We start from the raw sequence: 144,179 nt of genomic DNA on the forward strand, positions 1-144,179 counted from the left end.
ATAAGGTCTTGAGTATAAGGCTGTCATCCATCTGGTGAATGTGGCCAAACCAGCGCAGATGTTGATGTTTAGCAATGAGTGTATGTTGGTGGAATTAGGACACTCCAGGACCTCTGAGTTGGAGACCTTGTCCTGCCAAGAGATACCGAGGATATATCTAAGATAGTAAAGGTGGAAACTGTTCAGCCTTTTCTCCTGACTGGTGCCCAGGTCTCACCACTGTAGAGGAGCTGCTGAGGATGCAGGCACAATAGACTCACAGTTTGGTGGTTTCAGTCAGGTTTCTGTTGTTCCACACTCTCTTACTCAGTTTGGACATAACAACTGCAGCTTTTGCAATGTGTGTATTGATTTCAGCATCAAGTGACAAATTGTGGAGCCGAGATATGTGAAGCTATCAACAACTTCCAGCGCCACATTGTCGATGCTGATAGATGGCGGTATGGCAACATCCCAGACCATGACAATTACCTTCTTGCTGGTGATGGTCAAAACAAACTCTTTACAGACATGAGAGAGTCTCTGCATTTGCTGCTGAAGGTGTTTCTTGGTATGAAATGCTAGCCTGGCATCGCCACTAGCTTTCATGGACACCAGACATCTCAAAGGGCTTTACAGCCAATGAAGTTCTTTTGAAGTATAGAGAGTGTTGCAATGTAGGAAAAGTAGCTGCTAATTTTCACATAGTGAACGCCAATAAAGAGCAATGTGATAATGACCAGATATTCTGTTTGAGAGGTGGTGGTTAAGAGCTAAATTTTGGCCAGGATATTGGGGGAAAATTCTACTGCTCTTCTTCAAACAGTACCATGGGGTCTTTACATTCACCTGAAAAGGAAGGCTAGATCTCATTTTAATGTTTCATCTGAAAGACAGCACCCCCTGCAGTGCAGCATTCCCCCAGTACTGCACTGAGTGTCAGCGGACCCTAATCCTGCTTGAACCCATAACCCTCTGACTTGGAGACAAGAGCCAAGTCTGAGACCAAAAATGACCTTTAACCATATGGGTGACCCATTTTGTTTTATGTTTTATAATCCTTCATCATTGTCTTCTTTACCTCCTTATTCACCCCCTTTTCCCATCCTGTCTTCTCCAGCCCAGCCTCTTTTATTTCTTTGTCCTTAAAGATAAATTCTGGCACATTCTGAACACAAGCTGTTTTAACTGGCTGTGGATCCCTTTTCCCTTATTGGCTTTGCAGGTAACCAAGCAACCTGGCAGATTTGAGCAAGTGTTCCAATGTGACTGATTGAGTGGGAAGCTGGAGCAACGGAGGTGAGAGCAGTTAGAGAGAAAAAGACAACTGAATTAGAGTTGAGGGGCAGGCACATATGGAATGAAACAAACATAAAGACAGTCAGAGAAAGAAAGAGGTCGATATCGTTAGGAGAGTGGAGGTAAAACAACAAGTGACTGGCATTTATATAGCACTTTTAATGAAGTAAATATCCCAAGATGTTTCACAGGAATGTGTTCAAATAGGATTTGACACCAAGCCACATAAGGAGACAGGTTTTACAGACCTGAAGTGTAAACTCTATTTCTCTGTCCTCCAATGCTGCCAGACCTGCTGAGTATTTCCAGCATTTTCTGTTTTTAGTTCAGGCTTTAAGTAGTGTATTAAAGAAAAAAGAGATAGTGCCAGCAGTGGTTCAAGTGGTAGCACTTTGGCCCCCGTTGTTAGTTAAAGTCGCACTCTAGTGACTTGATCACAAAAATCTGCAGTGTGGTACAGAGGGAGGGCTGCTCTTTTAAAGATGTTTTTCAGGTGAGATATTAAAACAAAGTCCTGTCTGCTCTCTGAGGTGAAAAGTACCAGGCAGGTTATCCTCAGTGTATGGGCCAATCTTTATCCTTCAATCAACAGCATGAAAACAGGTTAAAAGCAAAATACTGCCGCTGCCGGAAATCTGAAGCAAAAACAGAAAATGCTGGAAAAACTCAGCAGGTCTGACAGCATCTGTGGAGAGAAACAAAGTTAACGTTTCAAGTCCATATGGCCCTTCTTCAGAGCTGAAGAGAAGTGGAAATGTGATTAAATATATACTGTTTATGGGGGGTGGGACAGGTGGAGCTGGTTAGAAGGCCAGAGATAGGTGGGGACAAAGGAAAGATTGACAAAGATGTCATAAACAAAAGGACAAAGGGAGTGTTAATGGTAGTGGTTAGTGCTAAAAAACGGTGCTGATAGTGGCATAAAGGTAAGAAAGCAGAATGTGATTATGGCAGAACAAGAGTAGCATTGAGTGAAAGAACAACATGGAACAAGTGGCAGATGGCCCTCCGGTCTGTCCACAAGCATGACCCAGACCGGTCACTTGCCATTTCAACACACCACCCTGCTCTCATGCCCACATGTCCGTCCTTGGCCTGCTGCAATGTTCCAGTGAAGCCCAACGCAAACTGGAGAACAGCACCTCATCTTCCGATTCGGTACTTTACAGCCTTCCGGACTTAACATTGAGTTCAACAACTCCAGACCATGAACTCTCTCCTCTATCCTCACCCCCTTTTATAATCCCCTTTCTTCTACATTCATTTTTATTGTTTATCCACTTAATTTAATTTTTATTTTTATTCATTTATCCATGGTTTCATCCCCTTTTTTATCCCATTCTCCATCCTTTTTCCCCACCACCGCCCCTTCCCCCCACCCTATCCCCTACAGGGCCGTCTGTTACTTGTTCCATGCTGTTCTTTCACTCAATGCTTACCCTTGTTCTGCTATAATCACATTCTGCTTTCTTACCTTTATGTCACTATCAGCACCTTTTTAAGCACTAACAACTACCATTAACACCCCCTTTGTCCTTTAGTTCATGACATCTTTGTCAATCCCTCCTTTGCCCCCACCTATCACTGGCCTTCTATCCAGCTTCACCTGCCCCACCCCCCTCTTAAACAGTATAAATTCCATCACATTTCCACTCTTCAGCTCTGAAGAAGGGTCATACGGACTCGAAATGTTAACTTTGTTTCTCTCTCCACAGATGCTGTCAGACCTGCTGAGTTTATCCAGCATTTTCTGTTTTTGAAAACAGGTTATCTGTTTGGTAGCACATTCTGTTTGTTGGAAAGTTTATAAATACAAATTGGCTGTTCTGTTTCCTACGTTACAACAGCAGAAAAGTGAAAGTGCTGCACGGATACTGAATTAGCTGTAAACCACTGTGGGAAGGCCTGAAGTTGTGAAGGGCACTATAGAAATGTAAGTCCTTTCATTCTTTGGAGAGCTTTATGTAGGGAATTCCAGAGCTTTGGGGCCTTGGGAGTGGGAGGCAGAGTCACCAATGGTGGAGCAATGAAAATCGTGGATGAGTAAGAGGCCAGAATTAGAGGAGTACAGGGGTCTCGGGTTTTAGGGTTGGAGAGATCGTAGTACGGGTATTTGCAAATATAATGACTTGGAAGTCAAATCATCTGATTATAAGCCCCATTGTATTAAGGCCCACGGTCTCTTTAGTAAGAACAGAAAGAGATTGGGAATGTTGTTTACACTTGGTTGCTCTGGTTGTCTAAACTAGTTTGGCCTATCACACAGATCCTTTCAAATAGCAGCTTGAGTAAACAGTGCTGGATGTGGACCCTTTTATAAGTACAAATGCCACTAAATGCTGCACCAGTGTAGCTGCTAAAAGAGGAAAAGCTCTCTCTTTTCCTGCCGCTCACCCATTGTCTCCACTGTAAAGCTGATCATTCATCAAGCTTATTGCATTTTTGGCAGAAAGGATTCTGTCGTAGGCTGCAAGACCAAGCTCTGTGGAATTTAGATTATGCTGCGGCAATTTTAAAATTCTCATCCTCATTTTCAAGTCCACTCAAGGCCCCACCCTTCTCTACCTCTGCAATATCCTTCCACCACATAACTCTCTGTGTATCTGTGCTCCTTCGCTTCTGGTCTCCTGAGCATCCCCAATTTTCATTGTTTGATCACTGGTAGCCCTGCCTTCAGCTACCTGGACCCGAATATTGGGACTTAATTCTCACGGCCTCTCTAAAGTAAGATGTTCCATGAAAACTACTGTTTGACCAAACTTTTGGTCATCGATCCAAATAACTCCATAACTTGCTCAGTGTCAAATTTTGTTTGATAATGCTCCTGGGAATTGCTTTGGGATGTTACAGTTGCCTCATGAATGCATGTTTGTTGTTGTTGATTGTATTGCAACCACAGCAATGCACAGGCAAAAAATATTGGGCTATATCTTCCAGTCTCCAGATACTCGGACTCTGAACATTCAACGGAAGATCTGCGTCAGGACCCTGGGGAGGTCCTGGGCCAGCATCTTCCGGCTGGTGAGCGGAGCCGGGACCCGCTTGCCGATGCATAAAATGATTCGGGGTAACATCAGGTGTGTGTCCCGACGTCACCCCGCATCATTTAGATTGTCAGTCCGGCGGGCGCCGACCTGTCAACAGCCTATTAAGGCCATTAAAAAAACCAGTTGAACTCATTAATGGACCTGCCCGTCCAACCTTAAGGCTGGCGGGCAGGCTGGGAGCCCCGGCGGGCTTGTGAAAAAACATGAAACCTCATCCATGGGCGGGATGAGGTTTCATGAGTGATTTAAAAAATGCAGGAAATTTTACAATAAAAGTTATGGACATGTCCCACGTGACAGTGTCCCATGAGGGCACATGGCAGGGAAAGTCTTCTCTAATCTTTATTGAAAGTTCCAAATTGGAGCCGATCTCCCTGAGGCAGCACTTTGCCTTGGGGAGATCTGTGTGCTCTTTCGTGTGCATGCCCCACTCCCAGCTGTGGGAATTCCACCCCCGCCTGCACAGGGAGCGCACAGCGCTTCCTGGCGCATGTCACGCTGGGCGGACCTTAATTGGCCCACCCATGTAAAATGGTGGCGCGCCCCCGATCGGAAGCACGCCCGCTCCTGCACTCTCCCCCCCCCACCACACCCCCCAATGGGGGGAAAATGTTGCCCCTGAAGTGTGAACCTACGTGGGAATTGTTCAGCAGGTTTAAACTTCTGATGGGCAATTTTGCTGCTCCCAGGACCCTCCATGAAAGTCTCTGATTTTTGGATAGCTCCACAGATTTAACAGAGTAGTTAACCTGGAAATGTTGCACAGTTCAATACCTAGTCTGACACCTGAGTAACTACACAACAGATTCCCCAATCACCCCTCCTGACTCCCGCTTACCCTCCTGATCTGACCTAACTACCCCCTCTGACCCACCCTCCTCTGAGTACACACTCAATCCAACTACTCTCCCGACCCCTGGCTACCCGACCCCAACCTGGCTACCCCTTCCCACCACCCAACCACCCTTCCGATCGCCCGATGCCCCTAACCTGACCTGATTGTCCCCTCTGAACCCCTGACTACCTCCCAACCCAACTACCCCCCCGACCTGACCACCACTCCAAACTACCCAATCACCCCCCTGCACCACCCTCCCAACCAGACTACCCTCCCAACCTGACCTGACTACCTGCCCCCAACCTGACCTGACTACTTTCCCAATCTGACTAGCCCCTCCTGACCTGGCCTGACCCGACTACCTACTCACTCACCTACCCACCTATCTACTTACACTCACACAACTAACCCCTACCCACATCACCCACCTACCCACCTCACCCACCTACCTATCTCACCCACCATTCCCTACCTACCTCACCCACCTCGCCCCATCCCACCTACCCACCTCACCCCCTACCCACCACACCCACCTGACCCCCCACCCACCTGATCCACCTACCCCTGAGCCATGCCTGTTTCATCCACCTACCCACTCACCCACTTCACCCACCTACCCATTCACTCATTTACCCACTCACCCATTCACATCCCTTCACCCGTTCACTAATATTCAAACTGGACCTTTAAACTTACCATAGGGCAGCTAGTGCTGTTAAAAAGGGGGCAAGTCCTGGTCTTCCCTGACTACTGCACTCCGATGGAGTTCCCCGAGGGACACTGTTCAAGGGTGACTAGCTCCTGAGGGGGCGGGATGGTGGTGGGGCGCGAGCCTGTCTGACCCAGCAGCCGGGAGCAGTGCCAATGCGCAGATGCATTCTGTGCAGGCACAATGTTTAAATACAGGACAAACAGCATCCCGGCAGTATACAACCCAGGACACGACACAATGGCCTCAGTTGTGGGACAGCCCAGTAAAGTCTAGGATGGATGGTCACCCTGGCTGCACTGTGCATTTCTGTGAAAGCCGGGCTCCATTGACTGAAGAGTATCTGAGCAGGTCTTCAAAAGAACAACACCAGAGGGCCCAATATGGGCTCATCCAGGAGCCAGCTCTGTTTAGGTGTATTCCTAGCAGTTTCATCGCATGACCTCTTTTTAAAATTCAGCCATTGAGGACGGTGTTGCTGGTGAGGCCAATCCCTAATTGCCCTTGAAAAGGTGATAATAAGTCACGTTTCTGACAACTGAATGACTCGATCAGCCATTGCAGAGGGCAGTTAAGAATCAACCACATTGCTGTGATTCTGAAGGCACATTTTAACCTGTTTGGATATAGACACAGGACAATTGTGAATTGGATGGGTTTTTACAGCAATCATGGTCATAGTTACTGTTACTTGCTTTTTATTCCTGGTTTATTTGAATTTAAATTCCCCGCCTGCTGTCATGGTGGGATTTGGAATCACGTCAATGGGTCTTTAGTCCAGATCTCTTGTTTACCCATCCTGTAACAGAACCACTTCTCCCACCAATAGCTTTCACTAGCCTTTCCAGTAAACAGCATTTCCCATCATCTCCAATATTTTTAGAACTAACCAACAAAATTGTTCAAAGAAAATAGGAAAGAAGGAGAATAATGCCTCAGCGATTTTGCTCTTGGGTTTCTCACAGCAGTGAACAGGAGATTGAATTGAATTCTTGGAGGCTCCAGGACAATCCTGGGAAACTCTACTGGTCCAAGCATCCATCCAGGGTGATAAAGGTGGAGCCAATGCTGCAACAGTAACAGAACCTAGGAAATGTAGTCCTTGTTGTGACATCGAGTCAACCGCCAGTTAGCGCTCAGCAAGTTCCCATGTGATAAATGACAAGATCACCTGATTTGTTGGTTGAGGGATAAATATTGGCTTGGATACTGAGGAGAATCCCCCTGTTCTGCTATGAAAAAGCCCTGTTGGATCCATTATGCCCATCTGAAAGAGCTGACGGGGTCCCAGTTCAATGTTCCCAATTGGAAAATTGCACATCCAACAAGGCAGTACAAAAGCATCAGCTTAGGTTCCACATTGCTCGTCTCCGGACTGGGACTTGAACCAACAACCTTCTGACTCAGATCGCTTTACCCCTTTTGCCATGCACTGCCATTGATGCTGTGGCTATTGGGCAGGGAGACAACAGATTAAACAGGGGACCACAGTATCTTGAAGCACTTCAATTACTGGAAGGTGGTCAGACTTTTGTGTCAAAGATTTGAGTACATGGCTAATCAGCAGCAGTTAGAATGATCGACCTGGACACTGGGACACATTGTAACTGGCCATTACAGTTAAGCATCAAAAAGCATCAAATTCCCTGACAATCGTCAGCGTAATGTAATAGGGCTCTTGATAAAATCTGAATAATCCCCACAGGATCCCACCACACAAGCTGGAGAAACAGAAAACCGAACTCCTTCCACATACTGCATTCTTTCATTTTGTTACCAAGGAAACAGCTACTGCAGATAAATGCCATGCCTAGCTGTGCCATTCAGATTCGCTGCCTCAGTCATCTTCTTCATATTATGATAAGCAGACAAACCCAAAAATAACCAATTTATTTGGAGTGATTTGTTTACTTGAAAATTGTTCCGACAGAGAGAGGCCATCCCATAATTTGACAAATAGGGATTTTACTGAAAGGCTTGGAAAGCCAGAGTTAGGGGCTGTGGGTGGGACTGGGATTTTAGCACAAAGACACTACCCCTCCCCCATCCTAATCCTGCCAGTGCAGTTCCAGTTTTCATTTTCTTGCTTTACTGCTGTGTTGTGAGTGATAGAAACGGAATGTATAGAATGTCTATTGGTTTATATCTGATTCTGCAGACATTTTAATGTTCAAAAGAAGTTGCACTTGTATAGCACCTAGAATGTAGCAAAATGCACCTAAAAGACTAGCACCTTTCACAACCTCAAATGTTCCAACGTGCTATAATGTAGACACTGAGTAATGCCACAATAGCCTATTTGCATTAAGCAAATTCCCACAAACAAGATAATCTGTTTTTTTTAGTGATGTTGATTAAGGGATAGACATTTGCCAGGAGACTGGGGTGAACTCTTCTGCTATTCTTTGGATGGTGTCATGTGAGCTGTTATGTCCACCTGAGAAGGCAGACGGAGTCCCTGTTGAATGTCTTATTCGAAAGAGAGCACTTCCTTCAGTGCAACACTCCCTCAGTACTGCACTGGAGTGTCAGCCTGTGCTAATGTTCAAGACTTGAAGCACAACTTTCTGACTTAAAGGGAAAGTGAGCCATTCACAAAATGGGAATAGGGAGATGAACTACAGGAGTTGACTGAAATCATGGTTGAAGGGGCATTTAAAACTGAGAAGAGATGTAGCTAGGCAGAGAGTTTTTGGAAGAGAACCTCATGCTTCTCAGGGACTGAAGACTCTAACCACATGTTAGCTCCCAGTCTGGCAACTCAGTTGTAAAATTCTCAACACAAAAATGGAAACAGAAATACCTGGAAAAACTCAGCAAGTCTGGCAGCATCGGCGGAGTGCACAGTTGACGTTTCGAGTCCTCGAGTCTGCTGCCAGACCTGCTGAGTTTTTCCAGGTATTTCTGTTTCTGTTTTTGTTTTGGATTTCCAGCATCCGCAGTTTTTTGCTTTTATCTCTGTAAAATTCTCACCCTTGTTTTCAAATCTCGCATGACCTCGCCCCCTCCCTATCTCTGTAACCTTCTTCCAGGCTTACAAGTCTTTGAGATGTTTGCATTCTTTCAATTCTGGCCTTCCTGATTTTCTTCCTTTGACAATTGGCAGTCCATGCCTTCGGCTGAAGGTCCTAAGCTCTGGGAATTCTCTCCCTAAACCTCTCCAATGCCTTTAAGTTACCTACCTCATTGACCAAGCTTTTGGTCATCTGCTCTAATATTACCTCATGCAGGATGTCAAATTTTTGCTTGCTAATGCTCCTGTAAAGCACCTTGGGATGTTTTGCTGTATTTAAAACACTATATAAATGCACATTGCTGTTGTTGTTGAGTGGAAGGAGGGTTGAAGAGGCTTTTAAAGCTGGAGGTGTGTCAGGCTGGAGAGTTTTAGGAAGAGAACCCCAGAGGCCTGATGGTTCTGTAACCATTGCTGGAGAGAGGTGGGAGGAGGAAACCTGATTAAATAGAATTGGAAAATAAAAGAATATGAGTAGCACAATGGTGCAAACTTTTGATGAAAATGAAATCTAGTCATCACAGGTGGGAATAGCATAGAGACAACACCATGCAGTAGAATTCCTGTAGGAATTCTCCATATTGTCTTGCAGATGATCCACAGAATGATGGAAGTTTGGGACATCCCCCATGGAAATTAATGTCTTTCGTGTCAAAGTTTAATAGCAAGCTTATTCTTTTTCTCCATAAAAGATGCAGAGTTTGAGCTTCCCTGATGGAATTACCAAGTGTGACTGAACCCTGCAGAGCTAGATGTCTTTACTATCATACTGCCTGGTCTGTGCAAAACAGGTGTCATCACTTCAAGTGTTGAAAAACTACGCTCAATCCCTTTGAGACCCATAAACCACTGCCTATCTCTAACCTGTCCTTCCTCTTCGTTAGTCTTGAACATATTTGGGAGTAATTTTAACTCTCTGCAATAGTGCAAGATGGATGATGCCAGTCGGCTGCCAGGTTTACATCTCTCATGATTTTTATTTTGAGTCTTTCAAGGCTGTTTTCTGCCCCACCTCCACCACAGTAATCCTTATAAATCTGGGTTATGTGTAGTGAAACTTGCTAGATTAGACAGAAAAACAAACATGTCTTCAAACAATTAGTAGATTGACTGTTTAGCATTACTGTGGACACGACTCTGAAACAACACAGGAGAACAAAGGATCTTTCAGGAGCGATAGACAAGACTCCCAGTAATGTAGGTTGGCACTAAGTAAGGAACAGATTTTCAAGTGTAGTTTAATAACTCTCACATTCCTGTCTTTGTGTTGAGAGGATAGATTTACTGTATAAACAAAAAGAGGAAATTAGATGCTTGAAAACCAGTCACAGGTTTTTTTTGTTGTTCCTTTCCACACACTGTGAGCCCTCAATTTGGAAATGTGATAGCATATGGTCTCCCTGCATAGTTTCCAAAGGAGTCTAGACATTAACTGCAAAATGCAAACAGATCATATTTAAAGGCAATGGAATAAGGTTTGTATACGGTAAATGCTACTGAATAAACCACAAGTTAAATCTACTCACTTGAAACTGCCAGGTGTGATAATGCATTATTGGTTTTTATACTTAAAAAAGCTCATCCTTGTTTTCAAATCCCTTTATGTCTCTGTAACCTCCTCCAGTCCTCCAGTTCTCCGAAATCTCTGCACTTCTTCAATTATGGCCTCCTACACAACCTAATTTTCATCGTGCCACCATTAACAGCCATGCCCTCAACTGCCTAGGCCTTAAGCTCTGGAGTTCCTTCTCTATCACTCTCTCCTCTTATAAGATGCTTCTTTAAACCTGCCTGGTGGACCAACCTGTCCTAATATTTCCTTATGTGGCTCAGTATTAAATATTATCAAATGATAATATTCCAGTGAAGTCCCTTGGGTCATTTTCCAACAGATGCCATATAAATGCAAGGTATTGCTATTGTGGGTGTGGCTGGAATGAGTAAGTAACACATCTCAGTGAAGTTAGATATTGCAGTCTACAGTGAGACTTGTTAATTTCTGCTGCCAACATGTTGTGTGGGTCATCAGCTCCAGAACCTCTGCAGAGGTAAAACTAGGGAAATAAATTTACATTTATTGCTTCTGCAGTTTAGATCACAACAGACTGGCATCCATGACCTTTACTTTGCTAAACAAGCTTCTTTTATCTTGACAATGGAATCCAATAGGCTGGTCCTATTCTGCTGCCATAACTTGAACATGTTAACACAGAGGGGAATTCATTGCTGTGAAGTCTCTAACACCCAACAGGAAGTGGCACTTCTTTTGCAAAGCTAGGATCCCAGTCGGACTTCCGATCCAGACCTACCTTTCCAGTATATAGATCTCCAGTGATTTTAATTGACTATCCAAATATCAGGAGATCAAGGTAAGCACAATGCCTTCATATAAGGTATGGAAAATAATTGAAAAATAGAAAAAACATGCAAATTCCTTTTATTGACGATTATCTTATATTTTGACCATAGTTGGTTGTTTTGGGAGGACTATTGAGTCTACACAGTACAATAGTTTTTAACTAGTCTAATTTTAGTGAAGGTTGAACACCAAACTAGATAAAGCTGTTATCAACAGATGGGCATACTGGATCAACAGATTTGAATGAGAGCACGAATTAAACCAGACAATTTTCATAAACTTCCAATATATTCTTAAGATTATTTCATGGATCGTGCAATAGATACTGCCAGTAACATTGGCTAATGTTTATATGCCCAATATTCACCCCCAGGCATTGAATAGTGCAGCACAAGAGGCCATTCTGCCCATTAAGTCTGTGCCAGCTCTTTTAAAGAGCAATCCAGTTAGTCCACTGTAACACACTTTGCATGGATATAAGGAATTTTCTTCCAGTCAAGCATTTATTCAATTCACTTTTGAAGAGTATTATTAAATCTGTATTCACTACCCCCAGCATTCCAAATCCTAACACACGTTGTATAAAAAGTTTTTTTTTTTTGCGTGTCACCTCTGGTTAATTTGTCAATCATTTATATAAGGTGCCTTTGGTCATCAACCCTTCAGCCATTCTCTTTAATTACCCTAAACCCTTCATCATTTAAGCACCTCTGGCAAACATCCTCTTTGCCTTCTCTGCTCTTAGTAGAACAGCCACAGCTTCTCCAGTCCGTAAGGCCTCATCCCTGGAACTGCTCTAACAAATCTCTTCTGTACCCTCTCCAAAGTCTTCACAACCTTCCGAAAGTGTGGTGTCCCAAATTGGGTACAATACTACAGAGATGAGCTAGTCTTCATCATTGCTAGTGTTTAGCTTCTTGGCTTTTGCACTTTATGGCCTAGATTTTCATCACCAAGGCAGGTAGCAGGAGTCAGGAAAACTCCTGGCTCAGGAAGGGGAAGTGCCCGCAAAGGCAGGATCTCGTTGCTAGGGGGCAGGTGTGGGCTGGAGTCGGGCCAGCCAATCCAGGAAAGGGGTTGCAGGCCACCACAGGGGCTGCCTGATGTGGAGGTGGGCTGTTTAGAAGGCCCACCTAGATGGACTTTGTCCCATTTAAAATAAAAACAGAAAGACCCTCCCCAGCCCCCACACCCCACCCTGCCCACGGTCTCCCTCTCTCTCCATAGATGCTGTCAGACCTGCTCAGTTTTTCCATGATTTTAACAAATCCATGCATGTCCAAGTGGCTGCTGAGTTTTTCCAGATTGTTGTTTCTAAAGTTGTCTCATCAGGTGCAAAAGACAAGGCTGAAGCATTTACAACCGTTTACAGAAAAAGGGCTGGACTATGGGCCCTGACAACATTCCAGCAATAGTACCGAAGACTTGTGCTCCAGGACTTGCCGTGCCCTGAGCCAAGCTGTTCCAGTACAGCTACAACGCTGGCATCTACCTGGCAATGTGGAAAGTTGCCCAGGTATGTCCTGTACACAAAAAGCAGGACACATCCAACCTGAATAATTACCACCCCACCAGTCTACTCTCAATCATCAAAGTGAAGGAAGGTGTTGTTGACAGTAATATCAAGCGGCACTTATTCAGCAATAACCTACTCATTGACATTCAGTTTGGGTTCTGCTGGGGCCACTCAGCTCCTGGCCTCATTACAGCCTTGGTGCAAAAATGGACAAGAGCTGAACTCCAGGGGTGAGGTGAGAGTGACTGCGCTTGACATCAAGGCAGCATTTGACCAAGTGCGGCATCAAGGGGCCCTAGCAAAACTGGAGTCAATGGGAATCAGGGGGAAAACTCTTCAATGGGTGGAGCCATGTCTAGCAAGGAGGAAAATGGTTGTGGCTGTTAGAGGTTGTCCCATCTCAGTCATGGGACATTGCTGCATGAGTTCCTCAGGGTGGTGGCCTAGGCATCTTCAGCAACTTCATCAATGGCCCTCCATCATAAGGTCAGAAGTGGGTATGTTTGCTGATGATTGCACAATGTTCAGTATTATTCACGACTCCTCAGATACTGAAGTAGTCCATGTCCCTATGCAGCAAGACCTGAACAACAGTCAGGCTTGGGCTGGTAAGTGGCAAGTAACATTCATGCCACACAAGTACCAGGCAATGACCATCTCCAACAAGAGAAAATTAAACCGTTTCCCCTTGATATGGCATTACCATCGCTGAATTCCCCACTGTCAACATCCTGGGGGTTACCATTGACCAGAAACTGAACTGGACCAGCCAGAAACTGTGGCAACAAGAGGTCAGAGACTGGGAATTCTGCAAAGTGTAACTCACCTCCCGACTCCCCAAAGCCTGTCCATATCTACAAGGCACAAGTCAGGAGTGTGATGGAATACTCCCCACTTGCCTGGATGAGTGCAGCTCCAACAACACTCAAGAAGCTTGACACCATCCAGGACAAAACATCCTGACTTGGAAATATATCACCATTCCTTCACTGTTGCTGGGTCATAATCCTGGAACCCCTTCCTAACAGCACTGTGGGTGTACCTACACTACATGGTCTGCAGTGGTCCAAGCAGCCAGTACACCACCTTCTCAAGGTCAATTAGGGATGGGCAATAAATACTGGCCAGCCAGCAATGCCCACATCCCATGAAAAGAGTAAGTTTCCCACCGCCAATATTAAACTCACTGGCTTATAATTGCCAGGTTTCTCCTTCTCCCCTTTTTTGAACAAGGGTGCAACACTTGCAATCCTCCACTAATCAGGCATCACCCCTGTACCCAAGGAGGACTGGATGTTTTGGACTAGCACCACCACAGTTTATACCCTTACTTCTCTCAGTAACCTAGGATGCATCTCATCAAGACCAAGTGATGGATCCCCTTTTAAAGTACTACCAGCCCTTCTAATGATCATCCAGTATCCTGACAAGCTCCTTGCTTACTGTAGTTTTGGTAAAGCACTCTTCCTCGGTAAACACCAAGCAGGGTATTCATTTGCTACTTCAGTTATGCCTTCTGCCTCCAGTAATTTTGGTCCACTGTTCCTTTAATAACCATTTTAGTGTTAATATTTCTATAGAAGACCTTTAAATTTCCTTTTATGTTAGCTGCCAATCCATTCTTGCATTGCCTCTTATTTCCTTTCTCCCTCTTTTTTCTTTTAAACTCTGTGTGATTCTCCCTTTCGTTATCAAGTTGGCATCTGTTATACACACTTTTACTGCTGTATCCTATTCTCCTGGTGTATGGTTAGCATGGGTATCAGCTGCACTCTACAATACTGACTGAAGTGGAAATTTTTACACACAAGTCTAAAGAATGACTCAGAGATAAAAACAAAAAACTGCGGATGCTGAAAATCCAAAACAAAAACAGAAACAGAGATACCTGGAAAAACTCAGCAGGTCTGGCAGCATCGGCGGAGAAGAGCACAGTTAACGTTTCGAGTCCTCATGACCCTTCAACAGAACTAAGTAAAAATAGGAATAAATAAAAATAAAAACAACCACCACCCCACCCCCCCCCCTTTAAACCAGCTTATATTTCACCCCTCTCCTATTTTTACTTAGTTCTGTTGAAGGGTCATGAGGACTCGAAACGTCAACTGTACTCTTCTCCGCCGATGCTGCCAGACCTGCTGAGTTTTTCCAGGTATTTCTGTTTCTGCTAAAGAATGACTGTCAACAGGCTGTTTGACCATGAGGTGCATTACAGCCAATTCCAATTCTGCCCTCACCCAATATTCAATCTATGGGACTACCCACCAAGATCCCCAATTTTCATCAGTATTGGGGTGATGAACACTATTGGTAAATGTGCGGTATCAGGGGGGAACAAAACAGGATAGTGCTGTGATGCACCCCATGATCAAAAAGGTTACTGGTTTCTGTAATAAAAACAAGTGCTGGGAAAACTCAGTAGGTCTGGCAGCATCTGTGGAGACAGAAACAGAGTTGACTTCGGTTCCAATACAACTCTTCAGAATTTTCTGTTTTTATTTCAGATTTCCAGTATTTTGCTCTTATGCTGATATCTATAGTTTCGGCTCAAATAAGATGAGGCACTGAAGGGCAGCCCTTGGAATAATCAGGTGTCAGCAACATCAGGAAAGAAAAATGGATAAACAAGAGAGCAACAACTTGCATCATCAAAATGAACTACAGTGGCAGGAATTACTCAAAGCTCGTGCCCAATATAGGCAAGGAAAGAAAAGTCAAGTGTATTGGATAAAAGATGCTCAAGACTTTAGTTTCTCTCCCTATCCCCAAAAATAAGTCCTGTGCTCATGTTCAGTATAAACATTGGTATAGACCAATTGGGCCGAATGGCCAGTTTCTGTGTCGTAAATTGGGTCATTCTTTGTCGAAAGGATTCAACTGGCACAATTCAGAAATCACTCACTATTGATGAACACTGCAAGAGTGTGGATTTTTTGGCATATGCATCGTTTGTTTTATTTGACATGACATTCCTCAAGTTACACAAATGACATGTACAAAAAAAAAGAGATCAAGTCCAAAATAAAATGGAATACAGTGTTACTTCTACAAGATACATTTGGGTGGAATCATTCAACATTTGAGGGGTGAAACCTTTAAGCTGGCACCATTTTTAATGTCCTGATAAACGAGGGTTGAGTTTTCCTGACCTTTATAAAAGAACATTCGAAGGTGTCTTGACACAGAAGCAGAATTTTGGATCAAGCAATTACTGAATTTTCTGCACAGTATGGTGTAACCAACACTTAAAAGATAATCTCTTTACTTTGTGGACCATGCTTTTTTAATTTAGTAAACTTTACATAATTATACCATAAACTGGAAGGATATAGCACTTGAGTTAACCTCAGTAGTTTCCTCATCCCAATTGGATCTGCTGCTCCTAGGACAATACTCAAGAGGTTCCACAAGATGTGGGTTTTGGCAATTCTTTCCCTCCACAACAAGTTACAAGACCACATGCATTTTCCATAAAGTACATTGCTCAGTGATTGCAGAACTGCATTAAGAGATCCTACCATGGACCACTAAAAGTAGTAGTTTATGGTCTAAATGCCTGTCCATCTTTCACTCCGAACCAACAAATGTGTGAAACTTTCTTTTTGAAAAAACAAGCTGCCTTAAAAGTTAATTTTTTAAAAAAAAACAAAATATATTCTATCCAGAACCTGATTACTACAATGGATAGTTCAAAATGAAACTTGTCAGGCCTTGGATCCACCTCAAATCAGTTAACCAAGAAAGTAGTTTTGGCCAGGGAAGGGCATTTTGCCAATGACTGAGAGGATCCATTTGATTGCATTGTTAGCAATTCACATTGGGGTATCCAGTTTAGTCTGCTATATTGGCACATTGGAATTTAGGTAGATGAGGCAGGGCTCTTGATTTTCCAGTTCTAGGAGAGTTAAGGCTTTATAATTCCAGAAATAACCCATTGGAAAAAAAATATACTAAATATTCCAGTAGCCATTGGGTCATTGGAGAAGAGCTAATGAGACCGCATCCCATCTCCAGTTCCAGCAATAGGCAAGTTGATGGTGTCCAGTGTTTCAGGATTTTGCCTAATCTGAGCAGTTATGAAACATTGTTTTGTGATTGTGGAGCATTAGCTCTTGAGGAATATATGGGACTTATTTGATGCCATCTCTTCCAACTTGTAATGCACAAATAAAAATCTGACTTATGGCTTGGCATCTCCAGTTAGATAGGAAGTCATGATCACCAACACATGTAATGCTCTTTCCAGAGGACAACTTTGCATAATGAAAGCAACTCACTGAACTACAGAATGGATAAACAATAGAAACGTACACACAAGACCAGCTTATGTCATTCCATATCCATACTACTTTATTTTGGGAGATGACATTGTTAAAACGTTGCCCATTAAGAAGTTCTAATGATACCTAATACCATTCTCTTGTACTAGTTTTGTTCTTTTTAACCAAAGATTCCTAGAACCTGTGGATACAAGTCTGACAGCAACATCTTCATTTACAATGGAAACTAAGGAGTCCTGGTAACTGGCTTAGTTGTTCAGTGTAAGAATGCAGTTAGTTTTAAATGCTACAGGCAGAAAAATTGCTCAATTTATTGAGAGGATGAGCATGCAGTTTGTGGTCAAGTCCACAGAATTAAACTGCCTTCTGCTGAAAAGAACTGGCTTTCACAGTGGCCATTGAGATCCAGTATTGAATCAGCACAAAGAGCTCCCCCTCATCCGTTGCGCCCCCCCTTCCTTAACAAGGGGAGGCAGCAAGTGGTCATCAAACTTGCAGCCTGGCAAGACCAAAGCACTTGCGAACATGGCTAGCAATATCAGAGCAAGGGTTAGTACAGCAGTTGCAATCCACGGCCAGAGGCACATGATGCAAGTCGTAACTATAACTTTGGCAATGCCAAAGTTAAAAATATCCAAGAAAACCCTAACACACAAAAAAGGGAATACTAAAGGGAATGTCATTTTGTAGAACTGAATTATACAGCCTGCATAGACCTAGAGAGATCATCTTCTTCAATAGTAACTGTTGTCAAGATGAGTATAGAAAATCTGCTTAAAAAATTGTTGCGATATGTTGTGAAAGGCAGGCAGGCATTGCAACCCATGGTAGGACTACTGCAAAAAAAAAATGACGCTGGAAAGCCACATTTATATATAAAGTGCATTTAATACTCCCAGAGGGTCGAGGAGTCAATGCTATCAGCAGATGCCTTCAGCACACCTGCATGATCCCCCTTCAAATACTTCCCATCAATTTTAATTGCAACTTTGTTGTAATCACAGAATTCAAACAAGAAATCCACAGGCTGATCACTGCTGCTGGTGACAGAGGAGTCACTTCCAACCATCCAGTACTTCCCAGTAGAATCTGCAAAGGAATACAAAGACATTATGAGAATCTGTCCAGACTCAAAAGCAACATTGTATCAAAGCTAAATTTAATATACTAAACATATATATCATTCAAGTTAGTCTTGGACCGGTATCCATCCCCGGGTGCAAAGATTATGTCAGATTACATCAAATATTTTTTTAAAATTTAAGTAACCCAGGTGAACAGCATGAAGGCAGGTGATTTCCTTTTAGACTCTGGGAATGTCATTGAACTGGCTGAAGTTCAAAGGTGGCTCAGGTGACCGAGCAGTAAACAGGTTCAAATAGGTGCTCTCTCTCACCATCTAAAACACAGCCTGATATAGCACAGGTTTGATCTGCCACCTGTGGTCTCTGTGCTATAGGAACTGGAGTGGTGTGGGATGGGGGTGGAGGGGGTGGTAGGGAATAAAAGCAGTATTGTTACTCTGCTCAGTCACTCCTGTTGTAACTTGCACATGTACGGCTGGCAATGAAAGATAGGAGTGGATTCAACTGTGATGTCCTTCATGGAAAATTAGTCCATCTACATACACGATCCAAACTCAAACGTGAAAAAAAGATCAACAGGATGAGATACCAGCAGTCATGGGACCATATTCTGCAGGAACTAGTGCTTTCCAGGAGAGAAACTTGCAAAGAATGAACACGAGTAGGATCACTTACCTTTGAGTCTGTAAGCACCATCATTAAGCTCTAGCTGGAAGACATCATATGAGGATCTGTTTGAGTCGAGGGTTCCAGTCACTTTCCGGCATCCAATAAAGCCATGCTCTCCACGAAGGGCTATAATGGGCCTGTTGATGAGTTTCATTACAAATTCCTCAGTCTCCGCTTGAAAATGAAAAAGAATAAGTGAATATTTCAGCAATTCAGAAGGGTGGTCAGCTTCTGTAGTACCAGAGGGCACCCACCCTTTGCATTTCCATTCGGGGAAGGAGAGAAAACTGGGAGTAGGAAACGCGGAAGGAAAAATGGTCAGTGATTTTAGTCCCAAAGCAGCTTAGAAATCTAGCTGGACTCAGTTATGCAGAAATATGGAATCACTTCAAATGAACTGGAAGTCTCCATCAGAAAGTGAAGTAAACAAACTTTCAGTTCATCTGCACTGAAGGTATATTAACTAAAGCAAATATTCAGGATAAACACATGGCTCAAAGCGGAAAAACTGTTTAATGCATTAAGTCTGGCAGATGGGAAAACCTGTAGCAGCAATTGTATCATTTTGATTCATTACTCCAAAAGAGAAGTGGCTTATGGCCAACACATGGCCCTGGTACCAGTGCATTGATTATTAGGAACTGCTAGATGAAAAGTATCCAAGGTCCATCTAGTTTGCCTGCCACTATCCTGGTGAAAAATGATAATTAAATGTCTTGATTCATAAAGGGGGTGGAGTGGAGAATAAAGAACAAAATTCCCTGGGGAGTTAGAACACAACCTTTACAGCACTGAAGTGTTGTTAATAACTCTTTGCCAATATTAAACCCAAGAATTCCATAACATTATATACAGTTTCATGATCTGCAAAAGTACTGGAACAAACAGCTTCCTACTTTAGCAACAAATATGATGGAACACCATTTCATGGAAAATTAGAAAGAGATTTCCTAAGTTTGGGTCAAAACACGAAAGGAACATGCTGGTCAAAATCTTCTGGCTAAAGGAAAAGAACACCCAGCTTTTGTCGATTTAGATTTTAAAAAAGAACCAATGAATTTTCAGTTGCATTTCCAATAAATCTGTAGCCAAGTTTATATGCAACTTGATGTAATGCTTCAAGAAAGGGAGGGCAAGCAGCTAAAAGCAAGGGTTTAATATTGGAACCTCCGGCAATAATTGTGCCCAACTCATTTTAATCTCCCTCGGTAGTTTAAAATGAGTTAGGCACAATTGAAAAACAAGATTGTGGTAATCCTGGAAATGCTTCTTATGCTATGCACTAGTCAGGTTAAGGAGAGAAACATTTGGAAAGTCAACATGTAGTGCAGGATGCTGAGCTTTTTACAGCAAACTTGAAGAGGAGGGAATGCTAGATCAAAGAGACAGCATTTACCTGAACCAAAACAATCATATGTCCTTATGATGAAACGACTTGTGGAGCGATAGAAAGGATTCAAACCTACTTGTGGCCCCCAGGGGACAGGTTAGATTTGATATTCAAGAAGAAGGAGGAGAGGCTTAAAGACTTAATAAAAGTTATGAGAATGAAGGGGGAACGAAAAGCCAAGAGGCAACAAGAAGCAAATAAAGTACACTGTTGGAGAGATTCAGAAGCATTAATAACTATGGTTTAGACAAATTTATTACTCTCAGTTATAACATTTTCAGCAGAGATAGGGGAGAGGAAAAAAAGAACGTTGGCAGTGTTAGAAGTATTTTTATCAATACTAGGAAGTGCAAATATACCTTTAATGGTGCATTCAGACAACTATTCATGTTAAAGTTAACAGGAAGCGGTACTATATTTTTGATTTGCATACAGGTCAAACAGTGGGGATCTGTAGGCAGTACAGACAGGTCAATAACATTGGTGATTTTAAGCCATTCCAACATGGACTGGAATAAAGGTTCTATTAATGTGGAAAACTTCAGAAATGAAACCAGGGCTGCCTCCTAGCTCAATATGCCTTAGCAAGCAAAGGTTGTTGGGGGGGTGGGGGGGGAATGGGGAAAAGAAACAAGCATTGCTTGATTTAAATTTGGAAATGAATTGGTGAAAATAACCAAAATGAGTAGGAGAATAAATGCAAGGGTAGAAAAGGAAATTAAGAATCAAAAGATAACATTGCTGGACTGGAGAAGCAAAATTCAATGAAATACAGGGTGTGGCCAAAAGTAAGTGAGCAGAAGTTAGCAAACAGGTCAACAAATCAGCAACAGAAAATCTTCAAAAACACAAGATGTGTAAAGTACAAAGTAAATACATTTTAAAAGGCAAACTTTCCCCCCTTTCTCCTTAACATGCACAATATATGCTGTGGGACAGCAAAGATACCAATAAAGTACTCTCTCTTGAAGAAGGGAAAATAATAAAGCAGGTAACTACAGATGTACACTAATGTCCTCTTTCCCATGGCATCACATACTCCAAACACTGCCTCATTTTGGACAGTTTGCAACAAAATACAACACTGGGTACTGGAAGATGAAGCATAAAGAAGCTAGAAGCAGCAGACATAGTTTGCCTATAGTTTGGAAGCCTGGACTTACCTGGTGTTTCTATGCTAGCACAAAGCTGCCCATTCTTTTTAGCTGCTACATATTTTCCATTGACAGCCTTCAGAACAATCCTCTGCCCACGCCATTCAATTTCAAAGTAGCTGTTGCCATTTCTGTGAAACAAGATGGAAAAAAAATATTCTTGTAGCTTTAAAAAAAAGCCGATTTCATTTCATTTTTGAAGGAGGACTTTTAGGTCTCTGCACAGCATCTGTAACAAATGCTTTAATAATCTAACCCATAACCAGGAAGTGCCTTGCCTCAGTTTATACTTCTACCTGATTCAGCCCATTTTATAAAAAGAGAGAATTGCCACAAACTGCTGGAGACCCGGCCTTTGGAATTTTAATTCTTGCCTAATTTTCAATTGAGTTTAAAGATGTATAGGATTAGTACAATTACACACCAATTTGAAATTTATAATGATCTTTTAGAACAAAAAGGACAACTACAACTGCAATTTTGTATATAACTATACAAAATTGTCATCCAAAAAGGTACTCTCTCACAGTTTTTTTTAAAAAGTAGTAATTTGAATGAGTTCATTTTTTCATCATTTATCCCTTTCCTCGTCTTCCTGCTCAGATACTGCTGCAATGAAGTGAGAAGCTGGACAGTGCTCTGCTTCCAGTCACCATGAATAGCTCGAGTAAAACTCTTTCCCTGCTTTGCAAAAAGTTGCTGCCTCTACTCAACATGGCACAGATTGTTAATGCCGGTCGGTGAAGTCAAAACTAAGGCAGAGCCTTTCCTTACTGAGTTTATTGACTTTGTTCAGTGTCAACAATCCTCACATCCACCCAGTGTCCCAGCTGTCCTCTATTTAGGTGTTAAAATACCCCATCACCCATTTGCCTCAACAATGTAATTGACATTGACACAGATTATACCTCATCTCTATACCATTCCCTGCTCTATGGCACTGAATGCAAGGATCAAATGGACAGCACAACCATTCAACCTTACATCACATCGTCAACTTTGTCTTTGTAGCAAGTGTCCTAACAACATGAAATCCTTTAACTAATCAGCTGTATGCACTGAATAATTTGAAGGTAATTTGCATTAATCCTCAAATCATGCAACAGTCAAACTTAAAATTATTATTTCAGCACAATACATCAATTCTCTTAACATAAGAGAGATGAGGCCAGAAATAATTACCATAGATTACATAAGTCTCCCTCCGAAGCCTCCAAAAATCCTTCCAAAAACCAGGGATGACCTATACACTGAGTATAAAATGTGAACTGGCTGTTTAGTGGTCACCATTTTGAAATGTGAAGGAAATAACACTGGTAATTCAAGTAAAATAATATGGCGTGGTTTATTAAATGATTCATTGTACAAAGATACCTTTAGCCACAATTAAAATGTTTTCAAACTATCAAATGCATTGTCTTTGGCATCCAATGCAAATAATTCATCAAATTCTTTGAATCACTTTGGTGCCATCGCAAGGATTACACTCTGGATCAGATTTGGTGCTTTCACTTTCAAAAATCATCCCTTCACAACAAATCATCATCCTCATCATCCATTGAATTGGATATTCTGTATTTTTGAACAATCTGATGACATGTGGTGCACCAATAGCATCCACAATTTTATAATGAAACCACACAAAACATCAAGTAAGGCAGCATGCATATTTCCACTCGAGGTTTTTTGACTGGCAGTCATCCACCTGTTCCGTTCAGTGCGAACATTATCCTTAAATGGCTTGAAGCACGCGTCCAAAGGCTGAACTATGGACGTGAGACAGCAATGTGGGTGTTTAGCCATGCAGGCTATAACCACTGTGAATCTGGTCTTCTCATGTCCTGTCAGGTTCAGAAACCATTCTAGTGAAACTGACTACTCAGTTTGTCTGCTGGCCATAATTGAAATTCATGGGTGTTTCATCCATGGCACCAAATGTGATTTAATGGGTACATGTGTTTTTGCCACCATCTGATAGAAACTGGTAATTTTGACATCAAAGTCTTTTACTCATCTGAGCAATCTTGGTCTTCTGCTGCAACACTAGATATTTTCATTCTATAAAGCAGCTACACAAACTAACTGTTGCTCTGGCAGGACAGATGATGTGTTGCTGCTGCAGCATGTGGGAGCTGCTGGATACCAAGATGATCCAGAGTAAACACATCTGCAGTAAGTGTTTGCAACCTGAGGAACTGGAGTCCGAGCTGCAGACATTGCACCAAATCAAGGAAAGTTAACTGGACACTTTGCTCCAGGAGGCGGTCACACCCCTCAGATTAGGTCATTCAAATTTGGTTTGTGATCAGGGACAGGAGGGTCTGACTGCAGGTGAAGCAGGTTTGGGGACCCAGGGGTAGTGTTCAAGGAGCCTCAGCCCCGGCAATTGTCCAACAGCTACAAGGTTCGTGCAAGCTGTGTGGACAAAACCAGGGACTGCGGGGAGAATGAGCAAACTGACCATGGCACTGTGGTACAGGGAGCCATTCAAGTTTTGGGAGGAAACAGGAATGTAGTAGCGGTAGGGGAAAGTATAATTAGGAGGATAGATACTGTTCCCTGTAGCCGTGGGCATAAGGCCCGAAGGCTGTGTTGCCCGCCCAGTGCCAGGGTTAAGGACATCTCAGGGCCGGAGATTAACTTGGAGTGGGAGGGGAGGGATCCAGTTGTCATCATCCAAATTGGTACCAATGACATTGATAGGACTAGAAAGGAGGTTCTCCTGAAAGAATCTGAGTTAGGAGCTAAATTTTAAAAATCTCAGGATTATTACCTGAGCCACAGGCAAACTGGCATAGGGCAAATAAAGTCAAGGAGTTAAATGCGTAGCTCAAAGATTGGTGTGGGAGGAATGGGTTTCAGTTCATAGGGCACTGGCACCAATACTGGGGTAGAAGGGAGCTGTTCCAGTGGGGCGGGCTTCACTTGAACCATGCTGGGGCCAGTATCCTGGCAAATCAAATAACTAGGGCTGTAGAAAGGGCGTTAAACTAAATAGATTTTTGGTGGGGGGAAGGAGGAGGAGGAGAAGGAGGAGAAGAGAGAGAGTGAGAGAGAGGGGCTTATGGAGAGGGGATACATAAGCTTACAAAGCAAAAGGATTTGGCAGCATTGCAGGGCAGCTATTTAGGTAATGATCCCAGAGTGTGACAGGAAGGGACAGAGTGTACAAACAAAAAAAAAGCAGCAAATAAGGTCAAAAAATGGTAAAAAGGCAAAATTAATGGCTCTTTACTTAAATGCATGTAGTATTCAGAACAAAGTTAATGAATTACCGGACACGGAGGTAATGGATATGATCTTATAGCCATTACGGAGACGTGGTTACAAGCAGATCAAAGCTGGGAACTAAATTTTCAGGGGCATGTGACTTTTCAAAAGGACAGGCAGGAAGGAAAGAGTGGTGGGGTAGCTTTGTTAGTAAAAAGGTGGAATAAGTATGATAGCAAGAAATGATCTTGGATCGGAAGATGTAGAATCTATATGGGTGGAGGTAAGAAATAACAAGGGGAAGAACACACTGATGAGAGTAGTCTATAGGCCCCCCAACAGTAGCTATACTGTAGGACAGGAAATAAATCAAGAGGTAATGAGGGCATGTTAAAAAGGCAGTACATTAATCATGGGTGACTTTAATCTTCATACAGATTGGGAAAATCAAATTGACAGAGGTAGCCATGAGCAAAAATTCATAGAATGTATTTGGGACAATTTCCTAGAACAAAATGTTGTGGATCCAACCAGAGATTAGGTTATTTTGGACCTGGTAATGGGTAATGAGGCAGGTTTAATAAATGATCTTAGGGTAAAAGATCCCCTAGGAAACAGTGACCATAACATGGTAGAATTTAGCATTCAGTTCGAGTGTGAGGAACTTGGGTCGGAAACAACTGTGTCAAACTTAAAGAAGGGTAATTACAAAGGAATGAGGGCAGAGTTGGCTGGAGTGGACTGGGAAAGGAGCTTAGCAGAAAAGATGGTTGATGAACAATGGCAGACATTTGAGAAAATAGCTCATGACTCACAACAAAGATATATCCCAGTGAGGAAGGATTCTAGGAAGGGGATAAACCAACCATGGTTAACCAAGGAATTTAAGGATAATATCAAATTGAAAGAACAACATACAATGTGGCAAAGATTAGTGGTAAGCCACATGGGCCCTTTAGAGAGAGAATGAGGCTGGGGAAATCATAATGGGGAATCAAGATATGGCAGAGGAGTTGAATAAATACTTTGCATCAGTCTTCGCAGTAGAAGACACTAATAGCATTCCAAAAATATTAAATAATCAAGCGGCAAAAAGGGAGTTGGAGGGGGGGGAGAAATAAATACTATCATGAGAGAAAAAGTACTAGGGAAACTATTGGGGCTAAAGTCTGATAAGTCCCCTGATGGGTTGCATCCTAGAACATCAAAGGAAGCAGCTACAGAGATAGTGGTAATCTTCCAAGAATCCTTAGATTCTGGAAAAGTTCCAGAGGATTGGAAAACTGCCGATGTAACACCCTTATTCAAAAATGGAGACAAAACACAGATAACTATAGGCCAGTTAGCTTAACATCCTAGAATCCTTCCTCACTGGGAAAAATGTTAGAGTCTATTATAAAGGATGTAACAGCAAAGCATTTAGAAATGCATAATACAATTAGGCATAGTCAGCATGGCTTCATGAAGGGAAATCATGCCTGACAAATTTATTAGAATTCTTTGAGGTAAAAAGCAGGATAGATAAAGGGGAACCAGTAGATGTAATATATTTGGATTTCCAAAAGGCATTCAATAAGGCACCGCACACAAGGCTACTTAATAAGATAAGAGCTCATGGTTTTGGGGGTAGTATATTAACATGGATAGAAGATTTGCTAACTAATTAGGAGACAGAGTTGGGATATGGGGGGGGGCATTTTCAGGATGGCAACCTGTAACTAGTGGGAGTGCCACAATGATCAGTGCTGGGGCCACAATTATTTACAATATATATTAATGACTTGGATGAGAGAAGTGAATGTACTATCACCAAGTTTGTAGATGACACAATAGGTGGGAAGGCAAGTGGTGAGGATGACAAAGTCTACAGAGGGATATAGACAGCTTAAGTGAGTGGGCAAAAACTTGGTAGATGGAATATAATGTGGGAAAACGTGAGGTTATGCAATCTGGCAGGAAGAATAGAAGGGCTGGATATTATTTAAGCGGAGAAAGACTGCAGAAGGCTGTAGCACAGATGGATTTGGGGGTCCTTGTGCATGAATCCCAAAAAGCCATCATACAAGTTCGGCAGGTAATAGGGAAGGCAAATGGAATGTTGGCCTTTATTTCAAAGGGAATGGAGTATAAAAATAAGGAAGTCTTGCTAAAACTATACAAGGCACTAGTTAGACCATACCTAGAATACTGTGAACAGATTTGGTTCCCTTATCTAAGGAAAGATATACTGGCATTGGAGGCAGTCCAGAGAAGGTTCACTAGGTTGATCCGGGTATGGAGGGATTTTCTTATGAGGAGAGGTTGAGTAGGTTGGGCCTGTACTCATTGGAGTCAAAAAGAATGAGAGGCGACCTTATTGAAACGTAAGATCCTTAGGGAGCTTGACAAGCTAGGTGCTGAGAGTTTTTTCCCCTTGTGGGAACATCTAGGACCAGATGGCATAATCTCAGAGTAAGGAGTCACCCATTTAAGATATGGAGGAATTTCTTCTGAGGGTAGTGAATCTGCTGAATTCTTTACCATAGAGCGCTATAGAGGCTGGGTCATTCAGTATATTGAAGACTGCGATAGACAGATTTTTAATAAGTGAGGGAATCAAGGGTTATGGGGAAAAGGCAGGAAAGTGGAGTTGAGGATTATCAGGTCAGCCATGATTTCATTGAATGGTGGAGCAGACTGAAATGTGCCGAATGGCCTACTTCTGCTCCTACGTCTTATGGTCGTATGAAATCTTTGCTAGTCTTGGGGTTTGAATTGACCTATTTGAAGGAGAGAGTCTTGGACAGGCAAGGTTTGATCAGGGATAGTCAGCATGGCTTTGTCAGAGGGAGGTCATATCTAACAAATTTGATTGAATTTTTTGAGGAGGTGACCAGATGTGTAGATGAGCGTAGTGCAGTTGATGTAGTTTATATGGATTTCAGCAAAGCCTTTGACAAGGTCCCACATGGGAGACTTATAAAGAAGGCAAATGCACATGGGATACAGGGTAATTTGATAAGGTGGATTCAAAATTAGCTTAGTTGTAGGAGACAGAGGGTGATGACAGAAGGATGCTTTAGTGACTGGAAGCCAGTGTCCAGTGGCATATCACAGGGATCTGTGCTGGGTCCCCTATTATTTGTCATTTATATAAATGACATAGATGACTATGTGGGGGGTAGGATTAGTAAGTTTGTTGATGACACAAAGTTTGGCTGGGTGGTTAAGAGTGAGGTCGAGTGTCTTGGGCTACAGGAAGATATAGACGGGATGGTCAAATGGGCAGATAGAATTTAACCCTGAAGAGTGTGAGGTGATACACTTTGGAAGGAGTAATTTGACAAGGAAGTATTCAATGAACAGCATGACACTAGGAAGTTCTGAGGAACAAAGGAACCTTGGCATGTGTGTCCACAGATCTCTGAAAGCGGAGGGGCATGTTAGTGGGGTGGTGAAAAAGGCATATGGGACACTTGCCTTTATCAATTGAGGCACAGATTACAAAAGTAGGGAGGTCATGTTGGAGTTGTATAGAACCTTGGTGAGGCCACAGCTGGAGTACCGTGTGCTGTTCTGGTCACCACATTATAGGAAGGATGTGATTGCACTGGAGGGGGTGCAGAGGAGATTCACCAGGATGTTGCCTGGGATGAAACATTTAAGTTATGAAGAGAGGTTGAATAGACTTGGGTTGTTTTCGTTGGGAGTAGAGAAGACTAAAGGGCTACCTGATCGATGTGTACAAGATTATGAGGGGCATGGACAGGGTGGATAGGGAGCAGCTGTTCCCCTTAGTTGAAGGGTCAGTCACGAAGGGACACAAGTTCAAGGTGAGGGGCAGGAGGTTTATGGGGGTGGGGGGGGGGCGCGGATGTGAGGAAAAGCTTTTTTACCCAGGAGGGTGGTGACGGTCTGGAATGCACTGCCTGGGAGGGTGGTGGAGGCGGGTTGCCTCACATAATTTAAAAAGTACCTGGATGAGCACTTGGCACGTCATAACATTCAAGGCTATGGGCCAAGTGCTGGTAAATGGGATTAGGTAGGTCAGGTGTTTCTCACGTGTCGGTGCAGACTCGATGGACCAAAGGGCCTCTTCTGCACTGTGAGATTCTGTGATTTGAGCGTGTATGTACACATGACGACATATCCATTCTGAAGATTCAAGGACCCATTCTGATACTTGCTTCTCAAGATCAGGCCAGTGGTTGGTCCCTATTTTCATGATGCATTTGGGCTTGGACAACTTCTTCAGGGTAGACTCATTCTTCTAGTCTCACTAACAATGGATTCCCTCACTGCATTAGTTATTTGACGAGTTAGCAAATGTTACGACTTCCAGCTTGAAAGCAACTTCGTACTTCACCCATTTTTCTGGAAGATCCATTTCTGTTCATCACTCACCATGCCACACGTGCTTTATGTGGATGTGTCTTAAACTCCCGCGCAGCAACTTTGCAACACAGCCTGTATCGCCTGCCTGATCCCATACGCCAACTTAACAGTATAAGCCAAGTAAAACATGCATTTCTGGAGTGAAAAATTGAGGCCACTACTGAGAGTATCGCATTTCTCATAGCTGAAAGGTCGGGGGGGGGGATCAACTTGCATAGGAGGCATGCTTTTTGGCACAGAAAAATAATTGGGGCCACCTTATATGTCTCAATCTACCATACATAATTTACTGCAGATGCCAGCTGCATTAGGGAGGAGTAAAATCCTAACCTCAACTTCAAATCCCATAAATTAAAATCTTGGCAGTTTCAAATATTCCAGTTTAGCTCTGATTTTAAAAAAACCTGGATTAAGATCATCAACAAAATTTTAACAAATTTTATGTTCATCCCTACATTATGGAAGTTCTGAAGTTTTCCCCACCAGGATTTAAAAAAAGGTAGTTATCGAATTCTCAATGGTATCACTGTAATGTCAATTATATTAATTTCCAGATGACACTGGAGCACATCTGTTCATTACACAGTCATTCACAGGAGATTCTAAGCTTCATTTCTTCAATATTACGGAGGCTTAAAGGGAGGAAGTACTTCAGTGAATGTATTTGACTGCAGGTCAGGATATAGAAAGGCCACAGCAAAATCACAATTAACTTGACAAGTCTTATATTATCACATAGAACACAACTTATTTTTACATTTAAAAGTCATTAAAAACATTATTCCATCCAGGTTTGAACATTTAGGAGTCATGATTGTACTAATCTTTGAGCAAAAGAAGTCGTCAAGAGACAGCCTTTTCATGCGAAAGCTGGATGATGTCCATATAAAGAGGCCCAGTTTACTACAATAAATGCTTGTGGTTTTCATAAAATAACCACAATTTCATTAGTGTGAATTAATAATGACAGCTGGTGAATTATAATCTTTGTAGCTCAAGGCTTATTCCTGTATGTAGATTTGTATTCACTTACTTTGTAGAGGCAGTAGATTGTACCCCGCCATTAGCAGTCAGAGTCCAGTATTTGCCAGTGCACGTTCGGAAAGCACACTTTTTGGTTTCTTTGTTGATTTCTAATTGGAAAGTTTCCTGGTCACTTTCTTCATCCTGATTAGCAGACAGGTCCATACCTTTCAGGGAACAAATCATAACATCAGGATTCAAAGCTGGGACAGAACTGAATGGAATTTCTTCTCCACTTCAAGCAGCACAAGAGAGCATCAAATAGACCAAATCAAATCTGTTTTGCTGTAGTCATGCTGAAACCAGATACATAACCACCCCTTAGCATGGTAGAGCAAAACTACTGCTACAGTTGGGGCTGGTTAGCCCAGTTGGCTAGATGGCTAGTGTGTGGTTCAGCATAATGCCAGTGTGGATTTGATTCCTATCCCAGTGGAAGTAGATAGACGTGGGACCCCAAGAATGGAAGGCAATAGCGAACAATCACTGAAAAACTGCACAGATAATGGCTAAGGATGAAGCATCAGCAGATAATGAGCTAAGGACCTGCCTTTGGGCAGAGCACACATCATGTTTGCTAAAGTTTCAGCATGAAAAGCACCAGAGTGTGTCAATTAACCCTGGAAACACAAAAAAGGGGTAGAAATTTGTCTCGGGTTATATCCTAAATAACACAAAGGTGTTATTTAGCACCTTTGAGACAAATATCTATTCCAAAGAATCAGAATCCATTGGGCTTGAGGTCAAGTCAGTTAATTGAACACAGAGGAAATAGTTGACCAGAATATTGATTTTTATCCTCGTGCCTTAGAAAAATTAAAAAAGGGCCAAAGACAGAGAGGGTTAAAAAAAAAAAGGCAATGTAACCACCAAAACAAAATAGTTGTACTAAAATACTTTTAATAAGTTTTGGACATACAAATTAGTACATTTAATTTAAGATAAAGTGCCCCCAAAAGATTTGGACTTTAGAAGACAGAAGATGGAACACGCATGTACACTTTTAAAAACTCAGTATCTTGGGCTATAGTTGGGAAGAGAAAGAATTCATCAGCTCAGCCACAGCACCATGTTAGAAGAGATCTGTGTGGTTACCAAGTGCAAATAGGCCCACTACCCGGAATAGTTCTAACCTAGCTGTGGAAAAGTGTACAAATACAGGTCCACCGAGTTAACTGGAGACGTGGGAGAATCGGCACACAGTAGCTTCTTTTGAACTCTACTGAAGAACATTCCTCCCCAGCCACAAAACCAGATTATAGGCCAGACCAGCGAGTTGGAATCTGCCAATTTAAAATGCTCTTGGAAAAAAAAAGATGGGTGGGGGAATGGCAGAGTATTTAAAGTAGCTTTGAAACAATTAAATTAAAAAGATTACAAAGAAATTTATTAAAACTGAAAGAAGCTATTTCACCATTCTTCTGTCACTTAAAATGAGTTTTAAAGTTATGCATTGGGCAGCTCGCTCTTTAAAATAAAGCACATTTTCAAAAACAAACTGCCACAGAATATTTTTGGCAAAGTCAAGAATTTTGATAGGCCACTTCAAAAGGCCTTTTCTTCTTCCTGTCCCAAGCTCTCAAATTCCAATGAATTTGGAAGGAAATTTTAAAATGGCAACAGTAATTTTGAGGGTTTAAACAAAAACAAAATCAAAAGATTTCTGTCCATCCCATTATAGCTGGAGCACTCTTCAAAGGAAGCAGCTGGACTAGTAGCTTTGGAGTCAAGTACAATTAGAACGGAAAATACAGCATTTAAAAACAGGCAACAACTTATTTTGGACACTATAGCTAAGAAATTATTTATAGTAACACCAACAGTTAAGATTCATTGTGTAGAAATGTAAAGTGGAAGCCATAACTAACCAAACGCTTTTAAATTATTTAACTTCCTTTCCAATTTTCCCCAGTCCCCTCATCTCATTGTCTGAATGTTATAAAAGCATTTTGCTCAAAATGGCCGTTCCTCATGAACTAGATGAGAGCCAGGAGCCACACAAAAACGGAACAGCCTTCACCAACGATCCCACAAAGGCAGCTGCAGAATTGCTACCGTGGCAAGTTTTCCAAGAGCCCAGAGAAGGACTCGCTACTTCACCCCAGCGCTGCTGCTTTGATTTAAGCCAGCTAAACGAGCACAAACCAACATTTGAATACTTAGTCTGTGATTCAGAAGCACACCACCTGGTCTATTTAACCAGTGAATTTTTAAAGCATGCAATTCAACCACTCTTAGGACCAATGCTCCCTCTAAGACGCATGTATACGTGGCCACACAGTAACCCGGAAAGTGCCACTAATCAAAATAAACAGGTCGCTCACAACTTGGTTAGTTCAAATAAATTTTCAGCGTAATGTGAGCCATGACTTAAATGGACAAGCCGTGTTCAGGAGTTTGTAGCCCGGCCAGTACAAAAGAAAATTTAGCGTGATTATTGCTCACAAGGCAGCAGTTACTACCCAACCCATTTAGCTTTGTGTAAAGGATGGGCAAGCTTTTCCTGTGAGGCCAGGAACACTCCAGCTTTACTTGGGTCTACAAAACAAACTTTAAAAAAAAAAAAATTCATTTAAAAACCCGCCCAGAATGGCCTGATAGTGGAGTCCCCACTTCTCCCCCACTCAGGCCTAAGAGTAAAATGGCAGGCTGCTATTTCTCAGTTCAGCTCAGTTTTAATTTTGGGACTGCCTACCCTGAGCTTTGTGGTCAGCATGTTAGTGAAGAGCAGCATTACTAACAAAGGCTCTGCTGGGCTCCATTTATAGCACTGTGGCCCAAAGTTAGAAGGTGGTGAGTGTTAAGAACCACTCGAACTCTGGCATGTAACCTGTCCCAATGTGCTATTGCTGCATCCTTTCGAGGATACATCATCTAACAGTTTAAAAGCAAAATACTCAGAATGCTGGAAATCGGAAATAAAAACAGAAAATGCTGGAAAATCTCAGCAGATCTGGCAGCATCTGTGGAAGAGAGAAACAGAGTTAACATTTTGAGTCCATATGACTCTTCTTCAGAGCTAGAGAAATAGTCCTCCCAAGTACTCTTTAGCACTGAAGAAGTCATACGGACTCGAAACATTAACACTCTCTCCACAGGTGCTGTCAGACCAGCTGAGTTTTTCCACCATTTTGTTTTTATTTCATCTACCAGTTTCACTGGTTTAGGGGGGGGGGGGGGAAGCACTCAAATGCCCAGCATTATTCACGCAATCCTCACCTGAATAACCAATCCTTCATTCTCAAAGTTAATGTGGGATCCTGCTATGCCTGCACATTTCAGCCCTAACTGTGCATCCAGTTCCAAATGTCCCAGTAGTTTAATCCCAGAATTCATGAAATAATGCGATCCAGACATTGGAGGTACAACCATAAAATTCAAATATTTCTTTTAGTGGCTTACTTTGTTCAGCTCAGTACTGCAGTCAAACAGAGTCCGTGCTGAAAAACTTAACTGAAGCTTGGCCTCAAGGTTGGTGAGGCAGCCGAGAGAACGAATCTGCATGTATATATTGTGTCTTTCACATGTTTCCAGGTGCTTTAGAGGTGTACTCTCTTACTCTGGCCAACATGCCTCAAGGTGCAGCAATCTTTAGAGGGAAAAACTTAAGTGCATAGCTGCTCTCTTGCAAGCTTGCTACAGCAAGCACAAACCACTTCAGTCATTATTCAATGCCTAATGATTTGATATACTCGCTCCTCTAGATTTTTTTTTTTGGTGTCGGGTGGGGGCAATTGGACAGAAAAGAAAAACAGGAGTAAGAAAGCAGACCTATACCTACAGGCAGCTAACATTTCTAAAGCCTTTCAAAGCAATAAAGGGCTTACAGGATGAAAGTGATTGAATGAAACCTTAAAAGTAAATTTTAAAACACTTTACAATTAAGTTATTACATTTTTAAAAGATTCCTGCCTATCTTTTGCTCTTCAAATGTGAATCAATCAATACCTCACCCAGGTTACTCACAGCAGCAAAAACACTGAACAAGTTGGGAAAAAATATACACAATTCCAGATGATTACCAATAGAACTCAAAACTTTGAATTTTTACTTGGAGCCGATTTTCAGTGTTCCTTTCAACTGGCACATCATTTTTCTTTTGATACTGCCACGTTACCCAGATTCAGAGCTAACATGGGTAGCTAGCTTACCCCGATTGGCACCAATTTATTACAAACAGATGCTACTGCACAGCACATCACTGACTCAAATGACATATCATAGTTAACTCTTTCACTGAAGCTGGGTTACATTGCACCTACTCTCCCTAAGAAAGAGGGAATTTGTGTGTAAGAGTTAAAAGGATGTGACGTGCAAGAATGTGAGGTTGTCTTGGTTTATACGAGGCCTGCCCCTCTGTCCAAGGCAGGCTTGATACCATGAATTTCCCGATTAGTTATTTGCTCCCATTGAGTCAATTACCCCTCCTTCCCACCCCCCCGCCCCAATAGGCTGTTGTCAGTATGAGACTCAGTTATACTTACTCAGCCCAGTTTCTATGCTAATGCACTTCATGCTAGGGAAATGGACTGCCATGACAACAAAAGATCAAAGGTCAGGTCATGAGACCTGCAACGTACCTCCTGGTTATCACCCACTGGGGTGGGGGCAGGGAGAGTAGAGAGCAAAGTGTCCCAGATGACCTCAGTCAATAAGAAAATCATCCACCAAATGCATCCATTCATGTTGTAACATGAGAAAAATTTACACGAGGCATAAATTCAATACCACACGACTATAGCAGCATAACCAATGTGTTCCTTTCCCGAGTTCACTGGCAGATGATATCCAAAAAGGCTTTGATGTACAAAAAGCCTTCACACCCACGTATGAATAGACCTTCAGTTGGCTAGTGGATTGAATGACAAGAGGAAGTACAATGAAAACAAAGCTTTAAAGGAAAGACATAAAACAAAAATCAAGCAAATAGATTTGCAGGTCAAATGAAAAGAAAAGTACAAACAGGCTTCTGTCTGTACTTTGAATAAAATGGCACACAATCAGTGTATATGTGCAAGTCAGCACCAGAACATTAACAAAAGTAGGAGTTAGCAAGAATTATACTTGCCAGACCAGGTTTCCAGCTAATTAAAAAAAAGTTAATTTACAGCAAGAGGGCATCTCTAACACACAGCAGCCCTCCAACAACTGGCTTCTGGCATCAATTCTTAAATCAGTCTTAGTCCACCTTTGAGTTTGGTTATTAAGATGGTGGTGTCATGTACTGCTTCCTTCAGACTGAAAAGGTTACAGATTTATTCACGATGCACTTGTGTTGGGGCAATCCCATGCATGAATACACCAGCCAGGGAGTGCTTTTTGTCTACAGCTGCTGAGCAGGAGGGCAGCTGGTATGGTTCATAGTGCATCATTCATTGAATGTCAATGAACAGTGCTGCAAGGCTATCAGGAAAGCAAATAGGGGATTAAAATTTCAGGATAATTGAATATAAAAACAAGAAATAATACTTTAATACAAGGCTTGGTGAGGCCACATGTAGAGTACTATGTCCAGTTTTGGTCCCTACATGTGGTCAGGGATTATAGAAGATTAGAAAAAAGGGTTCAGAGCAGGGACATTAGATTGATATCTAGTTTAAAAAGGAGCGTTAGGTCTTTGAAACTGTTCTAGAAACTAAGGTCAAATGTACAGACAATTACAGCTACATTGTTAAGTTGGGCCAAAGCATAGAACGAGTTTTAGATACCAGAAGAAACTGTTAATCAAATAATTAGTGTCTCTGGCATAGGTTACCAACATCTGCAGCATGTGTGGATTCACCAGTTGTTGAAAATGGAGCTGGACGAGTATGTACATGCAATTTTAACTCTGATATCTATAATACATTACAGTACTTACAAACCAATCCATCCCAAAGGTCTGGACAATTGCTTTTACAGATAGACTAAAAGGATTTACTTCATGTTCAAACTCCACACAAGGAAAACAATGCATTAACTTAGATGCTCTTCATTACAAGATCTCAGACACCAAGGAATGGTCAGGCACAAAAATTAAATTTCTCAACTGAAATTAGAATACGTATTTGCAAGCTGAACTGCATCTGTAAAACTTCTAGCTGCAACTGTTTAGCTGCAAAATATAGGTCAAGGATCAGGAAACTGTACAATGCCTTGGTGTAGCACTGCAACAGGTAACAATTTACCAAGAGTGGAAAGTCTGTACCTTTTCTTGAGGAGTTCAAAAAGCAAAAATTGGGGAAGGACTGTTTTAAAAAGAAAATGGAGGCAGCAAAACCAAGAAACAAAAGCTGGATTCCTCCCATTTCAAGCGCTGTTACTGATTGGAAGGTAAAACACCTCTTAATCCAATTTAAGTAGGGTTAACATTAGCAAGTCTCCAACTAGTTTTGGCCAGGGAATTGTGCATTGGGAGGGGAGGGAAAACCTGCAACAGTTAGTGCCATTTTACAACAGCATCAAGTATTACTGCTGGCTGTTTCAGGCTGAAGGCTCAGGCCCCATTTAAGCATATACTCCAAATTAACAGTGCTGAGGAAATTTTGCACTGCAGGAGATACAAATGTTAGGAAGAGATACTAATTGGAACCTGGCTCAGGTGAAAGTTAAAGATCCTGTGATATTATTCAACAAGGACAAATGTTTGGTTTTCTGGACTACATTACATTTTCAATCACTGCCACCAAAAATTAACTGATCAATCATCTAACTGTGGATGCTGATATAGATTAACAGCCATACTACATTCATTGGCACTTCAAGTAATTAAGAGCTCAAGATACAAAGATAAAAACAAAAAGCTAAAAGCTACTGCGGATGCTGGAAATCCAAAACAAAACAAAAACAGAATTACCTGGAAAAACTCAGCAAGTCTGGCAGCATCGGCGGAGAAGAAATCAGTTAACGTTTCGAGCCTCCATGGCCCTTCGGCAGAACTGCCGAAGGGCCATGGAGGCTCGAAACGTTAACTGATTTCTTCTCCGCCGATGCTGCCAGACTTGCTGAGTTTTTCCAGGTAATTCTGTTTTTGTTTTGCTCAAGATACAAATGTAGATACATTTATCTAGCACCTTTAGAGCATATTTGACATATGTGATTCAGCAGGCAAGGTCAACCATTTGCTAAACTTACTTTTAGAACAGTACTATTAAAACCAAAATAAAGCATCTAAACAAATTGATACATAGGCAGTTTTCAGTCTAAATTTGTGCCCCCAAATAAAATGTAGAAGCAAGAAGAATGCAAAATTCTTTCTGCCATGCATTATCCAATTAGGATTACCTGAACATCACTTGGGAAGTCAGGTACAGAGCTCTAAATTAAATGATACAAGTATAAACTTCAAAGTTCCATGGGAACTTAAAAAGGATAAACTAGCATATGAAGTTTAATTTCCTTGATTTAAAGTTCATTGTCATCATTTTCATGGCAATTTATTATATTTTTTTTACATTTGCTCATGGGATGGGAGCATCGCTGGCTGGGCCAGCATTTATTGCCCATCTCTAGTTGCCCTCGAGAAGGTGGTGAGCTGCCTTCATGAACCGCTGCAGTCCATGTGGTGTAGGTACGCCCACAGTGCTTTTAAGGAGGTAGTTCCAGGACTTTGACCCAGTGAGTGAAGGAATGGTGATATACTTCCAAGTCAAGATGGTGAGTGACTTGGAGGGGAAATTCCAGGTGGTGGCATTCCCATTTGTTTGCTGCCCTTGTCCTTCTAGATGGTAGTGGTTGTGGGTTTGGAAGGTGCTGCCGAAGGAGGCTCAGAGAATTCCTGCAGTGCATCTTGTAGTTGGTACACACTGTTGCCACTGTGCATCAGTGGTGGAGGGAGTGAATGAGGTGCCAATCAAGCAGGCTGCTTTGTCCTGGATGGTGTCAAGCTTCTAGAGTGTTGTTGGGGCTGCACTCATCCAGGCAAGTGGGGAGTATTCCATCACACTCCTGACTTGTGCCTTGTCGATGGTGTAAAGGCTCTGGGGAGTCAGGAGGTGAGCTACTCGTCACAGGATTTCTAGCCTCTGACCTGCTCTTGTAGCCACAGTATTTATAGGGCGAGTCCAGTTCAGTTTCTGATCAATGGTAACCCCCAGGATGTTGATAGTAGGGGATTCAGCAATGGAAATACCATTGAATATCAAGGGGCGATGGTTGGATTCTCTCTTGTTGGAGATGGTCATTGCCTGGCACTTATGTGGCGCAAATGTTACTTACCACTTGTCAGCCCAAGCCGGGATATTGTCCTGGTCTTGCTGCATTTGGACATGGACTGCTTCAGTATCTGAGTGGTCACAATGGTGCTGAACATTACTTTTGACCTTATGATGAAAGGAATATCATTGGTGAAGTAGCTGAAGATGGTTGGACCGAGGACACTACCCTGAGGAACTCCTGCAGTGATGCCTTGGAACCGAGATAATTGACCTCTAACAACCACAACCATCTTCCTTTGTGCTAGGTATGACTCCAACCAGAGGAGAGTGTTTTCCCCGATTCCCATTGAGCAGTTTTGCTAGGGTTCCTAGATGCCACACTCAGTCCAATGCTGCCTTGATGTCAAGGGCAGTCACTCTCACCTCAACTCTGGAGTTCAGCTCTTTTGTCCATGTTTGAACCAAGCCTGTAATGAGGTCAGAAGCTGAGTGATTCTATCAGAACCCAAACTGAGCATCAGTGAGCAGGTTATTACTAAGCAAGTGCTGCTTGGTAGCGCTGTTGATAACTCCTTCCATCACTTTACTGGTGATCGACAGTAGATGGATGGGACGAAAATTGTCTGGGTTTGATTTGTCCTGCTTTTGTGTACAGGACATACCTGTACATTGCCAGGTAAATACCAGTACTGGAACAGCTTGGCTAGGGGCACGGCAAATTCTGGAGCACGTCTTCAGTATTATTGCCGGAATATTGTCAGGGCTCATAGTTGTTACAGTATCCAGTGTCTTCAGCTGTTTTTTGATATCACAGAGCAAATTGAATTGGCTGAAGATTGGCATCTGTGATGCTGGGGACTTATGGTTGGAGGTAGAGATTGGGATCATCCACTCTGCACTTCTGGCTGAAGATTGTTGCAAATTCTAACTAGGAGGAGGTGGGGAGGTTGGGGGCGGTAAACAAATGTATATTAAACATTTACACCAGAAGATGAATGAATTACCTTGTGGAAGGTCCAACAAGACAATTAACATTTAAAACTGGGTTCTAACCCCTTGTTACCAAGCTAGGTGCTGAAATATGCACAAGAGAATATATTTACTGAAGACAAGTAACAGAAACAATTGTCAACCTAACTTTTCCATGTCTTAAAGTTCTATCCTTTAGACCAGGTACAGTAGAGGTCAGTTGTGCTGTGAAGTTTCTTTTACTAACCTCCAATTGCTTGGAATAAAAGAATTCCCTACTTACAACTACTTTAGTATTTCTCCTTGCAGGCATGGGAAAAATTGCTTTTGATCCTACAAAGAAAAATCATGAATCAAAAACAAAATTTCCAATGCAAATACAGTACAAGACTGGAGTGACACCATTCCACAGCCACTGACCCCACCCCCCCAACCCCCCCCATTCCCCACCAACAACATTCACTCGACTGATTTACGCTACTTTATGCCATACTACATACAAATTTCTTTGATCATTTGCACTGCTCAAATAGCATCCACTGAAACCTGTACTTGGAGGATAACTTAATTTCCACCCCCAAGGAAAATGTCCAGAGAGTGAGAGTTCCTAGATGTTCACCAGCTCCAAACCATGGCCCCACCACAAATCCGACATGAGCACACATCAGTGGGACAGGGGGTGATTCATTCAACCCCTCAAGCTGGCTCAACCATGACTTAATAAAATGGCAGATCAGTATACCATCTCCATATTCTTCAATACCCACACAAGAAAAATCTATTGCTTCCAGCCTTGAAACCAAACCTTCACTACCCCTTTGCCTGGTAGTAAAATCCAGTTAGAAAAGACTGGCACTACAACCTTACAGAAATAATTATTCGAGGCTCAAACTGAAGTGATCCTTTCCCAGCTGCCACAAAGCATTCTTGATGAGAAGTCTCCCTTACCTAGGCATGATCAGGGAGGTAGAGGGGGGGTTGTTGTTATTATTTCCAGGAGGGAGAAATCCTCACCTGCTGATACAAATATTTTTACCTTTTCTGCCAAGCAGATATTACTTCCTGCCAAAAATAAAATTTATTGTTACTACTGGGCTCAACTAAATCATATCCATTACATTTATGGATCATAGATTAAATTCATTACTATTTACAAGCCTCAATGTGGGGCTATAAATTAGCTGGCAATTCATTCAGTTTGCGGTGCCACCGAGCAAATTACTTTTTATGATCAGGCAATAAAGTTTAGTTTCAGCAGTGGGAGATTATCAGCCTGTAACTCCTTGCAATACACCTGATGGCAGGCAGTAAAGGCAGGAGTGTTTCCTGGTCAGCCATTCTGCAGAAGGCAATGGGAAATCACTGTATTACCTTGTTAAACATAATCGATGGAAGTCCATTGTTGCCAACACCTCTTATGGCATGGTACTTGAAGGAAGGGAACCAACAGTGTTACAATCCCCGACTCTGTATTTATTTCATATTGGCAGAATGTGCAGAGGATCAAGTCAGATGATTTTAAATGAGAACACTGAATTAGCTAAACAAACACAATTGTGCACAAAATCTAGAACTCATTTACCTCTCAAACTTGAGTGGATTTTAGGCTTAGGTAAACTGCTGCCCCGTTAATCTTGACGATTGGCCAACTGTAACTTTCTCACACACCTGACAGAAACAAGCAGTTAGCCCCTTTCCCATGGAAATTGGAGCCTTAATTTTAACATGGTTAGGGTTCTGATTGCAAGTCCACTCATGTGTCCCTCAGATTGCAACACTTTGCCCATGTGTGCTGTCATCCAATCAGGGAGCAGTCTTTTAAAAACACATTAAAAATAGATTTTTTGATGTAACAGGAAGTGTGCTCCTCCAAGTTCCACAAAGCATGCGGCACACCTGGCCTTAGCTGCTGGGAGAAGCAGCAACATGAAGTTATCTGCAGGCTGACATTCCCAAGGGAGAAGACTGCATTGGGATCCATTTGGTATTGAAATTGTGACTGCTAGAACAGACCACCCAAAAGTCTAATAATGCACCGACACTACTTCCAATGTGGGAAACAAATATTTTAATACTTTAATTTTGAAGAAAAAAGTTTCCCCTTCCAAAACCAACTCCTTAGTGGCATACAGTGCCACCATAAGATGAAGGAGCAGAAGCAGGCCATTTGGCCCATCGAATCTGATCCACCATTCAATGAGATCATGGCTGATCTGATAATCCTCAACTCCACTTTCCTGCCTTTTCCCCGTAACCCTTGATTCCCTTACTGATTAAAAATTTGCCTATCTCAGTCTTGAATATACTTAACAACCCAGCCTCTACAGCCCTCTGCAGTAAAGAATTCCACAGATTCATTACCCTCAGAAGAAATTCCTCCTCACCTCTGACTTAAATGGGTGACCCCTTACTCAGATTGTGCCCTCTGGTCCTAGACAGTCCCACAAGGGGAAACAACCTCTCAGCATCTAGCCTGTCAAGCCCCCTAAGAATCTTATATGTTTCAGTAAGGTTGCCTCTCATTCTTCTAAACTCCAATGTGTACAGGCCCAACCTCTCATCGTAAGAAAATCCCTCCGTACCCGGGATCAACTTAGTGAACCTTCTCGGGACTGCCTCCAATACCAGTATGTCTTGGGGGACCAAACTTGTTCACGGTATTCAAGGTGCGGTCTAACGAGTGCCTTGTATAGTTTTAGCAAGACTACCTTATTTTTATACTCCATTCCCTTTGAAATAAAGGCCAACATTCAATTTGCCTTCCCTATTACCTGGTGAACTTGTATGCTAGCTTTCTGTGATTCAGGCACAAGGACTCCCAAATCCCTCTGTGCTGCAGCATTCTGCAGTTTTTTTCTATTTAAATAATATTCAGTTCCTCTATTCTTCCTGCCAAAATGTATAACCTCACATTTTCCCACATTATGGCCAGAATTTTTCCGTTGGCAAGTTGGGGGCGGGGCCCACTCGCCGACACGAAAATGATGTGGGATGATGTTGGGGGGAACCTCGATGTCATCCCGCCCCATTTAAATATTCAGGAAGGCGGGGGCACAGCAAAATCAGTTGTCCGCCCGCCGACCTATCAATGGCCAATTGAAGCCATTGACAGGATAATTAAGACAAGTAAAGGCCCTGCCCGTCCAACCTTAGGGCTGGCGGGCAGGCCAGGAGCCCCAGCGGGCTTCTGAAAAAACATGAAACCTCATCCACTGGCGGGATGAGGTTTCATGTCTGTTTTAAAAAGCTTTAATAAACTTTTAGTCATATTTATTAACATGCCCCATCTCGTGTGACATTGTCACATGAGGGGGACATGTTAATAATTTGTTTATTTTTCTATTTTTAAACTTTGAAGTACTGTCAGTGATCTCCCTGAGACAGCACTTAGTCTCAGGGAGCAGTGCTCTCTTTCACACGCATGTGCGAAAGAGCGCACTTTGACAGTTGGGGAATCCCTCCCCCCACCCCCAACACAGGAAGCGCATAGCGCATCCCTTCGGCCTGCCCACTGGGCGGGCCTTAATTGGCCCACCAACTCAAAATGGCGGCAGGGCCTGTTTCAGCAGCGGCAATCGGCTGCCCGCCCGTCGCCAAGCCGGTGGGGCCCGCCTGCCCATCAAGGGCAAAATTCTGCCCTATATTCCAGCTGCCAAGTTTTTGCCCACTCACTTAACCTATCTATATCCCTCTGTAGGCTTTATGTCTTCCTCACCGCTGGCCTTCCCAACTATTTTTGTGTCATCCGCAAACTTGGCAATAGTACATTCACTTCCTTCATCCAAGTCATTAGCATATATTGTAAATAATTGTGGCCCCAGCACTGATCCGTGTGACTAGTTATAGGTTGCCATCCTGAAAATGCCCCCTTTATCTCAACTCTGTCTTCTATTTGTTAACTGATCCTCCATCCACGCTAATACACTACCCCCAACACCATGAGCTCTTAAGTAGCCTTACGTGTGGTACCTTATTGAATGCCTTTTGGAAATCCAAATATATTACATCTACTGGTTCCCTTTTATCTATCCTGCTTGTTACCTCCTCAAAGAATTTTAATAAATTTGTCAGGCATGATTTCCCCTTCATGAAGCCATGCTGACTCTGCTTGATTATATTATGCATTTCTAAATGCTCTGTTATATCCTTTATAATATACTCTAACGTTTTCCCAATGATGGATGTTAAGCATACTGGCCTATAGTTACCTGTTTTTTTGTCTCCCTTTTTGAATAAGGGTGTTAACATTGGTAGTTTTCCAATCCTCTGGGACTTTTCCAGAATCTAAGGATTCTTGGAAGATTACGGGATTATTGGAAGATTACTATCAGTGCATCCACTATCTCTGTAGTTACTTTCTTTAATATCCTAGGGTGCAACCCTTCAGGTCCAGGGGACTTATCCGCCTTTAACCCCAATAGTTTCCCTAGTACTTTTTCTCTCATGGTAGTTATTGTATTTGTTTCCTCACACTTCTTCCCCGCACCCCCCCCCCCCACCCCCACCCCCGGCCACTTTTGCCCTTGATTATTTAGCATTTCTGGAATGCTATTAGTGTCTTCCACAGTGAAGACTGATGCAAGGTATTTATTCAACTTCGCCACCATTTCCTGGTTCCTTATTATTATTATTGCTGCTTAGCACTAATAATAACTGGTACCAGTGCTTAGCATTTGTCAGCATTTTGACTGGGACATCACTGTTCATGCAAACACCTAGGCAGGTTATTTATCAATGGAAAGTACTGTAGCCACATTTTATCTTGTCCCTCCCAGACATGAACACTTAACACTTCCAGCAGCAGGGATCACTGAATATTGTGTTTCAGAACACAGTCACCAACATTTATCTCCCATTGGTCTTCTAGCAAACCACAGGCATTTTATTTTTAATATTCATATCCCAAGATTGATTTACCAGCAAGACCTGCATTTATTGCCCATCCTTAGTTGCTCTCAACAAGGTGGTGGTAGGATGCCCTCCTGAACTGCAGAAATCTGTAAAGGTCCTCCCATGATGCTCCAGGATTTTGACACAGCAACAATGAATGAAAAGCAATATGCGCTCAAGTCAGCTTCAGGTGTGAATTTCAGAGGCAATAATGTTCCCATGCATGCAGTCCTTATCCTTCCAGCTGGAGGTCATGACTTTAGGAAGTACTGTCAAAGAAGACTTGGTGAGTTGCTGCAGCTTATCCTATAGATAGGACATACTGCAGCCAGTGTGCAGTGGTCAAGTTGCATAATGCAACAGATAATGCAGTGCATCAGTATTTTATACTTATCCCAAATACAGCTTCATGTAACCCAATAGAGTGGAGGATACACCTGAAAGGTTACTCCAAATAGGGCACTCTGGTGTAACTCTTTTGTTATGAAACAATTAAACTAGATTAACTGCAGTCATGCTCATAGGAGGAGCAACAAAGATAACAGGCAGAACATTGAGACACATACACCTGTTGGGCAACATCTACTATGGAAGTGGTGTCCAAATTTATATAGAGACACAAAAAATGCTTTGTAGGCTAAACAATCCAAATTGGCCAGAACCCAATTCCACATGTGCAGTGAATAAGTATTTTGGGCTCCATTCCAGCTAAGTGACTTTTCCTTTACTTTGCTGCTTGAGCACTGATGGGAGGGAGTTTCCTTTAAAAATGCCAACATGTCTGGATTGGGCAGTTCTTTCCCCTCCCCCTTTGTCTAACAAAAGGTTTTGCTAAAGGCAATTAGCAAAACCAAGTGAAGGGAAGGGACAATTACCATGGATGAGTGACAGCTGGGAATAGGAGGGTGAGGAGGATGAGAGCAGCTGTGGGTTTCTTTACTGGTACACAAAACTCATCCCATTTTAGTACAAAACAGTTAAGCAAGGATGAGGAAAATGAAAAATGCACAAATTCAGGCCTATCAGATGCCCACATTCTGCACTAACGTGACAATAGTAATTTATTTTTATAGAACACTTTTTTGCTACTATGAAGCAGCTCCTGAGCACAGTCCAAGCTAGAGGCTATCCTATTGATAGATTGATTGAATCAATCAAGTGACCCAGTGACAATTGGACCTACACTTGGAACAGGTGTAGATTCAGCATCCCTTCTGGGAAGGACTCAGTGCACAAGATGGTATTGTTTTCAAATCCCTCCATAGCCTCACTCATCTCCTATCTCTGACCTCCTCCAGCCCTACAACACACCATCTCAGATCTCCCATTCTGATCTCGTTACATATCCCCTATTTTCATCAGCCCATCATTGGCAGCCAGGTCTTCAGCTACCTGGGCTCAAAACTCTGGAATTGTCTCCTTATACCACATTGCCTCCTTCTCCCTTGGTGATTCTTAAAACTTACCTCTGCCCAAATTTTGTCACTTGTCTCATATCTCTTGTCGTTTGGTGTCAAATTGTTTGATAATGTTCCAGTGAAATACCTTGGAACATTTTACAACATTATAAAGGTGCTATATAAATGCAGGTTATGTAATTTGAACAAGAGCTTGAATGATCACCCTTTTACACTTGTAATCTCAAATCACCAAATATATCTTAAGTTTTCTAGAGCCAAAATGAGAATTTTGCCACCTCTTGTTTTAATTTTTATCTATTGTTTAATCACTACAATACTTGCCACCCACGTGGATTTTTAAAATAAATAAATTGATGCAAAACTATATGAAAATTTTAAAAGTAGCGATCCTCCATGAGATCAGGAGGACATTTAATCTTCAAGTAGTCACACGAATAAAATGAAAACCCATTTTTAAAATACAATCACGGAATTATATAGCTACACAATGCAACGCAGTCTGGACGCAGTAGTGAAAATGTTGCTCACTGCTTTCTGCCTCTGGCAGACGAGGCACCTAAATTATATTTCTGTCGGCAGATCCGAGGCTTGTAGCAAAGTCCTCCCTTTAAGAGCTCAAATAACACACATCTGGTTTTGTTCTCCAGTCACGGGTGAGATCACGTTGAAGCATTTTTGCAAGGCTAAAGGATTTTAAATATCCATATTTCATACCATAACGGAAGCTCGGAAGTCGAGTCCCTGCATTAAATAAACTGCTCCGATTCGCATCCCACTTGAACCCCCATTTTGTTGAACATCTCAAAACGTTCTCAGTGGGATAAAGAACAATTCCTTTGTTGTGTCTGAAGCCAATTTTGTTATTTAACGCCTCCTTAGGAGATAAAGGAAGGGAAATTTCAGCTAAATTTGAAATAAGACGCTAGATGAGATTTCAACTATTCATTTTCTGAACAGTTTAAGAAAAATCACCTAGAAGGCTAGATTTCAATATCAACTTCAGGATTACAGTTGCATGCAGAAGGTGGTTTTATACATTTATTTTGCCGTAGCCTGATCAAGGTTATCAGTGGATACAATCACTATTGCACAAACCAATCCCACCTCAAACCTTCGTGTTGGTTTGGAGAGGGGTGACCAGCTTGGCTGGCAGAGGATTGTAAGGAAAATGTTTGGATTGTTCCCTGCACAATGGAACGATTATAACATTCCTGCAATGAAGGAGCAAAGCAATTGTGAACAGCTGTGAAGAACCGTTATTGCAAACAATGAGGGAGAGCAACAAAAACCCCTTCCTTTCAACATCCTGGGTCGAAAGAAAAATATTTCCCAATTTTCCATAAAGGATAGTCTGACAAGCTGTTGCATTCATGGCTCCTCCATTCCTGCGAGTTATATTGTTGCTCACGTTTAATACAAGATATAATCAAAAAAACATTTGCAAATGGGAGACCACAGAATGGGACTTGGTCAAGCCAGTTAACCTTTGACATACCGTCCAAAGTAATTAAACACCGTTACCAAGAGAGATAGGAAAGGATGGATGGAAATGTGAGGTATTTATCTTGGGTCACGCCTTCCTGAGAAAAAAAAAATTCCAGCAGGAAAACACAATGGATTGGAATGAAAATAGAAGCCATGTTGGAGAAATTCTTCCAAATCTCACAAATAATTCCCGGCCAAATGAATGGGGGTAATGAAGCCAATGGAATTCTTAATCTCAGAATGTCCATTTTTGAAGGAAAGGTAGATGTTTTTCAGCATTGTTCCTTTTTTTTTTGCAGTAGGATGGTTAATTGATATTAGAGCAGATCAAGGGGTGGGGTGGAAAATGTTGCTAACCACAAAAAAAAATGTGCTGACATTAACCCTTACCTTGCCGGATGGAAACATTCCTGCCGTTTGCAGCCTTGAGGACCACCTGTGGGTAGCTTTGCTCCAGGACAAAGAGCTCGTCCTTGCCCACCTTGGTGCTTTTGCCAGCCTTCATGGTGCCAGTGGGGCCGGAGGGTGCCAGGTATTTGCCTTCACAGTCCCTGAAGGCCACCTTGCCCGACCTGAACTCCAGGGTGTAGCCGGTGCCTCTCTCGGGTTTCTCCACCAGCTGCCCATCATTGCGGAGGAAGCGGTTGTCGCTGCTCTGGATGCTGTATTTCTGATCCTGGAAGACCAGGGTAATGAGGGAATCCACTCCCCAGGGAGTGTCCCGGTCAATGGCCAGCTCGTCCTTGGCGCTCAGGTGAGCGTACCGCTTCCTGGTCACACTGAAGATGTTAGCCTGCGGGTGCATGGCGATGTGGACGCTCCACTTCTCGGCCACCGAGATGGTCTGGGCGAAGCAGGTCAGCCGATCCTCGGTGCCGCCGAAGTAGCGCTTGTGAGGCTCGGACTGCAGCGACCAGCGGCCATCGTCGTGGGCAATGATGAGGAACCTGCAGTCTGCGGCCGGCTGCTCACTCTCACACGACACGTTCCCGTCTTTATCGGCGGCCAGGTACCGGCCCAGGTGGCTCTTGAAGAAAACCACATTGGAATCGTCGCCATTCTGCTCCAGGGTCCAAATCTGCTTCTTCTTCATGGAGGTAGCCGAGGCGTTGATCTTGAAGCCAAAGGCTTCGGCCGTCAGGTACTTCTTCCCGCAGTTGATGAGCCCAAACTGGATCTGCAGACTGTTACTGGGGTCGTTGGCTGGCATGACTGCAGGCTTGACTCTCTCGTGCTTTGTTGACCTCCTTGAAACTAAGTTTGATTTGTTTTTTTTTGTTTAATTTATTCTTGTTGCACGGTTTATAATTCAGTCCCTTTGTTTGAATGAAGACCCCAGTATATGTTGGCTTAGCCTCCTCCAGCAAGGCTGAATCTCCAGCCACCGCGGCATCTTTTATACAGTGCCTGACGTCAGGAGGCCAAGTACCGCCTTTCAGCGGTCGGGAGCCGAGGCGAAGCCACGCTGCTTTACACTCACACCACTCACTGATTTCTACTGAGCTGTTTTTTGTTGTCGTTGATGGTTTTATCCAGACTTCAAAAAAAAAATCCCACACAAACTTGACAACTCGTACTGTGTGTGGCCAATTGACAAAGAAAATTAGCTGTATTTTCACAGTTGCTTTTTCTAAATAAACAAATAGGAACACAGGAATGAACATAGGATCATTGAACCAGGACAGTTGGCCATTTAATCCCTTGAGCCTATTCCGCCATTCAATGAGACCATGGCTGATCTGCCACCTAACTCCATAGATCCACCTTTGCCCCATACCCTTTCATACCTTTGGTTAACAAAAATCTATCAATCAGATTTAAAATTTACAATTGATCAATTGTTGTGCGCTGAAGGGAGTTCTGCCACCCTTTGGTGTTTCATAATTTCACACCTGAAAGGACTGCCTTTAATTTTTAGGCCATGGGCAGCATCGTCCCAGATTTGCACTAAGTGCGGTAGTAGGTAGGAAAAAGAACATTTTACCCATTGGCCACAATGGCCGCTTTTCACGCCATATCATCCCAATCCCGCCTCATTAAACATGAATTCCCAGGAAACACACCGGGTCGCTAGGGGGATGGGCTCTCATTCGCTCGCCTCACCGTCGCATCAGGCCTTCAGTAAACCGGGCGCCATATTTAAAGGGCGCCCCTGCACAGAGCTAACACTTTTCAAGGGATCGGAAGCTGCTGTAAAGCCATGGCTGCCAAAGGGAGAAAACATGCTGCCCCCAAATTTACCAACGCCTCCCTCAAGCACCTACTGGACACAGTGGAGGTCCACTGCAAAGTTCTCGACCCCTATTGGGTGAAGGCCAGCAAGGAAGGTCACCAATCCAGCATGGGAGGCGGTGGCAGCGGTGGACAGCGTCAATGCCCTGCAAAAGAGGACAGCCACCCAGTGCTGAAAGAGGATGAATGGTTTCATCTGTTCTGCCAGGGTAAGTCACTCTCATCACTCTCAACTCTCACTCTCACAAACCCATCACACATCCACAGGGATCTCACACCTTAAGGAACAACACCACTAACTCTCACACACACCCTCACATCTCCATCAGGCTCATAACCTCTCAAGCTCGCGTCTTCATCCCATCCATGGCTCCGCTCACCACACAAACATTCCATGCAGTAACATGTGTCCTGCTCATACTCTCTCCATCTGTTCTCATGCAGGAGAAGCTGGCTCACACCAGCAGGGAGAAGTCCCAGACCGGGGTGGAGTGGCCCACATTAGGCCCCTCAATTTGAGGAGCGTGCCATCATGCTGACTGGTGAGGATGTGGACTGTACCTGCGGCAACGGTGAGGTTGACGGTGAACACCCACTTGAGGATCCTGCACCATATCATCCCTCTCTCAACTGTGAGTGCTCTTTCCTGCTTTTGACCGTGCTGACGTGCACTAGTTATCTCTGCTTTGGTTCACAGGGAGCTCTGCCAAGCAACCAACACCCTTAGCCAGCCAGTACCTCAAATTGATCAATGTCCTCACCTCCAGCCAAGAGGACACCTCCTCCTTGAAGAGCTGGAAATAAGCAGCCTTGAAGACCCATCACAGCGCTTACCCACACTCTCTACCAGCTCAGAGATACTCACCTCAGTGGGACCTAGATCTAGAGCAGGCTCGAGTTCACAATCTGGTGGTCACCGCATGGACACATGTCCGCAGCAGGAGTGGGCAGGTTCAGCCAGCCTAGTTCCCGGCACTCGGAGGGCTGCTGGGGAAAAGACATCTGTGAGGTCCGAGTCAGATGACAAGCCTCTGGATTCGGCCTTCCAACTCATCGTTGACAGTTAGCAGAAGGTGGGGGAACATCTTGCAGAGCTGTTGGAAGCCCTCAACAGAGTGGCATGCGTGTCGGAGGAGTGTGTCTGCCTGCTCTCTGATGGAGTGATGTCCACATATGCACGTATAGAGGTCTCCGTGGGAAGGATGGCAGACGCCATGGAGACCCTGGCCCAGCAGAATGCGGAGATGTGCGCAGACCTGCACTCCACTGCGGTAGCCATGTAAGTTCCTGCAGTGGCAACGTGAGAGGGAAATGGGGCACTTCGACGTCCCTCCAGATGCTCCTTCCCCTCAAGGTGTCAGGCCGGGGCCCTCAGGCACCTGAAGGGAGGAGGAACGGCAGCTGGACACCCTGGGTCATCCACTCAGGAATCTCAGAGGCTGTCCTCTCCCTCTGCATCCCCTTTGCCTGTGAGCCCCTCAACCTCATCCTCTGTCACTGCAGAGGGAGCAGCTGGCCCACAGGAGGACAGCCAAAGCAAGCCGGAGCCCTCAAGGCCTTGGCTTTCCAGAGGATGCATGCCGAAGTCATCAGATGCAACAGGGGCAACCATTGCACAGGCTGTCTCCACCCCTGCTGTGGACATTAGGGGAGCACCTAGAAGTGGTAGGCCTAGAAAAGTTAAGAATTTCTGATCACAGTTGGTTGCATGGGTGAAAACATTTTGTCACTTTATAATCTGAAAATATATTCACTTTCACTGAATAATGTGTTTTAGGTCCATTTACAGGCTTTGCATGTCCTCCCACTGCATTCCACTCCCACTAGCAGTTCAGCTGCACGCAGTCAGCCCACGAGTGATTCTGAAGGGAGAGGTGTGTGTGTGGCAGGGCCTTTCAGAGCCTTGTACTAGCACTCTCCCACACACGCAGAGCCTTCCTCCATCACACTCAACTCACTGTCCTGAGCATTTTCAATGCTGCCTGCTGGGGTTCTCTTTCAGTTGTTCATCTGAGCTGACTTGCATCTCCAGCCACCCACTGATCGCACTCCCATGGAGTATCTGTTCCCACCCAACACCAGGCTCCTTTCCCTTTCGATTTTGCAAAATGGTACTGCCCCCCCCCTCCCCACTCCTGTCCTTTCCCCTCCCTCAGTCACCCAAGTCCTTTCCCCATCACTGTCGACTCCCCTGGCATCACCTTCCACCTCTTCACCGTCACCTACCAACCAGGACCCTTTTCTTTCCAGGATTTCCAGGTGAACATGCAGATTCCCTACCTTCCTGAGAATCCCGTCCCCATCCCATTGACCTCCCCGACCTCCTCCTTCCTACCCCCAGGGTCTGCGTCTGCCTCCAAATCCCAACCAACCTCGCTCGCTGTCTCTCCTACCGCTACCTTCACACCCTCACCCTCCTGCCCTACCAGCTCACTCTGCCCTCTCTCATACTGACCATTCTATCCTACCACGCCCTCCCTCATTTCATTCCCCAGTTGGCAGTCATCAACTCCCCAGACCCGTCCCTTACACGTTCACCTGGACATCCACCCCCTTACTCCTTCCTCCACCCTTACTCCTTCCTCCACCCTTACTCCTTCCTCCACCCTTACTCCTTCCTCACCCCAGACTCCGTTCCCTGGCGAACTCCTTCTCCTCCACGAACTTCCTCCTCCCCTCGGACACCTTCCTCCGCCCGGAGTCCTTCTCCCCTCCAATCTCCCTCCCCTTGAAGTCCTACCCACTTTCAATTCAAACTCCTTCCACCCACTGAAGTCCTGCCCCTCTCCAAACTCCATCCTCCACCTGAAATCCTACACCCCTCCGAAATCCTTTCACCGCCCCCCAAACTCCTTCCCTTACACCTTCCTCCACCCTTACACCTACCTCCCCAGTTGCCATATTCTTCCCCGTTACACCCTCCTCCCCCTGTACACCCTCCCCCCAACACCACGTCCCCTGACACCATTGTTTCCCCAACCTCACCCCCCACCCCCGGTACTCCTTCCTCTCTCAGTCAAACCTACACCTTCCTCTCCACCCCCGCGACAATCATCCGTAGCAGAGCATGGCCAAGACAATGATGACCCGAAGCAAACCTTAAACAGTGACCTTTCACCTTCAGTGAGCTGCTTTGCGGCGGAGCCATGTCCATTAGATTCCCCCCAGCATGAGGTGCACATTCCTCCAGATAGCAATTGCTGTTGGGCTCCATCAGCTTCTGCTCCTTGGATGTCCACGATGTGAGCAAGGCCCTGCCGGTAAGTCTCGACTTTACCTGACGCCAACGGGCATGGAAAGTTCCACCCGATACCTCCCAGTCCTAGACTCCCAATATAGAACCAATGAGCCCTATAGTGACAATAGGATGTGTAAAAAAAGCCTTAAAAAAACATTCATTCATTGATAACTTTCCACTTTCTTAAAAAAAACCTTTTTACTGTAGCTCAATCATGGGTCAATCATCCAGATCCTTTAAAGTATTAAAAGCTGAAACTGCAAGAACTTGAAACCTTTTTTATCTTGTGTAAGCAAACATTGTGAAATTCACTGAAGAGATGGAGAGTCAGAGCTGTCAATGAAACAATGGGCGGAATTTTCTGAGGCTGCTGGCGGGGGGAGTGTGATAGGTGGTGTGCGCGGAAAATATGGCGGGACCCACTTCACGACGGCGTGAAGGTAGGTCGTGATCTTCCACTTAGCCCGCCGATGGCGAGCCGCGTTTCCCGACATCGGTCGGCAGGGAGCTAATTGTAATACATTAGCATATAATTAAAAGGCCATCCCACCAGGCTCTTGGAACCCCACGTATCGTCCGTCCACGTCAGCGGGAAAGCACGTTGACGTGTTTCACAACAGCACGCAGGTGATGTGCACTTGGCGGCCTTCACTTTGGGGGAACGGAGGTGAGTGAGCAGCAGCATTCTCCACTGCTCACCCATTGTTTACAGGCCTCAGGGGCACCCGGGGGTCAGGGGAAACTGAAACTGATGCCTGGCCCCACAGGAGACTGCCAAGGGGTGGCAGGTGTCTGGGGGCAAGTGCTGGCCAGCCTTGGGGGTGACTGCTGAGGAGGGGGATGTCTGTGGGCAAGTGCTGGCCAGCCTCGGAGGTGACTGCTGAGGGGTGGGGGGGTGTCTGGGGGCAAGTGCTGGCCAGCCTCGGAAGCGACTGTTGGGGGATGGGGTCAAGTGCTGCCCTGGCGCTGCATTCCGTGCACAAGCAATTGAGGTGGGGGGCAGGGTAAGCGAGGGAAGCGGCCACGCATTAGGGGCACCTGTGTAAACTGACCAGGCCTCTGCAGCTAAGACATCAGGAGCAGCCACAGTGATATGATTGGGGTCAGGCTCCTAGCCTGCCCGACCACGCAAGCATTGTTGAGGAACCAAAGGGCCACCAAGTGCTCTATAAACATCCCCCCCACCCCCCCCACTCCCCGTGCCCCCACCCTGCCGGCACAGACTTCAAGTCCACGACCACTTTATTGGACCATGGAGCAGTTGGACTGCACACATTGTACAATCTCCTGCCAACACTGGCCATGTAGCAGTCGCTGCTGGAGGTGCTCACAGCCCCTTGCAATCTCAGCATCCTGGTTTGGACCGGTGACCCCCATGTAGCAGGTTGACAGGGCAGCCATGCAGCGCACTCATCTCTGGCCATCCGAGGGGTAACCTGGGGTGACCTGCACTCTCCGGGAAGCGTTAAGGGGCGGTCACACAGGGCCAGGAAAGGTGCTGAGTACAGCCATGATAACCACGCCTCTCTCTCTTTCATGCTGCAGGAGGACCACGTCAGGATCATGGAGCCTGGTGACCTAGCTGTAAGCCCGATGGCCTACAGAGAGCGGAGCAGACGGAGGAGAGGGCGACTGAGGCACCTGGATACGCAAAGGCAGGAGCATCAACGTCAGGAAGAAAGGGCAGCAGGGACTGGTTGGCGCCTAGCAACACCCAGGGTTTATAGACACCGCCTGCCATTCCTGCAGATAACTGCGAACCAGTGTCACTGATGACTACACATGTCTAGGGACCTGGTGGCTCACATCTGCCATTTACTGCAGGACTTGCTGCCAAGGGGACATGGAGGGCATCCACTGCCAGTGGCTCTGAAAGTGACCGCAGTGCTCAATTTCTATGCCAGTGGCTTCTTTCAGGGCTCCACAGGTGGTATCTGTGGGACTTCACAATCCACCACCCACAAATGCATCCATGAGGTCACGGATGCCATCCTCTCCATGGCACACAACTTTGTGCATTTTGCCTAGGACCGGGACAGCCAGGATGCAAGGGCCATTGGATTCGCCCTGATCTCAGGATTCCTACAGGAGCAGGGTGCAATTGACTGCACTCATGTGGCACTCCGGTCTCCATTGCTACACTTGGTGGACTTCATCAACAGCAAGGGCTTCCACAGTGAATGTGCAGCTGGTGTGCGACCACCAGAAACCCACCCTGCAGGTGTGCGCATAGTTTCCATAGAGTGTGCATGATGCCTACATCTTGAGTTGCTCGCAGATTCCTGCTGTCTTCCAGGGTCCACAGATGCTACAGGGATGGCTCCTCAGGGACAAGGGTTACCCACAGAGGCCATGGCTGATGACACCCGTGCGGCAGCCTCAGACTGCAGCAGAGCGACAGTATAATGAGACTCATGCTGCAGCTCGCAACTTGGTGGTGCAAACCATCGGGATGTTGAAGATGGTTCTGATGCTTGGGCCAGTCTGGTGGAGCTCTGCAATACAGTCAGCAGAGGGTGTCATGCATCGTTGTCATCTGCTGCGCCCTTTACAAACTGGCGCTGCAATGGGGAGACGAGCTGTCTGAGGAGGAGATGCAGGAGCTGCACGTCTCCTCCGATGAGGAGGACGCCGACAGGGGTGAGGGTGAGGGGATTCTCGGCGGTGATGACGACGGGAATGAAGCTCTCACACTGACTAGACGAGGCAGGCGCACTCAGGAGGCCCTCATAGCTGCCAGATTTGTGGAGGATGATGTCGACATGCAGTGAGGTGTCTCCGTAGATCCTCAAATTGCACTTGTGAATGTTTGACTGTGAGAATGCTCCTGTCATGGGGATGCGGTGGAGGCCCTAATAGTTGCTTGATTGCAGGAGGATGATGACAACATGCAGTGATAGATATAGACCTATAGATCACAGCCTCTGAGAATGTCTGACTCCTGTCTGGCCGAGGGCAGCTCGCTTGTGCTCCGTGATCAGGGTCATCTCAGAGACGCAGCCATGAAACTTTAGATGCAGCTGATGCTGTGTCCGCCTTCAGCATCTCAGCCCTTCAGGAGCTGGTGCACAGCATCACTGGTCACAGATGCTGGTGAGATGGGGGCCAACCCCATCTTAAAGGTGGTGAGAGCACACAGGGTGTATGAGAGAATTCTGTGGCACCTGTCCACTACATTCTGGCAGCAATGACCAGCACTGTCGAGGTGCAGGCATCAGGGAATGTGAGGCTGGACCATCACTGTGGTCTGAAGGCTGCATGGAGAACAGGGAAGAGGCCCTGGACTGAGGCACCTGCCTTTTATCTTGTGCAGAAAGGTTTCACATCTGAGTGACAAGAACACTGCTGATCAGAACAAGGAGCCATAGGCAGGGAGACATTCTTAGGAGTTTATTGACAATAGGGAACCGTGTGTACAAGTGATTAACACCCGTGCCCAGGCTGTGCACCTACTTTTACCCAATTTTCCTAACCCTGCCTCTACGTCTTGGTGCTCCCTGGACATCCACAGTGGAGGTGGTGGCAGCCTGTGATTGTGACACCCTGTCTGTGATACTTTGGCGGGCATCCTCTGGAGGGCTGAGACTTGGAGGGCCCCGGCCTGCTTTTGGGGTCCTGCTGTGTGGCAGTGACACCCTCCTCGGTCTGTGAAGCTCGACCTGCGGAGGTCACAGGAAGAGGGGAGTCAGATGGGCCGGTCAGTCCCAGAGTCACCTGGGTGGATGTCCCCAGAGCGTGCACCTGCTGATCCTCCTCCTTATGGAGGCCCGAGGGCCCCAGGCTGACTCTGTGAGTGGAAAGGGTAACTGGAGTGAGATCGAGCTGCCCAGCACCCCTCTCACGTACACATTGTTGGAGGCCAACTATGGCATTAGTGATGGAGTTAAGCCCAAGCAGCAATGTAGGAGTGACATCCTGGACCAAGGTCTCCATGGCGGCTGCCATCCTGCCAGTGTTGACCTCGGTGCGTTGCAATGCCGACGCTATCACCCCAGCCTGAAGATGGACGGACTCCTCCATCGTGCCTTACAATCTGAAGAGTGCAGCGGACATCCCTTCCTGATGTTCCCGAGCTTGCCTTTGCAGCTCCAGCAACTGTGACATGACCAAGTCCAGAGGTTCATCATCTGACTCGGACTCAGCAAACTTCTGGCCTCCAGCAGTCCTCCGAGTGCCAGGGGCCTGGGAAGTCCCTGCCTCCGCCTGCTGTGGATCAGAAAGTGTGATGTGCTCGCCAGATTGTGATGCTGAGGCTACTCTAAAGCTAGGTCCCACCTCGGTGTGTGTCTCTGCGCTGGTGGAGGGTGTGGGTGAGCACTGTAATGGGACTTCAGGGAGGGTGCCTTCAGATTCCTCATCAGAGGTTTCTTTGGAGCTTGATTGGATGCCCAGGGTCGTGGACTCTGTCGGCTGTTTGGCAGATGTACCTGCAAAAGCAAGGGGAGATAATTAGCGCATGGCAGTGGCCTGTGAAACAGGACATATCACTCATGGCATGGAATGTCTGATGGAAATTGCACTGCTGGATCCTCAATTGGTAGAGCAGCACCAACCTCACCATCAGCACAGGACCAGTCCCGGTCATCGCCAGCCAGCTGGATGGCTCTGTTTTCAAATTCTGTCAGAACTTTGATCTCTGGCATCCCTCTACCTGTCTGTGACCTTTCTCTCCTGTTGTGAGCCAGCCTGTCCTGCATGGATAGAGATGGGGAGAGTGTATCAGGATGCCTGCCGGGCCAGATGATGAGTATGCCTGGCCTGTGTGGGTGGTGAGCGGTCCCATGGATGGGATGAGGACAATGATGGTGTGTGTGAAGGAGTGAATGGTGATGTCCCTTGCACTGGCAGTGAGTGAGGGCCCTGTGGATGTGTGATGGGTTTGTGAGTGTGTGAGTTGGGAGTGATGAAAAGAGTGACTTACCCTGGTGGAACGAAAGGAGATCATTCATCCTTTTGCAGCACTGGGTGGCTGTCCTCCTCTGCAGGGCGTTCATGCTGACCATCACTGCCACCGCCGCCCAAGCCGGGTTGGTGACATTGCCACCCATCCTGTGGCCAGAGCAGGGGTAGAGCACATCCTGATGGGCCTTCACGGCATTCGACAGTCGCTCAAGGGACCCATCATTGAAGCAGGGTCTGCAGTCTTTTTGTCTTTGCTGGCCATGTCTCCCGGGCAGTGGTGGTGAGCTGGTGGTGATGAGCGCTTTGCTGGCAGTTGCCTTTTAAAGATGGCAGCCGGTGTGATGCAACAGTGGGGTGATGGCAAGTGGGCGAATAAGACCCCGCCCGCCATGGAAACGGCATGTTTCCCGGGAGTGAATATATAATGAGCTGGTCTCAGGAAGATATGGCGTGAAAACCCGCCATTTTCATCGGCGGGTAGGACTCCATTTTACCCACCCACTACTGCACCTAGTGCAATTCTGGGAAAATTCCACCCAATGTTTTCTCTGGGACTCAGCTGTTTCAACACCCTGATGGGTTTCTGGGCTCTCAGCCAAGCCTCATTATGTATTCTTGGCTGAGAGCTCAGGCATCCATTAGAGTGCTGAAACACCTGAGCCTTCCTGAAAACATTGCTTGGTTGAAAGCTCTGGCTCTCTTATCTATGCTGTCAATTGCACAATGTTTATTTACACAAGATGAAGAAGTTTCAAGTGCTTGTCATTCTGCTATTGATACTTTGAAGGGACTGGATGTTTGACACTTTTATTGGGCTCTAGAAAAAGAGTTTTTTAAGAAAGTGGAAAGTTATAAATGAATGTTTTTTTTAAAGCTTTTTTACACATACTATTGTCACTTTACTGTTTATTGGTTCTATACAGTATATAGTGGGCAAATGGGCACTTAAGTGCCATAGCTTGGCATGAGTGGCCAGAAAGGTTGGTTTGGGGGCGTACCTAGGCAGGGGGCATGAGGAGCTGTAAGGGGTGGGTGGGGGCACCCTGTGGCATGGGGACATGAGGTACCATAGGGGGTGGATGTGGGTCATCCTTTGGCATGGAGGCATGAAGAGGGCCTTTTCAACTTACCTTTCAAAAGGTACCCTCGTGCAGACTATGTTTCACAACACTTTTGAGGTGCCATGGACCATGACTCCATGAAAATTGCAGAGGACTAGGATATGCCTATCCCCGCAATGGAGCCAGGGTGCAGGCTCCCAGCTCAAACCAGGCTGTACCCTTAAAAGGCATTGTTAAAAATTGGAAACCCTGCGAATGGGGTCAGGAATCCCGGAAGCAGGTCCTGGCCACCATTTTTAAAGGTGTGCAGGGTCTTCTTGACTTTGTGAAAATCCAACCCATTGTGTTCAAATCCCTCCACACTTGTCACCCTTCCATATCTCTGTAACCTCCTTCAACCCTGAAATCCTCTGAGATCACTGCATTGGCTCTTTCAATTCTTGCACAACCCTGATTCATCATTCCACCATTGCTGGCCCTGCCTTCAGCTATGTAGGTGCTAAGCTCTGGAATCCCTCCCTAAACTTCAACACCTCAATCCCCAGGTTGTGCTGAGTTTGATTAGTTTAATCAGGTTACCAATGAGGGCACTACAATTAATGTCAGCATCCCTGATCTATGCTGGTGAAAAATTAGTCAGCATTTCCATTCCTGGTTAGAGGTGTCAGCTGTGGCTCAGTCCATAGCACCCTTGCCTTTGAATCAGAGGGTTGTGGGTTCATGTCCCACTCCTGGAAAACCAAGAACTGTGATTGTACTCGAAAGAAGTTGCAATCTGTGACTGTTGGTAACTCGAAAGAGTTTCCATTCCTGGTTGCTATTCAGTGATCCCTGTTGGAAAAGGGAGAATTGAATTCAATTGTGATTCTCCTAATGATTCAACAGCCTATCAGAAGTCAGTTTCTAAATTCACATATGAGGAACCAACAACATAGCCAACAGACAGTGGAGGACTGTCAGTATCAATAGAATTCTAGCCAGTGTGAGTGAGTAGAGAAAACTAGACAGGGGGGTGTGGGAAAGAGTCCTTAGCTGCTAGTTCCATAGGCTTCTCTAAAAGTGTGTAAGCTGGAAATTATCTCTTATCTTCCATCCCATCAAAAATGGAACACCAGTTGCTTATCTCCAAATATGGGATGGAACCAGTACCCAACTGGCAGCGCACATTAAAAGAGTAATGAGGGTGGTTATGAATTTGATTCATAATGAATCCAGTTAGTTGCTCAATACTGAGGAGATGCTGATCTAGTTTGATACTTGCATTATGACACTTTTTTCTGGAGCAACTGATTAATGGAGGAGGGTTTCAGTGGAGAGATCTTCATCCTTTTCAGTATGTAACATCACTGATTTGGTTTCAATTTATTAATGCCAGCTAGGACCTAACCTTTTGAAAATCCAAGTATATTATAATCACTGATGTATTTTGTCTGCTATTTGTCATAAAATTCCAGCAGATTGATGAGCCAAGACAGAGTGCTTCTAAAACTATGTTGACTGTCCTCCATGGGTTTTGAAAGTGTCTTAATACTATTTTTTGGAAAAATATACTTTATTCATAAAATGTCTGAAAGAACATTGCAAAACATTTCTAAATGGCCGTCACAGAAAGTACAATCACATTCAACTTTTCCACATGGATCACGAGGTGCTTCGATACAATCAATTAATATTACAGTCATTTCAATATGGTCATTACAGACAGTCAGACAGTGCAATGGTATTGGAGTTATCGACATACATCATATTGCGCCCTGAGGTGCTTCAATTCAATTATGATACATTTAGTATTCACTACATACATTCATTGCGAGTCATACAGCCCGAAGGATCTACACAATTCCCAGCCCCTCTGTGCACTATGGCTGAAAGTTCTTAGACAGCGACCTTTCCCCATTGCGCCTTTGCGGCAGCTGCCCCAAGCTTTAGTGTGTCCCTCAGCATGAGGTCCTGGACCTTGGAATATGCCAGTCTGCAACACTCGGTCGGGGACAACTCTTTGCACTGGAAGACCAACAAATTTCAGGCAGACCTAAGAGCATCTTTCACCGAGTTGATGATTCTCCAGCTGCAGTTGATGTTTGTCTCGGTGTGTGTCCCTTGGAACAGCCCGTAGAGCACAGAGCCCCCTGTCACAGCACTGATCGGGATGAACCTCGATAGAAACCACTGCATCTGTCTCCAGACCTTCTTTGCAAAGGCACAATCCACAAGGAGGTGAACAATGGTCTCTTCACCACAGCCACCTCGAGGGCAGCATGTAGGAAGGATCTGATGGGGAGGGCCTTTCTCACCACCAGCCAAGCTACACCTTGGTGCTTGTTGGAAAGTTTGGCGATGAGGCATTCTGCCAAATGACTTTGACAGTCTGCTCGGGGAACCGTCCCACAGGATCCACCATCTCCTTTTCCCGCAGGGCCTCTAGGATGTTACGTGTGACCACTGCCTGATGGACTTGTGGTCAAAGGTGTTTCTCTGTATAAATTTTTCCACAAGGGACAGGTGGTATGGCACAGTCCAACTACTTGGAGCGTTCCGCAGCCGCATGGCCAGACCCATCCTTTGCAACACTGGGGACAGGTAGAACCTCAGCACGTAGTGACACTTGGTGTTTGCGTACCAAGGGAAGTACCTCAGTACTGTCTTATAAAACAATCATGCATTTCCTACCTACTGCTGCTGGTAAAACCGACTAGTCCATGGTTCCCTGACTCTCACCTCACTTCCTTATTAACATTACTTAAACAACGTAACACAATCAGATCTCAATGTAACCAACACAAGAATAATGCAGAAGATTCTTGCAGTTAGCAGCACATGTAAATTTTAATGATTGAGCAATTGCTGTCGTTGATATGCATGACTAGACCTTGCAATTTTACTAATTTGTTTCCTGTTATTTTATTGTCTTTCCAGTGGTTGCATTTCAGATTGAGTGCAAAACTGCTGACATGGAACCGCTAAATTGGAAATGCTCTGGAGACCAAAGCTGGAGTTTGTTGTGCATATATAGGTAACAAGGGATACCTGTGTGGAAAGTTTATAATGTCATAAGCTCTGTTATGGTCGATCTGTACGTGAGCTTAGATCTGAAATGAAGCTGGGCAGATTGACAGTTGGAATCGTAAGCCCATACATCGGTTTGTTCATACATCTCACTAAAATAGATTTTCGGATCGGTAACACCTAATTGACCAATTTAACATCTTTTTCAGTTTTCTGGTCAGGTTTTGGACTGGTGCAAGAAACATACCTCAGTTGGAATTAATTGTATTTGATTAGCCCTTGATCATGCCAGTTAGCCCAATATGCAGTTTTTTTTTTTGGCATTCTCATTGTCTTGGTGTTCCACCCTGTCTGAATAAAATGGCTGGTCAGGGTTGTTGGGTGCTGTGGTTCCGGGTGTGCATTTAATGTAAGATCTGTAGCAACATTTTGAGCTAATTTGTGAACTTTTTTTTCCTCACTTTCACTTTGTTTCCAAGCCCCCTCCCCCCACAGTTTCTACATAGTTGGTATTTTGTTTCAGTATGTCCATGACACTGGGACATCATTTACTTATATTTTTTGGACATGGGAGGAGGTGAAGTATGAGGTGCCACAGGGGAATGATCCTAGACAGGTCAAAGGCAAGCTGTACCCACCTAGCAGTAAGACCCCTATGCACATTTATAGGGAAATGTGCATCTTTGTGATCATGACAATGGTTCAGCACATCAACTAACAACCATAATCCAGGATATAATTGTGCTGTCTGTTGCAAGGCCCCTCAATCTCTAATGTGTATCATTAGACTAGCACTATAAATAGTAGCGACGGCAGCTGTGTCCTCAGGTCCTCTTTCCTTGACCCCATCCAAACATACCGCAATTACAGGGAGTGTCCTGAAGTGCCAGACAGCATCACTATCTTTGCTTCAAACTTATTTTGAACCACCTCCACTTTGAAATCCAGGAATGGAGGTTGGAATGTTACAATGCTCCAAAAATTGGTGACAGACTCAGTTTTTTACTTGCACAATTTTAAGCCAGGTAATTTTACTCCAAGCAACCTTCACATATGCTGAAATATATTTTACAGATAATAGCAGCTTTTGCAGGGGCTGTGAACATTCTTGTTTCAGTAGGCTACCGCTGACCTTGTAGATCTCCCTCTCTTCCGCTTTCTTTAGATCAAATTTGACTCTCTTTATCCACCTAAGTTCCTACTTGCCAGCTTTGTGTCCACATTTGGTGACCATCCTGGATGCATGCTTATAGAGCTCACTGCTTTCCTGCTATTTTCTGGAGTCACATCAATGTTGAAATTAAATATGAGAATTTCCTTTGAGAATATTATGTATTATGAATAGTTTTTTTCTCTCTTTTTGCAGAGAAATCTGTTTTGCTTATGCTGGTGATTTTTCAGCTAGAGTGCACTTCAGTGACCTAAAATTACCTTACAACATTTTGTTCTGTAACTTGCCATTAATCATTCATTAATGACCTATTGTCACATAGTAAAAGCCTCTGAACGTAATACCTTAGTCATAAAATGTGAAAATAAGCATTTGTGTCAACTTACTACAGTTGTATTTATTGTTATGGCTGGGATTTATCTGAATGAGATGTCTGTCTGACTGCCACCAGACCTGCTGAGTTTTTCCAGGTATTTCTGTTTCTGTTTTTGTGCTGAAGTTTGCTTTGGTGTTTAAAATAAAAGTTACAGTGTTAGATGTGTCTCCAGCTCACACATATCAGTGCTCAAGGCTATTGTTTCATGTAGATAAAAGCAAAAAACTGCGGATGCTGGAAATCGAAAACAAAAACAAAGATACCTGGAAAAACTCAGCAGGTCTGGCAGCATCTGTGGAAAGGAGCACAGTTAACGTTTCGAGTCCGCATGACTCTTCAACAGAACTAAGGAAAAATAGAAAAGGGGTGAAATATAAGCTGGTTTGGGGGTGGTGGGGGGTGCGGTTGGGACAAGAAGAGCTGGATAGAGGGCCAGTGATAGGTGGAGATAACCAAAAGATGTCACAGACAAAAGGACAAAGAGGTGTTGAAGGTGGTGATATTATCTAAGGAATGTGCTAATTAAGGGTAGAAAGCAGGACAAGCAAGGTACAGATAGCCCTACTGGGGGTGGGATGGGGTGAAGGAATCGAAAAAGGCTAAAAGGTAGAGATAAAACAATGGATGGAAATACATTTAAAAATAATGGAAATAGGTGGGAAAAGAAAATCCGGCCCCCTCCTACAACTCTTTCTCCGGTACATCGATGATTACTTCGGTGCTGCTTCGTGCTCTCGTCTGGACCTGGAAAATTTTATTAATTTTGCTTCCAATTTCCACCCCTCCATCATTTCCACATGGTTTATCTCTGATACTTCCCTTCCCTTCCTTGACCTCTCTGTCTCAATTTCTGGTGATAGACTGTCCACCAATATCCATTACAAGCCCACCGACTCCCACAGCAACCTTGACTACAGCTCCTCACACCCTGCTTCCTGTAAGGACTCCATCCCATTCTCTCAGTTCCTTCGCCTCTGTCGCATCTGTTCTGATGATGCCACTTTCAAAAACAGTTCCTCTGACATGTCCTTCTTCCTTAACCGAGGTTTTCCACCCACAGTAGTTGACAGGGCCCTCAACCGTGATCGGCCCATCTTCCACGCATCCGCCCTCACACCTTCTTCTCCCTCCTAGAAACATGATAGGGTCCCCCTTGTCCTCACTTATCACCCCACCAGCCTCCGCATTCAAAGGATCATCCTCCGCCATTTCCGCCAACTCCAGCATGATGCCACCACCAAACACATCTTCCCTTCACCCCCCCGGCGGCATTCCGTAGGGATCGTTCCCTCCATGACACCCTGGTCCACTCCTCCATCACCCCCTACACCTCAACTCCCTCCCACGGCACCTTCCCATGCAACCGCAGAAGATGCAACACCTGCCCCTTTACTTCCCCTCTCCTCACCGTCCAAGGGCCCAACCACTCATTTCAAGTGAAGCAGCATTTCACTTGCACTTCCCTCAACTTATTCTACTGCATTCGTTACTCCCAATGCGGTTTCCTCTACATTGGAGAGACCAAACGCAGACTGGGTGACTGCTTTGCAGAACACCTTCGTTCTGTCCGCAGGCATTACCCAGACCTCCCTGTCGCTTGCCATTTCAACACTCCACCCTGCTCTCATGCCCACATGTCCGCTCTTGGCTTGCTGCATTGTTCCAGTGAAGCTCAACGCAAACTGGAGGAACAGCACTTCATCTTTCGACTAGGCACTTTATAGCCTTCCGGACTGAATATTGAGTTCAACAACTTTAGATCATGAACTCTCTCCTCCATCCCCACCCCCTTTCTGATTTTTCCCCCTCCTTTTTGTTTTTTCCAATAATTTATATAGATTTTTCTTTTCCCACCTATTTCCATTATTTTTAAATGTATTTCCATCCATTGTGTTATCTCTACCTTTTAGCCTTTTTCGATTCCTTCACTTCACCCCACCCCATCCCCACTAGGGCTATCTGTACCTTGCTTGTCCTGCTTTCTACCCTTAATTAGCACATTCCTTAGATAATATCACCACCTTCAACACCTCTTTGTCCTTTTGTCTGTGACATCTTTTGGTTATCTCCACCTATCACTGGCCCTCTATCCAGCTCTTCTTGTCCCAACCGCACCCCCCACCACCCCCAAACCAGCTTATATTTCACCCCTTTTCTATTTTTCCTTAGTTCTGTTGAAGAGTCATGCGGACTCGAAACGTTAACTGTGCTCCTCTCCACAGATGCTGCCAGACCTGCTGAGTTTTTCCAGGTATCTTTGTTTTTGTTTTCTATTGTTTCATGTCCTTCTTTGTAGCTCTTCATCCTTGGAGGATGAGAGGGATTGCTCTTAATATATAGGCAGTATACTAAATGGGAGCTAACCTTTCTCCCCCTTCTTTTTCACTTTCTCTGAAACGTTTCCATAAGCTCAAGTATATTGTGGCACCCCAAAAGTGGCCGTTTAAAATTTTCACCCTTGTGTTTGTATTCCTTCATGGCATCACACATATCTTTAACTTCTCTAGCTGTACAACTCTACCAAACTCTCCCCTCCCCTCGGTCCTGCCTCTTGTGCATTTGCACCCCACCCCCATTCCCCCCTCCACTCAATCATCAAGTGCTGTACCATAATTTAAAACAGAAAATGTTGGAAATACTCTGCAGGCCAAGCAGCAACAGTAGGGAGAGAAACAGAATTAACGTTTCGGGCTGATGATCTTTTGTCGCAACTGGAAAAAGTTAGAAATATAACAGGAGGGCTGTGCTGTCATCTAGGACTTCCCTCTCTCAGCTTCTCCACCTCCCTCACTTCTTAGAGCTACCTCTTTGACCACGCTTTTGGTCAACTGTCCTAATAGCTGCTTCTTTGGGTCAGTGTCAATTTTTGGCTGTAAAGAGCCCATCAGTTATGTGTGAATTTCTTTGGAATAAAATATTGTACCTCTGCCCACACTAAACTTTCCAGGATATTCCAGGCTTATCAATAGACAATATTTAAAGGACTGAATTTGAGAAACATTTGTCATGATGGACTCATTAATGTTCTGGTGAAAGTTGATTACTGTATTGCTAATTTAAACTGGCTACAGTTGTATGTGAACATTGCTGTCTTGCTGAAAAAAAGTCAAAACACAGCAATGTTTGTTCAGTCAGCTTGATGCTTTTCCTTTGGAGAAATCTGAAACTGATGGTGGGCACACTGGCTCTGAGATTCTGAAGGAGTTTTCCTAATCTTCCACTTTAACTTCAGTTGGAGACCAACAGATCTCCCCAGGGAATCTGTATGATCAGCCATTTCCCTCGGAATCCCATCTAACTCTTGCCAAAGCTAAGCAGGAGAATGGGAGAGCCCTGCCAGAATTTCAGAGCCTGTAATTAGGATTTAAAAGAGCACATTTAGTTCTGAGGGAGACTACATTCCATTCACCGTTAGTGTCAGGTTCTTTTCTGGCCACAACAAGCATGGATCTGCTAATGGGGCGCAAAATTCAGGAGTGTTGGGAGAAGGCCCAAAAGTGAATAGTTTCCATGCCAACAGCACTACTGGCAAATAGTTTATTATAAGGGAAGAATTATTCAGTCAGAGCCTTGGAAACCCATGTCTCTCCCTGCATTGGTCATTTCACCATTTCTCCTATGCCATGACCATTCGGCTGCTCATCTTCCACAACGACATATGTTCCTGTTTATGCACAACACCATCATTTGCAAAAGTTGCAAAGTATTCCTTTTTTTCCCGAATATAGCAACCATTGGAGGCAATTTTAACCTAACTTGCTGGGGGGAAAGCCCATGAGACCAGATGGAACGCTGATTTTAATGGAGACCGAAGTCAGGTGAGATATAAAGCCACCATTGGATTTGATTTTGTCAGTTTCTCAATAGAAATGTTGAGATCCAGCTGTTTCAATAGCTCAAATTCCAAATTTTCCAAAATTTGGGGTGCAGGTTCCCTTTCACTGGCAGCTCAATTACACTGGCAGGTCAAATGCATTAGCAGCCCATCCCGGTTCTTTCCCTCACACCACCACCCGCCCCGCCCCACCATGTTGCCCTGTCACATGGAAAGTTTCTTCAGACATCTTGGCCTGTAGCACACTTAGTTAGGAGTATAGAGACTGATGGCGCAGCAGTTCTTAAAAGGCTGCTGCTGGCCATGGTTAGGGAAGCTGTGGAAATTCCAGAAGTGCTTCCCGTCAGTCCCACCTCCTCTGAGTGTTTGGAACAGACAGATGTTGAGCCTGCCCCCCGGTCGTTGTCAGAATGCTTTTGGGGATCTGGGAGTTCTGGACCTTGTGTAAATTTCATCAAGTCTCTTATGCCTGGGTTCTGCCACCAACTTATCAACTGGTCTGAGGAGCTTTCGGGAAATGGACGTGTTGGCATGAGTTGGGCATGCATTAAATGTCACTATGTATCCTGGTTCAGGTAAAGATTAATGGTTGGAAAAATAATCACTCTTGTGTTATAACATTTCACTAAGAATTGACTAACATTGAACCTGCTGCGTCCCTAAATTACAACAACAAGTTCATCTAAATTTAAAATCCTATAGGGAGGATTACAGTTAAGCTAAAATTATAACTAATTTAGAAAGACTTTACAACCCAATAATTAACCTTCCAAGGGAGGCTAAGTAGTGGAATATAAATTATGGAGCAAAGAAGGGACACAGAGAAACACTAGAAAGAAAAGCCCTACTGAGAAAATGTAAATAATACAGATTATTACATGGCTAGGCATGGTAGAATTTTTATTCTTACAGCTGCATAAGAAAGGATTGGAAATCAAGAAGTGAAATTCAAATACCTGGAGCAAAGGTCCAGTTTGAGACTGTCTAAGATAAATGGGTTCACAATTATGTTTGTGTGTGTTATATTGTATTGCTGTTAGCATGGCTACATTTTATTGGTCTCACCTCTGAGTCAGAAGGCTGTGGGTTCGAGTCCCACTCCAGATACTTGAACATAAAATCTAGACTGACACTCCCAGTGCAGTGCTAAGAAAGTGCTGCACTCTCTTTGCTAAACCGAGGCCCCATCTGCTCTCTCAGGTGGGGGGGTAAAAGATCTCAAGGCTCTATTGTGAAGATGAGCAGGGGGAGTTCTCCCTGGTGTTCTGGCTAATACTTATCCCTCGACCAACAAGACTAAAACAGATTAACTAGTCATATCACATTTCTGCTTGTGGGACCTTATTGTGTGGTAATTGGCTGTCACATTTCATATTTTACAACAATGACTACATTTCAAAAGTGCTTAATTGGCTATAAAACACTTTGGGACCTCCTGGGGTTGTGAAAGGTGCTATACAAATTCTGATTCTTTCATTCTAGTGTCAACTTAGCTAAACTGGTAGCATACTCGATTCTGGATCAGAAGCTTCCATACTTGAGCACCTCACTAGGGTTTCAGCACATAATATAGTCAGAGATTTCCCTGCAGTACTGAGGGAGGGCTGCATTGTCCAGCTGCTGTCCTTCAGATGAGACAGTTTGGGCCTGATAATTCAGGCGGATGTTAATGGTTCTGCTGCCCTATTCAAAGTAGGGAGTTCTTCCAGTGCCTCAACCATCCCTTCTTCCTGCACCTGAAAACAAATTGATCATTCATTTACTTTAAGCATGAGCAGCAATCCTTTAAAAACTGCCATATTCCCTTTTTTGACTACAGTACATTCCTGATGTGTGGTGTCAATTAGCTGACCTCACTTTATAGCTGTACTATCAGAGGTGCCATCTTTGGATGAGACATTAGACCGAAACCCTGTTTGCCCCCTCAGGTAAAAGATCCGATGGCACTATTTTGAAGCAGAGCAGGGGAGTTATCCCTGGTGTCCTGGCTAGTATTTAACTATCAGTCAACATCAGTAAAACAAAACAGATCATCTGGTCATTACCACACTGTTGTTTGTGGGATCTTGCTGTGCACAAATTAGCTGTCACATGTCCTACATTACAACAATGACTAATTTCTAAAATGTTTGGTTCTAACACACTTTGGGACAACCTGTAGTCATGAAAGGCACTATATAAATGCAAGTTTTTCTTTCTTTCAGGAGATCAGACAGTACCCAATGGCCCAGATTTTCGCCATGACAGAGAGCCTCTCCGTCCTTTTTCAGCAATGCTAAAGAATACTAGTGATATGCTGCCTGCTGCACAACATTGCTTAGTAGAGGGGCCTACAAATTAATGATGATTAGGCCATAAGCAGAGCTCCAACGTCTGAGGAAGGTGAGGAGGAAGAGGAAGAAGAAGCCCCTGTCCAGTCTGAAGATTCTGAAAAGGGTGAGGATGAAGAGGCCACCAATGGCAGAGCAGCTGGGAGGCATTAGCCATGTAACCAGGGCTGACTCTGTGCACGAGGGGATCATTGCCAGATGGGTCCTTGTGCAAAATAGATCCTCATAAGGTCTCTCCCATATCACAATTACCATCAGCCAGTCCCTGGTGACATACTTCCACCTAAAGAACCTTGTACTTTGTACACTGACTCCACAATTACCACAGGGACTGCCCATCCCCTACAAGGGAGAGAATCAACATCAATGAGTTTGACTTGGTCACATTCATATGGCTGAAACCCTCACCATCATAAACCAGGGGCCTCATCACATTACAAATACACATGGCAATAAGACCTTCACAATCTGGCCCCATTACATGAACACCAATGACTGTAAATGAAGGGCCCATATGCTGCCATCTTGTCCATAATCAAACCATGCCCACAATGCTGAGTGTGACACTACATAAAACTTACAATCCTATCGGCATGTGTAGGGTTTTATGTTGTAGGATACATGCAGATAAGGTATCTTGTGCATGATGCACCCATAACTGTGCAACAACAGCTCTTTGGAAGAATTTGTGCACCATCCATTCTGGGCAAAGGCCCATTTGAGAGGTTGATCATCCATTGTGAAGTCCCTTTGCCTCAGAGGAGACGTCATTGATTTGTCAGGTGAGTGTTAAGGCTGTAAATGTTGTCCAATGTTAGTTGACCCAGGAATGGATGGTCCATCATGGGCTTTCCCTTTGGAAGAATTGTCATTGTTGTTACCTAATCAAAGTGTACTCTACTGAACCACTGAAAGCAATGGACAATGGGTATCATGTGCAACATTTCCAGCTCCATATACCTCTGCTTATATACCTCCATACACAAAGCACATCCTGTGACACCTGGAATGCAAATATAGCCAAAGTAGTGGGCACAGCAGACGACCAATATTACCTACACAAATATATGGCCTCTCGAATTGCGATGCCTACATCTAGGCCAATATGTAACATTGCCATGCAGGTGAAGGCCTTGCGCCCAGCACTTATCCTTGAGATGTACCTGCTTTCCAGCATCTCCTCGTGGAGCCTGATCATTGAGCCTCCCTTAAAGTCAAACTTAGATGTACAATGTGAGATACAAAAGAGTATCTCAGTGTTTGAGCCTTTGAACACTGGAATCTTATGTGGTATAGCAGAGAAGGAAGAAACCCTCCAAAGCATCACAAATCAGGCAAAAAACTTAATCCTATTGAGATGGAACTCAGCATGCCGCCCTCATTATTACTAGTAAGAACTGCCTTCATAATTTTATTTGAGCTCTCTAGTGTAGAAACCTACACCGAGTCATGTACAAGTGTGAATAAATATATTCAAGAAGTGCTGAACTGTGCTTTATACAATGTGAAAAGTGTAATCAGTGAACCCAGTGTTGCCCTAGGTGAGATGGCACCCTGTGCTCATGCACACTCCAAGGATGAGCTTTGTAGGAGCCGGGGGCAGGCTGCTCATTTCTCGGTCTATATGGCAATGGGGAGTGTTGTGTTCTGCCTCGTCATGCAGGCACTCACTGGGGACCTCATTCAGACTGCGGCCTTTCCATCTCTGCATGGGCAGCTGTCATCACTGGCACATGTACATCAGATGAGGGCTCTGGCAGAGTGGCTGATGAGGTGGAGGAAGATGAGCATGCTGAAGAGCTCTCGGTACCTTCACCCTCAGTAACCCGCACAACCCCAGGTTGACCTTCAGGTGGGATTGATGGTGCTGGCTGCTGGTGCGCAGCAGTCATCAATTCCAACAACTGCAGTGCCAACAGTGTGAGCATGGCATTGTTCATGATTCATCCACCCACTGGGTCTTGACAGTTAACTACCTGACTGCATAATATCTGTACCAGGTAGTGGTGGCAAGACGATGCCATCTCCATGGCTGTATCTTGAGAATCCATTCCATGCTTTCAGTGGTTCAGTAGAGTACGCTTTGATTAGGTAACAACAATGACAATTCTCCCACAGGGAAAGCCCATGATGGACCATCCATTCCTGGGTCAGCTAACATTGGACAACATTTACAGCCTTGACACTCACCTGACAAATCAATGACATCTCCTCTGAGGCAAAGGGACTTCACAATGGATGATCAACCTTTCAAATGGGCCTTTCAGAAGGCCTGCTTTTTATCTGTGTCTGGGTCGCCCAACCTTGGGGCCTTCACTACTGCTGTTCCATGTTCCAGTTCAATGGAAATCATGCCCATCCCTCTAACTTGGTCCAATCCCAGCTCACCAGAATATGAACAGCACTCAAGAAGCTTGACACCATCTAGGAAAAAGCAGCCCGTTTGATTGGGATACCATCCACCACCTTAAACATTCACTCCCTCCATCATCAACACACAGTGGTAGCAGTGTGTACCATCTACAAGATGCAGTGCAGCAACACACCAAGGCTCCTTCAGCAGCGTCTTCCAAACCCACGACCTCTATTACCTAGAAGGACAAGGGCAGCAAATGCATGGGAACAATACCACCTGCAAGTTCCCCTCTAAGCCACCCACCATCCTGATTTGGAATGATATCAATGTTGCTTTACTGTCGCTGTGTCAAAACTGGGAGCGACCTCCCAAACACAGGGTACCTACAGCAGGTGGACTGCAACAGGTCAAGAAGGCAGCTCACCACCTTCTCTAAGGCAACTACGCCCACATCCCGTGGAGGAATAAAAAAATTGTATATTAGAAATAGGAAAAATGGAAATTGTCGAGCTCTGGGCTTTTGAAGCAGAGTTCAAATGATTTTAACTTAGCTACAAATTCATATTAGAACTCTGAAAAATTTACACATCTCTCCTGGAATGTTTCATTATATCAGTAATTCTTTGTTTTGGTGGATGTAAATTTGTGACTTCCTCGATGCTTTGTTTGAGTACACAGCTCCTGCTATGAGTTGTATCTAAATATTCGAATCGTGCAATGATGGCAGTGTCTATGAGTACCTATCATGTTTTGGTTTGTGATAACTTGCCAAATCACCCCATTACCACAGATTAATCTTGTTTTGATCTCGCAATGAAAGAAAACAAGATGAGTGTTAACAGTTTATGCAGCTGTGCCCCACACTAATGCACTCAGTCACCCTAAGTTGCTCAGGTTGTCACTTGAGATCTAACAGTTGTATACCATGGCTCTCCGTAAAGTAGGCCCCAGCTGGTGTGTCCAATTTGGGAGAATGTCAAGGCCTTAGAGAGGATGCAGAGGAGATTCACTTAGAATGGTAGCAGGGGTGAAGGACTTCAGTTATGTGGGGAGGCTAGAGCTGTTGAAGTTCTCCTTAGAGCAGAGAAGGTTAAGGGCCGATTTAATAGAATTGCTCAAAATCATAAGAGGTTTTGATAAAGTAAGTAATGAGAAACTATTTCCACTGGCAGGAGGGTTGGTAACCAGAGGACTGAATTAAAAAAATTGGCAAAAAAAACTAAAGTGGGGGTGGGGGGCTAAAGTGGTGGTTCATGAGGAGAATTTGCTTTTACTCTGACTTGTTATGATCTGGAATGTAATGCCAGGAAGGATGGTGAAAGCAGCTTCAATAGTAACTTTCAAAGGGGAGTTGTATAGGAATTTACAAAGGAAAATTTTGTCGTCTGTGGGGCAAGTGCAGGAGAGTGGGATCAATTGGATAGCTCTTTGAAAAGAGCCAGCACAGGCACAATGGGCTGAATAGCCTCCTTCTGTGCTGTATGACTCTCTGGGGTGAAATGTATCCACGCCAGCAGCACGAATCAGGTTTGTAATGAATCAGAAGCCTATTTTTCACCATGCCCGATCCTCTTTCCAATAGTTTAAACTCTTTTTGGAAACTCATCTCCTAGTCTCACTTTTGCTCTTGTTTAAAATCAAAAATTTTGGCAATATTTTCCAAGTCAATGAAAATAAAAATTGGCTCTTCTTCCCTCTACACATTCTTATCCTTGTGTTTAAATCCCTTCATGGCCTTGCCTCCTCCATCTCTGTAACCTTCTTCTTGCCGTGAACTCTGTGTTCCTTTAAGTCTGACCTCTTGTGCATCCTCTACTTCCTTCACCCCACTGTTGGTGGCCGTACCTTCAGCCAACTAGGCCCTAAGCTCACAAATTCACTTCCTAAACCACTCCTCTTTAAGATCCTTGTCTAAAACCTACCATTTTGACTGAAATTTTGGTCACCCTTCCTAATATCTCTTTAGCACAGTGTTGATTATTGCCTGATTACTCTCTGGGAAGTAAAACTTGAGACATTTCTCTATGTTAAAGATGCTATATAAATAGGTGGTTGTTAATTCTGGGTTTCTGCAGCTCATCCACTGTGTTGCAGTGGGTGACCAGGGGAATCCCTGGGAAGTTCACTATAAGAGATAGAAGATAAATAACAAAACTGCACAATGAAAAATCATTGACTATAGCTGGGAAATCCCTTTGAGCTGCTCCAACTCCACCTGCATTATTTCACCGGAAGTACAGTAGGGTCTGTGCCACACATTCAACAGAGTAATACCAGTCGCGTGCAAAAAGCTTGCAGGAATTTCAAGGCCATTACATAAAGTTACATAATCATCAATGACCAATGGCTGATTTAATCAACTGCCTAAGCTTCACCATTAGCCATTCAACATTCATGGAAGGGCAAAACCAGTCCTTATTCCTCCAATAGTCCAGAGATTGTACTCTACTCTGCAGGGCCAATGGGCAGTGAGGGGTGCACTGGATGAGTCTGACATCCTAGTGAACTGGCTGGAATGATGGACAGCTCTGAGAATTGAAGTGGATATATGTAGTCAGATTGCCAATAACCTGAGAGTAACCCAACTGAGGGCTGAGGCTTTCCGATCAATTGAACTAGTCGAAGATGTACTGTCTGAGGATCAGAGAGTTGAATACAAAAGCTAGGCTGCAGTGGAACACTGAGTGCTGCACTGTCAGAGATGCTGTCTTTCAGATGAGGTGTAAAAGTAAGGCCCCATCAGCATTCTTAGGTGGATGAGAAAGATCCTATGAAGAGGAGCAGGGGAGTTCTTCCTGGTGTCCTAGCAAATATTTAAACAGATTATCTGGTCTTTAACACATTGCTGTTTGTGGGAACTCGTGTGAAAATTGGCTGTCATGTTCTCAACTTTACAACAGTGACTACACGCCATAAGTACTGCATTGCATGTAAAGTCATAAATGGTGCCATATAAATGAAAGTTTTTCTTTCAAAAAAAAGCACTAAAAATTTCCACCCATCTATACCTGGAGTCCTTAACTATGTTGGAAAACTCAGAATGAGGCTATTTAAAACATTTTGGGAGGGCATTTTGGAGTCTGGAATGTGTCCTCTGCTGATTTTTGCTCTGACACTTTGCCTTAGTGTTAATGGAATCTGGTGGGATGAACAAAAAATGTTCAAATGCCTTCTTGCTTCTCATGCTGGTTTTGGCTATGCTGCCATTGATTAAACCTGGAGTTGGCCTTTGAATGCACAGACTCCTCATGGCCCTATTAAAGATGCATTGCAAGGGTTCCCAGAATTCCCTGTTGTCTAACAGTAGCATGGGTATGGATGAGGGAAATATGTCGTAGACCGCATTTCCCTCATTCATACTACATTATAATACATGCACCCACACTTTAGGCCCAACCCCTTAAATGTGTCAGGATTTCTAAAAATGACCAAAGAGGGTTGTAACCCTGTGGGAGTTAGGTTTCCTGCAATCTCCAAATTTCAGATCTTCCCACAGATATTGTTCCTTTAAACTGTCCACCCTGACCCCAGAAATGGTGGGGCCAATATTTTTAAGTTTGCTCCTGTATCGCTCTGAAATACTCGCCGATTTTGTTTGCCATCTAAAAATAAGTATTTGATGGTTAAAAAAACCCTCTTTTATTCCCACAAGTATATTCTAATGTTTTGTCAGTTTCAGATTTATAATTAAATTGTTAAAATAATTAATGAATTCATTAGTTTTTTTTTCAGTTCTTCATTTGTGTTTTAGGTTAATTTTCCTGGGGATTGCTAGTCACAGCAGAACTCTGACATCAATGGTTAAGGCATCCTGTGGTCACAAGGCCTTTTAAGACCATGAACCAGATATTTACTTGTCTGATAAAAAGGGATTTTTTTTTCCAGATAAAGTGGATTTTTATCAGTTAAACCTGGTTACAATCTAAAACTTGCAAGCTGCAGAGAGCATTTAACGATAGAGGGATTATAAAGCAGACTGCTGCACTGTCTTTTTCCTCAGTTCCATTGCACAGGCCTGTCCTCATCTGCTTCATGTGTATTTATATAGCGCCTATAACATAGTAAAATATCCCAAGATGCTTTCACAGCAGCTTATCAGATAAAAGTTGATACTGAGCCACTAAGGAGATATTAGCACGGGTGACCAAAGGCTTGGAGTGAAGAGGTTGATTTTAAATAGTGACTGAAAAGAGGGGAGAGAAGTGGAGAGGTTTAAGGAGGGAATTCCAGAGCTTAGGACATACACGCTTCCTATCAGTGTTCCCTTTAAGAGGTATGCATACGCAGCCAAGTGGCAATCTTAAAGGGGCTACACAGTGCTACGAGCAGGCTGTACACTGCAGATAGCAATTAGAGGGAACATTGTCCTCTATCCTCACAACTCAACAGTATGGGGAATTCCAATCATAGAACCGTAGAAAAGTTACAGCACAGAAGGAGGCCATTCGGCCCATCTTGTCCATGCCAGCCCGAGTACACCCAGGTGCCCTTTCTAATCCCACCTTCCTGCACCCGGCCCATAGCCCTGCAGCTTACAGCACTTTAAGTGCAGATTTAGATGCTTTTTAAAAGAGTTAAAAGTTCCTGCCTCTACCACCAACGTGGGCAGCGAATTCCAGACACCCACTACCCTCTGTGTAAAAAAGTTCTTCCTCATGTACCCCCTACACCTTCTGCCACTTATCTTGAATCTATGTCCTTTAGTAAACTGCCATTTCCAGGGATAGATTGGCTCCTCCAAAAAGGTAACAGAATTAGAACATAAAAACATAAGATAAAGGAAATTGAATAAGCTGGACAGCCCTTTGAGCCTGCTGCGGCATTTAATATCATTTCTGATCTTCAACCTCAACTCCACTTTTCCACCTGATCCCCATATCCCTTCATTTCCTTAAAGTCCATAAACCTATCAATCTTAGCCTCGATTATGCCCAATGATTGAGCAACTACAATCCTCAGGGATAGAGAAATCCGAAGATTCACAACGCTTTGAGTGAAGAAGTTTCTCGTTATCAGAGTCCTAAATGATTGGTTCCTTATCCTGAGACTGACCCCATGTTATAGATTCCCCAGCTAGGAGACACAGCCTCACCTGTCAGAATCTTCAATATTTAAATTAAAGTACCCCTCAATCTCCTAAATTCCAGAGAGTAAATGCCTACGCTACTCGATCTTTTCCCACGGGACAATCCTCTCATCCCAGGAATCAATTTAGTAAATCAATTATAGAGAGTTGCATCCATCTAAGGTCAGTATATCCTTCTTTAGATAGAGAGACCAAAACTAAACAGAGTACTTCAGGTGTGATCTCACCAAACCCTGTACAATTACAGCAAGATTTCCTTACTCTTGTACTCCAAACCTCTTGTAATAAAGACCAAATATGCAATTTGCCTTCCTAATTGCTTGCTGTACCTGCATGCTGTGTGTCTTGTGTACAAAGACCCCCAAATCCTTCTGATCACCAACATTCATTAGTTTCTCACCAGTCAAAAAATATTCTGATTTTTCTATTCATTCCAAAGTGAAAAACATCACAGTTCTCCATATTATACTTAATTTACCACCTTCTTCTCCATTCACTTTCTTTCAAGTTTAAAGAAAGCAGTGCTTCTTAGTGTTTTTCTTGAACTGATGTAAAATGGCAGCTTACAGAAAGAATGCCTCATGACAGGTCACCAGACTATTGCAAGCCAGACAGGACATGTAGTACTGTTGCATTTTAAAACCCAAAATCCCCCTTTTCTAAAGAACAAAAGATTCAAACATCCCCCTTTTCTGAATGAACAGAAGACATATTTGCATGCATGATCATGTGTAGCTGTGAGTTACCCAAGTTATCCACTGTACACCCACTGTTCTCATGCATTAACAATTGTTTGTTCTATTAGTCAGTCTCTGCACCTGCATTACATACATAGGCCAGGATTTTCCAGCCCCATCATGGCAGGACTCACCATGGGAGATTTGGTGGCCCAGCCAAAAGCCCATTGACTTTGGGCGGGACCAAATGATGCTGGCTGTGGGCGGAGCCAGAAAACCCTACCCATAGTCCTTAAATCATGCAGGTCTCTTAATGGTACGTGTGCATGTTGTCATTGGCTGCTTGTCTGGGTGATGTTCTTAGTCTGGAGAGTGTCATTCCTGTGGCACTTGTTGCTTTTGTACCTGTTGTTATCCCATTTCCGTTGTTGGAGACAATTGGAAATCAGGGAGTTATGGTCGTTCTGTACTCTGTACAGCTGGTGAGATCCCATCTTCCTAATTGGCTGACTGCGGTGAAGGACCAGCTTCACTAGTTGTTCATATATGCCCGGGGTTGTGCTGATATATTTGGTTGTTCACTTGCACTGCGTACGATTGAGTTGACAATTTCTCTATGCGTATCCCAAGTTTCCACGTGGGCTGACTGCTGCTGAGAGTGTTGAAGGTTTGTACCCTGACTGGCTTACCAATGCTTAGCTCTGGCAATCATTTGGCAATCTTGTCAACATGAAATTTGCCTTTCTGCCATTTCACCTTGATTTTTTTTTCACTCACTCCTGTTACTACTTCTCGTTTCAGTAGCTTTTTTGCTATTGGAAGAGTAGTTTGGGTGCAGCGTGACATTAGTCTTTGGACTGGACAACTTTCCATGCCTTCAGTCAGTGTGTTTCTCCACTCGAGGATTGCCTTGTATACATACATCTTTGCTAGATTTGCTCGATTCCTTGGTTACTCCTTGGGTGACTTTCTCTGCTACCTCAGCCTTTCCATTCAACTGGAGATAGTGTGGAGATGATGTATAGCGTTGAATTTCCCAATCCCTTGTGAAGCGGCTGAATTCTTCACTCATGAACTGAGGGCCACTGTCACTCATCACAATGTCTGGAATGCCGTAACAACTGAAGTGTGCTTTCTAGCATTCTGCTATCTCTCCTACCATTGTTGAATTCAGCTGGTCTATCTCCCAGTAGTCAGAATAGTAGTCGACAGTGATAAGATAACCAGTTCCTGCTAGAATGAAGAGATCTACTCCCAGCTTCACCTATGGTTTGTGTGGGATGTCATGTGTCATCAATGGCTCGCTAGCTTGTTTAGCTTGGTATTCATTGCAAGCACCACATTGGCTTATGGGGAGGTGGTAGTGTAGTGGTAATGTCACTGGACTAATAATTCAGAGGCCCAGGCTAATGTATCCTGGGGACCTGGGTTCAAATCCCACCATGGCAGCTGGTGGGATTTAAATTCAAATAATAAAAATTTGAAATTAAAGAAAATCTAGTCTCAACAATGGTGACCATGAAACTATCATTGATTGGCATAAAAACTCATTAGGTTCACTTATGTCCTTTGGGAAGTCTTCTGTCCTTACCTGGTCTGGCCTACATGTGATTCCAGACCTACAGCAATGTGGTTGTCTCTTAATGCTCTGGCAAGCCATTCAGTTCAAGGGCAATTAGGGATGCGTAACAAATATTAGTCTTGCCAGTGATGCCCACATCGCATGACAGAATTTTTAAAAAATGTGGTCTTTAATTTCATTGCTCATGTTTTCTCAGACTCAGTTCAATTCCTTGATGGCTTGCATGGTTGTGCTTCAGTATCTCTCCTCTCATCTCCTTAGGGATGATGACTCTATTTCCTTTGTACAAGATGTCATCTTGGGTTGTCAATTCATCTCTGTATGCCCAATATGCTCTTGTGACCACAGGTGTGTCCTGGATGCTCTCAGGCTATCCTCTCATCACTATTTGTAGCACTTGGAGAGTTACATCTTATTGGGTAGTTCATTTGATGAGCAAGGTGCTTGTCTGGCAGATTCAATGCCTCTGTTGGGTTGATGACTTCCAGATCATGTCGAGCTGATGCTTTACGTTGAATCTGGAAGATGTCACATTCTGTTGTAGCATCCTCAACTTTCTTCATGGGGAGCGCTGCTCTTGAAAGCATGTCTGCGATGTAAATCTGTTTCCCTTGCTTGTATGTCACATCCAGATGATATCTCTGTAAATGAAGTAAAATTCTTTGCAGACACTTTGGAGCAGATAGTAAGCGGTTTGAGAAAAATGCTTTGAAGGGCTTGTGGTCGGACTCCACTGTTACTCTGTCTCTCCCAAGCAGGTATTGACGAAAATGCTCACAAGCAAAACAATATTCAGGCACTCTTTCTCGATCCGAGCGTAGTTTGCATTAATACCCTGAATGCAAATGCGACTGGTTGTCCTTGCTGCTTTAGGGTTGCGCCAAGACCTGTCCCGCTGGCGTCACACTGCAAGGTGACCTCATCATTAACATCATAGTACTTCAGCACTGGCATTGTCATCACTAGTTGTTTGATTTTAGTGAATGCTGTTTCTTGTTCTGTACCCCAATACCACTGCACCTCTTTGGCAGTGAGCTAGCTTAATGGTTCACACTCTGAAAACAAAGTTTTGCTAAATAGTTCATGAATCCAATGAATTGTGGCATTGCTTTCACCTCTGTTGCATCGTTGCCACAGCTCTCACCTTGTCAGGATTCAGGCGAAGACCTTTTGCTGTCAGTACATTACTAATGTACTTGACTTCAGGCATCATCAATTGCAATTTTACCTTGTTCAGCTTCAGGTTCATCTGGCAAGCTCTCTTCAGCAGTTGTATTAAATTCTGATCATGGTCAGCTGTGGTTTCTCCCATTGTGTCTCCACATCCATAGACTAGCAGATCATCCACTATGACTTCCGCTCTGGGAAGATCACTGACTATCTCATGCTTACTGCATTGATACTCTTTGGAGCTGTGAAATGTCAAATGGCATGCGCAACCATCTGTATCTCCTGAACAGTGTCAGAATGTAGTTAGAAAGCTGCTGCTTTCATCCAGCTTCACTTGCCAGTAACCATCCTTCACATCTAGGCTAGTAAAGTTCTTTGCCATGGCAAGTTGCGGCAAAATTCCTTCGATAGTTGGCATGAGGTAGTGAGGTCTCTTCAGCACTTTGTTTAGATCTAATTGGGTCTAATTTATTTGGGTCTAAGCATATTCCCAGATTTCCAGGTTGTTTCACTGCTAACCTAGTCTGTAGGAGTTGTCACTTTCTTGATTACCCCCTTCCTTTCCAGCTCTTCCATTTTGTTTTTTAGGCTGGACATGAGGGCAGCTGGAACTCTTCTTGGCAGATACTGAATTAGTCTTACATTCTCATTTACTTCTAGATGATATTCCCTTGGTAGACATCCCAGCCCTTTAAACACATCTTTGTACTTCTCCAGGACCTGTTCGGCAGCCAATGGTTTTGTGTGCTGCAACACGTTGTGAATCTCTGTTGGCATTTTTAGGGTTACCAGCCCAAGCTTTAGACTTGTTTCAGCTGAGATGAGTGGCTGTTACATCCCATCTATGATCTGGAACACTAGATCTTCCTCCTTGCCATTGCATTGGGCTCTCAGGCTAATTTATCATCTCGGTATGAGTATCGCACCATCATATAGACTCAACCTTACTTTCGAGGGCTTCATTTTTGGATTGCCATGTTGAGCCACTTCACACAGGTTTGTGAAGGCCATGATGTTGCACGATGCACCAGTGTCTGTCTGACCCTTCTTGTTCGTTTGACACTCTCCTTCTGTGGTCATCATTGTAACAGTCACAAACTATTTATCACCTATAGACTTGATGGAACCAACCTGTTGTATGGTGTGCAGTGCATCATCAGACTCTTCTGCTGATACCTCTCCAGTGGTCATCTGTATAGGCTTGTTTTACTTCTTTCTAGCTAAACACTTGTGTGTGAAATGATTCAGTTTCTTGCAGTTAAAACACTGCTTTCCCCATGCTAGGCAATCCTTTTTCTCCTTCATATGATGTCGACTGCAGTATTTGCATCCTGCCCTTTGTCTGCAATTGTTTTGCTCTTTCGGCCTGGAATGTCTCTCAGCATCATGCATCTCTTGGTCTGTTCTGCCATATATGTGCTCTAGCTGATGTTTTATAGTCTCCGCATTTCTACACGTCAATTGCTTTCTTCAGTGTAAATTTCTCCTCTTGCAGTAGACTTGTTCTCACTGAGGGATCTTGTATGCCTAAGACAGTTCTATCTTTAATCAGATTATCTTTTAATTGCCTGAATTCACATGATTCTGCAAACTGTGTTACTGCAGCCATACACTGATCAAAGGTTTCCTTTTCACCTTGAGCTCTAATGTTTAATACATAGCATTCATAAGTGATTTTACTCAGGGTTCAAAACATGTGTTCAAGGCTTTCAAAGTCTCTGTCGTCTGTGTCCTTTGATCGTTGGATAGATTTAGGGTGGAATACAATTTATAGCAGCCCCTCCCCAGCAGTGTTAGAAGTGTGGCTACTCATATTAGCTCTGCTTGCTAATTAAATCTGCTGCAAGCTCATAGTTTTTCCATTATAAGTGGAAAAACTCCCAGTTCTGACACATAACATTTCTACCAGAGTGGGGAGGGGAAAGTTTATAGCCTTGTTAACTCACCCAGTATTTTACTTGCAGCCTTTGACATGTGTTTGCTTTTTCTTGTTTTTAGCAGATTTGAACATTTCTGTATGCCTTTCTGAGCTATAGCTTATCTGCAGCGGTTCCAGGGTTTCAAACTCTATTTTAGTCCCATTTCTGATCACCATGTTTCAATTTAAAAATCAGCAGTGCTTCTTGGTGTCTTTCTCAGTCTGAACTGATGTAAAATGGCAGCTTACAGAGAGAGTGCCTCGTGGCAGAGATCACATGACTACAGCAAGCCAGATAGGACATGTAGTACTGTTGCATTTCAAAACCTAAACACCCTTAACCTGTCTATATCCCTTTGCGGCCTTTTTGCATCCTCCTTACAGGTTACTTTCCCACCAAGATTTGTATTGGATACGTTACACTAAGTCCCTTCATCAATGTGGATTGTAAATAGCTGAGGCCCCTGGAGGTAGCCCATGGGTAACAGCCTGCCAACCTGAAAATGATCTGTTTTTTGTCCTTTAACCAATCCACTATCCAATCTAATATATTACTTCCACCCCATTTGTTCTTACCTTGTTTAAAAACCTTTCCTATGGAACTCATCAAATGTCTTTTGATTCTTTGGTATTCTTGTGGAAAAATGCAGGGGACCCTTTATCCATTGAAGGGAGCCAACTGCCTGATTTCCTATATGGTCAGTTCGTCCATGACCGTTTTATATCAGTTCAGCAGTATATGCAGAAGCCAAAAGAGTGAACAGTGACCAATTGGTTTTGCTCCTGGCCTGCCTTTCCTCAACTCCATTTCGATACTTTTGTCACATATTCAGACCTGTCACATTGATGAGAAGGTTTATCTAATTCACTGTCATATTTAATTAGGGTCAGAGCAGTAAACCAGCCCATGTAAGGGTACAGCCTCATTAAATGCTTGTGAAGCCAAGTGCGCTTTTCTGTTCTGCTTTTTTGCCTGAGAAATTGCATGCACTGGAATTCTCCCTTTCTACAAGTCTAAGCATTGAATTGGATTTTGGATTCTAATGTGCTGAAACAGTGTGTCCATTCATATGCTGTTTGGTGATAAAGCTGTCACAAATTATAAAATATCAGACATGAACACACAATGCTAACTTCACCATGGAAACCAGTGGGGGAGGGGGCAGTTGAAACAGAGAGCGGGAGCTTATCCACTTCTATCCCCGCCTTGATCTGATCCACTACAATTTTGAGTTGCAAGCAGCATGCACACCTGCCCCCACAGCTAGTAGCATGGTTCTTTTTAAATTCTTTCACAGGATGTGGGCGTTGCTGGCTAGGCCAGCATTTATTGCCCATCCAAATGGCCCATGAGAAGGAGGTGCTGAGCTGCCTTCTTGAACCGTTGCAGTCCATGTGGTGTAGCCACACCCACAGTGCTCTTAGGGAGGGAGTAGTTCTCTACATCTACATCAAAAGACAAGGCAAAGTCTTTATATTTCGTGAACTAAGCTTCCCAGGCCTGCTTAAATCCTGGGCTTACTTTTCTTAGACTCTAAGTCCTGCAGTTTAATGTCTTAAAACTGTAAAAGTGAAAGAGAACAAAAGGATGAGGAGTTGCTGATGATCAAATTCCCACTACTCAGTTTGCCAACTCTGGGTGGGTGTATTCCTGGAGGTTTCATCATTTTGACTTGCCTTTTGAATATTTACATTCACCTGGAGCAAACTTTAAACAGCTGAAGCTCTAACTAGCAGAAATACAATTTTTAGGAGGTCAAGCAAGCGTACAATATTAGCTGAGTGAATTGATCACCCTTGACTTTTATCATAGTGACGTGTTTACGAGATCCTTAAATGTCATTGAGTGATGTGAGTTTTGGAATTTTGAGTATTTATTTTACAGTGCCAATTGGTGCAGATTTTTCTCTTTCCACTGTTCCAGCTGAATCCAAATACCATGACACATATAAACATTGTCTCTTTCTCAATTCTCTTTCTGTTGTTTATTGTACAAAGTGAAGTCTTAAATCTTGGTCAATCCAAGAGTTATAAATGTGATTCCAATGTCCAATTTGGCCCAGAAACCAGTTCCAGATATTTGGGTTTGAATAAATTCAAACGTGTGAGGAAAGACCAGGCTTCCTCTTAAACTGGTCCATAACTGCCATAATGGAATGATTACCATCCTCTTCTTATCAGCTTTATGGTTTAGTGGGAGCCCTCTTATCTCCCAGTCAGAAGGCTGTAGTGTCATGCCCAGTCCTGGACTTGCACACACAATCTAGGTTGACACACCAGTGCAATAGTGAAGAAGTACCACACAGTTGGAGATTCTGTCTCTTAGATGAGCTCATTAAATTGAGGTTCCATCTCTCCACTCAGATGGACACACAAGATCCCATAGCATTATTTAAAAAAGGGGAGATCATCTCCCAGTATCCTGGCCAATACTTATACCTCAACTAACATCTGGTCAATTATTTCATTGTAGTTTACAGGACCTTGCTGAATTGGCTGTTGCATTTTCCTGTCTTCTAACTGTGACTACACTTATAGAAGTAAAACAAAGCAAATTAACTGTGTAGCACGTTGGGACATCCTGAAGTTGTGAAAGACACAAAAAAAATGAATTTTTTTCTTTCTTCCCTGCAAAAAAGCTGACTGAAGAAATCTCAAATAAAAATTGAACTTAAAAAACTACTATACATGTTCTGCCAAGTTGATAAGGCTATTAAAAAGGCTTGTGGGATCTGTGGCTTAATAAATAAAGGCATAGAGTACAAAAACAAGGAATTGTGTTAAACCTTTATAAAATCATTAGTTAGGGCTCAGCTGGAGTATTGTATTCAGTTCTGGGCACCACACTTTAGGAATGATGCCAAAGCCTTGGAGAAGGCACAGAAGGGATTTACAGGAATGGCACCAGGTGTGAAGGACGTCAATCATGTGGAGAGTCTAGAGAGGCTGGGATTGTTTTCCTTAGAGCAGAGAAGGTTCAGGGTTGATTGGATGAAGGTGTTCTAAATTATGAGGGGTTTGATAGAGTAAATAAGTAATAACTGTTTTCACTGGTAGGATGGCCATTAACTCAAGGATTCAGATTTTAAGTAATTGGCAAAAAGAACCAAAGGAGAGATGAGGAGGTTTTACACATCTGGAATGCACGTTTTGAAAGGGTGGTGATAACAGATTACTATGTAACTTTCAAAAGGTTATTGGATAAGGGGAAGAAATTCAGGCTTATGGGTTAAGAGCAGGGAGTAATTGGATAGCTCTTTCAAAGAGCCAGCGCTGACATAATGGACTGAATGGCCTTCTTTGGTGCTGTGTCATTCTATGATCAAAGGTGATTTCTTCTAAAAATACTATATGGTAAAATGTTTCCAGTACAGAATAATATTTAGAGAACATAAACAGATATTAATGAGTGACCTCCACACTGACTACTAAACCTTTAATAGGATTTTGTTTTGCTTTCTTGTAAGAGTTGTATGACTGGGAGCCCCTGGAGAGCTGCTGTTCATGCTACAATTTCATGCATGGTTGTAAGGTTACTTTTTGGGGGGGAGGGGTGGCAAATGTTATTAAGAGTCATAACAGTTATGCATTTTTTATTCCTTTTCTACATTGTACAATTCAATTAGATACTGATTTTCCAAGACCCAGTGATTATCTGAGACCTGTGGCAGGATTTTCACCCCGATATGAGGGCAGGAATGGAGGTGGCCAGGCCTGTAATTTAGCCCCACCAGCCTGCATGCTGGTTCCAGATGCCAACCCTCCTGGAGTTAGGGTTATCCTGCATGTGGCAGGTAATTAATTGGAGTAATTATGGGACTATTTAGGCCAATTAACAGATTCTAACTGGGATTTTCCAGTGGTCTGTGGCCTACCACCACAGGCAGTGGGAACTAATTTAAAGTCCTGGAGGTGGCCTCCCGCAGCAGACTGGGGTGGTGGTATTTGGGTAAAAGATCATCCACAGACTGCCCTGTAGAAGCAACCCCTCTCTCTCCACAGATGTGACCAGGCTGCAAAAGCCATTTTTAAGTTAATTTTTTAAAAGTTGGAGGGAGAGCACCTCCATTTTGAATCACTCTCTCCCTTACTTACCTTCCATCACAGTCTGCTGATCCTTTCAAACTGGAAGGCCTCTGTTTGGCCCTCCAGCTTTGAGAACCCATCCTTAAGTGGACCAGGAGCTCACCCTCTGGCCATTAATTGGCTGCCCTGGGGAAAATAACAATGAGCGGGGTTTCCCCGCACAGTGGGGGGTATTTTATGGAGCCCACAAGAGCAGGAATTGTGGAGTGTGGGGGTGACTTAATTAGGCAGGATGTGAAATTTCAATTTCCTGACAGCAGTTTCAGATACAGAGATAGAGATAGAGTCAGCGGTGTGTTTGCAGCGTGTTTATGGCATGTTTGTGGTGTGTTGAGCATTATGTCGGCATGTGGCGGGTTCCTACTTGTAACACATTTACATGTCATGAATGCTCATTAGTGTAAAACTTTAAAAAAAATGTCCTACCCTCAAGATAAAATTTGCAGCCCAATAATCTGTGGGTGATCAAGGGCATGGACGTGGGGCAAGGGTTTGACCACTGACAGCAACCCCCCCTTCTTTTGCTGCTGACCGCCATGGCCCCCCTCTCTGTGACCCCAACCTCACGAGACCGCCCCCCCCCCACTCCCCACCAACAACGTTTACCTTTTTTCAGGGTCACTCTGCAACCCTGGGCTCTGAGGGGATGTCGTTCCAGCAGCAGCCATGGCCTCCTCCGTGGCGCTGCCGAGTACAAGAACTGTCAGCCTCTGATTGGCCGGCAGCTCTTGGTGGGCGGGAGGTCATATTCTGGGGTCCTCAGCCTGAAGGAAGTCCTGCCACTCTCCACTTAACTGTCTGATGGGCAGAAGATATGTTGGGTCTTCCTCTTCAGAGTCAGCACGGGTGTCTCGCCGTTTTTTCAGGTAGTGAGCAAGACACCTGCTGAGAACAGAAGATTCCGCCCATTGTTTCTTCCTCAATAAAGGAAATGTCCCTAACTCCCCTGTAACCATCAATGTGTGTCAGCCATGAGGTGTTCCAGTACATTCAGCTCTCTGACTAAACTAGTTTCAACAAGTAAAGATGATGCACAAATAATGTGAAACCAATGTAATGTGGAATATTTACAAGTGAAATTTAATTATGAGAAACACCCATGCCACCTTTGTGCTCTCAATAAGTCTTATGTAAATGGCAATGGTGTTGGGCAGGAAAGTTTGTGGCCATGACACAGAGCCTCCCTGTTTGACCAGGAGACTCTGTAATAGGCCTCCCACAGATTCAGCATTGTCAGCTGATGGCAGGATTCACCAATGAGAAGCTTCCCCCACCATTGATTCGAATGTGTTTTGCATGCATGCTGCTGCCACTTTGAATTTTAATTATAATTGCGTGGGAAAAAGCAAAAAGAGGGAGCGCGGAAGTGGCGCAGAGTTCCGGTTAGGACGTCAGGAATGGCACGCTGTTGACAAAATCCCAGATAATGTGGGCTTCTGGCCCACATTTCACCCTCACGCTGGGGTTCAGAAACGGTCAGGAAAATCCTGCCCCTGATGTCAGCATTGAAGGATGGAGGTGGTTATTCTGCAATCATAGGAAAGGACGAGTAAAGTCATTTTATAAGTATTATTCCCCACATGCCGGAAGGACAGATCAGAAACGATTCATATTACTGATATCAATTTCTTTCTGGAAATCTGCCATTACTGATTTGACGGATGCTCTGATCAAAACAGTAAAATGTTACTTAGAGGCCATCAGTTTCTCCAGAGAAGGGATACAGCTACAGAAACTTGCATTGACATTGACATTAGCCAACTCAGCTGTGCCTCAGTTGGGAGCACTCTTGCCACTAGGCATAAGATCGTGGGTTCAAGTCCCACTCCAGAGACATGAGCACATACTCTGGGTTGATAGTTCCAGTGTAGTACTAAGGGGATGTTGCACTGCCAGAGGTCCCAACCTTTGAATAAGGTAATAAACCGAGGCCCCTGTCCGGTCTCTCAAGTGAACCTGAAATATCCCATGGAACTGTTTTGAAGAATAGCAGGAGCTATCTCTCCAGTGTCCTTAACCAACATTGTTTTAAAAAAATTACCTAATTAATATCAGGCTGCTGTTTGTGGGGTCTTGCTGTGCATGAATTGGCTGCCACATTTCCTACACTACAACCTTAGCTGCATTTCAAAGGCACTTCATTGGCTGTAAAGCACTTTGGGAGGTTGTGAAATATGCTGTTTAAAGACAAATTCATTCCTTTCCATCTTTTGTTCTCTTCTGCTTATTTCTCTTGGGCCAGAATATTACGCTTGTTGGGTGAGCGTGCGCCCAACCCGAACGAGCCTAAAATGACACACGACGATACCGGGCGAGCGTCCCGACGTCATCGCGCACTCGTACGATATTTCAGTCAGCGGGTGTGTGCGGGAGTCGGCAGCCGCTCGCCGACAATTAACAGGCCTATTAAGGCCATTAAAGTCCCAATTAAATGTTATTTTTCGCTGCCTGTCTAACCTTACAGTTGTGGGCAGGCGAAAAGGCCAAGCGGCCTTTGCACTTTTTAGGAAACCTCATCCACGGGCGGGATGAGGTTTCCAACAGCAATTAAAAATAGAACATAAATTTTAACATTTCATTAATAACATGTCCCTGCTCATGTGACAGAGTCACAGGAGGGGACTTTTTTTCACCATTTTATCTTTCCTTGTTTTTCATTTGTTATATCTTCAGCTCCCTGAGGCATCTCTGTGCATGCGCGAACTTGTGCGTTCATCCTCCTTCCCCGCCCTCACACAGGCAGCGATGCTGCGTGCATTTCATGCCGGGCGGCCCTTAATTGGCCCACCAGCACGAAATCGCGGTCCGCCCCCAATCGCGGGTGGCAGTCGGCTTCCCAACTGCCCCACCCACCCCTGCCAAGCCTGTCTGACGAGGGAAAAATTCTGCCCTTGATGTTTGGAACACATTTGTATCTCTCTCTTCCCTGCTATCCTGAAGGTGCCAATTGCTGCTGGGTTATGATGACATGGGTGCCAGAAATACCTACCCCAAAGTGTCCATTCTTTGATGTGAGCTCAGGCAGCTGTCCACATATGGGGGGGATATCGGGAAAGCTTGGCCCTGTTGTGATGTAATGCTCACATGCATGCACAGGGTCATAGAACAACGGTTAGGAGTAGGGAACTGATTTCTCTCCCCAACTCCCCTACTCTTCCACCAAGCTCAGGGGACGCCTGGATCAATTATGGCACCTCGCTGCCACACCAGCTGAGGCATAGGCCCAAGCCTGAAGCTAGAACCTTCTGGTCACAAATGGCCTTCTGCTGCATGGTAGATTAAGTGCTGATGATGTTATGATTTGGAGAAATTACAAAGATAGTAACAAGACAATGTGCTTTTCTTTTGTGATTCTGGTGCACAAGGAAGCCTCAGGGTAAGGAGGGGAAGGGAATGCCAAGCCAGAGAGGCTGAAGGCAAGGTAGAAGTGACAGGTTCTTAAGGGGCTTTTGAAGGAAGGACCAGTGAAAGCAAAGTCATGAAGTTATTCTAGGAAAGATTTCCAAAACATTGACGTACTGGGCACAAAGGAATTTAGTGAAAAGTGATAGAGCTTTTTTAATTTCTCTAACAGCTGGAGGTAACTGCAACATAGATGGATTTCTGACATATCTGACCTTGGTGGTTGATGACAGTACAGAAATACTTGGGAGAAATTGCTTTGTTGGGATACGTCCAAAAGAGCACTAGATACTGTACAACATTAAAGCTGCCAGATAGCCAACCTGCTTTCTGATGCTGGAAAGGTACTGTAATAATCTGAATAAATATTATGGTAACTCATGATTCCAAGGTGACTGGAAATGCTGTGCTAAAAATTCATCCCAGTAGCAGACAAGGAAAAGAGAAAGTCTTGCATCATATAATACCTGCCACAACCTCAGGTTGTACCAAAATGCTTCACAGCCACTGAGGTAACTTTTGAAGTGTAATTGCTGTAGGAAACACGGCAACCAATTTGCGCATAGCAAATTCCCACAAACAGCAATGTGATGATAAGCAGATAACCTGTTTCAGTGATGTAGAGATTGAGAGGTATAAATTGGCCAGGACACAAGAGAGAACTTTTCACAATAATGCCTTGGGACCTTTTACATTCACCTGAAAGAGCAGATGGGGCCTCAGTTTAATGTCTCATCTGAAAAACAGCACCTCTGGCAATGCAGCACTCCCTCAGTACGGCACTGGAGTGTCAGCCTAGATTTTTGTACTCAAGCCCTAGACTCAGCACCCTCACCTCTAAGTCAGAAGGTTATATCAACTGAGCCATGACTGACACCTAAGGGGATTGTCATTCCCCCACACCTGATGAAAGTGATGCAGGCAGCAGGCAAACTTCGAGCTGCCTGTTCATCTCCATGATTCTGATGTGCAGCCCCGCACTAAACTCAGACAGGGGCCCAAGTTCATGCTGAGGCTAACACCAAATAAAGCAAGCCTCCACCGCTTAAAGGGGAGGTGCATTCTGGGTGCAGCAGATGTTGGAAGTTAATGGGAAAGAGTGTTTGGGTAGGAAGAAACTGGAGCAATGCTACAGTAGGCCAGAGTAAGGGTTTCCAAATTCTCAGATGCAGCTCAGGAGAGATTAGTGCATGTGGTGGAAAGGAGGAGAGAGGCCCTTTTTCTTCAGGAATGGGAGCAAATAGTCACAGAAGTCAGTGCCTGAATATGGGTCCCAAAGACCTGGCTAAGTGCCAGGAAAAGTTCAGTGACCTCGCATAATTAGTCAAGGTTAGTAAATGCACCTTCAAATGCCATCTCCTACCAACCAAGCCACCTTTTTGTTCTCTCATCTCTCTCTCTCTCAGTACTGCAGTGGAAGCTCAGACTGAGGTCATGAAATTTCTGTTTGTTGCAATGCAAACCCAGTTTGGTTTCTTGCAGTCTCACACTGCTAAGTGTGAGGCTGGGCCCTCAAGGCCCTGAGTTGCTTGAGGGTGTCCTGCGAGGCCATCTGCAGCCTCCCCCACTGAAAGTCAGCAGCCTTTCATCAGCCGTGGTGCAATATCACTGGGATAGCACTTTGTAGGGGCAGTAGGGCAGAAAAAGACACCTACAAGACAGGCACAAGGGTGAATAGTTCAGTACTGTCTGTATCATCGGAAGTGTTGTATAGTTTGTGATGTCTTTTATTTTGAAGTAGTTCATAACAGAGGTATTGAAAGGTGGGGAAATGTGGAGCAATGGTGATCTGGGTTTTTTTTCAGGGGTCTGGAGTCTGATGAGACACTCATGGACAGCCCTTCCAGAGTGATGTTGTCCAGGATGCCTCCTTCCTTTCTCTTCCTCTTCTTGAGGTGCTTGACAAAGGCCTGGAGGCAAGGGCTGCACTCTTGTGATTGCCAGGTTCTTGAGGACACAGTAGACCATCATGGACATGCTCCAGTGAATGCTGGAGGACACCCCCTGAGCAAACCAGGCATTGTGAATATTTTTTCAAGATGCAATGGTCTGCTCCATGACATTCCTATTTGCTGCATGGCTCTCATTGTAGAAGTGTTGTCCACATGTGGTCACCTGGCAGAAGGGAGTCATGAGCCACATGTAGAGCAGGTATCCCTTGTCACCAAGCTGTCACCCTCTGGTCTGACCTGGTGGCTGAAAGACGGCTGGTACAGCTGAATGGCGCAGGATAAAAGCATCATAACTGTTCCCAGGATGGTGGGAATTTATAACATGATGGTCTGTGCATGGTCGCAGACCAACTGCATATCCAGGGAGTGGAACATTTTGCAGTTTCAGCATATCTGCTTATTAAAATGTGCCTGGAGAGACACATATGTGCAGTCGATGCCTTCCTACATCATTGGATGTCCCACTACCCTGGCAAAGCCACATGCCCTCTTCTCCTGCTTCTCACTGCTTAGAGAGAAGACAATGAAGTTCCCTGTCCTGGGGTGCAGGGCCTCTTAACCTCCTGGATGCTACAATGGATGGTGAATTGAGAGATGTTGGCAAAATCATTGGCTCCAGCCAGGATGTATTCTGAGAGGTGGAAATTGAGGGACAGGGTGGCCTTGACGACCACTGGCAATGTTGCCATTGACCTGCTCTGTTGCTGCAGGTCTGGTTGATGAGATGGTACAGTACAATCACCACTTGCTGAAGTGTAGCTGCCACAGACACTGCTCTTGGCTGAGGTTCAGGTAGGAGAAATTCTCCCTGAAGACCCTAGGTGGTTAGGATCTCTGCTGAAAGCCCGCTTCCTCCTCCATCTGCGAGCAGCTTCCACTCTCTGCTGCCTCTGCTGCAGCTCCCTATCGTGCTCCAGCCCAAGAGGATGTTCTGCCTATCACACAAATGAGTAATGTGATATACGAATTTCAGTGGCAGTGTGATGCTAGGCATGTATGCTGACCCTGACTGATGTCCCGATTAGCCCGCTCGCTTCCGGTGCATGCACAGGATAGCTGTGCTATTGCCTGTTTTTTTTTATTCATTCACAGGATGTGGGCATTGTGGCCAGGCCAGCATTTATTGCCCATCCCTAATTGCCCCTGTTCAGAGGGCATCTAAGAGTCAACCATATTGCTGTGGGTCTGGAGTCACATGTAGGCCAGACCAGGTAACTATAGCCTCCATAGCTGGGAGCATGTGTTGTGCTCAGAGGCCAATCAAATCCATACCTCTCCTTCCAAAGGTTCAGCACCACTTCCTTCTGACTGAAAGAACTTCTGTTAACTCCTCCAACAACATAATATTCCAACAAACTCTGTAGCAGCAAAAGAAAATCAGAAGCACCTCAGCCACAAGTTGAACATTGTGGAGGGGCGGTGAGGGAGATCTGTTGTGCACAGCATATTCAGCTGTGTGTGTTTAAGAGAAGGTGTTAACAGGAGCTGCAAGGTCCAAAGTGGCAGGTTGTGCATTAAATCAGCATTATACCCTGACTGATGTCCCGATTAGCCCACTCGCTTCCGGTGCATGCACAGGATAGCTGTGCTATTGCCTGTGTTTTTTTATTCATTCACAGGATGTGGGCATTGTGGCCAGGCCAGCATTTATTGCCCATCCCTAATTGCCCCTGTTCAGAGGGCATCTAAGAGTCAACCATATTGCTGTGGGTCTGGAGTCACATGTAGGCCAGACCAGGTAAGATTTCCTTCCCTAAAGGACATTAGTGAAGCAGATGGGTTCTTATGACAATCGGCAATGGTTTCATGGCCATCATTACGCTTATAATTCCAGATTTTTAAAAACTGAATTCAAATTCCACCATCTGCCGTGGCAGGATTCGAGCCCAGGTCCCCAGGGCATTACCCTGAGCCTCTGGATTACTCGTCTAGTGACAATATCACTACGTTATTGCTTCCCTTAAGACAGGATGATTGGCATGAGCTGCACCAGAAGTCATTAGTAGCAGGTCCATCCACCCCCTGCTATTTTTTCCGTCTTGCAGTCTGGTAACATTGAAGCCAGCGGTGCTACAGAGCCAAATTTTGTGGACATTGACTCCCTGGAGCCAGTGCTGTATTCAATTCTGGAAATAATCAAAAACGGGGCTGAAAATAACCTTATGTTATTCTGGGTTGGCGGGGGGTGGTGGTGGGGGGGCGCGGCGTTAATCAACATCACACCACAAACTTCGTTCAGTTCAAAACCTGCAACTGCCAAACATGCCTCATTGCACCTTGCTCCTTTTAAATTCTTACTGTGCATATAGTTAGCAATGATATTTCCCAGATACATGCTGCATTTACCAAGAAGAAAAGCTCCCAACCTAGATTAAAGTGAAAATATCAACTTGATCAGAGACAAAAACTTCCATTATTTTTAATCCCTATGGGAGTATACTTGCTGAGTATGAAAAGCCAATAAGTAGTAATCTCAGGTTTTGATATGAATGAATAATGAATAAATCAAGCAGCCCATTAATAAGATTTATACATTATTCAACAAGTAGCACTCCTATATTTCTGCTTCTGCATGACAAAGGATTAATATCTAATGCGGAATGTCAAGGGGCGTGTATGCAGCTATTAATCACAGGTTGCATAATGAGGAGATTGAGCTGTGTCTGTTGAATAACAAAGAGAACATTAGGTGGATTGGGATGAAGAATAAATCCATAGTATAATCTCAGGGTTCAGACCATGACAGGAAAGGTCAGGAGTATTTTAGACAAACTCTGAATCTGAAATTACACTACATACAGGTTATTTTCTCTGATTTTCATCATGGAAAGATTTGCATGAACGTTAGGACATCTCTCACCAATGTTTCAAAGCATTTTTAAGACAATGAATTGCTTAGAAGTGCAGATAGTTATTTAACAACCCATCTTCAGGTATTCGGTGTGGTGACAAGGCTGGCATTTTTTGTCCATTCCCAGTTGCTCTGAGACAATGGTGGCAGGCCTTCTTCATGAATTGTGTTAAAATTGAGTGCTGGCTAGGGCAGTTGAGAGGCGATCACATAGCTGTGCAATTGACAGAATAGATCAGAGAGCAAGATCTGTCAATCAAGAATGTTTTCCCTTGGCACAGCTGTTTCAACAATCTAATGGATCTCTGGGCTCTCAGTCAAGATTAATTTTTAAAGAACTACCTGCATTTCTAAGCAAGTCATTGTCTATAAAATTCTTTGAAATATTGGTGAGAAAGGTCCTAATGTGCACGCAAATCTTTCCATGATGAAAATCAGAGAAAATAACCTGTTCGCAGTGTAATTTCAGGTTCAGAGTTTGTCTAAAATGCTCCTGACCAGAACAATAGGAAGGGTGAAAAAGCTTTAAAAGAAAATTATTCATTCATAATTTCCTACTTTCTTAAAATAATTCCTCTCACTACAGCCCTATGAAAGTGTCAATCATCCCAGACTGTTTAAAGTATCAACAGCAGAAACTGCAAGCACTTGAAACTTCTTTATCGTGTATAAATAAACAATTGACAGGATAGATCAGAGAGCCAGATGTGTCAATCAAGCAATGTTTTTCCTGGGGCGTGGATGTTTCAAAAGTCTAATGTCTAGAACCAGGGGACATAGATTCAAGATAAGTGGCAGAAGGTGTAGGGGGGACATGAGGAAGAAGTTTTTTTACACAGAGGGTAGTGGGTGTCTGGAATTCGCTGCTCAAGTTGGTGGTAGAGGCAGAAACTAAACTCTTTTAAAAAGTACCTGGATCTACTCGATGGGCCGAATGGCCTAATTTCTGCTCCTATGTCTTATGGTCTTATGGATCTGCACCTTAAGTGCTGTAAGCTGCAGGGCTATGGGCCGGGTGCAGGAAGGTGGGATTAGAAAGGGCACCTGGGTATCCTCAGGCTGGCATGGACAAGATGGCCAAATGGCCTCCTTCTGTGCTGTAACTTTTCTATGGTTCTATGGTTCTATGGATGTCTGAGCTCTCAGCCAAACCTCATTATGCATTCTTACTATGGGGCTCATTGGTTCTGTACAGAGTGTATAGTGGGTGAATGCGTATGGAAGTGCCATAGGTTGTCATGGAGACTATGTGGGGTCATGGGGGATGGGTGGGGTCATAGGTTGACAGGAGTGTATAAGAGGCATAGCTTGGCATGGGGCATGGGTAAGATCTTTTGAACTTACCTTCCAAAAGGTTCCCTCATCCAGACTATGATTCACGACAATTCTGATGTGCCGCGAAGCATGAGCCCTTTGAAAGCTGGCCCAACTCGATGAAAATTGTGGAGGACTAGGACATGTCCATCCCTGCTATGAGCCTGCCAGGTTGGGAGTGCAGGGTGCAGGCTTGCGCCCTGCACCAACCTGCACCTGAGGGCACTGGGAATGGGGTCGGGAATCCCGGAAATGGTTTCCCGGCTGCCATTTTCACAGCTCTACAGACTCTCCCTGACTCCATGAAAATACAGCCCTATATGTTTTAATGACAATCTGGTAATATTTGACTCAGAAGATCATGGATTCAAGTCCCACTCCCAAGAATATTTAAATGATATCCAGACTGCCTTGCAGTACTGAGGGAGTGCCACACTGTTGGCGGTGTTGCTTTTCGGATGAGATATTAAGCTGAGGTCCCATATGTCCTCTCAGGAGGAAACTATTTGAATAAAAGCAGGGAAGATTTCCCCAGTGCCCTATTCAATATTTTTACTTCAAGCTACATCACAAAAACAGGTGATATGGACACTTATTTTAGGATTGTTTGTGGGAGCTTGCTGTGTGCAAATTGTCTGCTGTGTTCTCTACATTGCAATAGTGACTAGACTTCAAAAGTACTTAATAGGCTGTAAAGTGGTTTGGAATAGCCGGAGGTAATGAAAGGCTCTATATAAATGCAAGTCTTCCTTTTCTTTCTTCATGGTCACTTTTTCTGATACCAACTTTTTAATGTTATGTCAGTTAATATAGCAGCACCAAAAGAATCTACAAGTTTGTAATCAGTTGATCTGTGGTGTAAATTGAGTGAGGAATGTTGGCCAGGGAGAACTCCCTGCTTTTCTTTTGATGGTGCCACTGGAATGTAATGCCCACCTGAATCATTTGAACAGGTATATAGTCCTTAATTTATTATTTCCTCTAAAGGACTGAAGCTCTAACTCCCTCGATACTGCATCATTGTGTTATCTCCTGAAGTTGGGTTTTAACACAGAACCACAGTAATATATTCTAGGGTTATATTAACATAATACTTGTTGACTGAAATCTGAGATAGTATTGTGAATGATATTACCATAAAGTTCATTAAATAAAAAGTAGATTGCAGAAGCTCCCCTGTGCTGCCATATATTACTGAGGCAAGTTCAGCTTTCATCTCTGGCTTATGTTGAGTTAACTAATGTCTCCCAAGGCTACACTGAGGATATCATAGTGGTATTGATAGGTTTGTTAACCTGCAGGTTTGTTTTAAGTCTCTAGGTATTAAAGATGAATGAATCACCAGGACACTGGGAAAAATGCTCATCAGGACATTAACATTTTTAGAACACTTTTGTTATATTTATAATGGAAATACTGAATATGGCTGTTTGACAATCTAGAATCAGCCAATTGGTCAAGGAAGAGACTGTTTGCATCCGGATTGGCATGGGTTGGTAGCACACCCTGTGAATGGACATGTCGGCCAACCAATGATAGGAGTGTGGGGGGCGGGGCAGATGAAGGCACAGTGTCATGTGATAAAACTTCCAGGAATACATTAAACCAGAGTTGGTAGCCCTAGGTAGCAAGGGTGGGGTGGGAGTAAGACTGAAAGGTTCCAGATGTGCCCTAATATCTGGTCTAAGCAGTTACTCTTTATGTGCGAATTGGGACAGTGAGTGTAAATAAACTATTTGCAAATTAAATCCTGTCCCGTTTAAAACACAGCTCCACAATATAAAGGGAACACAAACTGAGTAGATTGAATAAATTTCATGAGTTTGCTGTGAAACTACTTTGCAGGAACACTAATCTCTTGTTGACAATAAGGAGTGAAAATAAACATCCTCTGGCGCCAGATGGTATTTAAGGGGCCTTGTATTTGCTTTTTCGGCTCTCACATAAAGAAAGGCTATGAGGCAGAGGGGGTGGTTATGGGGGGGCGGTGGCGGGTGCAGAGTATTGAATGGATGCTGGTATCCCTCGCATAAACCACTGCCTTCAAGTAAAGAAGGAGATATTCAGTGAGAGGAGATAAAAGAGAGAACTGATCCATATGATTAAGGTTTCAAATTGCAAGAGCCTTCTATTTGGGATGTCCAATCAGTTTCTGTTCTATTGAATTGTTAAGGAAATCAGTGTTGGCATCCCACTGAAAGACGCTGACAAGGCATAGGATTTAAAGATCGTTAGCAGGAGGGTAAGGTTCTTGCCTTTGAATTGTCAGCAAAGTAATTCTTTGTGTGTCATTAACTGGGGAGGGGGAGGATAGTTCTTAAAGAAGTATCATAGTCTGTGTAATGATTTGTTGGGCTCACACCTCCATGAGGCAGAAACTATTGTAGAATTCACTAAAGATTTGCAGGGTTGCGCGTTTGTTCATCAGCAAAATGGAATGTATAAAATTTCAACACATCACTTTTTGAGTCAATTTGTTGCAAGATTATTCTGTCACAAGAGCTCAAACAAGGCTGTATTGGATAACGAAATATTAATAATTTAGGGAAATGTTATTTCTGGACTGTTTTTCCTGGATCTGTATCATGGGATAATGGGAAAACTTTGATTTGCCAGATATCTGTTCTATGCTCTTTGTGTCACCTACAATTCACACCCAACAATAGCGTTTGGTGAAGGCTTTCTCATTCTATGGAGGCGAAAATAGTTTGTGTTGATTATGGATGGAGTTTGAATCATTAATGTCTGATTTTATTTTCAACTGATCTTAAGCAGTTCACAATACAGAAGCAGGCCACTCAGCCTAACTGATCTGTTCCGGTGTTTATGCTCCACACAGACTTCCTCCCACCCTTCTTCATCTCACCCTGTCAACATATATTTCTATTCCTTTATCCCTCATTCAACTTCCCCTTAAATACACCCATACTGTTCACCTGTGGTAGCGAGTTCCACATTGTAACTTAACTGATCTTAGTAATACTACTGCAATATAAAATTGAAAAATATTGTTTAGTGAACTGTTACATCCAGAACTGCTCCTCCTTTGAAGAGGGCTGTCGCTGCCCAAAGAACTACACGGTAACATGAGTCACTGCCATCAGGAGAGTGGGGGAGGGGGGAGAAAACTGTTAACCTGACAGACCATTGTTAATTTTGTATGCAGTTATTTTTCTCTCTAGGAGGGTGGGAGTTGAATGCTTAGGCTGTCCTTTCTTTCATTTCAAGAAGGTCTTAAGTGAGGAGGTTCGACATCCTGATCCTCAAAGTACTTTTTGTTCTCTTTGTCAGCCTTTGTGAAAATTCTCTATGAAGTCCCTTGCAGGATGTCTGTCATTGCTGGATTTAACTGAGTGACTGATTTGGATTTCGATGCATTCCCAATTTGTTTAGGTTATTTGCAAAACTATCACCAGTGCAATGCATGTAAGCAGAGGGGTAAATGGGAATCTTTTTGCTGCAAAGTGAAGTTACTGAGATTCCAACCTTATTTTCCCCTAGGTTAGATAGGGGAAAAGTTCAGCCAATTGTCTCCCACAGGAATACACATCAGGAAGAACAAGCTGAAGGAGTGGGGGAGGGGAGGGTGGGGTGATTAAGAGGTTTCTGCAAAATACACACAAAATCTAATGCCCATTAGGTCATTTGGATTCAAGTGAGTGACCTCAGGCTATGCAAGGTTGCAGCTGGTTGACTCCATTGTGCTCTTCAAGATAAAAAGAATCACTGTAATAAGGAGATACATCGAACTGAATCCCCATCATTTGCACATACGTTCCAGCCAAAAATAAATAAGGCCTGTGATGAGTTAGTTCCATATTTTTGTGTTGAAATCAGACTGTGTTACAATTCTTTTATTAGTTGTGCCTCCTTAAAACACAGGGAACCTCCAAACATGTTTCTCTGGAGCAACATGTTATCATCCTTAAAAATCAATCAACATGAGGTAACTGTAGCTTCTCCTCTACAAGCTCCACATTTAAATAAAACAATGAATTAAATCATCAAAAACCTCAAAGGGGCAATATGAATGTCAATTCTGAAGCTAGAAGTCAATGGAAGACAAGTGGCACCAGACAATTTAATTTTCTATAAGCTGTACTAGTCGGATGATACAATGACCAAGGGGAGAATTCTCCCCACCGTTGGGGGGTTGTGCGGGGGCGGGCAAGGGTGGGCAGGGGCGGGCGTGAACCCAATCGGCGCCCCTGATTGGGTCCGCACCGCCATTTTGCGTGGGCAGGCCAATTAAAGCCCACCCAGTGTGACGCGCGCCCGGGAACGCTGAGCGCTCCCTGTGCGGGCGGGTCGGGGGGAATTCCCTGAGTCGGGACCTGTGCATATGCACGAAAGAGCGCAGAAATCTTCCTGAGGCACCTCTGTGCCTCAGGGAGATTAGTTTAAGTTTTAAAAAGCTAAATAAAGAAAGGAAAAAATTTAAATACATGTCCCCTCATGTGACAGTGGCACATGAGCTGGGACACGTCAATGAATGTTTATAAAAATTTTTATTCAATTTATAAACACTTCATGAAACCTCATCCTGCCCGTGGATGAGGTTCCATTTTAAATGCGAAGGCCGCCTGGGGTCTTCGCCTGCCCATCAACCTTAAGATTGGACAGGCAGCTCAGTTTATTGCTTTAATTAGTTTTTAAATGGCCTTAATAGGCCTTTGACAGTTTGGTCGGCGCGCTGCCTAGTCGGCGCTGCGCGCCCACTGAACTGAAAATCTAAATGTCGTGCAGTGACGTCGGGATGCACGCCCAACATCACGCCGCGTCGTTTTACACCTCAGCGAGCGGGAGTGGGGCCCACTCACTGAGCCAAAAATTCTGGCCCAAGTTTCTGGGTGGCCTGAAATGTCTCCCACTGCAGTCCCCTGGATTATGTCCGTGCTTGCAGATAGCTGTGAGAACGTCCGTCTGTGGCAGTTGTGTAACATTGTCCAATATGCATGATACTCATTGCAATGCTGCGAAGGTCCACTTTGAGATTGTAGCTCACTGGTTTTGAGAGCGCACAAGCTGGTTTAGTGCCAGGTCACTGCCAGGCACAAAGAGAAGTGTCTGAGTTTTCCAGCTTATCCTAAAGGCTCCACTGGATCTTATTGTACCTCTTTTTCTGTAATATAAAAAATGGAAAATCAATGTGAAAGAAAGATTTCTTGTTTATTTTCATGCTCTGTCATGTCGATTTTCTCTGCCTACACCTGGTGCTAATGGGGTGGTAATGGCCTCAAAGATGGAGTCAGTAGACATACTAATGACGTGGAGCTCCATTTTGAAAGGGGCTTATCTCCAGGGGCTGGATTTTCAGCTGGGTGTGCGGATGCGCGCTCAGCACGCACCAGCATGAAATAGTGTGCGATGACATTGGATGAGTGTCCTGACATCATTGCGCACTTGCACGATATTTCGGTCAGCAGGCATGCGCAGGAGTCGGCAGTGCACCCGCCGACAATTAAGGGGGCCGTTAAGCCCATTAACAAATTAATTAAAGTGGATTTTTCCCTGTCTGTCCAGCCTTACGGTTGGCGGGTGGGCGAAAAGGCCAAGCGCTCTTTAGATTTTTGAGGAAACCTCTTCCACGGGTGGAATGAGGTTTCCGATGTTACTTAAAAATAAAACAAAAATTTTAAAATCTCATTTTTAACATGTCCCTGCTCATGTGACAGAGCCACACCTTAATTTTAAAATCTTTATTTTTAATGTTGGAAATCTTCAGCTCCCTGAGGCAGCTCTGTGCCTTCAGGGAGCTTTCACTGAGCGCACCTGCTGCACATGCGCTGACTTCCTCACTCGCCCTCCTCCCCTCCCCCCACCCAGGTAGCGCTGAGCATTTCAGCACGTGATTCACGCTGGCTGTCCGTTAATTGGCCAGCCAGCGTGAAATCGCGGTCAGGGCCCAACCACGGGTGGTGGTCAGTTTTGCGGCCGCTCCTGGACCCGCCCACTGCACCCGCCTGATGAGGTAAAGCATCTGCCTGGTTCATTAAAATTAAGCCCTGAGTGCTTGCTCAGGCAGTGTACAGATCCCAAGGCACTATTCAAAGAAGAGCAGGGGAGATTTCCTATTGTCCTGGCCAACATTTATCACTCAACCAACATCACCAAAACAGACCATCTACTCACTTATCTCTTTGTTATTTGTTCGAACTTGCTGTGCACAAATTGGTTGTCAAAATTGCCTTCAAATTAACAGTTTCTTCACTGCAAAAAGAATTCTTAGGCTGCGAGGAACTGCGGAAAGTCCTGAGTTCATTAAAGGCACTATATGAATTCAAGTTTTCTCTTTCTTTTTCTCCTTTCCAAGTTAAAGCATTACCTCTACAACATCAACAATGTATTTTTATAGCATTTTTAAAGCAATAAAATGTCCCAAGTCGCTTCACAGAAGTGATATTAAGTAAAATTTGACATGAAGACACTTAAGGAGATATTGGGGTAGATGACCATAAACTTGGTCAAAGAGGTAAGTTTTAAGAAATGTTAAAGGGAGAAAGAATTTGAGAGGCAAAGGGATTGAATACAAGAAATAGGAGCAAGAGTAGACGATATGGCCCCTCGAGCCTGCTCTGCCATTCAATATGATCATGGCTGATCTTGGGCCTCAACTCCACTTTTCTGCCCACTCCCCATATCGCTTGATTTCCTAAAAGTCTAAAAATTGGTTCACAAGAACAGGTAATTCGACAGGGAATTCCAGAGCTTAAGACCTAGGGCAGCTGAGGGTACGGTCACTGATGGTTAAATGATTAAAATCAGGGATGCTCAATAGGCCAGAGCAGTGCAGATACCATGGAGGGCTGGAGGCGATTACAGAGATAGGGTGGGTGAGGCCATGGAGGGATTGGAAAACAAAGAAAACAGGGTATCGATGTAGGTCAGTGTGCACAGAGGTGATGTTTGATCAGGATTTTAGGCAGGTAAGGGCAGCAGAGTTTTGAATGGCCTCAAGTTTACAGAGGATAGAATATGCCAGATCACCGAGGAGTGCATTGGAATAGTCCAGTCTGGAGCTTACAATGACATGGATGAAGGTTTCAGCAGCAGATGAGCTGAGGCAGGGGCAAAGTTGGGCGATGTTACTGAAGTAGAAATAGGTGCGAATATGTGTTGGAAACTCATTTCAGGGTCAAATATGACACCAAAATTGTGACAGTCTGGCTCAGCCTCAGGCAGCTGCCAGGGAGAGGGATGGAGTGAGTGGCTAGGGAATGGTTTGTCGTGGGGATCAAAGACAACGGCTTCAGTCTTCCCAATATTTAATTAGACAACATTTTTGCTCCTCCAGTAGTGGATGTTGGATAAGCACTTTGATCATTTCGAGGCAGTGGAGGAGTCGAGACAGGTGGTGGTAAGGGGAGAGTTGGGCTCTATCAGGGTGCATATGGAAACTAACTCCTTGTTTTTGGATGACTTTGCCGAGGGGCAACATGTAAAGAGAAATTGGAGAGACCAAGGATAGACCCTTGGGGACACCAGGGGTAACGGGTGTGAGAATGGGAAGAGAATCCATTGCAGGTGACTCTCTGGCTATGATTAAATAGATAAGAATGAAACTAGGTGAGAGCTGTCCCACACAACTAAACAGTAATGGAGAGACCTTGGAGGAGGATGATGTGGTCAGTCATGTCAAAGGCTGCAGACAGGTCACGAAGGATGAGGAGGGAAAGCTTACTTTTGTCACAGTCACACAGGAAGTCATTTGTGACTTTCATAAGAGCCATTTTAGTACAGTAGGAAGGGCGGAAACCTGATTGAAAGGATTCAAACACGGAGATTCAGAAATATGAGCATGGATTTGGGAGATAACAACACGTTAAAGGACTTTTCAGAAGAAAGGGAGACTGGAGATTGGGTAGCTAGTTTGCAAGGACAAAATGCTCAAGGATTGGATTTTTGAGGAGACAGGTGATGACAGCAGATTTGAAAGAGAGAAGGACCACACCAAAAGAGAAAGAACTGTTAAAATATCAGCTAAAATGGGGACCAGGAGGGGAAGCTAGCCATCAACAGTTTAACGGGAATAAGGTCAAGGGAGCAAGAGGTGGGTCTCATGCACAAGATGAGTTCAGAGAGGGCATGAAAAGAAGTAGGGGAGAAACTAGAGAATGATATAAGTTCAGGGCTGGGGAATGGGAGTGTTTTAGAGGAAATTTGGCTAGGGGAAGGGAGGGATACAACAGAGGCAAGTAATTGAATGGTTTCAATCATAATGACAAAGAAGTCCATGAGCTCCTCACTTATGTAACCGGATAGAGGAGACAGGACAACAGGTTTGAGATGACAGGTTGCAGTAGAGAAAAGTAGCTGGGCTATCTTTGCTTTGCAGGCTGACTAGTAAGGGGTGTGGGGTCAGTAAGGGGTGCGTGAGGAATTAGGTGACTATGCTGGAGTGAGAGGGAGACTGAGTGAGTAGCAAATTTAGCTCATGTGGTAAGTTCTGGTAAGTCCTTTTCGGGTTTAACTATAGATCAAGAATCAAGGTTTGACATAAGTAAGTTGGGCTTGCTTGTTAATTAGAAAACTGGCTGGAGTGACAGTTATCTGTCAATCACCTGAAAGCAGTTGGTTCATGTGGTGCTAAATGCTGTAGCAGGAAACTAAACTAGCTCGTGACTCAGCAAAGTGTCTATCAAAGGGACAGGCTTTTCAAACTGCATGGGCAGTAAGGGGTGCAAGAGGAGACAGGCGACTACGCTGGAGTGAGAGGGAGACCAAGTGAGTAGCACTGGGACTAATCTGGAGATAGCTACTTTTGAGGTTCTGCTTGCCAATTTTCTACCTAGCTTCCTAAATTTTGTCTGCAGGACCACAACTCTCTTCCTACCTAAGTCGTTGGTACCAACATGACCAATGCCCAGTGCCAAGTGCAAGTGAGTACAGAAATAGGAGGATAAGGCAGATGAATGTGTGGCTATAAAGATGGTGCAGGAGAGAGGGTTTTAGATTCCTGGGACACTGGGACAGACTCTGGGGGAGATGGCACCGGTACAAATCGGACGGGTAGCACCTGAAAAGAGCTGGGACTGAGTTCCTTACGGGCATTTTGCTAGTGCTGTTGGGGGCGCTTTAAACTAACTCGGCAGGGGTGTGGGAACCAGGAGAGAATATTAGAGAGTAAATCCAAGGTGCACAAAATACTGAAAGAGACAGATAGCACTAGAATAGAGAATAGTAATTTAATAGGCAGAGTCACAGTAAGGTAGAAGGTAATGAAATCTAAATCAGGGTTATATTGCATGTATGTGAATGCAAGGAGTATAGTAAATAAGATTGGTGAGTTACAGGCACAGATTGCCATATGGAATTATGATGTTGTTGTTACAAAGAAACCTGACTCAAGGAAGGGCAGGACTGGGTGTGAAATATTCCCTGGTACAAGGTGTTCAGCAAATATAGGGCTGGAAAAAAAGGCGGAGGGGTGGCTGTATTGGTTAAGGAGAGCATTGCAGTGCTGGAGAAAGAGGATGACCCAGAGGGTTCAAGGGCAGAATCAATTTGGCTGAAGCTAAGGAACAAAAAAGGTGCAATTACATTGCTTAATGTAGTCTATAGGCCACCAACTAGTGGGAAGGATGTAGAGGAACAAATCTGTAGGGAAATTACAGAGAAGTGCAAACATTATAGAGTATTTATAATGGAGGACTTCAGTTACCTGAATATAGACTGGGACAGTGGTAGTGTAAAGGACAGAGAGGGGCAAGAGTTCCTAGAGTGTGTGCAGAAGAATTTTCTACAGCAGTATGTGTCCAGTCCAACAAGAAAGGAGGCACTGCTTGACCTGGTTCTTGGAAATGAGGTGGGTCAAGTAGACCAAGTTCAGTGGGGAACATTTAGGATACAGTGATCATTGTATCATAAGGTTTAGGATGATGGTAGAAAAGAACAGTGGGCCATCCAGAGTAAGAATAATTAACTGGAGGAGAATCAACTTCAGTGGGGCAAGAACGGAGCTGGGCCTGATAGACTGGAACCAAAGATTGGCGAAATAAACTGCAGCTGAACGATGGGCTACCTTCAAAGAAGAAATTATTCGGGCACAGTCAAAGTATTCCCTCAAAAGGGAAAGGTAGGGCAAACAAATCCAGAGCTTCCTGGATGAAACAGGAGATAGAAGTTAAGATAAAGAAGAAAAAGTGTGCTTATGACAGGTGTCAGGTAGAAAATACAATTGAGAACCAAGCTGAATATAGAAGGTTCAGAGGAGAGGTGAAGAAGCAAATAAGAGAAGCGAGGAGGGATAATGATAAAAGACTGGCAGCCAACATAAAGAGGAATCCCAAAGGCTTCTCTCGGCACATAAATAGTAAAAGGGTGGTAAAATGAGGAGTAAGGCCGATTAGGGATCAAAAAGGGGATTTACACATGCAGGCAGGGGGCATGGCTGTGATGTCAAATGAATACTTTGCACCCGTCTTTACCAAGGAAGCAGATACTACCCAGGTCATGACGACAGAAGAGGAAACTCTGTCACTAGAAGGGTTCAAAATTGATAAAGAGGAGTTATTGGATAAACTGTTGATACTTAAAGTTGACAAGATACTGGGACCAGATGAGATGCATCCAAGGATATTGAAGGAAGTGAGAGTGGAAGTTGCAGGGGCACTGGCCATTATCTTTCAGTCTTCCCTAGACTTAGGGGAGGTGTCAGAGGACTGGAGAATTGCAAACATTATGCCCTTGTTCAAAAAAGGTTGCAAAGATAAGCCCAGCAATTACAGACCAGTCAGTTTAACTTTGGTGGTGGGGAAGCTTCTAGAAACGATTATTCGAGATAGAATTAATAGTCACATGGCAAAATGTGGGTTGATTAGGAAGAGCCAGCATGGATTTCTTAAGGGAAAATAGTGTTTACAAAACTTGCTAGAGTTTTTTTGAAGAGGTAATAGAGAGGGTTGATGAGGGTAATGCTTTTGATGTGGTGTACATAGACTTCCAAAAGGCACTCGATACAATGCCACACAACAGACTTGTGAGAAAATTTATATCTCATAAAATAAAAGGGACAGTAGCAACATGGATACAAAATTGGCTGAGTAACAGGAAACAGTGTGTAATGGTTAATGGATATTTTTCGGGCTGCAAGAAGGTTTGTAGTGGAGTTCCCCAGGGTTCAGTATTGGGACTCTTGCTTTTCCTGATATATATTAATGACCTAGATCTTGGTGTGCAGGGGATAATTTCAAAATTTGCAGATGATACAAAACTTGGAAGCATTGTAAACTGTGAGGAGGACAGTGTAGAACTTCAAAGGACAGACAAGTTGGTGGAGAGGGCAGATAGGTGGTAGATAAAGTTCAATTCAGAGAAATGTGAGGTGATTCATTTTGGTAGGAAGAACATGAAGAGATGATATAAAATAAGGGGTACAACTCTAAAGGGTGTGCAAGAGCAGAGGGACCTGGGTATCTATGTGCATAAGTGATTAAAGATGGCAGGACAGGTGGAGAGAACAGTTAATATGGCATACAGTATCCTAGGATTTATTAATAGGGGCAGAGTATAAGAGCAAGGAGATTATGCTGAACTTGTACAGGACACTAGTTAGACCTCAGCTGGAGTATTATGCACAGTTCTGGGCACTACATTTTAGGAAGGATTTGAACACATTGGAGAGAGTGCAGAAGAGGTTTACAAGAATGGTTCCAGGGATGAGAAACTTCAATTATGAAGATAGATTGGAGAAGTTGGGACTGTTCTCCTTGGAGAGGAGAAGGCTAAGAGGAGATCTGAGGTGTTCAAAATCATGAGGGGGCTGGACAGAGTAGGTAGGGAGACACTGTTCATGCTTGTAAAAGGATCGAGGATGAGTCGGCACAGATTTAAAGTGGTTTGCAAAAGAAACAAATGTGATGTGAGAAAAAACTTTTTCACACCCAGTGTTTTGAGTCTGGAATGCACTGCCTGGAGGTGTGGTGGAGGCAGGTTCAATCGAGACTTTCAAAAGGGCATAAGATGATTATTTAAATAGAAACAATGTGCAGGGTTATGGGGAAAAGGCAGGAGAATGGCACTGAGTCATAATGCTCATTCGGAGAGCCAGTGCAGACCTGATGGGCCAAATGGCCTCCTTGTGCACTGTAATAATTTTGTGATTCTGTGGAAAAGCAAGCAGTTTTGGCATATGGAAGCAGGGCCGTATACTGCTTTATACGGTCCAACCAGTTGTCGACCATATTTGTTCAAGTCTACATCCTTACGTACAGCACAGATGGAGGCCATTCAGCCCATCATGCCTGTGCTGATTCTTGAAAAGAGCTCTCCAATTTAGTTCCACATCCCTGTCCTTTCCCAATTTCCCTGCAAATTTATCGCCTTCAAGTGGTTATTCAATTTCCTTTTGAAAGTTATTATTGAATCTGCTTCCATCGCTCTTTCAGGCAATGCATTCCTGATCATAACAAGTCACTGCATGAAATTGTTTTTCCCTCATGTCACCCTTGGTTCTTTTGCCAATTATGTTAAATCTTGTCTTGATATCCTAAAAATGCAAGAGCTAGATTATGGCAAGACCAGATCACAGGATACATTAACAAAGCAAAGTGTAGAGAGGTCAGCTCGAGGTCAGGATACAGACCGCTAAATTTAAGATGATCTCAGAAATGACAGGAGGAAGGGTTGGCCAAGGAGTGTGAAGTCATCAGGCACTCTGAAGACACACCTTTTGTTAAAACAAATAGCTGTAGTTAAATCAAGTGCTAATTAATACTACAGCACTGTTTCCCAGCCACACCTAGTAACCCTTTTTTGGCTCATTTGTATAGACAAGCACACATGTACATTTGTTGGCATTGGGGCCAATTTTAACTTGTATTGCCTGACGCTAACAGGGTCAAAGTTGCCATAAAATGGGTCAGTAAGCTCACCTCTCCTTCACCACTGCCGATGTGACTGGCAATAGAGGAGAAGGCGCCTAGCCAAGGTAAGTTTTATATTTTGCAGGAGTACTCCTCTGGAACCCCACAAAAATAATCTGGGGCAATGACCCCCTTCCCCTGGAAACATCTGCCTAATCACGAGACCTCCCTGCCTGATATGGGCATGGCTTTTTTATACAATGAATAGTTAGATTTGGAATGCGCTGTCTGATGGGGCGATGGACACAGATTTGTTATTACCCTTCAAAAGGGAATGGGATAAATACCAGAAAGAGAGAAATTGCTGGGGTATGGGGAAAGCTTGGTGGAGTGGACTAACCGGATTGCTCCTCAAAAAAATGATTAGGCTGAATGGCCTCATTCTGTGCTGTATTATTCTATGATTCTATGAAATTTCCTGTCTGAAATCCTGGAAAGTTTACTGCTTATACAGTCCAATCTGTTTCTAGTGATAAAACCAGTCCGGAGTCTGCCCCACTGTAACATTTGAGTGATGAACTCTTGAGCTGGAATTGTACAAGACATGACACAAGTCTTGTTCTTTTAAGTCAGTGGTTCCCAAACCTTGTTGGTTATTTACCCCATTCGGATTTAGCAGCTTTTTGAAAACCCCAAAGACAGTTTCTTTTTTAACTACCCCTCTAATGCCAACATGTTTTGTAAATCATTATAATTACACATTACAGATAAACATTTGTCTATAATAATAATTTTTTACTTACCACTCATCAGCCCCTCTTCCTAAACTCCATCCCCAGCTCAAGCACTGACTCAGCAGCCCCCTTCCTAAACCCCATCACCTCTCTCATTCATGCACTTAGCAGTGCCTCTTCCCAAAGTCCCTGTTCCCCACTCACTCACTCAACAGCCTCTCTTCCCAAAACTCCTCCCTCACTATCTCAACAGTCTTCTACCCAAACCCTGTCCCCCACTCACTCAGTAGCCCCCCTTCCTAAAACCCCCTCCTCTCAATCACTCACTCAACATCCCCTCTTACCAAACCCCCTCCCTCCCTCCCTTGCTCACTCAGCAGCCCCTCTTCCCAAACACCCCTCCCCTCACTCACTCACTCTGCAGCCCCTGTTCCTGAACCACCTCACTCACTCAATTCCCTCTTCCCAAATCCCCCTCCCCCCGCACTCACACTCATTCATTCAGTAGCCCCTCTTCCCAAACACCCTCAACGCCACTCATTCCTTTGTGTGATGGCTCCACTAGGGTGATGGCCTTGACCAGGCAGGCTGTGTCTGCCCAGCAGTCTGCTGACCTGTGGGTCAAACATCTGCTTCTCTCACTTGGAGGGACTTGAGTGAGTGAGTGAGTGAGATGGTTCAGGAACAGGGGCTGCCCAGCAGCCGCTGCTCTCGAACCACTCCCGCGCTGATGCTCAGGCTCATGTGGCACCACTTATCATCCGCTGCTTGCTGCTCCTCCAATCGCAGGTTGTTTCTCTCATGTGCTTACTGCTAATAGGCTCAACTGCATCTCACTAGTGAGCCTATTAGCAGCAAGCATATGGGAGAAACAACCTGTGATTGGAGGAGCAGCAAGCGGCGGGGTGATGAGTGTTGGTGCATGAGCCTGAGTACCAGAGGCACTTGTGTTAATTGGCAACCAACCCCTGGACTATAGAAACCTGAAAACCTCATATTTGAAAATCCACCATCATGCGATTAAAAGAAAAGAACCCTCTAGAGACATCTGCCATGCCCCCAGCGGTATGCGTACCCCACTTTGGGAACCACTGTTTTAAGTGAAGCAATTTGTGGAAACTGATGGTTGTGTGTCTCCTTCAGGGACTAGTCCATCTCTCAACTTCTGTCCATCCTAATACTTACTGCAGTTACAACTTTATTCATCAACCCTAAAATATTTTTTGTTCACTAACATTTCTACCACTTCATATTTAAAGAGGAATGTCAGTGTGTTTTAAATCTACTTACACTTTTATGTGCCTCACACTAGGTTTGAAACATAACTTACCATTAAAATGATCAACAGCTGAAAGCTTCCATCATCACAGAACCCAACTGCTACACCCCCTCCTCCAATTTTCTCTCCTGCCTAGACTGACTTATGTTGGGAAATGATTTCATGGGCTTCAGATGCAATCTGGTTCTTCTTCATACACAGTCCCAGACAGGGTGTGGACATTTTTCATATGTGGAAATGAGTGAATATTCTTCAAATGCAGACACAGAGAATGAGGGGAGATTCTTCATATATGGTTCTGGACAATGAGTTGTTGCAAGATTTTGGGACTCGTCTCCTCACCTGACATCCCAACAAGGGATCAGTAACAGGAACATTCCTTCCAATCATGAAACAATGGAACACCAGCAGGGCTCAATGGGCTCAGTGCAGACAGATATTTAGTTGAAACAGATGTGAAATAGATCGTTTTGCTCCGGCAGTGGATCATTACAGAGTGCATCTGCCAGGCAGCACTGATTCTGCAGTTAGTATATGTTCATGCCAATCAGAAGTTGTCATTTCATTTTTAAGTGTAACCCCTGTTGGATATTGTTATATTTTTCACTGACAAACCAGTGAAACTCATCTGGAATGGTGTTAAAATGAAAAAAGATGAGGTCAAAAACTTTTAGCACATAGAATAAGAGGGTGTAACTCAATTTCTGTTTATAGACACACTCTCTAAGAATTATCTAAACAAAACCCCTCTGTTTTGTTCTAATTCATCTAAATCTGTGCTTTCCATTAAGGAACCTTTAACCTGCTGCCTAGTTTTCAGTCAGATGGAAGGTTGAATATTTTCTTTTTAAGATAATTACTGGTCCATTTTCCTATTTGCAGCAGATCTCCAGGTGGGATCGGCTGCCTGAACTGTTGACCCAGTGGTCACGTTCAGGGTGGGTTGCCAACTCTGGTTGGATATATTCCTGGAGGTTTCATTACATGATCTCTCACCTCCAACTAACCCTCTGTCACAATCCTACCATTGGTTGTCCAAATAGGTCGTCCAGGGCAATTCTGGAAAGGTAGCAAATTTAGCCACAATGGTTTATGAGTCTGTTGCAGGGTTTGCCTCAGGTGGCAGATAGATTCTCAGCTGAGGAATTCAAAATATTTGTAAAACTTAAATACTTTTAAGCCTCAAGCGTTGGGCAAAGATTCCATACCCCTCAACCACCCATAACAACATTATATCATAGCAACATTAAACACCAGAAACAAACAAAAGCTGGCTGAGAGTATCAAGTAACTACTTTCTGGAAAATTCCTATCTGGATTATACTTGACCAGTCCAGAGAGAGAACATGGAATGTCACACCTAAAAAAGATGTAAAGGCCTACTTCAGACAGAGTCACTTGAAAGGGAGAGATGCAATGCAAAAGACTGAACTTTAATCTCCTGTGGTTGTGCAGATAATGGAGACTGATTACTACATCTCAACAGGAACCATCTCCTGTTGAGTTATATCTCAGAATGTGGAAATGGTCTGAGGAAATGAGCTAAAAAGCCAGCTGCAAACCTGATCTGTGTGTTCTAGTTCTGGTGTGCTAGTGTGTGCTGTGAATGTCACAGCAGAAGAACATCAACTAGACATCCCTGCAGCTTGCAGGTAAAAGTCTCTCTCACACTCTCTCTTTCTGGCTGGAGGCAAGTCAGAAAAGCCACAGTCAAAAAGGAAATAGCAGAGCTCCTTCAGCTAACCTGCAGAACCAAGTGTCTCCAAACTAACCGCTTAACTGCCAAAGTCAGCTCCATCAGGATCACCCAACTTAACGGCTGCAATGTTCCTCACGGACAAGCCAAAGACTGATTCATATATCTTTTTTAACTTTTACTTTTGGACTCAACTTCTTATTTCTAATCTGTGTGTATGTGTGCCGCGGTTTTATTATTTTTTCTCAGGTTTTAGTAACTAATAAACTTATTCTTTCTTTGACTCAAGAAAGCCTGGTTAAATTGGCTCCTTCTAAAACGTAAATACATTTGGACTGGGAAAAGGTATCCATGTGGGAAGGGATCCCTTTTAAATTAAACCTTGTCGCGACCAACCGAGGGGTTGAGTAAAGAAGGGGAGCCAGGTCATTCTTCCTCACCCAGGAACATAACAAAACTGGGGTCCCATTCGGGAAGTTAACAATTTGGGTTATCTCGTCCAGGATCATAACAAGAAGGGGGACCTCACCCGAGGACTGGTCATAACAAATTGGGGGCTCAGGGACGGAATAGCTCCCACAGATGAAAGAAAAGAATTAGAGTGGGGAAAGTAAATTGTTCCTTTGAAACCGATTTTAAAAATTGCAAAAAGGTTTTCTTGAGTCTTGAGTGTAGAAATGTGCACATTTGATGCCAGTGCTTTTCTAGCACAAAGCAGCATTACTTTTGAGGATTTAAAAGTTCTGTCCCTCGAACAGTTAAAAGAGCTAGCGAGGCACTTAGGATGACAATTTTGCCCAAAAGTCAGAAAACCTGCAATTTTAAAAGGGGTGGCCAATGTTATATAGATCTACTGAGGACGATGAAATGGATAGAGTAGCGGTAGAGAGAATAAAATTGGAGCAGCGGAAATTAGAATTTCAGGACGGAGTGGGGGGAAAGGGAGTTTAAACTAAAACAGCTCGCTGCGGGGCAGGAATGCTACTGTGTCCCTGCAAAACACCACAAGCTCAGACTTACGGGCTGAGGCAATCAGGTTTGCTCATTTAATCCCTGAGTTTGATGAAGCAGAGGTAGAAGTCTTCTTTATCTCTTTTGAGCAGCTAGCACAGCAGTTAAAGTGGCCAGTCCAACATTGGTTCCAGCTACAAAGTAAGCTTTCAGGAAAAGCTCACAAGGTTTACTCCCTCCTGCATGAGGAATGTGCCACTGACTATGAGGCAGTAAAAAGGGCTATTTTAAGTGCATACCAGTTAGTGCCGGAGGCGCACCGTCAGAAACCCCATACCCTCAGGAAATAGCCTGACCAGATGTACCAGGAATTTGAAAGGCTTATGCAATTTGCTTTTGACCAGTGGGTGTGGGCACTTAAAACAGAAGCCACTTATGAAAACCTCCATGAAATAATTCTCTTTGAGGAGTTTAAAAACTCCATTACCTCCCCAATAAGAACACTCAGAGGAACAAAGGGTAACAGGGGCCAGGCAGACAGCCACATGGCTGATGATTATGAACTGATCCACAAACCCTTGTCCCAGAAGAGGCCCTCCCCTAGTCACCCCCAACCAACTGGAAAGGATAGAGGTGGAGAGACTGATAGAAAACTGAGCACCCATGGGAGAAAGGGAAATGCTGGAGGTCCTCCTCAGGCCAGAAAGGATGGTGCTGAGGCAAAAAGTGAGGCCAAGAAGCCTGTGTGTTTTAACTGCCGAAAGGGGAAGCATCTCCGGGCCAACTGCTGGAGGTTACGGGAAAAACCGGTGAGATTTATCGGGGCAAATAGACCCCATGCAGAGAATGGGAGTCAGTCAGAGAGCATAGCAGAACAGGCTTATGGCTCTGACTGTGGCTGCGAATCCCTGTAGAGACACTCCTGAGATTGTGGATGAGGTTAAACAAATCCCTGAGAGTTACAAGGATTTTGTATCTGAAGGAAGGGTGGCCACAGTTCCCCAGGCTGAGGCGAGTAAGCTTATAGTGATACTGAGGGATACAGGAGCCAGCCAAACTCTACTGCTGGGAAAAGGCATGACCTTTCCACCAGAGAGTGCAGTAAGTGCCAAGGTGTTAGTAAAAGGGATTGAAGGACGGTACATGCCCATCCCTTATACCGGGTGCATCTGAAGTTCCACCTTGTGTCAGGACCTGTGACCATGGGAGTCGTCCCCAGTTTGCCTGCGGATGGGGTTGACCTGCTCCTCGGCAATTACCTCGCGGGATCAAAGGTAATAGCATCCCCAGTGGTCTCAGAGAAGCCAACTGAGGTCAGGCAGACAGAACAGTTGCAGGAGAAAGTGCCTGGCATTTTCCCTGACTGTGTGGTAATGCAGTCTATGGCCAGACAAGCTGTGTCATTGGAGCTGAAGTGGCACTGCAGACAAAAGACCCTGCAGTCTGTTTATCTGAAACCTTTTTCTGGAGTCTGGAAGACCCTAAACCTTCCAACAAACTGACCCACAGTTAAAAACATCAGCTCAGACTGCTCACATTGAAGCCAAGGCAGAAGGAGTCCCTGAATGTTACTATATTAAAAATGAAGTGCTGATGAGGAGACGGAGACCCTCTCACAGACCTGCAAAAGAGGAGTGGACAGTGATCCACTAGGTAGTGGTGCCACGGAGGTATTGTAGGGAAATATTACAACCAGCTCACAAAATTCTGATGACTAGGCATGTTGGTATACGCAAAACCCAAACCCGCATCAGCCAGCATTTTTACTGGCCGCACCTCCACAGGGACGTTGTAAGGTTTTGCAGAACCTGCCACACCTGCCAGATTGTGGGAAAACCCCAGTCTGCAATAAAACCTACGCTTATGATTCCTGTGCTGGCTTTTGGGGAACCATTCAAGGTGTTAGTGGATGTGTGGGGCTCTTGCCCAAAACTAAAGGGGGCCACAGGTATAGCCTTACCACCATGGACGTGGCTACCCACTTCCCAGAGGCAGTTCTCCTGAGAACCATATCTTCCAAAACAGTGGCGAGGGAATTAACCCAATTCTTTACCAGGTATGGTCTGCCCACCGAGATCCAGTCGGATCAGGGCTCAAATTTCATGTCCAAAGTATTCCAAGGAAGTCATGGGTAACCTGGGCATGACCCAGCAAAGGAACCTGCAGTCACAGCAGGCGCTAGAACTGTACCAATGATCAGGGCGACTGCCATGAGTATCAGAGAATTACTCCTTTTGAATTAGTTTATGGGCACCAAGTGCAAGGGCCTATAGAAACTAATCAAGGAAAGGTTTTTATGGCAGAAGGAGGCAGTCTCCAAGTTAGACTACATAACAGTGTTCCAGGAGTTTTTTTTAATTCATTCACTGGATGTGGGCATCACTGGCTAGGCCAGCATTTATTGCCCATCCCTAATTGCCCCTGTTCAGCAGGCAAAGAGTCAACCACATTATGTGAGGTCTGGAGTGACTTGTAGCCAGACCAGGTAAGGAGATTAGTTAGTGAACCAGATGGGTTTTTACAACAATGATTTCATGGTCACCATCAGACTTTTAATTCCAGATTTTTATTGAATTCAAATTTCACCATCTGCCATGGTGGGATTCAAACCCAGGTCCTCAGAACATTACCCTGGGTCTCTAGAATACCAGTCCAGCGATAATACCATTATGCCACTGCCTCCCTCATGATAGCCTGTGATGTTGTCCGAGAACCCTTGAAAATCTCCCAGATAGCTATGAAAAGACAGACAGACAAACATGCCAGGGCCCAAAACTTTCAGCCAGGAGACTATGTGTAAGTGCTCCTACCAATACCAAGTGAACCCTTAAAAGCTCGGTTCAGTGGCCAGTGCAGAATAGCAAAGAAGCTTGGAGAAGTGCACTGTCTAATTGAGACCCCAGATCGGGGTAAAACCAACGGCTATGTCATGTCAACATGATAAAGCAATATCACAGCCGAGAAGGGAAAAAGCAGGTAATGGTCTGTCCCATTGCCACTGATCTGGAGGAGGAGGGTAGCAGTGGGGATGAATTGGAGGGAGATGTGAGTGAGGCCCAAATTGAACCCTCTACTACCCGGCTAACCAACACAGTGATACTAGTGAACTTAGACTCCTTATGCACCCACCTAAGTGCAGAACAGCCAGCAGACTTGACGAGGCTGCTCACTGCATTTAAAGGCTTGTGCAGAGACAAGCCAGGCTGCATCACACTAGCTTTACATGATGTGGGTGTGGGAGAGGCCCCTCCCATAAGGCAACACCCCTATCGTCTAGGCCGAGAAAAGTTGGCCCAGGTTCGGGAGGAGATTAAATATATGCTGGAGCGCCAACTAATAGAGCTGAGCAGCAGTAGCTGGAGCTCCCCAGTTGTGCTCATGCTCAAGCCGGCCGGATCCACAAGGTTCTGCATTGAAACCGAAAAGTTAATGCAGTCACCTGAGCCAACTCCTACCTGATACCCTGGAAGACTGCATAGATAGGGTAGGTAAAGTAGCCTACATTACAAGGATAAATTTACTGAAAGGATACTGGCAGGTTCCTTTGACTGCCCACGTGAAGGACAGCTCTGCCTTCGTAACTCCAGGTGGGTTAAACCAGTGGCAAGTCATGCCATTTGGACTCCAAAATGCCCCAGCCACATTTTAAAGGCTATTGAACCACGTAGTGGAGGCTTATCCAATTGCGTAGTGTACCTAGATGACCTCCTAGTATACAGCTACACCTGGGAAAATCGCTTAGAGCAATTGGAAGCCCTGTTCCAGAAAGTACAGCCAGCTGACCTCGTGGTTAATCTCACAAAGAGCAAGTTTGCGAAGGCTCAGATGACCTAGCTAGGACACATAGTGGGTCAAGGACAAGTACTGCCTGGGACTGCAAAGGTACAAGCAGTAGCACAGTTCCCCATTCCCACAATGAAATGGGAAATCATGATGTTCTCGGGGATGTGTGGGTCCCACCGTAAGTTCGTCCCAAACTTCAGCACAGTAGCCACCCCACTGATAGACCTACTACAGAAAAAAGCAGAGGTAGTATGGACTGAGAAATGCCAGACAGCTTTCGAAAAGCTGAAAGCCATTTTAATAGGCGAGCCTGTGCTTGTAGCCCCAGACTTTAACCAAGCATTTAAAGTAGCCATTGATGCGAGTGACATCGGGCAAGGGGCTGTCCTTCTACAGGAAGATGAATCAGGGATAGAAAGGCCAATCGGGTAGTTCTCCAAAAAACTAAACAAGCATCAGAAACGGTACATAGTGGAGAAGGAAGCCCTCGGTTTATTACTGGCTCTCCAACACTTTGAGATATATGTCTGAAATGGATATAGAGAGAGACCACAGTCTTTACTGACCACAACCCATTAACCTTTGTGGAAAAGTTTAAGTCATAGAATGCCAGGTTATTCCATTGGAGTTTGTTTCTCCAACCGTACGCCTAAAAATCACCCACATTGCCGAGAAATCAAATATGATTGCAGATGCCCTGTCCAGAACATAAAGAGACCCGGTTAGAACTGAAGGGATAATATCGACCAAGGCTAGGAGAATGAATGTGTGTGTGAGTGTGTTTGTTGTTTTAATTCTTTTTTCTCCTTTTGTAATTAAATGAGAATGAATCTCATTCCATTTGTCATGTAGGGGAAGTGTCACGACAGTGGATCATAGCCCCAAATTACTTAAGGACGTATTGAACTTTTTAAAGGAAGCTATGTGGTTTTAAAGAAAAGACATACAAGCAAAAGCTGGCTGAGAATGTAAAGTAACCACTTTTTGGAAAATTCCTATGTGGATTATACTTGACCGACTAGCCCAGAGAGAGAACATGGAATGTCACGCCTAAAAAAGGTGTCAAGGTCTTCAGACAGAGACACTTGAAAGAGAGAGATGCAATGCAAAAGGCTGAACTTTAATCTCCTGTGGTTGTGGAAACAATGGAGACTGATTACCACATCTCAGCAGAAACCATCTCCTGTTGCATTATATCTCAGAGTGTGGAAATTGTCTGGGTTGAAAGAAAGCAGATTCTGGGCGAAAGACATGTTTGTTTTTTCCTTTCAGGAATAAACAGGGAAATGGGTTAAAAAGCAGTTACAAACCTGATCTGTGTGTTCTAGTTCTGGTGTGCTAGTGTGTGCTGTGAAGGTCAAAGCAGAAAACATCAACTAGACATCCCTGCAGCTTGCAGGTAAAAGTCTCCCTCTCTCTCTCTGTGGCTGGAGGCAAGTCAGCAAAGCCACAGTCAAAAAGGAAATAGGGCAGCTCCTTCAGCTAACCTGCAGAACCAAGTTAGGGGAGGGGAGGCGATGGTGTAGTGGTTTTGTCACTGGACTAGTAATCTAGAGACCCAGGGTAATGCTCTGGGGACCTGGGTTTGAATCCCACCACAGCAGATGGTGGAATTTGAATTCAATAAAAATCTGGAATTAAAAAGTCCAATGATGACCATTGTTAATTGTTGTTTAAAAAAACCCAAGTAGTTCACAAAGGAAATCTGTTGTCCTTACAAGTGACTCCAGAACAATGTGGTTAATGCTGAAATGGCCTAGCAAGCCACTCAGTTGTGACAAAAGAAATGGGACCGACTGGAAATGACAATGACAATGGCAATCTCAGCCCTGTCGACCCTGCAAAGGAATACTTAATGCCAAAATTCAAGCAACAGCCTGACATAGCCATCCTCACAGTATCATATCTTACAGATAATGTCCCAGACACCACCATCACCATCCCTGGGTATGTCCTGTCCCAGCAGAGGTGGTATACAGTCAGGACAGAGTTGCCCTGGGAGTCCTCAGCGTTGACCCTGGGCCCCATGAAGTCTCAGGGCATCAGGTCAAACATGGGCAAGGAAACCTCCTGCTGATTACCACATACCACCCTCCCTCAGCTGAAGAATCAGTGCTCATCCATGTTGGGCAGCAAGGGCATAGAATGTTCTCTGGGTGGGGGACTTCAATGGCCACCGCTGAGTGGCTCACGAGCACCACTACTGACTCAGCTGGCTGAGTCCTAACTGACATAGCTGCTAGACTGGGTGTGCGGCAGGTGGTGAAGGAAAAACATACTTAACCTCATCCTCATCAACCTGCCTGCTGCAGATGCATCTGTCCATGACAGTAGCGGTAGGAGTGACCACCGCACAGTCATTGTGGAGACGAAGTCCTGCTTCATATTGAGGATACCCTCCATTGTGTTGTGTGGCACTACCACTGTGGTAAATGGGATAGATTTCGAACAGATCTAGCAACTCAAGACTGGATATCCATGAGGTGCTGTGGGTCATCAGCAACAGCAGAATTGTACTTGAACACAATCTGTAATCTCATGGCCTGACATATCCCCGACTCTACCGTTACCATCAAGCCAGGGGATCAACCCTGGTTCAACGAAGAATGCGGGAGCAGCACCAGGCATACCTAAAAATGAGGTGTCAACCTGATGAAGCTATAAAACAGGACTACTTGTGTGCCAAGCAGCAAGTGATAGGCAGAGCTGAGTGATCCCACAACCAACGGGTCAGACCTAAGCTCTGCAGTCCTGCCACATCCAGTTGTTAATGGTGATGGACAATTAAACAACTCACTGGAGGAGGTGGCTCCACAAATATTCCCACTGTCAATGATTAGGCAGCCCAGCACATCAGTGCAAAAAATAAGTCTGAAGCATTCGCAACAACCTTCAGCCAGAAGTGCCGAGTGGATGATCCACCTTGGCCTCCTCCGGAGGTCCCCAGCATCACAGATGCCAGTCTTCAGCCAATTTGATTCATTCCACGTGATATCGAGAAACGGCTGAAGGCACTGGATACTGCAAAGGCTATGGGCCCTGACAATATTCTGGCAATAGTACTGAATACTTGTGCTCCTAGCCAAGCTGTTCCAGTACAGCTACAACATTGGCATCTACCCAACAAGGTGGAAAGTTGCCCAGGTGTGTCCTGTACACAAAAAGCAGGACAAATCTAACTCGACCAATTACCGCCCCGTCAGTCTACTCTCCGTCATCGGTAAAGAAATGGAAGCGGTCATCAAGCAGCACTTGCTTAGCAATAACCTGCTCACTGATGCTCAGTTTGGGTTCCGCCAGGGCCACTCAGCTCCTGACCTTGTTACAGCCTTGGTTCAAACATGGACAAAAGAGCTGAACTCCCGAGGTGAGGTGAGAGTGACTGTCCTTGACATCAAGGCAGCATTTGACAGAGTGTGGCATCAAGGAGCCCTAGCAAAAGTGGAGTCAATGGGAATCAGGGGGAAAACTTTCCACTGGTTGGAGTCATACCTAGCACAAAGGAAGATGGCTGTGGTTGTTGGAGGTCAGTCACCTCAGCTCCAGGACATCACTGCAGGAGTTCCTTAGGGTAGTCTCCTAGGCCCAACCATCTTCAGCTGCTTTATCAATGACCTTCCTTCCATCATAAGGTCAGAAGTGGGGATGTTCGCTGAAGATTGCGTAATGTTCAGCACCATTCATGACTCCTCAGATAATGAAGCAGTCCATGTCCAAATGCAGCAAGACCTGGACAATATCCAGGCTTGGGCTGACAAGTGGCAAGTAACATTTGTGCCACACAACTGTCAGGCAATGACCATCTCCAACAAGAGGGAATCCAACCATCACCCCTTCATGTTCAATGGCATTATCATCACTGAATCCCCCACTATCAACATCCTGGGGGTTACCATTGACCAGAAACTGAACTGGAATATCCATATAAATACTGTCGCTACAAGAACAGATCAGAGGCTAGGAATCGTGTGAGGAATAACTCTCCTCCTGACTCCCCAAAGCCTGTCCACCATCTACAAGGCACAAGTCAGGAGTGTGATGGAATACTCCCCACTTGCCTGGATGAGTGCAGCTCCTACAACACTGAAGAAGCTGGACACCATCCAGGACAAAGCAGCCTGCTTGATTGGCACCACATCCACAAACATACACTCCCTCCACCACCGACGCACAGTAGTAGCAGTGTGTACCATCTACAAGATGGAATTCAGGAATTCACCAAGGCTCCTTAGACAACACCTTCCAAACCCTTGACCACTACCACCTAGAAGGACAAGGGCAGCCGATAGATGGGAACACTACCACCTGGAAGTTCCCCTCCAAGTCACTCACCATCCCGACTTGGAAATATATCGCCGTTCCTTCACTGTCGCTGGGTCAAAATCCTGGAACCCCTTCCCTAACAGCACTGTGAGTGTACCTACAACTCATGGACTGCAACGGTTCAAGAAGGCAGCTCACTACCACCTTCTCAAGGGCAAGTAGGGATGGGCAATAAATGCTGGCCCAGCCAGCGAAGCCCACATCCCGTGAATGAATAAAAAAAGTGTCTCCAAACCAACTGCTCAACTGCCAATGCATCCATGTATTATAATACATCCACCATGCTTAGACACATTATATGCCCGATCTTACATCTGACAGAAAGTCCTGGAAGTTGTGTGGAGCGGCAGGAAGCTAACAGAATTATCTACCTGCCCAATTTTTCTGCCCCACCCAGCCATGGGGACCACACAAGAAAATAAGCCCTTCCTTCAAGAGTATCTTTGGATATGGTGTTGATAATATGTTATAGTGTGTGTTATGTTAAAGGGCACAGGCCTTCATGAAAGTATGTTTTGCAAACCTTTCTTTCTTACTGTTTGTGGAGGGCCAAGAAACTAAGAGGCACATCTTGTTTGATGACAATTGTATCATGTGCAATTTTCCAATCAGGTTTATCATATATATTCATTTTGTAATTAAAAAATGTTTTCCAAATGCTTATTTGCGAAAATCCTAATCCTTTAAAAAGATCTCTTCCTCCCTCTACCTGCACCTGCAATCCATCACCACCTACTCTTAATTACATTCCATCTAATTCAGGCTGGTGTACAGTTCATGATTACTGGCAGCCCTCTGCTGCCCTGCCATTAGTTACCAATCCTTTAATGTGAGTCTAGGCAGTGAGTGACAGCAGGGTATTTGATTGAAGATTTGATCACGCATTTACTTGGCATCCACACCAATATATCTTTCAGTATCACTGTAATAATAACCAGGACTGATCTTTCCTTTTCCATTTCCTCTTTGGCTGAGATTAGCTAACTCAATGGAGATGAAGGATTAAATCTAGGAACGTCCTGTTATATATGTGTCTCAATATCACAATGCATTTCTCCACTGAGTCATTAGGGAGATGTTTGTAAAGGTCTTTGTCTATGGTTTCTCTATTGTGATGAAACCATGAGAGAGCGAGAGGGATGTTACTCACTGAGATGTAATGCTGATTCCTGTTTTCAGTGCTCAATGACCTGGAGAGGTGCAGACCAGTTATGATCTAAATGAATGGCGGAGGAGGCTCAAGGAGCTGAATGGTTTACTCCTGTTCCTAACATTCCCTTGTTTCTAAGCACTGCTCAGTCCTTGCATTCTGCCTGTTTTCTCTCCTTATCCTAAGACATTGTATTCTGACCTTCTGTGCGTTCATTCCACCATTACTGTCGCATTCCCCTACATAACACTGATCACACTTCAAAGCAGCAAAACAAAAAGGATGCAACTACGCCTCTGTGAAACATCTCAAGATGTTTCTCCATATCAAAAGTACTATATTGTTTTTGTTGTAAAGAATTGGGGCAAATAGCACACAGATGTATGTAAGAAGAAACTAAGCACATGAAGGAGAAAGAATTAGAAAAGCATGCTGATAGAGTGAGAGGAAGAGGGTTGGGAGGAGGCACATATGGAGTATAAATGCTGGCATAGAGCAGTTGGGCTGAGTGACCCATTTCTATGCATTAAATGCTATGTAAATCAAAGCAATTGGTTGTATGGGAATTATTTGAGACATTTGTGAGGGACATAATAAGGAACTTTATAAATGTTCTTTCTTCCTTTTTTTACTCTCCGGGGTAGTGTGTTCACAACAACTTCATTCCTAAATTCATTGGTTGTACTATATATATCCCATCTTTCAAAGTCACTTCAAGGCTTATCCCTCTGACCAAGCCATTGGTTACTTCTCCTAATACTGTTCCTCTTGCCTTTTGTAAATCCCGCTGGGATATTTTGCTACGATGAAAACACCAGATAAGGTTCAAGTTATGTTTCATTTTCGCAATGACTTTTTCGTGAAAAAGAAGAACTTCAGAGGTTAGGCCCCGGAGAAGATTGCTGCAGGCACAGCAACATTGTCAATGAAGGTGTATATTATGTTCCTTCTATCAGGTTGCTTATTTAGCAAACACAGTTGCATGCTTATCTATTGATAAATGAATTGGTAATTAAGGTGATGTAGATGAAGTAACCATTGTAAGGTGAAGCACATGCTGTTTATTCACATAAGTAACGGAGCACTAACACATGTGTGCTTCTCAAACTAAAACCCATTCTAAAACTACTGATTAACAATGTAGCCCACGTTACACAGCAATTGGGTAATACAATCACATGGTCAATCTGCTTCAATTCTTTTAAAGGTGTATTGCACCTCAGATTACCACATCCCTCCCCCTTTACTCTAAGATACAATTTACAATCTTTACAATATATCAACTATTTACATAAATAGACTATTTACAAATTCAGTCTCTCTGGAAGCTTCTTCAGACATGTTGAACATCGTAGTTCTATGACTTCAGATGGTTTATCGGAGGGCTCCTGCTCAGGAGTCATCTGTCCACTAGGCTCTCCAGTAGGAACCTTTAAGTTTGTTTCTTTGACTCTCTCAGGCTCAATGGATCCTACAGGTATTTCCAAACCAAGGGGAGTTTCTTTCACATGTGGTGTAGAGTCAAATGGGATACTTGGTGCATCCTTTCTTGCAGATCTGTTTCCATTTACCTGAGGAGATCTGTGTGTCTCCTAATTACCTGACCTTTGACAGATATGTGATAGGAAAGAGGTCCTGCCACTGCACTAACTTCACCTGATTACCATTTGGGCCCATCTCCAAAGTTCTTTACAAAAACTGTGTCGCCAACAGTGAAGTTTCTTTCACAACTATGGTAATCATATCCATTTTTCTGGGTCTCCTGGCTTCTCTCTACCCTCCCCCCTAAATTCAGCCTTATGAGACTCAAACGTGTCCAGAGACGTCACTTCATCAATAACCCTGTGGGGGCAACACCGGTGGTCGTGTGTGGCGTAGTCCTCTAGTCAATAGGAAGCGTGATAATCTAGTTGCAATAGAGTCTCCATCCAGTTTTCTCATTCCAGACTTGAAGGTCTGGACCGCCCTGTCTGTCAACCCATTGGATGCAGAGTGGTATGGTGAGGTCTTAACATGTGTTATGCCATTGAGACTTGCAACCCTTTGGAATTCCTCACTGCTGAATGCCATTCCATCATCAGACACTATGATTTCCGGTAACCTGTGTGTTTCAAAACTCTAACGCAATCTGTCTATGGTGGTGGCAAATGTAGGTGTTCTTACCTCGAATACATCCATCCACTTCGAGTGAGCATCTATGATCAACAGGAACATTGTGCCCAAAAAGGGCCCCATGTAGTCAATGTGGAGGCGGACCCATGGCCGTCCTGGCCATTCCCAGGGATGCAATGGGGCCGAAGGGGGCAATTTCTGTACCTGTTGGCATTGTATGCAGCTCTTGACTAAGTTTTCAATTTCTGAATCCATCCCTGGCCACCATAAGTAGTTGCACGCCAACATTTCATTCTAGAGATGCTGGGGTGAGGACTATGCAAGTCGGTCAATAATGGTTTTCTTCCTCTTGGAGGCACAATGACTTTTGCTCCCCACAGCAAGATGCCATCCTGGTAGGTGAGCTCATATCTCCTATTAAAATAGGGCTTCATTTTGTCAGACTTTGGTCCATTAGACCATCCCTTTAAGACTTGTTCCCTTACGTGAGACAAAACTGGATCATGGCCTGTCCACTCTCTTATTTGTTTGGCATGTACTGGTGATGAATCCAGAAAGTTTAATAACAAGACAAATTCTTGGTGAATTGGGGCGTTCACATTGCTGACCTTTAGAGGTAATCAGCTCTGTGCATCAGTATTTGCAATCTTTTTACCCTGTCGGTGGATAAAAGTATATTCGTGAGCAGCTAGAATCAGTGCCCACCGTTGGATGTGTGCAGAGGCAATTGGGGGTATTGCCTTGTCTTCACCGAACAAGCCTACTAGTGGCTTGTGGTTAGATAAAATGGTAAATTGGCGACCATGGATGTATTGGTGGAACCTCCTAACGCCAAATATAATCTTTCTTGATTTGTGAGTATTGTTGTTCTGCAACACTGAGTGTTCTTGCGATGTAACCAATGGGCCGTTTGGAGCCATCCTCCATCCAGTGGGAGAGTACTGCCCCTACTCCGTAGGGAAATGCATCGCAGGTCAAAATGAATTATTTCTTTGGGTTGAACTGTACCAACATGGCTGATGAATGTGACGACTGCTTTACTGTCATAAAAGCCTCTTGTTGTGGAACTTGCCAAGACCACCTGTGGTGTTTGTTGAGCAAACCATATAATGGAGCCAGTACAGTTGACACATTTGGGAGAAAGCGGCCATTCATTTAATCATTCCCAAGAAGGATTTGAGTTCTGTGGCGCTTTTCGGTGCTGGTGCCTCACGAATAGCTCTCACCTTTTCTTCTCCTGGGTAAAGGCCCTGCAAGTCAACCCTATGGCCCAGGTAGACCACTTCTTTTGCTTGGAAGATACATTTTTCTCTTTTCAGACATATTCCTGCTTGTGAGAATCGCTTCAATACCTCTTCCAGGTTAGCCAGGTGTTCTTCAGCAGTTAATCCTGTTACTAGGCCATCATCGAGATAAACCATAACATGAGGCAGCCCTTGAAGTAAATTTTCCATAGTCCGTTGGAAAATGGCACATGCCGATGAGACTCCAAAGGGTAACCAGGTATATTGGCATAAACCCTTATGTGTGTTGATAGTCACAAAGTCCCAAGAGGCCTTTTCTAGTTCGACTTGCTGGTAAGCGTGGCTCATATCGAGCTTTGTATATGCAGATCCCCCTACCAGTTTGGAGTACAATTCATCAGTTTTTGGTATAGGATGTCTGTCTAGTCTGGACACTTTATTAATGGTCAACTTGTAGTCCCCGCATATTCGTACACCCTGGTCAGCCTTTAGTACTGGAACTATGGGTGCTGCCCATTCGGAAAACTGCATGGGTTGTGAGATTCCCAACCTTTCCAGCCTGTCTAATTCGACATCGACTTTTTCTCGCAATGCACAAGGGACTGGCCTCGCCTTCATGAATCTAGGGGTTGCCTCAGGATCCATGTGGATTTTAGCTTGCAGCCCCTGAATCTTTCCAAGCTCCTCCCTGAAAACGGAGTCATATTTCTGTAATAATTCTTGCAGATCTTTCATTCTGAGTTGAAAAGTCTCCACTCCAACTTTATTTCCTTAAGCCAGTTCCGACCAAGTAGACTTGGACCCTCCCCTACCACAACGAGAGGTATATTAACAGACTGATTTCCATACTGTACTGGAACCTTGCACATACCTCTTACTCGTGTGTCTTCACAGGTATACGTCTTTAATTTAGCGTCTGAATTTTCCAGATTTAATGGATAGTCTCCTCTATTCAGATATTTGAACGTATGTTCCCCTATGACTGTTGTGGATACCCCTGTATCCACCTCCATTCGGATGGGTTTCTCGTTGACTTTCATTGTCATGTAGATGAGCTCTATTTTACCCATTTTAAATTGTATAGTGAGTAAATATCTGACTCTGTTTCTTCTGGTTCCTCTGTTATGTTGATTTCACGATTTCTACCTTTTTACTTAAAGTTTTGTCTTAATCTATCTTTACAATATCGCATAATGTATCCATTACGATGGCAGAAGAAACATTCAATTCTTTTAAATTGTCGTTCATTTGCAGCCTGCCTGGTTCCATTTCTGTTGTTATTATTGTAAGTTTTCTCTGTTAAACCATTGCTTTTTGCTGATCTGTTAGTGTTGGTTGTTTCCCGCCTTTCCACGGAGCCCTATGTTTTCCCGCCACTTCTAACCGGTGCTTCCCACCTGACATGAAGGACGGCGCCATTTTGTGCTCCCTTGATTGTTTCTGAATCCCTGACTGCGCTTTCCATTGCGAGCGCCAATTCCAGCACCTTGCTGAAGTCTAATTTCGTTTCTAACAACAACTGTTTTTGAATGGTGTCTTCATTAACCCCACATACTAATTAATCTCACAGTGCTCTGTCAATTATTTTAAGGCTGCTACATAGCAAGTAACTGTTTCTCCAGGGGCGCAACACCTGGAGAATTTAATTTAAATTTAAAATGCTGCATTGTTACCTAGGCTTTCAGCTGAAAGTGGCTTTTCACAAGAATTACCAACTCATCAAAGCTCTTGGAATCCGGGGCATTGGGGTGCCGTTAGACTACAAATTAGGCCATATGTTTTACTGCCACGTGTCGATAAGAGGATCGTTCGCCTCTTCTCCTCTCCGATATGTTGTTGGCCAAAAAGAAGAATGCAAGATGCTCAATGTACTGTGACCAGTCATCGGTGGTCTGATCAAACGTCTCGATATGGCTAAACTATGGCATACTGGAGGGAGATAACTCTGATGTCTATGATGAAGGCTGCACTTACAATCACCTGCAAGGTATGGCTGATTTGCTTCTGTTTAATTCCTGCAGCTTTCCTTGGTGTCGTCTACTGATTGTGTTTTGCCTCGTCGCCAGTAGTTATGTTCCTTCTATTGGGTCACTTGTTTAGTGAACACAGTTGCATGCTTATCTACTGATAAATGAGTTGGTAGTCAAGATGATGTAGACAAAGAGACCGTTGTAAAATGAAGCACATGCTGTTTATTCACATAAGTAATGGAGCACTAACACATGAGTGTTTCTCAAACCAAAACCCATTCTAAAACTACTGATTAACAATATAGCCCAAGCTACACAGCAATTGGGTAATACAAACATGTGGTCAATCTGCTTACATTCTCTTAAAGGTGTATTTCACCTCAGATTACCACAGTGTAAGTCATTGCCCACTGTTTGGGATGCCGCTATCCCATTTTTGCCAGGCAGAAGAGTTGGAAACTCAACCTGTTGCTTCATGATCATTAGGGTGTCCCTTTAGTTGGCCAATTGTATTCACCCTGAACTCCACTGACCTGAAAAGATTCTCCTCCCACTTTGAGGGATCGCAGTTTCAGAGCAACAGCATCGTATAGCATACCAAACGGCAATAGTGTGTGTTACATTCCAGTCTCGCTCTACCACCTTCTATCCTCCCCCTGTCACCCACCAACTTCCCCCCATCACCCTTGACCCCCCAATATAACCATCCTCTCCAATGTGTCCCCCTTGAACATCCCCCCATTAGTCTTTCACCTATAACCATCACTCTCCATGCCTTCTCTCCCCTGTGAACCTACACCTGTTACCATCCCCATGCCCACCCTGACCCTGCCCATTACCTGAGCCACCTGTTTTGCCCAACCAACCACAGCACCGCCAAACCCAAGAAGCAAGGCCCTTTCCTCCATCCCACATCCCTGCATTCTCGCAATCCCTCACTGCCTCCCTCCCTGCCCTGGACAGTTTGTCTTCCTTCCCCGGTCAGCCTCCCTCCCTTAGCCTGCCTCCTGTGTCCAGCTGCGATCCACCTTTCCATCCTTCCCTGCTGGTCTTGCCCCCTGTGTCCAGCTTTTGCACAGCGCGGCCTACCTGCTCCCGATCTCAGTCCAGAAGTTGACATTTGTTAGTGGTCCCCAACAAGGCCAAAGCAGCGGCTATTCAATTCAAAGCTGTGGAAGAAGTCAACCTTGGCAGGTGCATGCCACTTATATGCAGTCATAAGTGTGAATATTCTAAGTTCCCTGCCAGTGAGAAATTAATTTGGCGGGGAACTTAATTCTGGCAAGTTGCCCTTTTAATGAGCATGCATGACTTGCTATTGCAAAATTGGCTCAGTGGCTGGAAACAAAGGGTAATTGTTGATGGATGTTTTTGTGACAGGAAGGCTGTTTCCAGCCGAGTTCCGCAGTGCTCAGTATGAGGCCCTCTGCTTTTTGTGGTATATGTTAACGGTTTGGTTGTAAGTGAAGGGGACCGACACAAAAATTGACTGTGTGGTTGATAGGGAGGAGGATAGCTGTAGACTGAAGGAAGGTATCAATGGACTGGTTAGGTGGGTAGAAAAGTGGCAAATGGAATTTAACCCAGAGAAGAGTGAGCATTTGGGGAGGTCAAACAAGACAAAGGATTACACAATTAATGGAAGAATACTGAGAGGTGTAGGGGAAGTGAAAGACCTTGGAGTGAATATCCACAGATCCCTAAAGGTAACAGGATAGATCGATACTGCGGATACTGGAAATCTGAAACAAAAACAAAAAATGCTGGAAAAAACTCAGCAGGTTTAACAGCACCTGTGGGGAGAAAGACAGAGTTGACGTTTTGAGTCTGTATGACTCTTCTTCAGAGCTAAAGAGAAAGAGATCGATAAGGTAATTACGAAGGCATATGAAATCTTTTCCTTTATTAGCCTAAGTATAGAATATAAGAGCAGGGATATTATGCTGGAACTGTATGGGTCACAACTTGAGTACTGTGTGCAGCTCTGATCTCTCCATTACAGAAAGGATGCAATTGCACCAGAGAGGGTACAGAGGAGATTTACAAGGATGTTGCGAGGACTGGAAAACTGCAGCTATGAGGAACGATTGGATAGGCTGGGGCTGTTCTCCTTGGAACAGAGGAGGCTGAGGGGAAATTTGATTGAGATGTACAAAATTGTGAGGGGTCTGGATAGAGCGGGAGGGAAGGGCCTATTTACTTTAGCAGAGACGTCAGTGACTAGGGAGCATAGATTTAACGTGATTGGTAAAAGGATTAGAGGGGAGATGAGTAAAATTTGTTTCACTCAGGGGGTGGTAGGGGTCTGGAACTCACTGCCTGAAAAGATAGTAGAGGCAGAAACCCTCAACTCACTTAAAAGGTGTCTGGATATGCACCTCAAATGCTGTAACCGGCAGGGCTACAGACCAAATGCTGGAAAGTGGGAGTAGGCTGGTTAGCTCGGTCTTTGACCAGCATAGACATGGTGGACCAAGTGGCTACTTTCTGTGCCATAAACGTTCTGTGATTTTATGCAAAAGGGCTTCCCGACATTGTTCGTCAGGAAGCTCGGTCTGCCTTTAAAGTTGCGAGAACATAATTGGAAAAGTTCATCTCGCTGCTGGGAAACTGATTTGTGGCCTCATGCCAAATTAAGATCACCCACCCGCCAAGTTTTCTGCTGCTGGCGGGAGTGGAAGATTCCGCCCACTATTCCAACACACTCCTGCCTGGCTTCCCATCTTCCACCCTCCATAAACGTGAACTCATCCAAAACTCTGCTGCCCTGTACTAATTTGCACCAAGTCCCATTCATCCACCAACCCTGTGCTCGCTGACCTACATCGATTCCTAATGTGGCAATGCCTTTATTTTGAAATTCTCATCCTAATTTTCAAATACCTCCACGGACTCGCCCCTCCCTATCTCTGTAATCTTCTCCAATTGTACAATCTGCCAAAATCTATGTTCTTCCAATCCTGTCTTTTTGCGCATCCTCAGTTTTAATTCCTTCACCATTATCAGCCATGCCTTCAGCTGCCTAGGCACTAATTTCTGGAATTCCCTCCCTAAAGCTTTCTCCCTCTCCTCTCATATTCTTTACAACAGTCTTTAAAAACCTAATCAATGCTTTGGTCAACTGTGACTTGGTGTCAACTTCTGTTTGATATTGTTTCTGTGATGCACCTTGTTATGTTTTACAACTTCAAAGGTACTGTGTAAATGCAAGGGGTGGTTGAACGAATTTAGATGGGCTGAATAGTCTAACTATCTTGTAATAGAAACCAATCACCATGATGCCTAGACCTGCATCAATCCTTTGCCAGCCTCTTGCTAGTGTTAGATTGCCACTGAATTTTAAAAGAAAGTTTGGAACTCAGAATTTCAGCAGTAACATGGGCCAGCATCTTCCGGTCGGCGAGTTGGGGCGGGGCCCGCTTGCCGACATGTAAAATGACACGGGGTAACATTGGGTATGTGTCCCGACGTCACCCCGCATCATTTAGATTGTCAGTTCGGCGGGCGCACATCCAAGTCAGATGCGCGCCCGCTGACCTGTCAACGGCCTATTGAGGCCATTAAAAAACCAATTGAACTCATTAATGGACTTGCTTGTCCAACCTTAAGGTTGGCGGGCGGGCCGGGAGCCCAGGCGGGCTTGTAAAAAAACATGAAACCTCATCCATGGGCGGGATGAGGTTTCATGAGTGATTTAAAAAATGCAGAATATTTTACAATAAAAGTTATGGACATGTCCCAGCTCATTTGACAGTGTCACATGAGGGCACATGGCAGGGGAATTTTTTTCTAACCTTTATTGAAAGTTTTAAATCGGTGCCGATCTCCCTGAGGGAGATCTGTGTGCTCTTTCGCGCACATGCGCAAAAGAGCGCACTCCTGGCTGAGGGAATCCCTCACCCCCCCCACCCCCCGCCCCCTGCACAGGGAGCGCATAGCGCTTCCTGGCACACGTCATGCTGGGTGGGCCTTAATTGGTCCGCCCACATAAAATGGCGGCGTGCCCCCAATCAGGGGCGCTGATCGGAAGCATGCCCGCTCACGCCCGTACCTGCTCCCACACCTCCTCCCCAATGGGGGGAAACTGCTGCCCATGAACTAAAAGGTTTTTGAGATGATTATGCAGTCAGTGTTATCCTGATTATGCAGTCAGTGCTACATCCTGTATGATGCTACCATTCCAAAGCAAATGAAAATGTAAAGTGGCACACTGCAAGTGGCTATATTACTATTTTGCTGGAAGAATACAGATTTCAAAGGGTTAACATTCCCCTATTCTCAAAGATACAGTACAAGGCAATAGACTATTTTGACACAGAAACAATGATCTCATCAAGCTCTTGACAGAGGTGGGGGTGGGGGGAGGATGTCATGAGTCAGAGAGGCTGAGATGAAAGCTAGGTTTTGATTCAGTGAGAACTCTGCTGGATAAAATGATTGAAATTTTCACAAGATGTGGGAACTCAGGTTCTATCATGTTCAAATTGATTTTGTCTCAGCTTCTTTCCCATTCTGCAGCCAACATGGACAGGAAAATAGGCAAAAATGGGGATGCCAAAAATAACAAGACATAAGGAAACAGTCGCTGTCCTTTAAAATTGATAAAGCGTAACTTTTGAACATAACTGTTAAGCACACACACAATTTATCAAAACACAATATGGAAAAACATTAAACAAGTTGCCAGTCTAAGTTATGCAAACTTGTGAATGCAAGCATTGTGAACATTTTCCTAAAGAATTTACATATGAAATTATGGCTGGATTTGAATAACCAATCTGACTAATCATCACAATGGCTTAAAGAGTCCCCACCACTGCACCACGACCAGGGAGAGAATTCATGCTCCCGGTGCTTCTCCTGTTCCCAGGCTCCTATTCCTCCCGCTCCACCCCACGCATTTAACCCTCCCCCTCAATCATGCATGATATTTTTTCCCCTTTCAAGATTTCACCAATCAATTTATCAAACAACCACAGAAAGGTCCTAATAAAATGATGACACTCATTGTTGGCGGCTGGTTACAAATATCGTCTGGTATATATGCAGCATGAGTCATTAATATTAAGAGCAGCAACGATACAATGCAGTATCAGTTTGTGTGCACCCTATAAGTGATCCCTATTAAACAAACCAGGAAGTACAAATTTTACTTTAACAGCATCATACAATATTGTTACTTTGACAGGAAAATAACCCATTAGTTATTTGTAGCACTCTGAAGATGATAACATCGATTTCAGTGACTGCCTCAGTCCTCATTAACATATTCTGCACATTGCACCATATAGACATGGTGAGAGTAAATTTGTATTTGGGGAAAGGTTCAATACTTGCAACCCAGATAAATAGCACAAGATCTTTTCCATTCTGTAGAAGAAGTAGAATACTTTCTGCTGCCTGGCTTCATGATATTATTCAATATAATTATTTCATACAAGGTGTGTAATTAGATTCTATTTTATCAGTAATCTCAGAGGGTAGAAAGATGAAATGACTCCTGAGCAACAAAATGGAATGATTGAACAACATAGGTCTTCACTGTCAGTGAGAAGCATCGGAGTCCTCAGGTGTTTCTGTGCAACACAACTTTTAAGAGGCCAGAGGACAATGACTGAATGGTTCACAATTTTTCTTGTTTTTTCCTTGTGTTTTCTTGATCAGCAAGCCTGATTGCTGCTTCTCACTACAATACATTTTCAATATCTAACATGCAACACAACTTTATCACGATATTTCAATACCTCAAAAAACACACAGAAATACCAAGATATAGTGGGATAATGGGTAAGTAGACAAAAGGACAAAATTGAAGTCAATGGAAAAAAACTCTTGAAAATCATGTGCAGTGTAAAACAGGTTACTGAATCACTATGAACCCATTGTGCACTTCTGTCCTGGCATACATACTATGAGCAGGAATAGGCCATTTGGCCCCTCAAGCCTGCTCAGCCATTTGATAACATTGCCTACATTATACCAGTGATTACAACTCAAAAGTACTTAATTGGCTGTAAAGTGATTTGGGACATTGTGCAAGGTACTATATAAATGGAGGATTTGTCTTTTTTTTATTACACCTGCATGCATTAGCAGAGTGACTGTAACAATGGTGAAATTGAAGGCCCAATGCTGATTTTCTGAGGATAATCATGGAGCAACCAACTGAAGTTAACAAAGTGGCTACAAAGAAAACACTACATTTAAAAAACAATTCAATTCTATAGTTAATCTCCCCCAATGACCCCCTCCAATCTCCCCCCACCACCCCTCCAACCCTCGTCTGACATCCCCCCAACCCCCAACAACTTCCCACCAACCCCCAACAACCTCCCCCCAATGGCCCCTAACCTCCCCAAACCCACACTCAAACCTCCCCCTAACCTCACCCCAAAGGCCCCTTCAGCAACCTCTAACATCCTCCCAACCCCACCAACCTCCCCAACCCCCCTAACATCCCCCAACTCACGCTCAAACTTCCCCCATCCCCTAACGCCCATTCCAACCTCCTCCATAGCACCCCCTAACCCCTACTCCAACCTCCCCTAACCCACACTCAAATCTCCCCTCTAATCTCCCCTAATCCCCACTCCCACTTTCCTTCAGCAGGCACTCAAACTTCCCCTCTAACCTTCCCTGCAACCCCACTCCCCACGCACCCCCCCAAACTCCCCCCACCCTCCTCCAACACCCCTCTGCCAACCTCTCCCCACCTCCTCCAACACCCCTCCCACCAACCTCCCACCAAACCCCTCCAAGCCACCCCCCCCACCCCACCCCCTCCAACACCCCTCCCACCAACCTCCCACCAAACCCCTCCAAGCCACCCCCCCACCCCCAACCCCAACCCCAACCCCACACACACAACATCCAACTGGTTCTAAAATTGCAGGTATTTGACTTACCATTTTTAAGGAAAAAGTCTCTCCTGATAGTTACTGTGCTGCTGTTGACCTTCGGGCAGCTTTGTGGTTTTCTGGTGGGCTGTTAAAAAAAACAGACCCATGAAGCTGTCCGAAGGTCAGAAGCACCAGTGCAGCAGCTCAGTGAATTTGACACTGATGCTGACAGACCAACTTTAAAAAGATCAGAACTCTCCGATTCTGATGTTTTTAAGCTGACCTGCGGCTTTGGCTGCTCAGTCTGGACGATGAGAAATTCCATTTATAACACCGAGCCCCGGCCCCCACTAGCCCCAGGCCCTGGTGTTTGGCACTGTCTGTGCCCTGCCTTGCCCAGGCCCTGCACTGCACAACATGATTTGATTTTCCTTGTGTGTGGTATTCTGGTTAAACAGGGATGAGGAGGAAAGTGGTTACTTTGATTACATTGCATAGAATTTACAAGACAAAAACTGACCATTCAATTCAATTATTCAATTTTGATATTCATGCTCCACATGGGACTCTCCAACTCTGTAAGTTTTTTGGGGGTTGTTTAACCTCCAAATCTGAGTCTGCACTCACTCAATGTTAATTTGTTCTTTTGAGACTTGAACTATTCAGGCAATAGGAGACAATCTAGTGATGTGACTCAGGAAACATTTATTAAGCAACAAAAGTAATACTTAATACGCTAGGCAGCAACTTTACTGGCTTAATGTAGTTTTTACTTTCCAATTCAGCCTAGCACATGAGGTGACACATGACCGTCTCTCTCTTTCTAGGTCAGTTCAGTGGTCTTCTGCCCCCAGCTGGAAAGCAGCCCCTTGTCTTCAGTTTCAAATGCAGCGCCTGTCAGTTCAAAGCTGGTGCTTTTGAACTCTTTCCAAACCACAACCCATGTGAATGAATAGTCATGTTCCAGAATTCTGATTGGCTTGGGCAGCTTATGATCAGCCCCTCATTTGTTTCTTAAGGGTCATGGTCAAACATTGATGCAATTTCCAGTTGACTCCTGATTGGTGCTCTAATGTCAGTTACTTGTGGGACCTCATTAAAGCTTTTCCCATTTATCTCATTAAATTTTATGACTTTCTACTGAGATAACCGAGGTCTTAAGGTAGTTTAGGTGTCCGCTTTTTTGAGATAAGGGAAGATATGATGTCAGTAATACTTAGTGATTAGGCTCATTGTCTCAAGTGCCTAATTGATATTTAGGTATCAATATTATGTTTCCTGTATAATTCTAATTAAGACAGACACTTATCACTATGTTTTGGTTATGGGAAAAGCTTTGCTGTTATATGTTTTTGTAATATCTGCCTGTGGTTGGTACAAGTTAATTAAAAATAGTAAAAGAGTAGAATGTTGCATAGCCTTACAGAAATTACAAAGTTACTGAAATTATATAAAGTCTAGATAAAGTGCAGAGAGATGATTGGTGTGTTAAACTTGAGGTGACAAAATACACCACGACACATTCAACTACTAAAATAAAAGTCAATAGAACTACATAGTTACAAAGGTAAAAACAAAAAACTGCAGATGCTGGAAATCCAAAACAAAAACAGAATTACCTGGAAAAACTCAGCAGATCTGGCAGCATCGGCGGAGAAGAACAAAGTTGACGTATCGAGTCCTCATGACCCTTCAACAGAACTGAGTAAAAATAGGAGAGGGGTGAAATATAAGCTGGTTTAAGGTGGGGGGCGGGGGGGGAGAGAGAGAAATGGGGGGCGGGGTGGTTGTAGGGACAAGCAAGCAGTGATAGGAGCAGATAATCAAAAGATGTCACAGACAAAAGTCAAAGAGGTGTTGAAGGTGGTGATAGGTGTATGCTATGCCTGTCTCTTTATGGGGTATGTGGAACATTCCTTGTTCCAGTCCTACTCCGGCCCCCTCCCACAACTCTTTCTCCGGTACATCGATGATTACTTCAGTGCTGCTTCATGCTCTCATTGGGACCTGGAAAAATTTATTAATTTTGCTTCCAATTTCCACCCCTCCATCATTTTCACATGGTCCATCTCTGACACTTCCCTTCCCTTCCTTGACCTCTGTCTCAATTTCTGGTGATAGACTGTCCACCAATATCCATTACAAGCCTACCGACTCCCACAGCTACCTCGACTACAGCTCCTCACACCCCACTTCCTGTAAGGACTCCATCCCATTCTCTCAGTTCCTTCGCCTCCGTGGCATCTGTTCTGATGATGCTACCTTCAAAAACAGTTCCTCTGACATGTCCTCCTTCTTCCTTAACCGAGGTTTTCCACCCACGGTGGTTGACAGGGCCCTCAACCGTGTCCGGCCCATCTCCCGCGCATCCGCCCTCACGCCTTCTCCTCCCTCCCAGAAACATGATAGGGTCCCCCTTGTCCTCACTTATCACCCCACCAGCCTCCGCATTCAAAGGCTCATCCTCCGCCATTTCCGCCAACTCCAGCATGATGCCACCACCAAACACATCTTCCCTTCACCCCCCCTGGTGGCATTCCGTAGGGATCTTTCCCTCCGGGACACCCTGGTCCACTCCTCCAACACCCCCTACTCCTCAACCCCCACCTACGGCACCTCCCCATGCATACGCAAAAGATGCAACACCTGCCTCTTCACTTCCTCTCTCCTCACCATACAAGGGCCCAAACACTCCTTTCAAGTGAAGCAGCATTTCACTTGCATTTCCCCCAACTTAGTCTACTGCATTCGTTGCTCCCAATGTGGTCTCCTCTACATTGGAGAGACCAAACGCAGACTGGGCGACCGCTTTGCAGAACACCTTCGGTCTGTCCGCAAGAATGACCCAGACCTCCCTGTCGCTTGCCATTTCAACACTCCACCCTGCTCTCTTGCCCACACGTCTGTCCTTGGCTTGCTGCATTGTTCCAGTGAAGCTCAACGCAAACTGGAGGAACAGCACCTCATCTTCCGACTAGGCACTTTACAGCCTTCCGGACTGAATATTGAATTCAACAACTTTAGATCTTGAACTTCCTCTTCCATCCCCACCCCCTTTCCCTTTCTTCCCCCTCCCTTTTGTTTATTCCAATAATTTATATAGATTTTTCTTTTCCCACCTATTTCCATTATTTTTAAATCTATACCTTTTATGCCCTTTTAGTCTTATTTCACCCCACCCCCACTAGAGCTGTACCTTGCGTGTCCTGCCATCCATTGTTAATTAGCACATTCTTTTAGATAATATCACCACCTTCAACATCTTTTTGTTCTTTTGTCTGTGACTTCTTTTGATTATCTGCTCCTATCACTGCTTGCTTGTCCCTACAACCACCACCCCCCGACTTCTCTCCCCCCACCCCCCCACCTTAAACCAGCTTATATTTTACCCCTCTCCTATTTTTACTTAGTTCTGTTGAAGGGTCATGAGGACTCGAAACGTCAACTTTGTTCTTCTCCGCCGATGCTGCCAGACCTGCTGAGTTTTTCCCGGTAATTCTGTTTTTGTGTTGTACATAGTTACAAAAACTGATTACAGAACTTAATTCTAAGCCAGAGATGGTTACATATTGTAAAGGAAAGTGACTGCTTCTCTGTTAAAGCATTACCAGTTTAACTACACTAATTTAGGACATAATTCTGAATGTTTAACACTTCATAGCTGCTTTCTTTACACAATAGGCCTTTCTAACTTCCTCTAAGTCATAGGTATGCAATAAAATATTATATTGGGTTAATTGAATAATATACTTCACTTATGCTCCAGTTCTGCCGAAGGGCCATGAAGGCTCGAAACGTTAACTGATTTCTTCTCCGCCGATGCTGCCAGACTTGCTGAGTTTTTCCAGGTAATTCTGTTTTTGTTTTGGATTTCCAGCATCCGCAGTAGCTTTTAGCTTTTTGTTTTTATATTAATATACTTCACTTACTTGATCATTACACATAACTAAACTACAAAATAACTGTAAATAATTATCAAACCTAAACTTTTCTATAATCCTACTTGATTGAACCTGAGCTATAAAAGGTGAATCACGTTCTGGGAAAATTTTGAAGATTTAAATAAGTACTTCCACCATCACTAATTAAATAGGGTGCTCAGCTCGCCAACAAATATTTGACTTGGATTAGCATAGAAATCTTTGGTCATTGAAAATTACATTTAGAAATGTAACCAGATATTAGCCACAAAACAATACCATTAATTAATAATTGAATATTATAGCTAGTTTCAATCCACCCTAATAAATTAGAATAAAACATTTTTTTTTATTCATTCACTGGCTAGGCCAGCATTTATTGCCCATCCCTAATTACCCTTGTTCAAAGGGTGTTTAAGAGTCAACCACATTGCTGTGGGTCCTGAGTCATAAGGAGGCAACATCAGGTAAGAACAGCAGATTCCCTTCTCTAAAGGACATTAGTGAACCAGATGGGTCTTTACAACAATAGGCTTTTAATTCCAGATTTTTATTGAATTCAAATTCCACCATCTGCCATCTAGTCCAGCAACAATACCACTATGCCATTGCCTCCCCATTGCTCTGTCAATAAGAGCTAGCGGTTACACTATGGGCAGAATTTTCAGTTTGGCGGGCAGGCATGGTCGGCGGGCCTGGGATTGGCCGGGTGAGTGCCAATTAAGGCCCGCCCAGCGTGAAACGTGGCTCCCCACTGGTTGAGAAGGGCTGGGCAGAGCAGTGGCCTGTCGGCTGCCAGGTCCAATGGCGACCCGGCGGCTGGTTTTAAAATGGCACAGGCAGCCTATTGAAGGTGGTCATGGAAGAACATCTCTTCTGTTTCTTGTTACTTGACGTGATGGAGTTGAGTGCAGCTGGGAGTAGCTACTTTTAGGTAAACCTGCGTCAGAGCAGTGGAACTCATTCAAGAAGGAAATAAGGAGAGTACAGGGCCAACATATTCCAGTGAAGACAAAGGGTGGGACCAACAAATCCAGGGAACCCTGGATGTCGAGGGGTATACAGGGCTGGATAAAGAGAAAAAGGGAGGCTTATGGCAGATACCGAGGGCTCAAAACAGTGGAAGGCCCAGAGGAGTATAGAATATGTAGGGGGGAACTTAAAAAGGAAATTAGGAGAGCAAAAAGCGGGCATGAAAAAACAACGGCAGGTAAAATAAAAGAAAACCCAAAGTTATTTTACAAGTACATGAAGAGTAAGAGGATAACTAGGGAAAGAGTAGGGCTCATTAAGGACCATAGTGGTAATTTGTGTGTGGAGCCAGAAGACTTGGGTAGGGTTCTAAATGAATACTTTGTGTCGGTGTTCACAAGTGAGAGGGACAACGTGGGTATGGAAATCAGGCAGAAGGACTGATATAATTGAAGAAATTAGCATAGAAGGGGAAGAGGTTCTAAGTGGCAGGCTTAATAGTAGATAAATCTCCAGGCCCGGATGAAATCTATCCCAGGCTGTAGAGTGAGGCAAGGGAGGAGATAGTAGGGGCGCTGGCAATAATTTTCAATACCTCTCTGCCCACAGGAGAGGTGCCAGAGGACTGGTGAACAGCCAGTGTGGTACCATTATTCAAGAAGGGAGGAAGGGATAAACCAGGGAACTACAGGCCAGTCAGTCTAACCTCAGTGGTGGGGAAACTATTGGAAGCAATTCTGAGGGACAGAATTAATCTACACTTGGAGAGGCAAGGATTAATCAAGGACAGTTAGCATGGTTTTGTTAAGGGGACGTCATGTCCGACCAATTTGATTGAATTTTTCAAATAGATGATCAGGTGTGTAGATGAGGGCAATGCATTTGACGTAGTCTACTTGGACTTCAGCAAGGATTTTGATAAGGTCCCACATGGGAGACTGTTAACGAAGGTTAGAGCACAGGGGATCCAAGGCAATTTGGCAAATTGGATCCAGAATTGGCTGAGTGGCAGGAAGCAGAGGGTGATGGTCGAGGGGTGTTTTTGTGACTGGATGCCTGTGTCCAGTGGGGTTCCACAGAGATCAGTGTTGGGTTCCTTGCTGTTTGTGGTATATATAAACGATTTAGATTTGAATGTAGGAGGGTTGAACAGTAAGTTTGCGGATGACACGAAAATTGGTGGGGTGGTAAATAGTGAGGAGGATAGCCTTAGATTACAGGAGGATATAGACGGGCTGGTCAGATGGGCTGATCATTGGCAAATGGAATTTAATCCGGATAAGTGTGATGTGATGCACTTGGACAGGACAAACAAGGCACTGGAATACACGATGAATGGTAGGACCCTGGGAAGTACCGAGGATCAGAGGGACTTTGGCGTGCATGTCCACCGGTCCCTTAAGGTAGCGGAACAGGTACATAAAGTGGTTAAGAAGGCATATGGGATACTTGCCTTTATTAGCTGAGACATAGAATATAAGAGCAGGGAGGTTATGCTGGAACCGCATAAAACGCTGGTTAGGCCACAGCTAGAGTATTGTGTGCAGTTCTGGAATCCGCATTATAGGAAGGATGTGATTGCACTACAGAGACTGCAGAGAAGATTTACCAGGGTGTTGCCTGGGCTGGAGAGTTTTAGTTATGAGGAGAGATTGGATAGACTGGGGTTATTTTCCCTGGAGCAGAGGAGATTGAGGGGGGACATGATTGAGGTGTATAAAATTATGAGGGGCATAGATAGGGTAGACAGGAAGGAACATTTCTCCTTGGTGGAGGGATCAATAATCAGGGGGCATAGATTTAAGGTAAGGGACAGGAGGTTTAGTGGGGATGTGAGGAAGAATTTTTTCACCCAGAGGGTGGTGGGAATCTGGAACTCACTGCCTGAAAGGGTGGTAGAGGCAGATACCCTCAAAACATTTAAGAAGTATTTGGATGTGCACTTGCAATGCATTGGCATACAAGGTTATGAACCTAGTGCTGGAAAATGGGATTAGAATAGTTAGATATTTGTTTGACCGGCGCAGACTCAATGGGCCGAAGGTCCTTTTTCTGTGCTGTTGACCTCTCTGACTCTCTGGTTGGAGACGCCGGGCAGGAGAGCAGGTTGGGCAAGCACTCGGCCCCCCCATTTTTCGGGTGAGTGCCTCACGGTCCTCCTGGAGGAGGTGGCTGCCAGGAGATGGGAGGAGGAGGCCACTGCACTTCACAGAGAGGTCATGGGAGGAGGTTGCAGCGCAGATTAGCAGCCATGATGTGGTGTGGCGCACAAGGGTGTAGTGCCGGAAGAGGTTCAATGACGTGCTGCACTCAGGAAGGGTGAGCATCATGTTGACGTGGGTCAGTGTGCAGAAGTGTTGAGGTGTGCCCGTGGAGCTCAGGGGTATTAGAGTCTGACTGCCAATCGTTAATGACGCCGGAGCTGGCCAAGGGGGTGGGCCCTGACTGCTTGGACTGAGTGCATTGCGGCTCGAGGGCATTGATATAATGCTTACAAAGGGAAACAGTTGCCTGACTTTGACTGTAGAATTGCAGCATCGTTTGAACAGGACATAGAACTTTTACCAGCAAGCAGAGTTGCCGAATGTTCTTTGTGTAGTAGGTGTTAGCTATAGCTCATTCTCAACTATGAGTTAGAAAAGAGTGAGTTCAAATCCCATTCTAGGAAGCGGAGCATAGAATCTAGGCTGACATTCCAGTGCGGTACTGAAGGAGTGTTGCACTGTTGGAGGTGCATCTGGCAGATGAGATGCTGTAGATCCCATGGCATTATTTTGAAAAACAGCAGGAGAGTTCTTCTTTGTGTCCTGATCAATGTTTATCCTCAACAACCATCACTGAAAAACTGATTATTTGGTTATTACCACATTGCTGTGTCTGTGGGAATTTTGCTGTGTGCAAATTCTGGCTGCTGCATTTCCTACATTACAGAAGTGATTATGCTTCAAAGGTACCTAGCTGACTGGAAAGCACCTTGGGAGGTCTTAAGGAAGTGAAAGGCGCTGTATAAATGCAAGTTCTTTCTTTACCCTTATATCATTCTACATTATGAGTGCATTCCAATGCAACTTCTAGTGGCACTCTTGGTTCCACGTATGTCTTTCAGCATTTATGTGGCACAGTGCAAGCTACTTGTGTGTTCAAGATAGTGCGCACAGGCTTTCCAAGAACAAGAGACTGTAGGAAAGAAGAGCTTGCATTTATGATGATCACATCTTCAGATGTCCCAAACTTCTTCATGGCCAATGAATTACTTTTGAGATATAATCACTGGGTGACATCTGCAAATCCAGTAGCCAATTTGAAGTGCACAAGGGGAGAATCTCAGCCTTCTGGCAGACTTAGGACCAATGGAGTTTGGCTATTTTGGGGTGTGGGTGTATTTCAGGACACCCCTTTCACAGCTGTTCTAAAAGTGCTGAAGAATTTTTAGCTCTTTGAGAGACTCACACCGTGACCCACCTGGATCTTCAGGTGGGCCCATGTACTCCTGCCAGTGACAATTTGGTATGCCTATTTTCATTCAGTTGTAGCTCCCCAGGCTGGGATGAAGGAAACATTCTGAGAGTTTCTCCTTCTGGCTATGTTCTCTTCTCTGCTGCTTATTTTTTGTTAGGGTTGTGTGGAATCTCTGACCCCAAAAATGCCCGGTAGAAATGGAGATGCACCCAAGTCCTGACCTAATTAACAGCTTTCTGCTACCCTCCCATGGGATTAATGGTGTGAGTGTGCTATAATTTCCATGAATTTTTTGCTCTAGGTGTTTCTTCAGCTGCTGAACTGTGCCTATGAGAATCAGCAGTGTGGGATGTGGATTTAGATATTGTATTTTAAAGTTTGTTTTACTTACTTTTGGAGACCTGTGGTGGAGGACGGAGAGAAATTCCATGGGAAATCAGAGAGTTCAGTATGATTAGGATAGCGAAGGTCCTACATGGGACAACCCAGTTTGTGTATCCAATGAGTAACTGAGCCACACAGATCGTGGAAAACCAAGGCTCAGCTGCTGAGTTAGCTGATCAGAGCATGGATGGTGGTGGTGGGCACTGTGAATAACCCCAGAGCTTCTAGGTTAGGGAATAGAAAGTCAACCAAATTCTTGCGCCTCTGATAACTGCAGTGATCTCTAATAGAACCTTATGCGTCAACATTGAAGACAATATCAAGCTTGACTGTAATACCCCTCCATCGTTAAAGAGCCAGCAGACATCATTCAGGCACAGATTGATAGTGGGCATTTGGACAAGAATAAGAAGGGCCTCTGTGGATCTGTACCCCAATGGAAAAAGCTGCAAGAATTTATTTTTTAAAGTGCAGTTGTGCGCGGGATTTCCTTGTTCTGTTTTCACTTTTACCAACTATTCCTTTGTGGCTGAGCGTGTTGCTCTTTACAGTGGCCACTTTGATGATATCTGCAGAATTCTATTGTTAAAAGATTAAAGTTTGTTTGTTGAATTTTATTACCTTGTCAGCACAGAGTGAGTGGTATTTATTTGAAGAAAAACCAAAAGGCAAAGGACCACACACAGTTAGAAGCCCGTGACAGGGTCTTCAACCAGTTGTAAGAAAACAGGAGTAAATACAGGTGACATTTGTGCTGTTTTAAACATACAATATGACATGATCAGATAATAGGGGTCACTCTCCAACCCTGCAGTCCCAGCTGGGAGGCTCATCTGCCACAAGGGTTGTCAACCCTGATTTGGACTTATTTCTGGAGGTTTTGGCAGAATTTTCCGTGACAGCTAGCATCAGCGTGAGCGGACAACATGGCAAGAAGGCCAAAAATCAGTTTCATGGCGTTGTGAAACCAGTTTGGAATCGCCTGATCTGCCTGTCAATGGTGGGCCATGTTTCCCACCGTCGGGAACCTTATTGTAATACATCTGCATATTATTATGAGGGAGTGCACAGCAACGTGTTTCATAACAGCATATATAAGGTGTGCACTTGGCAGGCTGCACTTTGAGGGGAACTCGGAGGTGAGTGCATAGTAACTTTGTGCAGCGCTTG

At 44.3% G+C, this 144,179-nt stretch overlaps 1 protein-coding gene and 2 long non-coding RNA genes across 3 annotated transcripts in view; 1 reads left to right on the forward strand and 2 right to left on the reverse strand.

The window, feature by feature from the left end:
- Window positions 1-16,402: 16,402 nt before the first annotated feature.
- Window positions 16,403-48,206, reverse strand: fscn1a (fascin actin-bundling protein 1a). The gene is made up of 5 exons (XM_078558617.1): window positions 47,236-48,206; window positions 29,956-30,112; window positions 21,348-21,469; window positions 18,801-18,968; window positions 16,403-18,129 (listed from the first exon to the last, which is right to left on the reverse strand). Exons 1-5 carry the CDS (start codon window positions 48,053-48,055, stop codon window positions 17,927-17,929), a joined length of 1,470 nt encoding a protein of 489 aa, XP_078414743.1. The 5' UTR covers window positions 48,056-48,206; the 3' UTR covers window positions 16,403-17,926.
- Window positions 48,207-60,876: 12,670 nt separating this feature from the next.
- LOC144691237 (uncharacterized) lies at window positions 60,877-68,948 on the forward strand. Its single transcript, XR_013579070.1, has 3 exons — window positions 60,877-61,291; window positions 66,560-66,649; window positions 68,871-68,948. It is a non-coding gene; the product is annotated as an uncharacterized LOC144691237 (long non-coding RNA).
- Window positions 68,949-134,345: 65,397 nt separating this feature from the next.
- Window positions 134,346-144,179, reverse strand: part of LOC144690800 (uncharacterized) — a 203,152-nt gene continuing 193,318 nt past the window's right edge. The window contains exon 3 of the long non-coding RNA XR_013578967.1: window positions 134,346-134,419. This is a non-coding gene — a long non-coding RNA (uncharacterized LOC144690800). The remainder of the gene's footprint in view (window positions 134,420-144,179) is intronic.

Source organism: Cetorhinus maximus, chromosome 15 (genome assembly GCF_964194155.1).
Source record: "Cetorhinus maximus chromosome 15, sCetMax3.hap1.1, whole genome shotgun sequence".
Lineage (NCBI taxonomy): Eukaryota > Metazoa > Chordata > Chondrichthyes > Lamniformes > Cetorhinidae > Cetorhinus > Cetorhinus maximus.

Coding starts and splice junctions, on each gene's coding strand:
- fscn1a (XM_078558617.1), bottom strand. CDS start 48,055: ATGCCAGCCAACGACCCCAGTAACAGTCTGCAGATCCAGTTTGGGCTC. Junction 18,969..21,347: donor TGCTAGCATAGAAACACCAG/GTAAGTCCAGGC, acceptor TTCATTTTCAAG/CGGAGACTGAGGAATTTGTA. Junction 18,130..18,800: donor TGGTGCTTACAGACTCAAAG/GTAAGTGATCCT, acceptor ATTCCTTTGCAG/ATTCTACTGGGAAGTACTGG.